The following is a 128,504-nucleotide window of genomic DNA, read 5'->3' on the forward strand; positions in this document are numbered from 1 at the left end:
AAACACTTCTGAACTGACGAGCATCCGTGATGTCCAAAACTCTTCCTAAACAGCACATTATTCTCGATTATGTTTTGTGCTTTACTGTGATAAAACGGAAGGTGACAGGTACAAAACAGACACTCGCGCTCCCATCATGCGACATCAACCCCGCTACACTGCGTCACTTTCGCTCCCAGGGTCTCGCTTCTGCGTCTGGACCTCATCCCCTCCCCGTCCTCCTCCTCACCAGGACAAGTGGCCTGGCAAGACCGGCTTTCTCGGGCCCTTGCGGCCTTATTTTCCAGTTACTTGGAATGCCGCGACCGCTGATTTTCCTCCAGTCCAACGACCCCTTGCCTGCATTTACCGATCTAGGACCCGGCGGGCCCCAGCGAAGGCAGGCGGACGCCGCGCTCCCCCACAGCCCGCCATGTGCGCCCCGCCCCTGCGCTCGTCCTCCTCATTGGCTCTTCTCTGACCTCGCCCCACCCAGATGAGGCCCCTCCCTCAATCCCTTCACCTTTCACCGCCTCACCTTCTGTGGCTGCCGGGAAACCTCGGGCCCCGCCCACCGGGGGAGGAGGAATTGTTCTCCGCCATGACTCTCGATTATTGGTGACCATTGTCTGTCGATCATTGCAAAACTATCACGGATTGGGTAAGTGGACGTAGTGGGGCGGGGAAATCGGCGCAGCGGTTCCACGCATGCCCGAAGCGTACGCGGTGACGGCGGCGACGACAGTAATGATGGCGGCTTGCTGCGTGAGGCTAGTGCGGCGAAATCTCCCGGCTTTGTCGTACCTCAGGTAAGGGGCTCTAGGATTCCCTGGGCTGAGCGGAGAACAGCGTCTCCTCTGCACTGCCCTGGTGCGCTGGCCTTTTCCGGCCTCCGTCCCGGAGCCGGTACCCGGGGTCCGTGGGACGCTGATTCCCGGAGCCTCCAGCCTGGGAGCTGGGCATCCCGGGCCAGATGCGGACCCCATCCGACCTCGGACGCCCCGGGCCATGGCTCCCTTGCTCCGCGCCGTGCTGTGTGTGCACCCGGTTCGGGAACGCACGAACTTGGCCACCTGGACCGGGAAGAGTGGGCGCCGGGGGCCGCGGCGTGTGCTTTTGGAGTGGGAGGTCTGCCGCCCACGTGTGCGTGCGACACCGCTCACGTCCACGAACCTCAGTCGTGCCCGGGCACAGAGCCGCCCTCAGTATATGCACTTGAAGGGAACAACCAGAGAAACCGAGGCTCGCCTAGGGTCACGCACTGAGGCAGAAGCCGGCCGGGTGTGGCCTGGACACGGGACGTGTCTTACTAGTCAGGACCTGCTCGGGGAAATTGTCCATGACCAAGGCACCTGTCGCCCAGTTCACGGGCTTCTTCCACTGCTCCTGGAATTCCCTCTCCCCTCCACCACCTTAGGAGTGTCAGGGCGAAAGGCAGCAGAGCCTGCCCCGCTTCTGGCACAGAGAAGTTTAGACAAATGCACACCTCACCCCAGGGTCACAGATCCAGCACCCTCACTGTTTTCCTTTTACCTTGTGGTTTCTGGTTTTTGAACGACCTACCTCAAAAATTAATCTAGCAAATACTTAGTATCCTTATCTAGTGTGTGGGGGGATCGGCCTAGAAGCAAGTTATTAATGAAAGCAAGAGAAACTACTGCGGCAAACCATGGGCACGGTGAGAGCTTACTCGCCTGGTGCAAGCAGGCGTGTGAGGTGAAAGTCACTTACAGTTAAGATGATAGGCAAAGAGGGGAGCACTAGCTTAATAAATTAAGGGGGGCTGGGGACAAAAGAGCTTCTTAGGAAACTTGAATAAAAAGACTGAGGCTGGGGATTTAGCTCAGTGTTTCCACTACCTGCCTTGCAAGCAGAAAGACCCGAGTTCGATCCCCGGTACCAAAAAAAAAAAAATTGGTGATAAATAAAAAGACTGAGACTCAGTTTCCCTCTGGGGCACGGACCAGCTCTGACTCTCAGAGAGAAGGCCAGCTTTAAAGCCAGGCCTGATGGCACACGCCTGTAATTCCAGTACTTGGGAGGCTGAGGCAGGAAGATCCACACGAGCTCAAGGCCTGCCTGACCTCAGTCTCCCAAAAAACAAGTACTCTCAGTTTTTAGACTCCTAGGTTTTTAAAACCTGGAAGTAAAAATGTAATAAAAAGGTTGTTCTGCCCACTTTGTAACAGATTATAATAGATCTTTCCACTTACTTCTGCAGGCCTCAGAAATGATCACATACATAGCATCCCTAATTTGTCTTTACAAAAACAGGATCGTGGTTTTTTTAGGCATGTGCTGTAAAATGCTCAGTGACAGACCACATGTAGACAGTGGTCCCATCAGATTATATCACCTGTGACGCCTTAGTCTTTATGTAAGGATGTTCCATGATGTCCGTGTGACAAAATCACCTGATAATATCTTGCTCAGGATGCATTCTATCATTAAATGACACCTAACTGTACAAAAAATACAGTGAATATTTAAATTTTAAGATATTACGGTGAAAAACACATTGCCATAAATCCACCTCAATGTGCTCTCTGGCTCTCAACAGATTCATCCCACCCTTGCCATTTTCTCCAGCTGTTGTAGAAGTCCGCTTTTGTCTTTAAGTTGTTCTGTTGTGACTGCCTCAGTGTCTTGAATGGATTCAAAACATTTCCCCTTCAGGGTTTTTTGTTGTTGTTGTTGTTATCTTTGTTTGTTTGTTTGGTACCGGGATCGAACTCGGGTCCTTGTGCTTGCAAGGCAGGTGGCAAAACCACTGAGTTTAAAAACCCAGGCCCCCTTCATGGTCATTTTGACTTTTCTGGCAAGAGCCAGAAGGCACACAGTGCCAGATCCAGTGGATAAGGTGGATGAGGATACAGCTTCATGTTTCCACTTGACAGAAATTACTGTAAACAGCTGCAGGAAGTGGCAAAGAGGGTGGAACAAGTGTGTTCAAAGTGAGGGGGAAGATGTTGAGGGTAATTGATGGTAATGTCTTTTACTACAATCTTAAACATTCGCCGTATTTGATCCTGCCTCATACAGCAGATCGCTGATTGGACTGTGGCATAATTACACAAGAGCTCTCACTGGTCTGGCTGAAGAAGTCTGGGTTTCTTTTTATCACTAATGATCTTTGTGGCCTTGTGCTTATCACTTAACCTTGTTACACGGAATAAAACCTTAGTCACTGTGGGATCTGTTTGGGACCTCTTTGTAAGCCCCACCCCACGTCTCCTGTTGTGTCTCCTGACTTGTCAGAGCAGTTCTCCTTTACCCCCTGTAACTCCCGTTACCCCGCCTGAGATCTGCCTGCTGAATCTCCCAAAGTACCAGCTTCCTCTGCATCACTCTTAAGCCCCAAATGACTGTTCTGTGTATACAGAGATCTCACCTTTTTATGCTGAGCTGTGTGTGTGTGATCTCCCCCATCCATCGTTAGAAGCCATATCAGCCTGGGCCTGCCAATAGCTGCTAGATTTTGAGGCGAGGCCTGGCTGCCCAGATCTTGGAAGCCACCTCAGAATGCAAGAGGGCATTGGGTGCACATGTCAGCTGAATGTTGTAGAGTGTCCTCAGGCAAACCTAGGTGGTATGGCGTGCCACACCCATGGGCTGTGTGCTACGGCCACTGTCACCTGTGCACTGTGTTACTGTGTCTGCTGAGAACCAAAACGTCGAACATCATGTGCAGCATCTGCTTCCATCCGTCATAAGCTCCTTCCTTTGTTAGATAGACCTTAGGTAAATCTTTTCTCCCCAAAGTCTGGAGCAAGTAATTTGAAATTACCCCATATTTCTAAAGATAACGTGTAGGCTTTCTTCAGGCCCTCTCTGCGGCTGCTGTGCACAGCTGCGAAACAGAAGAGCAACAGCTCCAGCCTGGAGGAGGGTGTGCAGCCCAGTGAGCAGAAGTCAGAGCCTCCCGCTCCAGACAAGGTCCTCCTGGAAGAGAAGGGCCGGTTGGAAGAGCAGCTCAAAGAGACCGTGGTAAGTTCCACTGGTGACAGCTGCTGCCCGAGGTGGCACAGGCTAGAGCCAAGTCCAGCGCAGTGTGTGTGGTGGTGCCTGTTAGGGCGTAGGCGGTCTTCACAGCGAGGCGTGCTGGGCTGGCTGTGGAAGCAGCGACCAGGAGGGAAGAAGAGACTTGCGGGTCGAGGAACTGGGGGTGCGAGTGTGGTTGCGCAGTGCCCATCCAGAATTGGATGTTACTCCGTGTGGGAGCACAGACAGCACCAAATTCCTTGAGCATCTAAGGCTGCTGCCCAAGGCCCACGCGCTGGGCCTGTGCTGAGCTCACCGCCTTGCCCTTCACCTTAGTCCAGTGAGTAAGCGTCCCTTAGCCCTGTACCCAGACGTGGAAGCTGAGGCACAGAAAGGAAGGGAAACTAGCGACCAGGTTGCAGAGCCAGTGTCTCAGCCACTGCTGCAGTTGCCTGAAGACTGAGGACAGGTTCTTGGGCTGCCCTGGAGGGGAGGTGCATGAGCTCACAGGTGAGGGAGGACGGAGGCGAATCCCAGAGCTGCAGCATGTTCAGCCGAGCGTGCTCTGGGCACTCCAGACACATTGCAGGGGCATGGAAGGCCTTACTCCATAATGGGCTAAGGAGGTGACGGCAAACCTTTTGGAGATGAGTGCCCAAACTGCAACCCAAGCCCACTTATTTATCTCAAAGTGCCAGCACTGCAATCAAACCTGAGTGCTGAGGTTCTCGTGCAGAAGAAACAACTGTTATCCATTCTCGGCTGCTGGAGCAGCTTGGCTAACTGGCGACAGAGAGGGCTCTGCATCTGGGCTGCAGCACACATGCCGTAGGTTCCCCAGCCCTAGGCTAAGGCCTCAGCTCCCCACCTGAGTCCTCTTCCTCACCCTCCCTGCAAGGCACAGGCCTAGGGACAGGGATGCGTTCTGCTGGGAAACTGCTGTTCTCCCCAGAGGGTGCCGAGTGGAGTAGAACCCCAGCGAGGACCTTCCTGTCCTTCACCCGAGGCACTGGGGAAAGAGTGGAGCCACACTTCACTCCCCACGCGCTGGGAGGATGGACAAGGCTGTAAACCGGTCTTCAGCTGTCTGGTTTTCGTCCACAATCTGAAAAGTAATGACAGATTTTATTTGTATTTTGACGTGTGTTGCATAATCATTTTTAAATCAGGCTGGCTTTCCATGAATTTGTTCTGTAGTTAATAATTCAGGTAAATTTTGTTTTCTTTCTCTAGGAAAAATATAAACGAGCTTTAGCAGATACCGAGAACTTGCGGCAGAGAAGCCAGAAACTAGTAGAGGAGGCAAAGTTATATGGTAAATGTGAGCGTCATGTGATGTTGGTCCTGGGGAGCAGCTAAACATCTGAGCATCAGAGAGAGGCCGGTGCAGGGCGCCCTCTGGGTGGGGTGAGTGGTAGGGAAGCAGAGAGGACGCAAAGTGCGGTCGGCAGTGAGGGGCGCTTTTCCTGTCCCCTGGGGGGCCTGGTCTCACTGCAGCCGCAGGTCAGCGCTAGCCACTGGGACAGAACAAAGGAGTCCCTCAGAACTCCTGAGGAGCTGTCCCTGCCTGCCCATTTTACAGTCGGGCCCAGTGAGCCTTACTGATTTGCCATAGCACACAGCAGTCAGCAGTGGCGGCGGCAGCAACATCACCATTCGCGTGCACATGACATAGACGTACTGACAACACTCTGCCTCTGCGTGGCTGCTGTCGCCTGTGTATAACTGGGAGGTGTCCCTCCCTGTGTGACGGATTAGGGACCCAGGCTCAGGATCTGGGGTGAGTGGTTTGCTTTAGGACAGATAGCAGATGGATCTCACCTCACTGCTGCAGATCACATGCCTACTGCTGTCGCCTGTTTTCCATTGCCCTCCCTCCCTTTCTGCTAATGCCTTCGAGGGCTGCCCTGGCTCTTCGGATGTGGTAGCAGGCCGCTTGTCCTTTGCTGTGCCCCTGGGTGACTTCCGCCCTCCCGTGGGTCTCTGTGGCCATCACATTCAAGTTCTAGCCCCTGTAGCCAAGTCTCAAGGGCATTTGAGACCGACCCCTTCACACCCGTTCTGGTCAGGGGTGCCAACTCTCACCCTTGCAAAGGCTTCTGGGGTTGGAGCTGTTGAGGGCAGCAAATGATTCCCTAGGTGTCACCAGAGGCTCCAAGCCTGCAGCGCGCAGCTCTGGTGACCTGCAGAGCTGGTCCTGAATACAGACGTCTTCCTCCTCGCTAGGCATCCAGGGATTCTGCAAGGACTTGCTGGAGGTGGCAGACATTCTGGAGAAGGCCACCCAGAGCGTCCCGGAAGAAGAGATCAGCAATGAGAACCCGCACCTGAAGAGCCTGTACGAGGGGCTGGTGATGACCGGGGTGCAGATCCAGAAGGTGTTCACAAAGCATGGTCTGCTCAGGCTGGACCCCGTCGGAGCCAAGTTTGACCCCTACGAACACGAGGCTCTGTTCCACACTCCCATGGAGGGGAAGGAGCCAGGCACCGTGGCGCTGGTCAGCAAGGTGGGCTACAAGCTGCACGGGCGTACCCTGAGGCCTGCCCTGGTGGGGGTGGTGAAGGAAGCCTGAGAGGCGGGCTCACCTTCTCCTGCGCACACACTGCCCTGTGCCCCTCTGGGCGGAAACCGGGAGAAAGGCAGCTGAGCAGGCCGAGGCCAGCGCCCGGGCAGGCTCAGGAACTGATTCGGGTCTGCTCATTGCTTCTCTTCGCCACGCGTCACTGGTTCCGTGTACTCCCAGGAGGAGGCCGGGCCCTCTTGGTGTCCTGAGTAGCGCTGTACCTGCAGCTTCTGGTGATTGCAAATAAAAGGTCTCTGGGAATTCTGCTGGCTGCCCGGCTGCGCCCATCTGTGCCGCGCCATCCCCTCTGCAGCACTGAGTCACTGGCCCTCCAGCCGCCACGCGGTGTCCTAGTGAGGAGAGGACACATTTCTCGTGCTGGAAACTGCACTGACTTGAGAATAGACAGTTCGGGTGTAATTAGTGTCTAGCTGCTGCACGCGTCAGCCCTTGGCCCCTCTGTGGAGTCGGGAAGTGAACGTGCCAACTGTGAGGATCTCATCACCTTTATCCTGCCACAGCCGAGTCTGCCCGTCAGCCCCCTGCCCCGATGTTCCTCGCTGAGCTTCTGACCACCTCAGGGTGTGTCTCCAGTAAGGTGGACCTTCTCAGAACACCACCGCTGTCCATGCTTTATTTTATTTATTTTTGGTACCAGGGATCAAACTCGGGACCTTGCACTTGCAAGGCAGGCGGCGGAACCACTCAGCTAAACCCCCAGCCCCATGCTTCATTTTAAATTTTTAAGAGCGTTTAAAGCTTGCTGTTTCTTCTCCTGCTTTCTGGTTGTAATCGAGTCCTTTGATGGAGACCCTGAGCCCATGGCCAGCAGGACAGGTCCCCCATGTCCCAGCCCAGCCCTGAGCTGCATGGTGCAGCCTCTTCCGCTGGGAGCCACAGCCAGAGCGCCCTGTCTGTGGGGGTGGACTGGGCTTTCTGGCCTCAGCCATGGTCCTCATTGACATTAACATCGAGGACCTGGGGCGAGGGTTGGGTGAGCAAGTAGGCATCTCACAGTGAGAAAAGTAAGTTTCCACCGCCAGTGCTAGGATGGAAGGGCAACGCTAATAAATCCACCTACCGCCCGAGGAGGATAGGACAGAGCCTATGGATTTTCCCTAACAATTCGGAACGATGCAAGTAAGTGCCATAATTAAAATCTTCTGTTTACTGTTTCCAAACATTTCCCTCTTCCTTTAAGCTGCCCTGAATTGGTCAAAAACAGCCAGAACTAACGGCAGCATAGCACACAAGAAAAGCCCAGCAGGCCCCATCCGGCTGTGCCTGTCCGTCTGCCAGGGCTCTGTATGTACACCAGGTGTCGTCCAAAAGGGGGCCTGAGTGGGAAACTCGGTGGGTGCACCAGGTTCTGTGGTCCCTTCCGGCTACACCCCATCCATGCATTCAACCAGCTGCAAGTCAGAAAACTCGAGAAGAACCGGGTCTGTACTGAACAGTCAGGCTTCTTGATACTCCCTAACAGTGCGGTCTGTGTACACAGCGCTCACACTGCCAGGTGTCAGGAGTCATGTGAGGCTGGCAGCAGTTTATGGAGGACTGCATAGGCTCTGCACATCCGCAGCATTGTATGTAAGGGACTTGCACATCCGCCGTTCGGCATCCCTGTGAGTCGGGGTCCCAAGACCAATCTAAGGGTGATCAGCTCAAAGGGGGAAAATTGTCTTTATGGCATGCTTTGGTCACCTGTAGTCACCTAACAGGAAGACATCCGACAATCAGAGCTAAGGGTCTCCTGGCAACCCTCAGGGGTCTGACAGCCACCCGGCCCCCAGGAGGACCTGCTGCTCCCCACACAGGGGACACGGGGCTGGAACATGTGTCTGGGTGTGGGTGTGGGCTCACTCAGATGCAGAAGAAGCAAGCAGCCACAGCGTTTTGTTCTCAACCTCTTTAATATGTAAAAGGACAATAGAAATGGTAGTCAGAGTTGCAGCTTTTAATACATTCTTGGAATGCTGGCCTCCCGGGACCATTACCTTTTTTGACTCAGACAGAGTTAAGTTTGGGAGAGACCTCGTTCTTGGGATTATGGTACCTGATTCATCGTGAGAATCAAATAGAAACATTTCAGGCTGTGAGCTAACAGCAGAGGTAAGGACTGATGTGACAAAACAGCTGGGGCAGGGGACGACAGGCATCCATCCCGGAATTACTTTTCCCTTGTAGCATTACTGTCTCAACATAAATTAATTATACATTCATTGTGGTGTTTTAAAACAGTCAAGCCTAAATAAATTCTTCATACCATCAAAAATATACACACACTACAAACCTGCGTAAGCACAAGGTTTTCACTGAACAGCTCTCGGCCTAGGCCACACACAGGATCCTCTGCTTCTCAAGCTAATGTAGGTCTGGCTATCGCTTTATAGAAAAAATAAGACTAAACCCAACCTCACCAGACTAGGATTCTGGTGGTGTAGAAAGTGAACCGGGGCCCAGATGGCGGAAACCAGTGGTGCTCCACCTTGGGCCCCTGCCCAGCCACTTGCAGGGCTTAAGAAAAGCAGCCGGGCTGCACCCCCAGAAGCCTCGGAATTTCTGACTCGAGGACCACATGGGGCCCAACTGCACCTCTGTCCACCCAGGGCCCGGGACCCTAACTTTGGAAAGCGCTGGCTCAGACAGAGGCTAGCACCAGGCTTCTCGGTGCCTTTCGGGCTCGCCCTGCAGGGGGCAGTGTGGGGCTGGTCCTCAGCAAGACCAGCCCAGCGCTCGCTCAGGCATGGAGACAGGTCCTGGGTCTGGCACAGGGGCGCTTCTCCACAATGCACTTTCCAGCTAAAGCCGTCTGCAGTGTCTGAAATGTCTTATTTAATGCCGAAACACCTACCCTAGGGGACAGAGGATGTAAAAAGAAAAGGCACATAATCAAGTCCTTAGAAATGAGGAGGTGTTTTCATTTTTCTTTCACTTCAGTTTAATGGAACTTTAAGCCCAATTGTTCTGGGTGGTAAACAGGCTCTTGTACCTAAGGAGGCAGGGGCAGGCCGAGCTCGGGAGAAGGGCTGGGTGTGTGGTCCCTCCAGGGTCCCTAGAGCCCGGCCTGAGCAGGAAAGCCCTGAGCTGCAGGAAATGAGAGCTGCTGCAGGTTTAGCAGGAAGGTACCAGGCAGGTCCTAAGAAGGCCTGGCCTCAGGCTCTGTGTTTCTGTCTCTAGATGGAGCCAGGAGCAGCACAGCCGCTCTGAGGCTCATCTGAGTCCCCTGCCCTCCCCAGAGTGCTGTGCACAGCGCCCATGCTCTGCCTGGCTACGCCTTAAGTAACCCACTTAGCTGGGCTAGCACGCTCATGCTTCTTCAGTAGAAAGGGTACTTGCCACTATGATGAAAATCCTGAGGACGCTAACACCAGAACCCAGAACGCTGAGCACGTGGCCATGCACTCTGACACGGGGTCTTCCAAGTAGAATGCACTACAGGTACAGCAGCAGCAGCAGCAGCAGCGGGAACCTGGCGGTCCCCAGTCCTGCATCCCTCCCAGGCCCGCCCTCCGACAGGTGGGGACTGGGATGTGCCGAGGGGGCTGCCGGCGCCCTGGGGGAGGATCTGGTGCTGCAGAGTGCAGTATCGTCTGTGTGCAAACAAGGGCTTCCTAGGTGTCTAGGAGGGGTCCTGGCGGCAGCAGCTGCTGCATGCAGAGGCCCTGCCCAGCCGCCTCCCTTAAAGTGCCACGTGCCCGGGCAGCAGTGGGCTCAGCAGAGGGCGCCAGCAGCAGCCCCACCTGAGAAGAGAGAAGCTGACGGCTTGCTGGCCGGCAAGTGCAGCGCTCCTGGCACCCCCAGCAATAGCTTTTGCACCGAAGGGGCGAAGGCTCACGGGACACAAGGACACCATCCAACCTTGTCACATTCTCCAGACGGAGCCACCGCGCGTCCGTCTCCCCGGATCCACTGTAAGACTGCTGCTATTGCTTCTTCAGAGGACCATGAGAAGACTATACCTTAAAAAAGGAATTCAATTTCTTTAAAAAGGGCAACAGCGGGGAACACCCTCCCCAAGTCCTCTGGCTCCCAGCTGCAGCTGGGCGGCCTCAGGACGCGTCCCTGGATATCCACCCGCTCTCGGTGAGGAAGGTGAGGATCCGCTTCTTCAGGACTTTGTCCAGGTAGCCGGGAAGGCGGCTTTTGGAGGGGATGCCCTGGCGCTTCTGCAGGTGGTCCTTGATGATGATGGTCTTGACTGTCACATAGCGCGCCGGGCTCAGGTTCAGCGAGCTGCACAGCACCTTCTCGCGGTCTGACAGGAGCTCGAAGCCGGGCAGGTTCTCGATGGCCGCGAACTCGCCGTCCTTGCCGTCCTCCTTGGCCCTCTTCGAGCCGGCCAGGCTCTTGTTCTCCTTGCGCCGCTCGCGCTTGTGCCGCGCGGCCTCATACTCGGCTGACTCCTCCATCTTGGTGATGCCGTTGCGCCGGTAGCGCTGCAGCTCGCGGATCTTGGCCCGCAGCATCTTCTCCTTGTGCATGTTCTCGAACAGGTCGTCGAACTCCTTGCACGACATGAACTGGTAGAGCGGCCTGAGCTTCAGGCGCAGCTCCTTCTCCTCCTTGGTGATCTTGCGCTTCAGCGCCTTCTCCTTCTCCTTCTTGTCCTTGCCCAGGAAGGCCGGCACCAGGTTGTAGTCGCGAGCAATGTTCTTGCGGCGCTGCCGCTCCTTGAGCTTGCGCACGTACATGTCCACGTGCGCGCGCTTCAGCTCTATCTCCACGTCGTCGTCGTCGTAGTTCACCGAGAGCCCGCTGATGAGCGTCTCGGCGTCCTGGTCGTACTCGATCTCGTAGTCGTCCCGCAGCGGCATGTAGCCCAGCTGCTGCTGCTCGGCCACTGAGATGTCCAGCGGCGGCAGCGGCGTGGTGAGGCTGGGCGAGAGGGGCCCCCCGCTGGGGCACGTGTGGTCCGTGACGCGGTTGGGGATGGTGTCAGGGATGCAGGCCTTGCCCAGGTTCCCGTGGATGTACATGCTCACATAGTGCTCCATCACCTCCTGGGGGGTCCGGGAGGCGCCCACGTGTGCGGCCATGTCCTCCTAGGCGACAAAAGCCAGCCGTCAGCTTGGTTGCACACACACCCATCCACCTCTGCAGAGGTCTGCCAGGCACTGACTTGTCAGCCCGGCGGCGCACTCCCAGAGACACTGCGTCCCGCCGTCAGGCCCTGACTGCACTGGGGGACCGAGCGCTGCACTGTTCCCCTGGTTCCTCACACAGGACCAGCACCCACACCGGCCGTGCTGCCCTCAGGCCCGCGTGCCCAGGACGCCTGGCCTCGTGTGCAGAAATGCACGGCACACGCGCGAGGCTCGGGTCCCAACCCGGGCAGGGCACCCGGGACGCCGGCTTGGGTGCTGTCCCAGCCTGGTGCTCGTCCCTTTCCTAGGTGGTGACTGCAGGTGACAGTGCACACAGCACCTTCCTGCCCACAAAGCGAACCTCCACTCCACCCCAACTGAGTACATGCCCACTCCTGCAAGAAGGGAGCCCAGAAACAGGCCTATTAATGAGAGGAAACTGTCAACCTCCCTCAATCTTTTCCTTCTGCCAAGAGGCCTCTTCCTTAAAGTCAACCGCCAAAGCCACTTCAGAAAGTAACTGCCCAAAATGCGCACTCATTCACCCGGCCGCCACTTCTCGGTGCCTGCCCCAGCCCCAAGGAGTGGGGTGAGGTGGCCGGCAGGCCCAGGCTCTGCACCGAGGCCCCGGCTGGAAGTCAGGCTGGCTGGTGGTGGAGAGCTGGGTGTGGAGGGGAAGCAGTCCTGGCTCCATGGGCAGAGCCCCCGTGCCGGCCTCCTCCTCTGGGATATACACTCGACGCCAGGGCTGGCCCCCCTGGGCTGGGGGGCCGGGTGACTTAACGGACCAGGTGTGCAGAGCAGCCCCAGGACAAGAGTAAAGGACAGCTTCTGGGCTGGCTGTACTTCCATGATTCCTTCTTTCAAAACCTACCAGCATCCAGTATCTTCACTTTATCCTCCCAGAAACATTGAGAGTGAACAGCAGGCGGGGACTGTTCAGGCTAGGAGCACTGCCCATGCTGCGGGACACGAGCTGGTGGGGGCAGCCAGCCCTGTAAAGGGGGCAGCGGCCCTGCGCCCCTCTGCAAGCTCTTGATGGAAGCATGGTGCACATCCCCAAGCACAGGCGGGAGCAGCCGCCGAGGCACTGACTTCCTGTCTTCCTGCCTGCAGCAGCCACTGGGGCAGAGAAAAGTGCTGGCCACATCTCACCAGCCGGATACAGGCCCTGCCTGCTCCATGCCAGGCATCAGCCCTCACCAGGCCTCAGGGCAGCAGTGCCAGCTTCTGCCCGTGGCTGGGAGGACGACCGCCACCTGAGCTGCAACAGAGCCTCGGAGGCTGGCACCATGCCCGCTTCCCAGCCAGGCTGGGTGCTGGTTTCCCAGCAGCTCACCACGGCGATGCAACTGACTTGGGGTCCCTGTTTAATGCTCTGACTTGGCAGATTCTAAAGGCAGCCCCTCTGTGACACCCTGCGGACAATGTCCTCCACTGGGAAGCATCTATGCAACCTGCAGACATCCTCGCCTTGGTCGGCCAGGCTCCTCCTGTGCCTGCCGGGCCACGGGGTCCATCCCTCCTGGAACTTCCTGGGCCAGGCCACTGCGCACCCTGCAGAGATGTCCTTCGTCCACAGCTGAGTGCCTGAGTGTGTCACGTGACCTCTCTGCCCCTGCTCCTCAGCTGACTGGAGGAAACAGCAGGATCCCCTCCACGGGTCCCCATAACCTCGTGGACCCTCAAAGCTCAGGCCCTCTTCCAGGAAGCCTCAGACCCTGCTTCAGGCCTCCTCCTGCTGCCACCTGGCACCGGGCCCTTCACTTTCAGGATTAAAAATACAGACTACAAGAGGCCAGCGCACCAACAGACAGCACCAGTGCCTCGCCAGGCCTCACAGCTTCAGGGGGGCCAGTCTCGCAGACCCAGAGGACAGAGCTTCCAGTGAGTGGCCAGCTAGCAGGGCTCAGGCTGCCAGGAAGGGGGCGCCCCCCGGTACACAGAGGCCTCCCCGCCCAGGTCCACACTGCCCTCCAGCATGCCCAGGGTACCGAGACCCTGCTGTCCCCTCTCACAGCTGGCTGCAGCCCCAGGCAGGGGCTTTCTCTCCCCAGTGGCTGGGGGCTGGGCACGCGATCTTCCTAGATACCCTGTCCAGCTCCATCCCTTCACAGAAGCCTCCAGACAGACAGGTGCTACCCCAGGCCAGGAGCCACCACCTGCCTGAGTGCCTGAAGACTAAGATGAGAGCACAGGGCCCAGGAGAGCCTCGGTCTGGGAGGACAGGAAAGTCATGAGCCCAAGGGTGGGGACAACTGCACAACAATGGGAATGTGTTTAAGGCCAGGAACCAGACACTGAAACATGGCTAAGGAGATAAACTTTATGTTCGTGTATTTTACCAGTAAAAATAATTAAAAGGATTTGTTTTGCAATACTGTGGGCTAAACCTAGGGACTTTCGCATGCTAGGTACATGCTCTACAACTGAGCCCTTTTCATTTTTATTTTGGGACAGGGTCTCACTAACTTGCCCTGACTGGGCTCAAACTTGGGATCCTCCCGTCTCAGCCTCCCAAGTGCTGTACCTAGGGTTATAGACACACACCACCCTCCCTGGCCACTGACACTATTTGAAGTTTTGAAGTGGTGCATCTGTCACTCCACCTCAGAGGCTCTAAAGAGGGTCCCAGCCTCAGGAGAAGGACATGGGTGTGCGGCACTGCGTGTTCAACTCACCCTTCTGGTGCTGTGCGCACAGTGAAGTCTGGGAACTGAGGCTCTGCACAGCCCTATTCATTCCGGCCGGCTGCGCATCCAGGCTCTTCCATCCCCCACCCCCTCCTTACAGCCATCCCTGCATACCCACTGCTGGCGTGCCACGGCTAGTGACACCTGGGTGAGGAGGGGACCTGTCTCTTGTCCCCAGACTCGCTGGTGAATGACGGCCTTGGGGGCCCGGCACCCCAGCCCCTCACCCTTGGAGCCCATGCTCAGCCCTGCTGCCCCGGGCGAGCCAGGTGTCCCAAAGCAGTGCCTCCTCACCTGCACCAGGAGGAAGATGGACACATCCGCAACACTCCAGCTCCAGGCCTGGCTCCAAGACCCAAGCACCTCTGGCTGGCGCTCGGTCCCCTCGGCCACAGGAGCCCATCCTGAGTCCAGTCTCCGCCAGGCCGCACACACCACTGCCTTCCCACCCCGCTCCACCCAGCAGACTCGGCCACCCGCAGCGCCACCAGTTCACGGACCTCTCAGCCCTCCTGGTGTCAGAGCACAGGGGCTGCCTGCAAGCCCAGCCTGGGTGAACCAAGGGCCACACTGCCCCACCCCAGATGCCACCTACTGGCTGGAAAGGCAACACCACTCACGATGTCCGCCCTGGACCAGGCCTGCACTTCAGTGGGCTCCTGTTGAGGAGTTCACCACCTCACAGCTAGCTGGAGCCCGTCACCACAGGCCCCAGCCCTGTGGAGGAGCTAAAACCTACTGGTCTTCCACGCAAGTCTCAACTTGCTGGAGGTGCAATGCCACACACCTATAATCTCAGCTCTCAGAAGGCTGAGGCAGGGGGCTCTCCTGTGTACAAGGTCAATGTGATCACTAAACCCAGTCTCAAAAAAAAAAAAGTCTCAAACTGTACTGCACTTTTGTCATGTATCCCAGCAGATCTGTGTCCTCCAGCTCTGAAGCACTGCAGACGGGCAGTCTGAAGCCGTCAGTGCCCTGCAGATCTGACTCGTGGGTCACTGTGTGCTGGCCAGATATTCCCTCTTGTTGGCATGTTCTCATTCCCTGGCCCTGGCTGTCGTTGTAAAAACACCTGTGCCCACTCCGCCACACTGATCATCCCCAAACCCCAGCCCCCTGGTTTCGCCCTAGCTACATCCTGTTCCCTCCTGGCCCCACACTATAGGCTGACACATGATCACAACGTTGCCAACTTCAGCAACACTCCCTCCCATGAATCCCACAACTAGCAGTACCATCCCAAGGCCATCTGTCACCATTTGCCACCTGAAATTAGAACTGAGCAGGTCTGCATCATTGTCCCCGATGGCCATGTCCAGTCTCTGGTCCACTCCCTTCGATGGCCAAAGCAGGCACACTCTGGCCCAGGCCAGCCACCTCCGGGCCACATCACTTAATGCTCTTACCCCGAGAGGCCGAGGCCCAGAAACTGCAGTCAAGCCTGGCCCTGTCACGTGCAGCACTGTGGACGCCTGGACAAGCAGCTCAGACTCCTGTAAGTTGAGCATCCACCCCACAGCCTGCTGTGTGGACCACAGATGTGTCCAGGAGGAGCCCAGCACAGAACAGGTGCAGACTAAACAGTCGGAAGCAGCTACTTCTGGGCAGGGACAGAGCCCTATGCACACCCACGGAGCAGGAAAGCCTCAGCGGAAGCAAACAAAAGCCAGAGGGGTAAAGCAGCCAGCCCGAAAGGGCACAGCCAGAGAGGGAAGAACAGAGCCACCTTCTCCTGGTGAGCAGGGACAGCACCTCAGGCCGGCCCTGAACTTCAGATCAGCAGGAAGCAGAGCCCTGCCCGGCCCCGCCCTACTCTAAGGGCACTCAGGCTCCAAGGCCCTTTCCCCTGGGGCCCAGGCTCTACTCCAGCTAAGAGACTCCCTGGCTCCAGCCAGAATCTGCATTTCAGCAAGCACTCTGGGTGGTAAGGGTGGGAAAGTGCTGCTTTAACAAAAAGCCCTCCCCACGCCAGCCCAGATTCTCGCCAGACACCCTGCATGCTTTAGGTCCCGGTGTTGGGACCTGTGTACTTGCCACAGTATGGCAGCGAAGCAGTGTAGATAATGTGGTATTGGACAGGCACAGACCCTGCAGCCAAACCAGTCCATCCCAACTTCCTGCCAGGGTTGCTGAGAAGAGATGTGAAGAGACAGAGACACAGAGCTCAGCTCCGTGCCCCGCTCGGCATTGCTCTGCCCCGACAGCTATTTTCAACTGCTGCTGTGGAGATAAGCCTAAAAGAACGGTGGGGAAGGGAAGTCTTTCTGACCACTGATGTTAGGCAGAGAGATCAGTCACGAGGCACAAGCCACGCCTGGGGGAAGAACATTCCAGGCAGAAGGAATGAAAGATGAGACTAAGACCTTGCAGGGGCCAAGATTAATCTAAGTGGACCTGGAGGCCACCAAGGGCCCACAAGAAGCGATTTATGTTTTAAAGGCTCAGTGATTATGGGTTGTAGAAGATGGGTGAAGCGAGAAAAGCAATCACAAGTGGTCAAGCAAGAGGTCACCGCCGGCCTCCACTAAGGTCACAGGCAGTGTTGGACCCTGCATATTCTGAAGAGGGCTGCTGCTGCTGCACTGACACGCAAGAAGGCTTTCAGGATGGCTCCTGATGTGCAGCCTGAGCAGAGTGGAGCAGTGTGGTGTGACACTGGGTCACCATGGACCATGGCCTTCTGAGAAGGCAGCTTGACATGGAGGGCAGGGTGCGTGCAACAGCACTTGAAGCTCTCAGAAGGCAAGGACGAGGGCTTCTCTCCTTCCGGGCCCTTCAGCTTTGTCTATCTGCACAAGGCAGGCGCCTGACATGCATTAACAAGTAGCATTTGAAGACAAAGTGCGGCAAGGCTTTTGCAGGCTGGTGATCACAATGTTGCAGATTAGGTAAAAATTTGTACAGCCATATCCGCCCTAAGGAGTTGGGAGGAGAAGGAAGCTCCCCGGCTGCAGAGTGGTCCCCCAAGGCTGCTTTCTATGGAGAGTACAGCAAAGGAAATTAAAGCAGCACAAGTTGGGGTGGGGGCACTGCAGAAGAAGTGGCAGCAGGTGACAACCCTGAAATCTAACTGTGCCTGGGAAAACTATGGAAGGATTAGGATCCAGTCTCACTTCCCTGCCTGTCAGAAAGTCTGAAGATGGTCACATAGCCTTGATGATTACGGTGACCGTAACAGACGAAGAATGGAAAGAGTTCTTCGGAGAGCCTTGGAGAAGCACCGGCTTTCTCCCCCCCACAGAGGTCCTGACACACTACCTAGCAGGCCTTTTTTCCCAGCCTGCCTTCCCTACAGAAACCTTCTGACAGATGCAGAGAGCCGGCGACCCAGGCCGCCTCGAGCAGGCGTCTTTGTTCACTACATGCTGGCCACTAGTACATCGTGCCCGGGGTGTTATGACTACCTGCAGGGAACCTGCCCCAGGTCACCTCCCAGGGCTCCCGCAGCCAGCCCCGGAAGGCACCCAGGGCCCCGGGTAGAGGAGGCTCCCGCAGCGCCCTGCCGTCTTGCACTGGGCTCCACGAAGGCCAGCCCCCGTCTCCGCCCGGGCTCGGGGAGGCCGGACGCCCGCTAGAACCTGCACCTGGGCGCCCGCCCCGCCGCCCGGCCCCGCGGCCCGGGTTCAAGGCCCAGCCACGCTCACCCAGTTCCCGAAGCCGAACTGCTCGATGGCGTCCAGCAGCAGCTGCTCCTCACGGCTGGTCCAGCCGCCCTCGGCCTCCGGCCCCCAGAGCGTGAAGCGCCCTCCGTCCACCAGCTGGTAGCCGTGGTAGCGTCTGTGGTGACCGATCTCGGCGCCGGCCGAGAAGCACTCGGGGCACAGTTCGATGTCCTGGCACTCGGTGCAGCGGAAGCGCAGCGGGCTCACCTCGGCCAGGCAGTACACGCAGTACTTCTTGCCCAGCTCCGCCATCTTCCCCCGCTCGCCCGCCGCCCGCACCGCCGCCGCCGCGCCCCCGGCCGTCAGCGCCCCGCCGCCCTCCGGGCCCGCCCCGCTGCCCACGACGCCCGCGCCGCCGCCCGCCGCCGACGCCGACGCCGCCACGGCCGCCCCCACCCAGACGCCCCCGGAGCTGGCCAGCCGGGCTGAGTCCCGCCTCAGCACGCAGGCGCCTTCGGGCCCGGCCCGGCCACCGCCGCCACCGCCGTCGCCGCGCCGCATCGCGCAGGCGCCCCGCGCGCGCCCCCGCCCGGGCACCCGGCCTGCCCCTCTGCGCCTGCGCGCCGCTCTCGCCCGCTGGCGCGCCCGCCGGCGCAGCCGCTACGCCCCGCCCCAGGCCTGGCGAGATAGAAGCGCCGACAGGAAGTTGGACGAGCGTGCTACGCCCCTCAAGGCGCGAGCTCGCACCTGTGTCCAATCAACCGCGCCCGCCCATACGAGGGGCCTCCCATTGGCCTGCTCATGCCGGGAGGCGGGGAGAGGAGGCGGGGCGTCGGGCTAGCACCTGGCCAATGGGAGCATCCACCGCGCGGGCCCCTGGTTGCCCGGGAAACCTAACAGCTTGTGGTCGCTGTACATCGCTGGGTCGGACCCGGCGAAAATGGACAGCCCCTCCGAGCACGCTGGGGACACTGCGAGCGCAGGCGAAGACAAGGACAGCCTGACCTCGCGCCCGACCGAGATCACAGACACCCCTGGCCCCCAAACCCCCACCGAATCCGAGGAGCTGCAGCTCGAGCTGGAGGCGTCGGAGGAGGTAGAGGTGGAGGCTTCGGAGCAAGGCGCCGCCGCAAACGAGCAGCCCGCGGCCCCGGAAGAGCTGGCGGCCACCGAGGCTGCGGGCGAGGACGAGCCCGGAAAGCTGGAGAGGCCGGCCGAGCCCGAATCCGAGCCCAAGGAGCCCGCCGGGGCCGGGGCCGAGGAGTCGGCCAAGCCGCGTTCTGAAGGCGCCTCAGAGGAGGCAGAGGACGAAGAGAAGGGCGAGGCGGAGGAGCCCGTGAGGAAGAAGAAAGCCTCGTTCTGGGCATCGCCGCAGCTGACCACGATCTCCGAGGAGGGGGCGGCGTCCTGGCGGGCAGACCGAGAGCAAGCGAGGCGCGAGGAGAAGGGGACGGACGAGGAGCTCGGGGGCCAGGGTGGGGACGGTCCCCAGCGGAAGAGTGAGAAGGAGCGGATACACTGGAGCCTGGGCAGGGAGGAGGACGAGGAGTGGTCGGAGGAGGTGCAGAAGCTGCAGGAGCAGCAGCTGCGTAGCGAGCTCCTGGAGCAGTACCGCGCCCTGGTGGTGGAGCGCTCCCGCTACCAGCGCTACAACATGTACCTGCAGCAGCAGATCTGCGAGGCGCTGCGTAGGAAGAAGGGCCTGGACTCTGCAGCAGGGCCGCCAGACAAGGGCCCGGAGCCCGGGGCCCCCGAGAAAGAGCAGACGTACTGGCGCTATCTGGCCACGCTGGAGGAGCTGAGAAAGCAGGAGCTGGACGACCTGGAGTGGTACCAGAAGGAGGTGGGTCGGCTGAAGCAGCAGTGCCAGGAGCAGCTGGCCGGGGTGCAGAAGGAGTGGCGCCACTTCCAGGCCACCAAGAAGCAGGTGGTGATGCAGGCCATGGGCAGCTGTCGCATGCGGGGCGGGCGCCAGGCAGCTCTGCGAGAGGTGGAGCAGATCCAGGCCCTGGAAGACAAAAAGGAGGAGGAGATGAGCGCTGTGCGGCTGGAGAACGTGCAGCTGAAGCAGAGCCTGGCGCATTTCAAAACCAGGATGCGGGCCCAGGAGGACTTGGCGGAGGGGCTGCTCCTCATCGACTTCGAACAGCTGAAGATTGAGAACCAGTCCTTCAATGAGAAGGCTGAGGAGCGGACTGAGGAGGTTCTGAAGTTTCGCAGCAAGGTGACCAGCAACGTGCAAATCATATCCCACGCGAAGGAAAAGTTGCACTTCCTGGACATGAGGAACGCGCACAAAAAGATGGAGCTTTTGGGGATCGAGGCTCAGGTGGCCTTGAGAAGGGACATCCTGACCAAGACTAAGCAAGCCCGCGACAGTCTGCGGGTGGACAACCACAGGCTGAATCAGAGGTGTGGGCTACTGGGCCAGGAGTCACTCCTCCGAGACTTGGAGGAGAAGGTGGACAAGACTGAACTGCTCAGCCAGCGCCTGGAGTCCCTGAAGCGCCACCACGCGGGGCTCACTTTGTCCTGCAAAGGCGTGAAGCAGAAGATCAGAGAAGCCAAAGCCTTCCTCCCCTCCTGACCACGCCAGCCCAGCCAACTTTGACCTTCATTCGCTTTTAATCTCCGTTGCTGCCATTCCTTGAGACCTGTTGTACTTGGGACACAACTATATCTTTTTCTCATAATTTTTCAACTTCTGAATTAGTGCTGAGCCCAAACTTGGCTTAGCAGTTTTGTATGGGATTAAGCAAGAGAGGCCTAGAGAGACAAAAATGGGTGATTGAATGTAAATGACTTCTCACAAAAAGCTCTCAAAAATCTTTTCCTAGCTGAGCAATTCTGTAATTTCAAGGATTTAATACTAAAAAAATACTGTTCCCTCTTCTTTATGTAAGGAGATTTTAAAAGCTGAATCAGTGGGCAGGGTACAGAAAAATTCCTGTGTATTAACCAAAGTATTAAATTCTCTTCGTACTACTAAACTGTGTAGTCCTAAATCTCCCTCTCAACTAGAAAGTACATCGCTAATTCCCTTAATCTTATTTTGTACATAATCAGTACTGGGATTATTTTTAAAAATCCAGAAGCTGGGCATGGTGGTACACACCTGTGATCTCAGCCCTCAAGAGGCTGAAGCAGGAGGATTGCAGTGAGTTTGAGGCCAGCCTGAATTACATACCAAGATCTTGTCTCAAAACAAACAAAAAAGTTTGTTTAATAAAATGCAGAAACAGAAGAGGTGATCAACAGGAAAAGGAGCTGATGTTCTATCATCTTCCTCTTCACTGGAGAAAGCTCAGTCTAGTTATAGTAATCAGTAGTGTCTGTTTCTGCCTCACTAACAGTCTTGAGTAGGAATTCAACATTTTCCTGGCTCCTCTGAGGAAATGCACTGATTTTCACACACAAAGACATTTTGTTTTCCGGTTTTCATTTTGGAAAACAAAATGGTGACTGTATTGTTCCACCAGGTGCAAAGAACATGGAGCAGTGACCGCTGCCAGCACAGAAGACGGCCTGTGTGTTTAGCTGGGTGTGGAGCCAGGACAGAGCACCTCCTGTTCCCACACTGAAGTGGGTCAGGAGAAAGACAACCCGCTTTCGGTGCCGAACACTTACCGGATGGCAGAAACCCCACTCTGCAGGTGGCTCAGCCGGCTGTCGGTTACTGGTGCTGTGTCTTTTGCTGACATGGTTTTATTTTCTAGTATATTCTCTCTGAAGTCAATGAAAGTTCAGTTCTTTTTGAATGCCATGGCTTGAATACACTTTTTGTGATACCACATGAACATAATGAGGGGAATAAAAAACCTCTGACTTGGCTTCCATTCTCCCTCTTTCTTGCTATAACTGGCCTTCTACCCTGCCATCGCAGCCCAGGTGAAACACCAAACCACTAGCAAATGGAACTATCTCCCTGTGGCTCGGTTCCCCTGCCGGGGACACTTCCCAGTGAAACTGGCCATGGTGCTCAGGGTCGGGACCAAGCAAGTAGCTTTTGCTGGAATGCTGCCCTTTAGCTCCTGGGTTCACTGCAGCGGAATGTGTATTTTCAGCAGATTTTGACCTGGCAGCGGTTGGCCCCCTGGCCAGCCTGTAACCCGGGGACAGGCAGATCCCTTAGAGCTCCGATGAACGAGAAGTTTGCTGAAACTGGTGTTGCTTTTGGCTGCAAAGCAAGTGAATCCTACAGCAACAACTACACAGTCACCCGTTTTCTCATTACAGAACCTCGTGCTGGAGATGGTACAATTAATTAGAAGAAACTCTTGGGCTGATTACCTCCTAATGTGGTTCTCTAATTAGATTACAAGAGAGTAATCATGAGAGAGACACATTCACAAACTGTTTCAGACATACCTTTGGAGGCAGAATCTGCAGACCCAAGTGCTCTCTATCCCTGAGGTCGCCTCGCACAGCTGTCTGCAGCCCACAGAGGCCGTGTCCAGCCCCACCCAGCAATCAGCCACAGCGAACGTCTCCTGGGCTATCTTGCCCTGCTAAGACCAAGTCCCCGAAAGCCAAGGACTTGTCTCACCCTGGCCAGCAGCCAGCATAGAAAAGTTGCTGAGTTCATACATCAGTGCAGTGCCAAACTCTTCTGTCTTCTGCACAGAAGTGCTCTTTGAGGGCCAGGGAATTAGCTCAGTGGTGCTGTGCCTGCCTTACAAGTGCAAGGTCCTGAGTTTGATCCCCCGCCTCCCCAAAAAAGTGTTCTTTGAATGCCTATAGTGGGTCAGGCATTGCTAAGTCCTATGCTGGGCTGGAAGATAATGACAGGCAGGATGAGGATGGCACTGAGGAGGGCAAGTGGTGAGGCCCAGACTCACAGTCTGGGAAGGGAATGTCGGACCCAGCAGGGACTGCACGACCCAACAAGGCCCACTGCTCCAGCAGGGCTACCGGCAAAGTTAGACTTGGCTGCTGTCCTTGCCCAGGAGTACAGGGCCTGAAAACAAGGAAACACTTTTCCTCTGTAAGCAAAAATCAATTTTGGTGACTTACCCCTGCACTTGAGGCTTCTCAGTCATGCAAGTGGAAAAACATACTCTCTTTCTGCGTAAGTCCCCTGAAACCATGATTTAGGGTTTTGGCATTGAGATGGGGTGCCCGTCCATATAGTAATGTCAGGGCCAATGCACCCCAACTGTGCTCTTGTGATGTGACTGTTCAGACTGCAGCAGAGTGATGAGTCCCCGAACGTTGGGAATGAAAAGGCAGCACGAATCTCCCTCCTCCCAAGAGATCCTCTAGTTCTTACCTAAATAACCAGTGACCATTCGATCCCCGGCACCAAAAAAAAAAAAAAAAAAAACTAGTGACCAAATATGTGTTTGTTGTTTTGGTTTTTTTTTTTTTTTGGTACTAGGGATCGAATTCGGGTCCTTGCGCTTGCGAGGCAGGTGGCAGAACCACTGAGCTAAATCCCCGGCCCAGTATGTGCATATTTTAACAGAGCTACACTCCCCCTATCGTTTGATTGAATGCAGTAGGGACTGAGTCCAGAACTACATCCCCAGCCCTTTGAGACAAGATCTCACTACATTGCCCAAATTGGGCATGAACTTGTGATCCTCCTGCTTCAGCCTCCCAGAGTGCTGGGATTACAAGTTTGGTCCACCGAGCATGAAATGTTTTTAATTTTTTCAATTGATGAGCCTTCTAACATCTCACCCAAAGGCTGCCAATGGCCAATACAAGATGGATCTAGAAGACAAGTCATGGTACGGAGACGCTGGAACCGGGATGACCTGAGACAGAACACTTTGCCTGTCTAAAGGTCACCGTATTCATTTGGGAAACTTTTATTTACAGGATAAACACAGAATATGAAAACATCTCTTCCCTGGGTGATAAAGTCAAGAGGAATTGTTTTCTTTGTGCTTTTCTGTGTTTCTAAATTTTACACAATGACATGTATTTAATTAAGGAGAAATCAGTTATTTTTTAAAATCTAAGTTAGGTGGGGCTGGGTTTTTAGCTCAGTGGCGCCACACCTGCCTGGCAAGCACAAGGCCCTGAGTTCCATCCCTGGTACTGAAATAAATAAGTAAATAAATAAAATGTAAGTTCAAGAGTTAAATAAGATGCTCAGAGTTGGGCTGAGGATTTAGCTCAGTGGTTTCGCCACCTGCTGTGCAAGCGCAAGGAACCGAGTCCGATCCCCGGTACCAAAAAAAAAAAAAAAAGATGCTCAGAGTTTACATGGCAAAGGCAATGCTTCTGGGTTGTTTGTTCTGAGGGGATTTGGGGGTATTTTTTGAGACAGGGTCTCACTGTGCAGTTCAGGCTGATCTTGAACTCACTATATAGCCCAGTCTGGCCTCAAACTCCTGGCGATCCTCCTGCCTCTGCCTCTTGAGTGCTGAGATTTACAGGTGTATGCCACCACACCTGGCTTTTTGTTCCTGGGTTCTTGTGTTACACTTCAAGAAGCCCTCTTATTTCTGTTTAGTCTTCACAAACCAGTGCGTGGCCACTGGGGTCCCCTCGGAAGCTTTGGTTAAAGAAAAGGAAATTGAGGCTTAGAGACTCAGGAAAGTCTCCAGGCAGAGCTGCACCCCATGCTCAGCCTCCAGCCAGGCTACACCCTCAGCTCTGGTTTATTTCTGGTTGGTGCAGTTCCCACCAGGAGCTCCAGGGAGGGAGAGAGACTGAGGAACATCACCAAGACAAACCAAGACTCCGGGGTCCAGCTCAAGGCTTCTACGTCCATGGACAACTGGCTTTGCTGTAATGTCTGGGGAGAAGGCTGCTCCCTCACTCCGAAGCCCCGCCACAGACTTGGCACCTTCAGGGCTTTGGCACTTGGTCCTGGCCCAGCAGGGTGGCTCGCTGGGCTCCAGGCAAGCTATCTGGGAGGTGGGCAGCACTCACCAAGGAGCAGCCACAGGGCAGGAGCCAGGTGCTCTAGGCCTCTCATACTGGGCACTTTACAGTGTGGCCACGTTCCCAGGCAGGCAGGCACGGACCTAGTATCATCTGAAAGGTCCCTGGCACGCTCGGCACCATGTAAAGCAGATGGTTTTGGTTTGTAGCTAGATGTCCCCTGAAGTCTCAGGCAATCAAAGGCCAGGCAGGTGGAAGATGACAGGATAATGGAGGAGCCCTGGAGTCCCATGGCCCTAGTCTGGACCCCAGCTCTGCCACTTCGGGCTACAGGAACCTGAACAAATCGCTTCTCTTGGGACCAGGGATGAGGAGTCTTCCATAGAACTGCTGTGGAGATGAAATGTTCACTGGCTCAGAGCCCAGAGTGGCCGGAGCAGGCAGCCAGTCCTCAGCAAACGTGGCTGCGCCAGCTGCCACCTCACCTCACAGAGTCCTGGTCACAGGGAAGCGGTTCACCTGAGGCAGAGGCAGGCTGGCAGCTGAGGGTCCTGCTGGGGCCAAGACTGCAGCAACCAGCACTCGGCAAACTCCCACATGGTCCTCAGCCTGGAAGTGACAGAGCCGTCTCCTCCTCAGGCTCCTGCCTGTGTAAACTGGAAGAAGACACTTGCCTGCCACTCACCCTGCTGGTTCTCAACGGCCCCTGGCCTCACCCTCACAACGACCCTCGTGAGTGGCGTGGCTTAGGCCGCGCATGGGGAGAAGCCCAGGGAGCCCTGCTGGAGCTGAACCTCGCCGCCTGGCTGCAGGCTGCTGAGAAGTTTCCTGAGGGAATGCGAAGCACCCTTGGCCCAATGGCTGGCACGGAGTAAGTACCGGTTGAGGAACATCTCGATGTACAGCAAGGTGAGGGGTGGCCGACACAGTGAGGGCGGGAGCTGCAGGCAGGGCTGGGCGCCCTCCGATGTGTAAGGGCAGGGCTCAGCTCCGGACGCCTGAGACTGAACCACGCGACCACACTGCCTTTGTGTTCAGCAAGCCCAGCAATGGATGTTACGATCCTGGGGCAGCTCAAGGCTCAAAGTCAAATTTTTGCCATGCTTCAAAGTGAGAATTTCAACTTTAAAACCCAACAACAATGAATGTAACAATTTACATGACTTTTATTTAATAAAACCACATATTTACAATTCAAAAAGTCCTTCTTTGATATACTTTACTAAATAAGATTAAAGGTTACTGTACAAGCAATTAAAACATGGTATGTAGGAAGCGTTACCAGGAGTTTTCTACCAGCAAACTATTCAAAAGTCAAAAACTGCACCTTGGAGGTACACAATGTTCCCAAATGAGACCCCAGGGACCGGCAGAGGGCAAGGTGCTGCCCTGACCGGAAGTCCCAGGGTCACCAAGCAGGGGCAGGAAGTGCACTCGGGCTCTTCAGGGCAGCGTCTCTGCGTCTGTTCCCAGTTTGCCTATACAGTGAGGACACAGACCGTATGCCACCGCCACCGGGCCAGCACTGCTCCGCGCACAGGGCACAGGGACCCGATCCCTGAACAGGCTGCAAAGCCTGGTCTGCACTAAAGATGTGGTCAGTGCTGCAGACTGGCACGGAGTCCTGCTTAAAACACAGTACACAGCCACAGATTTGTGTCAGACAGCTGGACAGGAATCACTACAAGCAGGGCTGGGAACACGGGGAATCGCATCTGGAACAGGCGGCCCGAGGCCGGCTGTGCCTCCTCTGTACAGGCTAAGGAACATCTCTACATACAGTAAGAAAATCTATACATCTTGTAAAGGACAGGAAGCCCATGGCATGGAACACAGCTGAGTACATTTGTGAGGAGGGTGGTGCAGGGCTGGGCACCCCATCTCCCGCAGGCCATGGGCCTGGGCTACATTCAACATCTGATGTCAGGAATGACAGGGTCTGAGGGCAGCGCCCCCTCCAGGCCAGCTGGTATCATGGCGCCCTGCAGCCTCCTGGGAAACTGAAGGGAGATGCAGGGGAGAGGAGATTCCAGGAGCAGGGACGTGGGGTGCAGTGGGATGAGGGCATGGGGATGACCACAGCTCGGCCCTGCCCGAGTGCCATGAGGGGGCAGCGGGTAAAGCCTGCAGCCGCCTGTCTTCCACCCGCCAGGTCCCGTGCCGCGGGCCGCACCACCACCAGCAGAGGGGTCCCCTGGAGATATGGCTGGAGATATGGCTGAGAAGGGCTGTGGCGTGCAGACCACACAGGCACTTGCAAATGACGGCCTTGACCCGGCCTCCCACCCCCAGGGACCAACACCGAGAGTGGATGGGGCAAGCTCACTGGAACCCGCTTCTACAGTACGGGTCTGTCCTTGGGACTAGTGTGGAAAACCTCATTTCTGGCAATCTGGATAATCAAACTTCTTACACAAACTTTCAAAATACTCAAGGAAAGGCTAGAACAAAAACATTTGCCAGTAATTTAGAACAGGAAAGGCTGGTGGTCCGAGAGGAGAACTTGCCAGCGGTGTGGACTGCTTGGCGTGCCTTGGCCTCCCTCCTGACCACAGCTTGTGAAGCGCATCATTTCCAGCCACACTGGGAGGGGAAGCATGGCACTTAGGATGGAGCCAGCCGCTCAGGTGACCAGGGCAGAAGGGACATTCCGCTGGAGCAGAGAGGCCTCCGCTTGACAGTGCTTCCAGGGCTGCACCTGCCACCCCGCGGGAGCAGGGCGTGAGTCGCCCTCTTCTGCCCTCCTCCCCCTCTGGGGGCTGCCGCTGGCTCTGCGGCCGTCTTCTGTGGCCTTCTCTGCGCGCAGCTCCCCCGATCCAGCTTCCCATTGGGGCTGCAGCCAGCCTTCCTGCTTGCTGAGTCAAGGCAGCAGGCCAAGGCCGAGGCAAGCTCAGGTGGACTCGCGGTCATGCCGTCTTTGGTATGTAGGTTTTCGAATGTGACCTCCATCTCTGAAGAGATTACCTCAAAAATTATACCAGCAACTCCTCCCTCATCCAGCAACACCTCAGAGGCCTCCCAAGCGACACTGCTCATGTGCCCTGGCTAAGAAAATCGTACTTTCCAGTGGTTGGCATCACAGTGCCACAATTTAATGAACTTCACTGAAATAAAGGAGAGGGTGGGGTCGGCCACTGACCCGTCTTCAGCCGAGTGGAAAGCACAGCACTGGCCACAGCCGATGCCAGGGCACTGGTCTGCTGAGCTGCTTAAGGCTAAGCCTGGCTTTAATTCTTTCAAAGCGCTTTAGTTTTGTTTGTTTAAGGCCAATTCCAGGGTCAGGACCAAATGTGACAAGAGCCCCCGTTCCGCTCTGTAGCCAGGTGTAGGTCTGGACGCACACGCACACAGTGCCACTGGGACCTGCTTCCGGCAAGGGCGTGCACCTGCAGCCTCAGTGCCTGAGCGACGGGCTCCCCTTCTCCTGCTCCCGGCTGTCCCTCTGCAGCGCAGCCAGCACCTGGAAGCACAGAGCAGACACCTGGGGTAGCGGGGAGTGCAGAGACTGCGGCGCCGCCTACTCGCAGCTCCTGCCACTTTACCTCTTCCTGCCTCCCGGGCTGCCCCAGCCCCACTCCACAGGGATCTCGACGTGGGCAGCGCCCACCTCAACCTACCTCCAGGGCTGGACTCCCTCCACAGCCCGGACTCCCACCCAGCAGCCTGCAGGACACTCCAGCCCTGTCCCTTCACCTCCCCCGGGGGCGTCAGCCCATCGGGTGCCTTTCTGAGTGGCTGATGACTGCCCCCTTCTCTGCTCTCAGAGCACTCCACTCACACCTCTGTGTAACACAGCCGGCTGTGCGGTGACTGCCTGGCAGCACTGCTGACAGCAGAGGCCCCACTTGGGAACTCTGCTCATGCCACACAGAGCGCCTGGGGTGGCAGCGCCCGCTGCCAGGAGGAGCATCTGGGTGGCACCATGCCACACCCAGCCCAGGGATAAGGGGGAAAGCAGAAACACTGTAGGTAAGTTTCAATCAGTTGCCTGGAAGGAGTAAGAGACAAAGGCCCCTCCGCCCCCGTGAGCAGAAACACTCACGTGGCTGGGAAAAGCTCCCAGCGCCCTAAGTTCACACCCAGAATCTGAGAGAACCAGTGGGCCCCACTCCCATGAGCCCAGACTGCACAAAACCACTGCTGCCCGCGCCCTGCTGAACGAACTCCTGTCACTCTGCCACTCGCTGCTACCCAGAAAATGCCCCGCTGTTCGCACAACCCCTCGCCTACTCTCACCACTCTTCCGTTCCTAAGATGAAAGAAGCGAAATGGCAACAGCGGGTCTGATCCTCCCCCTGTGGGCCTGGGGCTGGGGCCGGGGCTGGACCTCAGAGCACATGGAAGCCGCTGGTCCACAGGCTCCAAAGCACAGCCTCAGCCCGCACTGGCCCAGGGTTGGAGAGGCCCTGCTTGGCTCGGTCTCTGCTCTGCACCTTCAAATCCTCATTTTCCAGCAGAGGCCCGTTTCCATGGGCACTGAGTCCACCTTCTCAACAGCCCTGCTGAGATAACTCAGACAACTCCCCCGAGAGCCAGCAGCTCTCCAGAGCACTTCCTGGTGTCATCCAGGGCCACACCCCACAGCCACACTGAGCACTATATAAGAGGGCGGGGCCAGCAGGACACGCCTGGGTGGCCAGACATGCCCAAGGCGAGACACTGAATCACACACTTCCGAAGGGTGAGCTTTTGGTCTTTTTGCTAATATCCAGGATAGATGGCTGAACTGCGCAGGAAGTGATCTTGCAACAAGCCAGCCCGACACCTGGTGAAGGCTGGGGTCTGTTTACAGGAGCTCGGAGGCCCAGACAGAGGGACGGAGGCTGTGGGACAAAAGCCTGGGTCCTTCCACAGACAGGGCGAGGCAGGGGCACATGGGAGAAGGTGGAGCACGTATCCACTCCACATGGTTTAAAGGTCTTCGGCTGATCACAAGGCCTGAACCTTCCTGGGATCTTGACTCACACTAGAAACCCACTAACGACATCAAACAAGAAACTCGAAAACGATACTTGACAGTAACTTCTGGAGTGAAAACAGTACACACTTATTTGAACAGCCCACGTGGTTTGGAAAGAGACAACATTTACAGATGTGACACTGCCGGACTCCCCTGAGAACCGAGGTGCACGCGCGCACACAGAGCTGAAATGAGATGGGCCGTGCTTCACAGTCCTGAGGCTGGAGGATGAGAAGGGGCTCGTTACTCTGTTCTGTTCTAGTTCACATATCCTCTAGAGTGAATGGAAACGCTGACTGACACGAGGACAGGCACCGTCTGGCGTGATGGCAAGGCACAAGTCTCCACAGGCACCCGGAACTCGGTGAGGCCCAGCACAGACAGGACAGGGCCAAGGTGGGTGGGGCTTCCCTTGCAGGACGGTACTACCTGGAGCCAGACAGCACCGTCAACCCCACAGGACCGGGTCAGGCCTATGAGGGACATGTGAAGGACTCAAGAGGAAGGCCCGAGCCAGAGGCGCTCAGAGCACAGGCCGGGCGGGGCGGGACTGAGAGGGACTGGCCTCCCTCCGTCAGCAGTGAGGCGGGCCAACCAGCTCCTCCAAGGGAGCACAGGCCCCTCGATGGGCCCCGCCCCAAGCAGGGCACAGCAGTGCCTCCCGCCCGTGGCATCGTTCTAAGGGAAGGAGAAGCTGCTGATGCCTGATGCCTGGCGCCACTACAGCAAGAGGACCGGCCTTCCTGCCCACGCCCATACCCTCCAGCTGACTGAGACCCACAGAGCACGCCCGGGGCAGAGCCGGGCCCACCCTGCACACAGTGGTGCTCCATCCATGCCGGCCAGCAGCTCTGGGGAAGGGAAAGAGGGGCAGGGAACTGCTTACCTGTGCCCACTTCTTGTTCCGACTCTGCATCTGGACGGTGGTGATGGCCACGAACACCTCATCTGCTGGCAGGTCCTCGGGCAGCCGGGTCAGGAACTGGGCAATGTGGATGAAGTCCATCCTGGTCAGGATGTCTTCGAACAGCTTCAGGATGCCCAGGGCCGTGCGGAAGAGGAACTCCTCCCCATCCCGGCAGAACACGTCCCAGATGCGGCAGGCCAGGTCCAGGGGCAGGGACTTGCTGTACAAGGTGAAGATCCTGGGGAGGGCAGGGAGTTCAGATTGAGGGAGGCGCAAAGGAAGCCCTGAACTCTAGCCTGGGGCTGAGGACCACCAGGCAGCACCGGGCGCCCCACAGAATGGACCTGAATGCCACACCCACACCCACTGCAGCCCGCCGCCAGGGCTGGGCACCATGGTTAGGACGTCTGCCTCCAGGGGCTCCGTGAGATAAGAAAGAGGGTCAGAAATGTGCGATTCCAGGTGTACGCACAGCCACCCAGGCATGGGCAGGGCTCGGTTCTTCCCTGGAGGCCTCTCCCTTTCCCTGTGGATGGCAGCTCCACCCTGTGTCCTCTCGTGGCCGTGCCGCTGTCCCCTGTACCCCATTTCCTGATAGTCCTCTGCTCCTGCACCCATCGAGCCTGCAGGCCCAGCAGGCCTCTTGCAGCCACTTGAGCCAGGGTCCCCCAACGACCAGGCCCTGCTGAGAGCCAGAGCTGTGGCCAAGCTACTTCTGACCCCCACCCTTGCCTGCAGTCAACTCAAGAGCACAGACCTCTGTCCCTAGCAGTGCCCACTCCGGCTGCCCCCAGCAGGGACACTCAGAGGTGGTGAAGCCTCTCCTCTGCCCTTGACATGAGAGCCATCCATTACCCGGAGCTTTCAAGCAGTCAGCTGAGCATGAAATCACAACTGGACTCAAAAGTGTGGGAGGCTAAAATGATCTCTCTAAAACACATGGCTGGAGCTGCCCGGGTCAGCCTGCAGCCTGGGAGGGGATGGCAAGCTCCATCCTGAGCCCGCAGAGCTGCTGCCTGCTGTCTGCAAGGCACCTTCCCGCAAGTCCTCAGCCCATGTGTGCTGACACACGACAGTGTGCAGGAGCAGGGCCAGGTTGCACACGCCCAGGGACTCCACACCCCTTCCTGGTGCTCTTCCACCGTAAGAATTCAAGGACATTCGTCTCCCAAGAAATGTGTACTTCCTCCAGCCACTGTGTATAATGCACTTGTAAGTTCAAAGGGAAGGAGTGAGATGTGCTGTGTATGTGTAAATGTATTTATGTAGGGGAGACACACTAATAAAAAAAGGGGGTGTGTTCAGGTACAAGTCCACTAATGCCAAACAGTGCACCCGTGTGGGTAGGAAGGGAAGGTTCTCCCATCAAGCCTTCCTGGCCTCCAGAAACTCTGATCTAGCCACGCCTGCCCTGACTGCTGGTCTGGCTCTGCAGGACAGCAGGGAGCTGCAGGAGGAAGTCAGGGAGTGAACTCTCAGAGTCAGGGGAGGGAGAGGACAGCAGTCCCTAGCTGTGAACAGCAGAGTGCCCAAGCCCACGCTGCACTCAGTGGCCTCACAGTCCTTACTGTGTCCCCCACTGCAGCCCCAAGGGAAGGCACCATCTTGCCTCCATTTTGCCGACCAGGAAACTGCAAGTAAAGGGAGGTTGAGAAAAAAGAGACTTCAGTTCAAAGCTAAAGAGTCAAAAGCACCTAGGGGACTCCCTCAATGAGGAGCCACTACCCAAGACGACTTCCAGCCCCGGCCTGCCACGGCCCCTCTGTGCCCACCTTTCCCAGCCCGCTAGGTCAGGAACGGGCTCTGGCCCCAGGGCAAGAGCAGGAGTCCTCCTGCCCTTCAGCCCTCCCGCCCTGGGCCTTCCTGAGCTCCCAAGCCGGAACAGGTAGGTGTGCTGGACGGAGAACCTCAGTGCAGCTCAGCCGGAGGCTCTGGCAGCAGCCAACACCCAACCAGACCAGGCTTGGGCAAAGCTGAGGCCTAGGCCAAGGCTCAGGCCAAACTTAGAAGCTAAGCTCAGACACCCAACCTGGCCTTCGCCCAAAGTCCCACCTGAGCCCAGGGCATCCTCCCCTGCCCAGCACCTAGCAGGGACGAGAAGCCTGCAGCAAACAGGCTGTGAGCTGTCCTGTGTGTAGTTCACTGCCCCACACTGCCCGGGTGCCGGAGCCCCAGGGGTCCTGGGCAGACCTATCTCCCAGGAGCCGAGCGCCACCAGCAGTTCCTGTGCAGGATGGGACAGAAACCCAAACCTCCATGGGCACCTCCTCAAACCTCTTTAAGTAAAACTCATACAACAATAGCTCTCTAAATATCGGCAAACATCATTTCAAAAAACATCAATCTTGATAAGGAATGCACTGTTGGATGCATTCCTTATCTTTGGATGCATTTAACTAGTTCAGTTATTTAGCATAAAACCCACTCATGCCTCCAAATAATCCTGCCACATGTTGACAAGCAAGGGTCCCTGACAGCCGGAAGCATCCAAACTCCATAGGAGGACGAAGGGCTGAGGGCCCTGGTTCTGAGCCTCAAAGCTGAGTCAGACAGTGGAAGCCACCACCAGCAGGAGGTGTACAGGTGGGCAGGCCAGCAAAGGTGGTTCCAGGCTGGGAGTCGCCGCTGGGCCCGGGGCCAGGCCCTGCAGACCAGAGGTGGCCACGGGGCTCTCTGGCAGGAGAAACAGGAAATGGGTGACATGTGAGAGCACTGGTGCTGGGCGGGAGCAGGCGGGCGGGTGGGCCCCGGCCGAGCAGGTTCTTCCGGTCATGCTCGCAGCAGCCACCCGAGTGAGTACCTGGTGGCCAAGCCCTCGGGGCCTCCCAGGCCACACTGGGGAGAGATCAGGCATCAGGGGCCGGAGCACTGGGACTCTGCCGCTCAATACTTCCTGCACGCAGAGCACAAGGTAGACGCTGCACGGGGCAGGCAGCCTTTATGGTGAGGATGAGGCTTCTGGCGACTTGAAGGCCCGATCTAGAGTCAGACGAGCTGATGGCACGCTCAGGGGCCTCCTCTGTGCTGAGAAACAGGGACATGGCTTCTGGGCACTTCGAGGGAACAGGTGGGCAGCTTCCAGGCTAGCCCCAGCAAGTCTCGCTCCTGCCTCTACTTCCTCCCCAGCCCTGCTTCTGGCCGGAGCTTGCACCTCACTGGCAGCACCCAGCCATCTATAAATGACGAATAAAGGCCGACTCATAGACGCACGTACCCTGGGCCCACTCCAGCTTACACAGCACTCTGGCACCACCTGCTGCTTGCCCGGCCCTGCGCTGGACCTGCACTCACAGCCACACCCTGCTTGGCCTCTAGCAACCAGCCCACGCTCAGCAGGCACAAGCTGGGCCTACAGCAGGCAGCTGTCCGGGGCCCTCAGGCGCCAGTGACACTGCAGCTCGAAGGTCTCAGTCCCTTCCTGTCCGTGTGGAGCCCTAGACTCACAGCCGCCTATAGGCTGGGATGGGGACAGAACTGTTCTCTGGGCCATGCCTGTCACAGCACCAGGTGTGAACCAGCCACCTGTCACCAGAGAACGCCACAGAATGCTCCCCATATCGTCCAGGGTAGGGGTAGGAGCTGCTTCAGGAACTCCTGTCCCTGGCACACACATGTTAAGTCTCTGCATGCGGGGACTGCCTTTTGCAAGTCAGAGGGAGAAGAGTTTGCACGCACCACTGACTTCCTCCTAGAACCGGGACACAACCAACGTGCTCAGGCAGGTGCTCAGACGCAGGGCTGTCTGCATCCCCTCCCTCCCAAACACCCTCTACACGTCCCAGCTCCCAGCCTGGGGACCCACGGGGTCAGAGCTCACGGTCAAATGGACAGAATGGGTGCAAAATGGGGGTGGTGAGGGCCCGGCTCCACAGTCGAACATGCAAGGGGATGGAGAAGCAGCCTGGGTCGAGCACAGCCCGACAGGCCACCCAAGTGCCACTCGAGGCCACAGTCTGCCATCCGACAGGGACAGCTCCCACAGCTTCAGCTGCAAGTTCCCACCTCCACACCCATGTTCATGTGAAGGACAGAAGCCACAAGCACCAACCACCCCAGGCTCCACACAAGGCTGCTCTGGTACCCGTGGGAGCAGTGCTTGGACCCCACCTTCTGGAAGGCTCCTGCCTCCGCAGAGGGTGACACCCAACAGCCGGTTGCTACTCACGGTGGCTCTATGTTCACTCTGGGAGCTGGTGTCAAAGCCCAGGGAGGGCTCTGCCCACTCCTCTGTGGAGCCCTTCTCTACTCCAGGCAACCTGGAGCCCCACAGGCCACTCCTCCCTGCCAGCCTGCTCAAGCGCCCTCCCACCTTCTCTCCATGGACTCTGACCCTTGGACTGGGGCTGGTCCACGCCTCTCCTTCCCTCTCTTCTCCTGACACGGGCCTCTCCACTAGGCAGCAGTGCGGGAGACCCCAATACTGATCATGCCCAAGGCAGGCTGTGAAGAGCTAACCCCACGACTGCTTGTTTTGAGAAGTGAGTCCGGCTGAAGCCTAGTGCCGAGGTCAGAGTAACTCGCACCCAAATTTCGTTCCCACAACTAAACCTTCTGATTAGAAGGACAGTGTTCTCAACACAACCATATATTCTGTCTATTCCGTTCCTAACTCGGGAGTACTTTGTCTTGTCTTTAACGAGCCTTGTTTACATTCATTCCACAGAAAGCACACGACTGCGTATCCACTCACAGAGCTCTGTCCTTGCACACAGCTCGCCTTTACCCCAACTGATTACTGTGAAGAAGAGCGCCTGGGACTGGCCAGCGCCCCTCCCAGCTGCACCGGCATTGTTGTCCTGGCCCCCGCTGTCTCCCTTAATTCTGCCTCAAGCCCACGCTATAGACTGGGCAGGAGACTGGAGCCTACTGCAGGCTTTGCAGCAACGTTTCAGGGACACCAATACAGAAGCTCCTGAGAAGCAGGTCTGGGCGGCAACCCGCTCACCACCCACCTGAGGGCCTGGCAGAGGGCCGGGCACAGACCAACAGCCACACAACCCATCTACTGGGTGGATAAATGGCGCCCTGCAAACATGGTTCCAGGGCACCACCTCGCCTTGGGGGAATCGAGGCCCAGCTGGAGTCGGAAACAGAAAGGAGCCCATGGTGCGAGGTAGCAGATTAGCACTCAGGAGCCTGGAGGACGAGAGCGCTGGGTGGCCACGAAGCAGGATAGGGGCCTTAGACGAATCCCGAAAGCAGCTGCAGGGAGGACAGTGAGAGACAAGGCAGTGGACAAGGAAATGCTCAGAAAACCCAGCCTTACCAATCAATTAGATAGATGTCTGGAGTTAAGTTGTTTTTCTTGAAATGAGCAAATAATTTCGGCAAATTTTCTTCAAAGAATACCTCAAATGCAGCAAAGTAAGTCAGCATCTAGGGAGAGAATATAAGACACACAAATAAACCATTTATCAGCACAAGTTTCCAGTGTGCAGATGACACTTGCTGCACTTAGATCTTGAGAATCTCACACAATTACTCTTACTCAACGGCCTGCTCACTTTGAATGGCAGCCGTAGGTGCAACCCGGACAAGTTTTAAGCGAACACCACCCCTAATCTTCACGGTAGCATCACTAGCCACGTTCATTGCTTCTTCACTTTACAGAAAAGAAAGGGCAGCTAAGTACCTCACCAAGGAGGAGCAGAGTACTAGCAGGCAGCGCTGGGACTTGAATTCAGGCCTGTCCCATCACAGAGGATGAGCCTATGGTTAAAGAGCAAGCAGCTTTTTCCTGACCCAGTCCTCCCAGAGAGGCAAGGGGTCTGACATCAGAGCCAGGACCTGGCCTTAAACCCACACACCCGCGAGCGCATGCAGTGAGAGATGGAGAGGAAGGGCCCCTGCCTGCACCTTACTGGGCCCTGCAAGTGTTTTACGGAAACAAAATGCCCAAGCAGGAGTGCCGTGGCACTGCAAGAGAGCAGCCTGCACTGGGAGGCGGCCGGATCTGCACTCTGCACCCTGCCCCCCTGCGGGCTGCCCGCAGCAGAGCAAAGAAACTGCTCGGCCTCATGGAGGGGCTGCACTATGGACCACAGAGTGCGTTTTGCAGCCCAGGGGACATCTGGGAATATCTGGAGACACTTCTGATTGTCACAAGAGGGGCCGGGGCTCCGGGCATGAGCATCTTGAGGGAAGGCTGCAGCAGACACCGGCTGACGCGCAGGGCAGCCCACACCAGGGTGATCTGGCCTGGACCCGGGGTGCTGCTGGGGAGAACTTGCCAAAGCCCGGGTCCCACTCAGCATTGTGCCTCTAGGATTCTGCCTTAAAGCTGTAAGCTAAAACTACTAAGTATAGTTTTTATTACATGTTTCCAAAGAGAAACTGGGATCTTCAATATTAGCAGAACTTGGGTGGAAATCACTTTATTATATACAATAACATAAGATTAAATTTACAACCAGGAATGAATATTGTAAAGAATGGAAAGCTCGTGTATATGAGTATCAACAGGCTATCCTAAGGGCAAGAATCTCGCCTGAAGATTTTTTCAAATTCTGACCATTATCTTTCTTAGAAAGGTAAGCTCTTGCCTGATAATCAAAGCAACATGTATACAAGTGCTCGTCCGCGGACTGTGAAGTACACAAGCTCCACACACTGTCCACCGAAACACACTAATGCTGTGACGAAACTGCTCTTGCAGCTAACTATGCAGCAATCAGCGTCTGTTCTATTTTACCGACTCTTGGAAAGTCAGCTCACTGTCTTCCACACTCCCTCCAACTCCAGGGCCTCACTACTCAGGCATTAAACAGGCAGCGCCCTCCCCTGCAGCCCACTGTCTGCTGTCCTGCAATCTCACGGTGAACACACGTAGTGACCGTCTCTGCACGGATGCTTTGTTCTCACCTGTGGCCTTCTCCGGATGGACTCCTACAGGCAGGGACACTGCTCTCAGTCACTAATTTAGCAGGAGCTGCTAACTAAGCAGGGGTACTGAGGAGTCCCCAGGACTTGGGGAACAAGTGCCAACTACTGGATGGTTGGGCCTTCAAGTGCTGAGGGCCATCTGTCAGCATAAGAGATGGCACTGGTTTAAAGCTAATGGAGTCACTTTTAGGCCTGTGCCTCTAGGCCTGAGAACACAGGCTTAAGTAACCAGAGTGCATTCGCTCTCCACTCTCCCACCTAACAGATGCTCCTGGACACAGCGCTTCCCTCCCGAGCCTCTTTCCTCACCTGTACCACACAGAGGACTTGGCTGCAGAGAGTGCTGGGGCCTTCACTCGGCCGCACCGCTAGCGCCTCCATGCCTTCAGTGTGGCCAAGACTGTCGGCAGCAGCACACAAAACCAGCTGCTGCCTTCTTGTAAATAATGGAGCTCAGTCTCACACACACCGCCTTTCTCCCACATACAACACCGTGAGGGTGAGCAGCCTCAGGGTCAGCTTCGAGACGTCCTCCCGGAAGACGCATGGCACACACGACAGGATGTGCGCACAGGTGCACAGAAGCTGCCATTCTCCCTCCCCTACTTCGGCCCCCAGGAAAGCATGGGTATGCTCACACCCATTTCCACACTCAAGTTCAACAGGCGCCCAAACAGGGAAACACATCCTCTATCTCCTACAAAGAGAACCGTTGGGCAGGGCGGGTGTGCAGAGCATACTCACAAGGCCATGGTCCACTCGGAAGAACGCCATTTGACAGGGTTTATTCAAAAGATTAGAAAAAGCAATAAAGGCATCAGCAGTATCTAGATTCAAGATCAACACTGCGGCTATGAAGGACATGCCCTGTACCTGCAGGAAGGAGAGAGGCGTTAACTGTGCCGCAAAGGTGAGAGCACGCTTCCACTCACTACAGGAGCCCAGGCACCCTCACACTGGCAGGGCCCCCGGGCCCCACAGGCCCCGCCCAGGCTGAACTGCCAGCCCCCACCTGCCCCATCACCACCCCTCTCCCTCTCCACTCCCCGGCCCCTCCCAATGGGAACCCTCAGCAGAAACCCCTCTTAGGAACCCATTTGGCGTGCTGAAAGTTAGACCAAGCACACACACATCTGCTAAGCAGCGAAAACAGCAGCACACTTTTTAAAATGTTTACTGCGGAAGGCTTTTTCAATTTGATGTTGGGAAAAATCACATGGAAAAAATGAAAACCACATCCAGCTAAACTGTGATTAATGCCACAGAGCAGCTCAATCTCTTTATGAGGAAACTGAGTCAACCCAGTTACCGCAAGACTTTTCAGCTCCTCGACAAAAGGATGAAAGTATTCAACTCGACATCTAGATGTCCCGGACAACACTATGACTTTCTTCACAGACAACATTATAAAATACTGAAAGACTTCACTTACATAACCCACATCCGGCCGGTAACAAGTATAAGCGCCCAAAATACTGTGCAACATGTCATGGTACGGACCGCCCTGGAAGGATGGACACACCAAAACGACACATGCGTCAGTCCTGTTAGTGCACAGAACAGCGTCTGATGCTACTGCTACTGCACTCCCACCGGCTGCCACAAGAGGGGCGAGCAGCCCACCGTGTGCATTATGCAATTTAATGAAGACACAACCAACTCAAGTTAACAAGCAAGTGTGCAACTCAGCCTATGAAGCTGCTCTGGAAACAGCTCCTGGCTCGGGTGTGAATACTACCCAAGTCAAGCACCCCGCCACTGGCTCCCGCTGGGACCATGCCGCCTTCGAAGCCCGACAGGTGAGCCAGGGCTCCTGGGGCAAGCGGCTGCTCCTGTCTCCAGATCTGCCTGTGTCCCCCCACCACGCCCTTCCCGCTTCCTGCCCGACATTCCGTCTGCTGTTCTGCCTCTCTGTACCCAGGTTTGGGGAACAGCTACTCCACTCAGGTCCCAGTAGCTTCCGCTCTATTTCAGACACTCTCCTGATACCCCCATCCCCCCAAGATCTCCATTTGCTCTTTTTTTCCCCATTTGCTCCTTTAATTGCTTCCAAAATATTAACTGCGTGAGGAGGCAGCCTGGAGCTAGCTCAGGGCGCTGTGGGAGCGCTGGAAGATGCTCAAGTATAAGCACCCACTGCGCTCACATCCAACACCCGCCCCGGCCCTGTCTACCCAGTGCCCAGCGCTAACACAGGGATAAAAACCATTCCTGTGTGACCAGTGGACCGCACAGCCTGCGGGCTCTGTGACAGCGAGGCCCAGACCACGCAGCCACACAGACACCCTGCCATCTACACACTGAGCAGGCGCCGCCTGCTGAGCCCCACCTGCGCCTGCCCTGGAGCCCCTTCTTCTAAAACCCTCCCTTGCTTTTACCTCTGCTAGTTAGAAAGGTGACCACGCTGCTTTCTGCCAGGGCTGAGATCCCACACTATGCAGAAGACCAGGGACCCTACTTCCCCAAAGCCTCGGGGCCTCGGTCTACCACACCCCAACCTCCATGGCTGCCTGACACAAAAGGGCTCCTCAACTTCTGGTGGATTCAGCTGACTTTTAGTTTTAATTAGACACAGACATTTTTTTATAATGTAACTAGCAGAGCAGCTGCAAATAAGGAGCAAGGTCCTCAGGTGGCCTGCCTGAGGCCATGAGGCCAGCAGGAGGGAAGCCTAGATTCAAACCCAACCTGCTGAGGTCAGAGGTAAAACCTTTTCTAGGAAGCAGCAGCTTCCAGGGCCTCCAGAGCCAGTGAGGAGCTGCACTCACCCTGGGCATGGGAGGCTTGGGGCCGGGGCAGAGAAAGCCCTCTTGTGGGGAAAGCCAGGAAGCCTGAGAGGAGCGGCTGGGGCTGCACGATGCGACCTGGACCAAGGCTGAGGGAGCGGCCCAGGCTGGGGAGCAGAGGCGCTGAAGTCTGTCTGTGGAGCTGGGGTCTGCAGACTGGCCGCCCATCCTGCCCGCCCTGGTGCAGGGGCACCAGGCACTCCCAGGCTCCAGGCCCAACACCGAGCCTCTGGGGAGCTCCCCTGGTGCAAAGATTCCTGAAGACCCAGATGGGAACGTTTCTGGGTGGACTGGGGAATGGGGACGTGGGGGAGTAAGAGTGACACCAGGTGCCACTGAGGTCCTGGGCTGCCCTATGCCAGACCTGGGCACAGTGGCACAGCCACAGTTCCGGCCAGCAGGCAGGGGGCCACCTGCAGCAGTGAGGGAACAAGGCTGGAAGTGGAGCCCTGGGACACCAGGTCAGCCGCAGGACACGGCTCCCTCAAACAGGACCCACGACAGGAAGCACTCTGGCAGGCAGCAGCTTGTACACTTGGATCCAGAGACCCCCACAGTGCGGGCTGGCTCTGCCCTCAAGCTGGCTTGCCGATGCCCAGCCCCTGTGTGGAGCGATCCTACTCCGGCCCACCCCTGCCTACTACAGCCGACTCCCAGCTCAGACCCACCGAGTCACGGCTCCGCTCCTCGGCGCCACCACCAACCCTGTGCTGGCAGAGTCCCACTCCCCACCTCACCCTCCACACTCATCTAAACTCTGTCCTGTAGCCACTTTGTCTGTGTCCCCAACTACTCCTCCATTCTTTACTGGTAAACTGTTTGCAAGGCTCGGTGCTAGAAACCCGGGTGCGGCAGTGGGACTGGAAGGTCCAAGACGGGGAACGGATAGGAGAGGGGAGGGCAGGCACCCACAGGACAAGGGCATGCACTGAATCAGGCCGGTCAGATGCAGAAGACTATGGAAGGAGGACCAGCAACTCCGCCAGCCTGGGTAAGGGAGGAGCAGAGGGTGCTGTCTGCTGGCTCAAGAATAGAAGGGCTTCCAAGAGCTCTGCTCCAAGGAACCCCAAGCCCTGGTGACACCCCTGGCCTGGGTCCCATTACCCACAGGGGTGGCTCCACCCTGCTCCGACTGCCGTCCACACACAACACTGCTCTCCACCCATCTCCCATAGCCATCAGGGCCCCCTGCACCTGCCTGGCTGCCTACCCGACTGTACAGACTGTACCATGCTGCCTGCATCGTTTCCCCGGGAACTCGCATAGTGGGCTCCCTGAAATCCCACCTCCAGTGCAGGCAAAGAACAGAAGAAGCCGCCCACAGCCTGACGACGGGCCTGCCCTTCTCCAACACCTGCAGAGGCTCCAACATGCGAGCCCAGGAGCAGGACAAGGCCACTGTAAAAGCACTAGCACTGGCACCTGTTGGAAAGGGTCCATTACACTTATTTTAAAAAGTGATACCCAACCTATCCTCCAACCCGCTTTACCTCTCAATCTTTTTTTTTTTTCCTTTGGTACTGGAGATCAAACTCGGGTCCTTGTGCTTGTGGGGCAGGCGGCAGAACCACTGAGCTAAATCCCCGGCCCTCTACCTTTCAATCTTGATTACACTACAGGGAGCCAGGCACGGATGGCTTTTAGGTAAAACACACTAGAAAGAAATGACCACTTACTTGCTGGAAAATGCAGAGATTAGGAAACGTTCTGGAAATGTCCAGTTTAATAAGCTCCAGACTGGCCTCTCTGTCTGCTGCTGAAAACCCAGCATCTGACAAAAGATTCAGAGCACAGGGTGAGTCTCAACAGTGCAACCCTGCCTCAGAGCTGCCTGGGGTGAGGGCAGCTTGGAGTGTCTCACCGCAGGAGAGGAGCACCTCAGGCAGCAGCCACCAGCCACCTAACATCAACCAAAACCACTCTGGGGAAAACAAGGGCAAGCAGGGAACGTGTATAAATGAACTCTAGGCACAGAAAATCCCAACCGAAAAAGCATCACTTGATCCTAAACATCACTGGTGTAAATTTAGCATATGTGGGCCCAAACAAAAGCAGAACTGCATAGGCTTCAGAAATCCCGCACCCAGATGCAGGTCAGGCTGACCAAGTGACCTCTGCACTCCCTGCAGCACTGCTATAAGGGCCAAGGAGTGGGTAAAGAAAAGGTGGCAAAGATACTCGGTGGAATACTTTGCAGTCATAAAAAGAAGGAACAACCATCGTTTTTGACAACATGGATGAGGTGGGGGACGTCGTGCTAAGTGAAATAAGCCAGGCGCAGTAAAACAAATACCACATGGTCTCACTTCTATTGGAACCTAAAAATGTTAAGCGCAGAGAAGTAGAGTAACACGGTGGCTGCCAGGGGCGAGAGGGGAGCTGGGGAGATACTGGTCAGAGAATACCAAATTTCAGTCTGGTGGGAGGAATATATTGTCCAACTCGATGACCATAGGTAACTGTATACAGTATTCCTGAAAATGCTAAGACCGAGATGTAAAGTGTTCTTACTATAAGAATTGTAACCATGAGAGGCAACGCCTATGTTAGTTAGCTAGTCAACAATGCACGATGTGTGTATACTTCAAAACATGCTGCATGTGGCAAGCATAATTCTTCTGTCAATATAAGAAGTAAAAAAAAATGAAAACAGTGTGTGGGATCTATTGCAATGCAACATGTAGTAATTCAAACAAATACTCATGAAGAACTTGTTTTGTATTTGTTTGAATTCCTGTACCACACAGTTTCTTAAAAGACTACTTAAAAATACACCTAAAAAGAGCAGCAATCCCTTGCGTGTGTGGAGGGGACCGATGGTGAGCAGAAGGGCAATGCTCCTGGTCCTCCACTGCTCGCCACGGGAGGACTCAGCCACCTGCACCAGCTCCCAGGGAACCACCGTGCCCATGAGCAGCCCCTGCAGGTCAGACCCAAAGAGCTCGCAGGGACTGTTGGGGCCTATGGCCTACAAATGCTACTTTCCTCTAATTTTGGTTTAAAAAACACTGCTCATGAAGTGATGTGTACATGTACAAGGCCCAATTGCTCTTAGGGGAACTCTGCTTGGAGGCAGAGAAGGTCGGTGACTGCCCAGAGCTGCACAGGCCGTCCCAGTCCAGGGGCTCACCAGGCCCAGGTTCTCTGCTCACGGACCTGGGAGATGGAGTCCCCGCTCTGGGCACCTGCAACCCCAGGCGCTCCAGTCGGCCGGAGCACCACCCTCTCTGGGTCACTGGCACTCGGCAGCGACAGGCTGGCTTCTTTCGCCTTCTCCCACGTGCACACGCCTCCCCCTTCCCTCCCCCTCAAGTCTTCCCTCCTCCTCAGCGATGCCTGGTGTAACCTCTTCAATGAGTTTATGTCATCTCCTAAGTCCCATTCCCAAAGAGTAAGTGCATCATGCTAAAAAGAATAAATGCAAACTCTGTTTTTTGCCCTGCAAAACTCTAAACAGCCTCCAAAACAAAATAATTACAATCTCAGGGACATCTCTTACCAGGGAGGTGACTTTCCTTCCTGCCTCCCAGTCTAAGAAGAACATGTTTGAGCACTCCTAGCTCATTCGAATTTTTGACTCCCCAATGCTCGATGACGCCCTAAAGTACTGGGTGGCACGATTTCATAACAAGGCCTCAGGAAAGTGCAGCCCTGGGGCCTGCACGCAGGAGGAGCGCACAGAGGGCAGAGCGGTGCAGATGCTAAGGGCTCAGGACTGCATGTCAGGGGGCTGCTGTGGCTGAGCTTTACGCCAGGAATTGTTCGGGGCAGCGTCCTGCGGACACAGGTCTGTACCTTCATTCTCCACTTCCGCGCCTGCCGTGCTGAAGGACCGCCACCGCTCCTTGGCCCGGGCAAGGCAGATGTCAAAGAGCTCTGGAAGAGAAGCCTCGGGTGAGTCTCAGGCGCCCACACTTTCCTCAACAACACCCTGAACACATGGGCACCTCCTTCCACCGTTTAAAGGCAGCTGTACGCAAAGAAAGACCGGCACACTGCTGCAGCACCTGGCCTTTTCTCCCACCACAGGCCACCATGGCCTCTCTCGCACTGTGCAGCGGCGGCCTGCTGCTTCTCACAGCTCTCAGCCCCTGGCACCCTGGCACATGCACCAGGAGGGACACAGCTGTTCCGTCCGTGAGCAGAGGCAGCAGGAAGCCCATCTGGTTTCAAACGAGTACGGCCAGAATCTAAAAGACACAGCCCCAAACACTAGAATCCTGAATGCTGAAATCCCCAAAGACCAAAATCCCTAACGTCTAAAATCCTGAAAATAACTTTAAAAATTCTTTAACATGTTCCCACCAGCTTGAACCACTGGCGGTAAGCAGGTGGCCATCTCAGCAGGAGGCTCGTAGTACTGCAGTGCGTGACTGTCCCTCGCCACACTGTACCTCCAGGGCTTCAGAGCCAACGGCGGGAAGACAGGTGAATTACAGCCTCGTCGCGAACGTATTAAGATGTTTATGCACATTTTTCAAGGGAGATTTATTTCAGAAACATATAAAAACACGAGAGAACACTTCACAGGTCACTTCACAATAAAATAAGCAATAACATATTTTTGAGAGTGCAACCATTCAGGTGTATTAAAGACACACCAACGGGCATGAAGTTATGACTGGATGAACTATACTCGTAAGGAAATAGGCTGCAAAGCGGAAGCTGCAAAGGTATATCACTATGGATGTAACTGTGCACACCCAGCTTTGCAACTGTTCATCTGAAACATTGTCAGACAACCCAACACTTTATTTTTTATTTATTTATTTATTGCAGAACTAGGGACCAAATCCAGGGGACTCAACAACTGAGCTACATCCTCAGCCCTTTCTGTTTGACTCAGGAACTTGCTAAGTTGCCTGGGCTGGCATCAAACTTTCTATCATCCTGCCACAGCCTCTCAAGCAGCTGGGATTACAAGCGTGTGTCCCCGCTCCAGCTCCACAGGACACATTTGACAAGATGGACAGGAACCAAGATGAATCACCACTCCATATGCAGACACCCCAAAGAGCCAAGATCTGAAGAAATTTTATCCTTTACAAATGCAGATGTACAGAAAGGACATCTCTTCCTTTACTGAGGAGGTTCCAAAGTTTCTATATACACACAGAATGTTTCACACAGGATGGGCACTGTAATAATGCACTTTCATGGGGTGAAATTTGCAAAAAAATACGTAACATAAATTAGAACTCTCTGAAAGTCTTTATAATTTATGCCTTCAGTGTTGGAAATGTGAAGATAAAATACACAGCACAGTAAATTGTAAAATATTTTTTTTAAATTGTAAAATATTAATGCTGACAATTTTTTTAAAAGGGAAAAAGATTTTTTAAAAAAAAGTAAAATCTAGGGACAGGATTTAGCTCAGTGGTTTTGCCGCCTGCTGTGCAAGTGCAAGGACCAGAGTTCGATCCCTGATAATAAACAAACAAACAAAAAAAAGTAAAAACTAAAAAGAAAATTCCAAGTATGTCAAAGCATGTTTGTTAGAGGCAGACTTCGAGCAACTGCATGCTGAGAGCTGGCCAAATTTCAGGACCATTAGCTAGAGCTGGAGTCTTACAGGATGATGAGCAGCCACTTTCTTCAGGGCATGGCTGTCCTGGGAGAAGATGTTCACGTGCATTTTCCATTCGGCTCTGCCCTTTTGTAAATCAGTCTATGTTTTTTGGGGTTTTTTTGGTACCGGGGATAGAACTCGGGTCCTTGCGCTTGTGCAGCAGGCGGCGAAACCACTGAGCTAAATCCCCGGCCCTCAGTCTATGATTTTATATACACTGACCTGAGCACTTCCTATTACACCCCTGCCCTCCACATCACGCTTCTGTGCTGCTCTGCCTATGTGGACATCCACCACGCCTGCACTTCAGTACAGACCGCAAAGGTGGTGGCAGGGGTACTGTTGTGGAGAGGTGCCCAGGGACAGCCGAGCTCTGTGACAACAGGCAAGCATCGCGACATCTCCAACGCTCCACATTGGCACCTGCTCAACAGCTCCTCTTTGGGTGGCTGGGTCACACTCAGGTAGCAACTCCTGCTCACAAACCTCACACACACACAGCCTGCCCTGCTGTCCCCAGGCCCATGCTTCTCCAGAGGATGCTTCTCAGGCCCCACCCAACCTGCCCAGGTGCTTCCTGTCCTCCGGCTCTGTCTCTTCCCAGCTCCTCTCGAGGTCTGGGATCACAGTCATCGCTGAGGCTTTAACTGAAGCTACCCACAGAGTTTTTACCACTTTAAATTTCCCGTCATTACTTCTGAAAAAGAAAGCAGGGTACCCCTGCCTTCTAGGCAGTGCACACTATTTTATTGAAGTGTAATTTAAATTCTAGCAGCACTGTTCCAGTCCAGCGTCTCAGTTAATGGCCTTGTTGTGGGCTTGTGAGGCTCTAACTCATGATCGATGCCAGTCTGCCATGGCAGCAGGGCACAGCTCTAAGACAATCTCCTACCACCAAGGTTCCAGAAGGGTAAATGCTTACAGGAAAAATGAGGTGTCCTGAGCCACAGCTAGAACTTCTGCCTGCTCGCAGCTTCCAGGAGGTGCTCAATGCTTGTGTCCCTCTGGAGGAGACGGACAGGAGCAACTGTGTGCCCGGTGATCACCAGTGAGCCACTCACAAACAAGGAACCTGGCAGCCTCAGTGAAATGGGTCAAAGTATCAGTTTACAAAATCTCCCTGTGGTCTTCCTGGTGTGCGCTGAGCAGTTATTAAATCCTCTTCCCACGAGACCGCAATGGTAAATATATACGCACTGAATACCAGTGCACCCAACTTTATCAAACAGATACTACGGGACATAAAAGATCAAATAAACATCAACATAATCTTGTGGGGGACCTTAATCTCCACTGTCACAAATAGACAAATGAGCCAGGCATGGTCATCCCAGCACAGTTCAGCCCATGCCTGTAACCCCAGCACTCAGGAGGCTGATGCGGAGGATCACCGTGAGTTCAAGACCAGCCTGGACTACACAGTGAGTTCAAGGATAGCTGGAACAATACAATGAGACCCTGTCTCAAAAGACAAAAACATACCGCCGGGGATTTAGCTCAGTGGTTCCGCTGCCTGCCTCATAAGCACAATGTCCCGAGTTTGATCCCCAGTACCAAAAAAACAAAACCCAAAAAAAAAGATATAATAATCAACAAAGAAATATCAAAACTGAACCCTATCTTCAAACAGACTTGATAGGCATCTACAGTGTTCCACCCAACTCCAACAGGGTGCACTTTCTTCTCAGCAGCACACAGAGCCTTCTCCAGAACAGGCCACCGCCTAGTCCATAAAGCTTGCTTACCAAACCCAAAAGAAGCACAATTACCTCATGCGGACTCTCGGATCACAGAACATGGAAATTAGAAATGAATGGCAAAAGAAGCACAGAAACTTCATAAAAACCTAGACATTAAACCACACATTCCTGACCGCCTGATCATTCACAAAAGAAATTAAACAATTCCTAGACCCAAACTGCAATGCCAGTCCCATGTACCCATGGGACAGTGAAAGCTGTCCTAACAGGGACGTTCAGTGCTGTGACACTCATGTTAGAAAAACAGCAAGCTCGAAGAAATAACCTAATGATGGGCCCCAAGGTCCTATGAGAAACTGTATTCCAGCAAATCAGAGAACCCTGACGAAATGGACAGGCTCCTAGACTTAATAGGAAACAGGAAAACAGATCTTTTGCAAATGGAAAGGGGATCAAGAGATAGGAGGGGAGTGGGAGAGAATAAAAAGAATCAAGATATGTTAAGTACATGGACCTGCTCCCCAGGACGAAGGTAAACATTAAATACTGCAAACATAAACTAATAACAAATAGTAATAAATAAATTAAATGCTCAGGACTTTTAAACGTAAAAGAAAAAAAGAAAACCACCTTCTCAGACCGTGAGCCACAATGTCAAAAGCACAAGCCTGACTTGTCTAAGAGCCAAGTTTTAAAGTACCATTCGACTGGCCTTCTTAAGTTTTCCAATGACACAAACACAGAAAGAGCAAAACCCTGGGGTTTCCCATCTCAGGGCACAGGTTTAGGACCAGCCAGGCCGGGGGTGAGGGAGCCAGCCCCATGCACACTAGACACAGCTGGCACAGCCCCAGCCTTTCCAGGACGGTCAGCTTTCTCAGGCGGAAAGGAGGCCATCCAGACCTGCCCAGCAACCACGCCTGGCTGCAGGCAATCCGAGCCCAAGCTCCCCATCTGGCACTGGCTCAGATGGAGTGAGAGACAGTAAGACGCATCCACTCGCTCAACAAAGGTTTCTGGAGGGCCTGCCAAGTGCAGAGAACTGGGCTGGGCATGGGTAGCAGAGCAGAGAGCAGGCAGCGCGGCCACGGCGTCCTGAGGACAAGTGACACGAAGCAGCAAATCATACAAGACACGGCTCACACAACGCAAGGCAAGATCGAAGTTTAGACAGAAGTTCAAGACGTGGGATTGGTTAATTAGCTGCTTACCCACTCTACTATGATCTAGTCCACAGAAGGTTTTAATTCAAGTAAAATCAACCTAGGCATCAGTGAGAACCAAAAATTGGACACACACGCAGACACACAGGAGCTGCACGTTACACCCAATTCGGACAGACAGGGAGCAACTTCTCCAACTTCATCTTCTGAGGCTGCTTCTCAAAAACTTCTTCCACAAGTGAAATGTTCATGCATTTTCTCACAGAAAGCCATGGATTTGGCCACGTGAGAGCTTTCTGGAGGTTCCCTGACCCGACCCCCCCACTTCAGGAAGCCAGTTGCCAGCCCACAGACCAGCTTCACTTGGGGAGAGCCACTGTCAAGAGAAAAACAATAACCCACCGAGGGGAAGGCACAGACCAGTCTGCCATACACTCACAGGCCTCCCGGAGAACCACTGAACACAACCGCACAGGCCTACGGGGCAGACACACGCTAAGCAGAGGCTACACAGCACGACAAGTAGCACGCGGACAGTGAGGTCAGACCCACTCCCTCGACACTTGGGCCACCAAAAACCCCAAGATCAGGCCTAGCAGTGTGCTGTCCCCTCTAAGGTTGCCTGAAAAACTCCCTGGAATGTAGCCCCAGGACAACAAGCTCCTCCACCTTCACATCTGACCAAGACCTGCCTTCCACAGGACTCAGCGTCTCGCCTGAGCTTTAAAGGCCACGTCCACTGTCCCTTCTGCCTGCAGCACATGCCCTGCCCTCAGAGACCCAAAGCACCTGGCACAGGACCCACCGCCCATGGCCCTCTCCGGGGTACACAGGCACCTGGCCTGTCATAGACATAGCTGCGTGGCAGTCACCGCCATCCTTCCCAAGGGGCCGCAGGGGACAGAGGGGCCCCAGGGTCCAGGCAGGGAGCCACTCACCGTGGGTGATGTTCAGCTCGTTGCCGATGGCTAAGCTCCAGACCCTGCCTCTCACGCTGGGCGGGATTCCCTGCCACCACAGATCACGAACCTTCCGTGAGCACCACCTGGACGGAACGGAAACGAGCTGTGTTCGCCGTGAAGACGGGCTCATCCGAGCAGGGCCACCCACAGCACCAGGGCAGGGTGCAGCCCTGCCCTCAGCCAGCGTGCTCCGGGTCTACACAGATCGTACCACCTCCTGCTGGGCCTGCTGGGACAGGCAGGGAGGGAACACGGGTGCCCAGACAGATGGGACAGCCATAGCCCCACTGCACACAGGTCAGCTGGTGGACCATGAGGGTAGGGACCAGCCCAGAACACTCCGAAGGGGGCAGGTGTCAGGACTGTGGGTTGCAATGAACACGCGCTGCCTAAGGATGGGGCCAGGGAAAGGCGGCAGGCACAGCACGGGGCCCAGGCTGAGGCTGCAGTGCCAAGCGGTGTCCCATTGCACCCTCACCTGGGGGACCCAGAGCCACTACTGCTCCTCCCTGGACCCTAAGCATCCTCTAAAACTGGCCGAGGAAGCCTTCCCCGAGGGCAGCAGTGAACACCAAGTGCAACAGAGTCCAGAGCACCGAGGAGTGGCCGGCGCGGAGTTGGTGTGCACTACAGTGTGTGTTCAGACCGCACCCGGCACTGCAGGGCAGGACCGGGCGGGGCTCAGCGGCCACGGGTGGACAGCCAGGGTCCGAGCCCCTGCCCTGCCACAGGGTTCTGTGTAAGAAAAGTGTCCTCATTTCCTGGCAGCACCCAGCCTCCAACAGACGGACACCGCCAGGGAAGTAGGCTCGGCACAGCCCCTGCCCAGGACAGCCCTCCCAGGCCCAGACCCTGCAGTGAGCATCCACACCAGGCGCGGTCAGGGGGTCCCCAGCACCGTGCCACCATGCTCCCCACCAGCCTCCTCTGACCGCACAGAAGACAGGCAGGTGGACACTGACCCCGGAAGTGACCAAGCCCCAGCTGCCGGGCTCCATGGTGCCTGTTCTCCACGGACACCTGGGTCACTGACACCAGGGCTCAGTGGCACCGGGGTTGGCAGCAGAGACAACCTGGTCTCCACCCTCAGAAAGGCAGGAGGGTACCCCAGGGAGTCTTCCACAGCCACCTGGAGCTGCGGTGGGGCAGGAAAGTCTTCCGTGGGGAACACAGAGCTTTAGTGAACAGGATGGGGGGTTCAGGTCAAGGGCACCCAGACTCAGGAAACAGAACATGCAAAGGCCCTGAGGTTGAAAGCACTAATCCTGTTGATGGTCCACTAGGGACAAGGCTGGGCCCAAGTGAAAGGAGAGTAGGGTGAGGCTACAGAGGTGGGGCAGGCAGGAGGCTTCAGGCCTCAGAGCTCTGAAGTTCAAGGTCTATACTGAGTATCCTAGGAAATGAGTGAAATTTTGGGGAGTGACAAAGATTTGTGCTTTACAAACACAGTCAGGATGCTGAGCACAAGATGAACTGAAGGGCAGGAAAGGGGCTGTCTCAGTCCCCTGGCTGGACCAAGGCAACTCACAGCAACCCCATCACCAGCCTCACCACGAGCCCCCTAGACTGCGGCCTGGTGGGCAGTGCCAGAGCCCAGCCTTACATGGTGTCCCAGTTGGGCAGGATCTCATTATTCCAGGTGAGGACAGCGTTTCCGATGCTTTCTTCCACTCTGCACCTTTCCTCCTGCTGCTTTTTCCTCCGCTGGGCTTCCTTGAGCTCTGGAAATCATCACAATGACAAACGAGAAGGAGCCTGTATCAAGTCACGGTGCAGAAACAGCAGGGAAAGAGCGCTGAAGCGGGCACACACCAGCCCGGTCTCCCTTCCCGCCCATGGATTCAAGCGTGTTCGGCACACTTTGCAGTGAACTTTTCAAGTGCAGCACGTACAGAGGGAACTGTACAGGTGCAAGCACAATACAATCGATCAGCACAGACAAGCCCGTCACACCACCACACCAGACAACACAACCTCACCGGACACAAGAAGCCCTTCACATGCTCCCCGCCACCCCTCCAAAGGTGACCTGAAAGGCCCACTTCTAGCAGCTCAGGTGCTGCTCTTAAGGTAGAGACAGCAACTCTGAGGAAGCCCAGGCTTTTAGTGTACACACACTCCACATCGACCCTGCAGCCATGGATTCCGCATCCACGCATTCAACCAACCGGTGACGGAAAACACTTGGAAAAATCACACCTGCACCAAACACGTACAGATATATTTTCATGTCGTTATTCCTAAACTATACAATGCATCAACTATTTACACAGAATTTACATTTGATTAGTGGTGACTTAAAGTATACACGAGAGGCGGACGTGGCGGACCTGCAATCCCAGCACTCAGGAGGCTGAGGCAGGAGGATCACCTCGAGTTCAAGGGCAGCCTGGGCTACACAGCGAGACCCTGTCTCAAATACCTCTCAGTGTATAGTACAGTACATAGGCAAATGTGTGTAGTCATATACAAATTTACCTGAGACTTGAACATCCACAGGTTTTGGTACCCACAGAGGGTCCTGGAACCCTTCCCCATGGACACTCATGGACTATACTTTTTTACTGTGGCAAAATACACATCATGTCAAATTTTACCATCGGAACCATTTCCCTACACAGCTCAGGAGCACTGAGTCCGTGTGTAGCTGTCACCACATCTGTCCCTACACCTTTCTCATCCCAACTGAAACTCTGTCCCATGCACCACTAGCACCCTGACACCCACCATCCTACTTCGTCTCAATGAGGGTAGTGGGTCTGGGGGCCCCAGATGTGTGCGAATGTAAAGTCTCCGTCCTCTGAGACTGCGAGTTCCACCTAGGGTGACGGCCTGCAGGCTGGGCATGGGCCAAAGCTCCTCCTTCCTGGAGGATACACAGAATTCCACTCTACCCAGGCACCAGTTTACTATTAATACATTCAAATATTCAAGAACCGTAGGTTTTAGGTACTGCAGGGGATTGTATCAAATCCAATTCCACCTTCCAAAAAAAAGAAAACAGCCCAGTGAGGAAAAGAAATTCCAATGTCATGCCTGAGGCTTTCTCTACTACAGAATTCTTTTTTTTTTTTTTTTTTTTTGGTACCGGGGATTGAACTCGGGGCCTTGCGCTTTCAAGGCGGGCGGTGGAACCACTGAGCTAAATCCCCAGCCCTACTACAGAATTCTCTTCCTGGATGGCCTCTTTTCCCATGGAAGTTTAAAGGGCTTCTACCTTGAAATAAGGTTACCAGGATGAACAGAGCCATGTATTTTTGATGGAAAGCTACAAATTTGAAAATACTAAAGCTTCTGAGGAAGTTGAGGTTCTAGGGTTCCAAAGATGAAATGGAAACTGTGAGAGCCCCAGCCCGTGCCTGGTGCCCAGCGTACCTACCTCGCTTCTTGGCCTGCACCACCATCTCTTCATACTGCTGCCTGTGCTTCTGGGCTTCGTCAGCTGGCTTCGCAGGGAGATTGCTTGATGGGAGATAAGTGGGTTTCACCATTACAAATATCAGGTAAGAGTGTGAGAGAAAATACCTGCAGCACTAGTTATAAAATACTGTGAAGGGTTAGGGATTTAGCTCAGTGGTTCTGCCACCTGCCTTGAAAGCGCAAGGACCCGAGTTTGATCCCTGGTACCAAAAAAAAAAAAAAAAAGTAAAGAAAAAAGAAAATACTGTAAAGCTTGGGATCGAAAACTAATTTTTTAAAAATTGCACCATTCTTTTAGAAACTACAATGTTTTTTGACAAAAGCAAAAAGCTCACTGCCAAACAATTGAATTCTACAGGTTAAAACAAACCAATTACCCATAATTACAACAGAGAGAAACCTTTGTGTCACTTCTCTCCACTTTCCGTGGAAACTGACTGGACCACAAGACCCTCCTCATGTTCTGCATCAGCTCCAAGGGCGGCATTTCCCACACAGGCGCAGCAACACCGAATCTTGTGGTACGGGCCTCACAGCAACCACGTTACCCAGGTGCACGTGTACATTCTCTTGCTATGCTTTTAAGTGTGAAGTTTCATGAGCAGCCCTAGTTCTTTTTTATTGTTAAGGCACAAATGTGTGTCACAGTCCTGCACCCATTTAAACCGACAAAATGCACGCTCTCTCACTTCCATGGCTGGACTGCCGGCACCTAACTGAAGAGGACCCTGTTCCTTCCCAATTCAGAACCACTGTTGCTGGTGACAGGAGAATGGGGCGAGTCCATGTATCAAAGCACTAGAAGGGACGCTCCTCACCGTGCAGCGGCCTCTGCCTAACTCTGCAGCCCTCTACTTCAGGGTCTACCACACCCAGCTTCTGAGAGCCAAGAAATAAAAGCAAAAAGACACTCTTTCTTTGCGATTTCGCTTGTTTTCAACTTTCAGGGATTGGACCACGCCTTAAGGGTTAACTAGATGTTTACAACAACCTCTTTTTCTTCTTCTTCTACCCTTTCTTGAGCTTGGGACCTCCTATTCTAGCACTTGTAGACAGATCAGTTGTGTCCTGGCACAAGGGAGCAATTCCTGGTAACCGTGAAGGTCTCCCAGCAGGGCCTCTTCATCACACATAGGGAGTCAGAGGCCAGAAAGGACACCGCAAGGACAACCTACACCCAGCTTGCTGCGATCCCAAGGACTCGGGGCCAGTCCACAGCGCCCTGCAGTATTATGCACCTCTAATACATCATGCCGGAGTATACTTCCCAGGGTCTCTTGCCATTGCAAGCCAGTTAGCATTTACTACTCAGGTATTCTTAAACGCTAAAAGGAAAATCGCCTGAATGGAAAGCCTGGTGACCACGTCTATGCTGAAGGACCATTCTCCCAGTCAGCCACTGACAGCACCACACAATGCATGGGGACACAGGCATGACAGCTGCTTATGGCCACCCCTCCTCCTCCTGCTGACCTCACTCCTCCCTAATGTGAAGGGGATTAGCAAGCTGTCCTCCTCTAAAGCAGACACCAGAGAATGCTCTAAGACTCACGCTGGTCTGTCCTCGAGGATGAGGGCGGTGGTGGAAAGTGGCTCAAAACCAAGATTCTTCCTCACATTCTGCTTTGGTGAAGGTGGCCGGCTAGGTCTTCCAGCCTTGTCTTCATATTCCTAGGACAGAGAAGCCAAGGGTGACTCTGGGTCCAGACATTTCTTGTTTCACAAAGTCCTGGCAAAAGTAAGAAAGTTATTCCGAAATGAGAGTCCTTTAGATCACCTTTGAGAATGACACACTGAAAATCTTTCCCAGGATCCTGAAGGCACGCCACCACTGAAAGGCTTCCTTCCCCAGCTCTGCCGCCAAGGCAGCATGACTCCCCTGCTGGTACATGTCCCCAGGGGCCTCATCATGGAAGCGGCCCCTGATAAGGACCTGAACCCCGACTCAGGCTTCCTATTCTTCTCCCAGTGAGACCTATGTTTCTTCTGGACACTGCAAAGCACTTTCTCTAGTCCTGAGGATCAGATCCTGGGTGCACTACCACTGAGCTACAACCTGAGCCCTTTTTTTTTTTTTTTGGTGCCGGGAATCGAACTCAGGACCTTGCACTTTCGAGGCAGGCGTCGGAACCGCTGAGCTAAATCCCTGGCCCAAGCCCTTGTTATTTTTATTTGGAGACAAGATCTCACTAAGTTGCCCAGCTGGCATCAAACTTCTGACCCTCCAGCTTCAGTCTCCTGAGTAGCTGAAATTACAGGCATGCACCACCATGCCAACTGGACACTATACACTTTGATTAATTACTGTCATGGCCACTGGGAAGCCATTGCCACAAATTGTTATGTAAATAATTTTACAAGGCCCTAGAAATCTAAGAGCAGTCTCCGTACTCGGTGAGCCACCAATCTGTTGGACAGACTACAACCACAAGAGCTCAGTCACAGCTGATGACCCACATGGCAGACGCCCACCCAGAGGGCAGAGGAAGCTGGTGCTTCTGAAGTAACGCCTGTGCGTGTGTGTGCGCCCTTAGCTCCCTGAAAAGTCAAGACAGTATTTCCGTGTTGGTCCATTACAGACAAGGCTCTCGGGACCACCCCTGAAGAGGAGCTCGAGTAGCCGAGGAGTCCCACAAACAAATGTGCAGCTAACCTGGGATTCCAGTGCCCGCGCCGACAGCAAGACAAGTGCTGGCAGGAGGCAGTGGCTAATTGCTAAGCGGATTTCACTGACGTTAGCTGCCAAGGGGTGTCGTCGCTCACAATATCATTTTGCAAGCAATTATTCTCAGCCAGAAAGGCCTACTGAGGCGTCTAGAACTGAACAAGTAGAAAATTATTTCCTCAAAATAGCAAGACTGTGAGAAATGGGTAAAGGGCAGTTTCTGCACATCTGGATGCACCAGGTTAGAGACAGTACTCTGGCCCACTGAACTACTGAGTCACCCAGTTTACCTGAAACTCAGAAAGCAGCCATACCCACTCACGGACCTGAGTACCTGAGGCTGCCCACCAGCGACTGAGCAGGTGCCAGCCGCAGAAAGCTTGAAGTCCAGTACCCGGATGCTAAAATCTGCAGTTTTATAGAAAATCTACCAACAGCTGTGTGCCAAGAAAGATTCTGGGGCCTGCTAAATGCTGACAAGAATTGGTCGCAAATACCCGTGAGGCGCTGCTTATCCACTAAGCCTGGGTAGTGAACTACAGGCCGAAGCAAAGACACTGCAGCCCAAAGCCAGCTGCCCCCGTCTGCACTGTGCCCCACACGTCCCCCTCTGCCTCTGTAACCATCGAGTGGCAGGCGGGACCCGCTGCAGACCGGCCCTCCCGTGTGGACAGCCCCAACCAGGAGCACAGCAGAGGGGAAAGCCCAGTCCTGCTCCGTCAGGCACCAGCTCCTCTGACCTCCGCTCACCTGGAGTCCCTAGCCCCACATCCACCTCTATGAAGCCCCACAGCTGCTGGGACCATGGGAGATGGTTGGGCGGCTGCCAGCGACAGCTCTGGGACACAGCAACCAGACTGCATGTGCCACTGCTCGTCTTCCCCTTATACCTGAAACAACCGAGTCAGGGAAGAAACAGGGGCCCATGGCCAGACCACAAGCAGGGGCTCTGCAGAGCCCACAGTGGGTGGGGGCCACAGGAAGGAGGCGCCTTGGCCCTAGACCAAAAGCACTGCTCACCATTCCCAGTGACAGCACCCAGTGGCAGCTGCCTAGGCTGAGGGGCCATGCGCGTCCCCTGGGCCTCACATGCAGGTAACATAACCCGCACACTAGCCCTGGAGGAGGCAGCCACCATCCCCAACTCTCACATGGGTACGCCGGGCCCGAGACGCCGTGAAGTGCTAGCGGGTGAGGGGGGGCCGGAGGGACTCCAGGCGGTGGCTCTCACCACAGAATCCATGCAAGCCCCTTGAAGACAGGGTTGGCAGCAATTCCATCACGCTCAGCCCAGGGAAAGCACGACAGACCTGAACCCTGAGTTAAGTGCCGAGTTAGTGAAGATGCAGGGTCAAATATGACATTTCCTTACAGTGACGCACGATTAAAATAACAGGGGAGGCCTGGCCTGCCCAAACTTGAAATTGCAAGTGCGGCCCTTCCAAAGCTCTGAGTGGAACTTTCGAGCTCGAATGTGCCAGCAATGGCCCCATCATCATGCTCCGAACCTGGGCTGCCTTCTCCTGTGGCCTCCTAGAGGCATCCACAGTAAGCTCTCGCTCTCCAAGCCAGAAAACCACCCCCAGGAGCATGAAGTCTACTCACTCTCAGGACCCCGGGCAGGGTGAAGAGCTGTGGATTCCACACTCAGTCACGCGTTATCCACATTAGGATCAACACGTGTGTGGCAGGAGCTGAGGGCTCGGAACAAGTACTGAGCTCTAAGACCTGCCTCTGAGCTTAAGCAAGTCATCCGGGGTCTCTCGGCCTCAGCCTCCTCAAGGTGAGTGCAGAAAAGGCGATGACCCCGAGATAAACAGCCAGAATGGGACAGGACAGGTGGGAGGCCACGAGCCCACCTAACGCGCTCTTCCCGAGTGCCAGTAACAGCGGTCTTCACTGAGGCCCATCAAGAGCCTGGCAGGCGCCTCAGGAAAACAACTGTCCATCCCTGCGCCTGCTGCCCAGTCTACCCTGGACAACTACAGAGGAACTGAGAAAGGGCTCTCAAAGTCCTAGTGCAACTCAGTTTAACTGGTCGGTCCCCGTAACCTTTTTAATCAAATACTACAAACCAGAACGCACATCGCAGAGGCAGCTCAGGAGTGTCTAAAGAAAGCCTGTGTGTTGCTGCTGTGTTGGCACTTACATTGGGGTCCCTGCCCTGAGGAGTCCGTGCCAACAGGCCCGCCCACACAGAAGATGCTGCTCCTAACCAGGGGCAAAGTTGCGGGGTGCAGTCTGGTGACCCAGCACAGGTTCAGGGAAAGAAAAGCGGGGTCCCCAGGGCAGGGCTTCAGATGGAGAACATGAGCAAAACTGCTGTAGCAGGCAGAAGAAGGAAGGGGACCAGGCACCAAAGGGGAGTCTTACGCGAGAGGAGGCCGTGTGGGGCCCGCAGGGAGAGACGGTAAGGCCCAGGCAGAGGCCACTGCACAGCAAGACAAGAAACACAGCAAGAGGGGTGACAACAGGCTGCAAGAGACCAGAGGGAACCATGAGCACATCCCATGACCAGTGCCACCTGAGCAGACAGGAAAGGTCAGGAGCAGAGGGCACATGAAGAAGTGTTCTGGATAAGCAGGGCCCAAGTGTACCTGGCAGCAGGCTGACTTGGGGATAAAGAGGGTAGAGAGGGAAAGACGCTAAGCTGAAGCTGTTTGGTCTAGATTTGATGCTCTCAACAAAAACCTTAGAGCTGGAGGGCCAGCCCAGGAGGGAGAGGAGCCAAGTCTGACACAGGGCAGGAAAGCCGAGTGCATGTGTCGGTGGTGGGTAGCCCACAATGAACACAGCAGGGCGAGGGGCTGGGGATTTAGCTCAGTGGTTCCGGCGCCTGCCTTGCAAGCATAAGGTCCTGAGTTCGATCCCTGGTACCCAAAAAAAAAAAAAATTAGGGCCGGGGATTTAGCTCAGTGGTTCTGCCACCTGCCTCAAAAGCGCAAGGTCCCTGAGTTCGATCCCCAGTACCAAAAGAAAAAAAAAAAAAAACTAGCAGGGTGGATCTCACCTGCAGGAGCTGCCCAGGTCAAGGAGTAGATTAGGTTAAAAACTTGCTGGTTAGGAAAGACACAGAAAAGCTGGCCTCAACAGATTCAGCAGGTGAAGAAAACTGCAGGACTGGCAAAAAGCAAAGCAAGTCTCTGGGTGGAAAAACAGGGGTCATCAATGTCACAGAACTGGAAGAGCGCTACACAGATAGCCAATCCCATCAACCCTCGGACCAGAAGAATCCCCCGGCTTCTAGTGAGAGGGAGAAATGGCCATTGGACATACCCTGGCTCTGCTGTCCACTCGAGGGAGGCCTGTGAAGATAACCAGAAGCTTCAGGCATGTCTGGAATAAGACTTTCCCACACACAGGCCACCCACGTGGTCCCTCTAAAGGCGAGCCTGAACTAGGTCAGTGACAGTACAGCGGCCCAGTCTGCTCACGCTGAGGACCAGGCAGCCTGCCTGGGACATTCTGGGGTTGAACGTCCCCCGAGGCCTCGACACCTGGTCTCCGGGAGCAAGGTCTTCCCGTCCAAGCCAGCTTCCCATCTTAAGTGCCAAGATTTCAGGGGGATGAATAAGCATAAGACAAGTGACCACAGCAAGTGTCCAGAGGAGGACTGGCGTTGGGCTGTCGCTCTACTCTGTAAAATACTTTCCAAGTACAGGGGTACTCAGCAGGGTCGTGGTGAACCAGCGCGCAGCTGGGCCACATCTGCCCACCAGCGAGCAAGTGCAGGGCGCGGCTCTAGGACCGGGAATACGCGTCTGAGGCGAAGCCCGGTCTGCGCGGGTCTCCCGGGAGCTGGAGACCCCAGGCAAGGCCGCAGGGCACCGCAGCTCCATCTACCCCGTCCGTCGGCACAGGCTTCTCCCGGGAAGCGCTCGGAGCTGAGCTGCCGGGAGCCCTGGCAGTGGGAAGCAGCTCTCCGAGACCTTCTCCCCGGGTCATACTCCCTCTCGGTACCGGGACCCCGCGCGAGGACGGCCGTCGAGGCGCTCGCCCGGCCCCGCCGGCAGGGAGGGAGGCCCGGCCAGCTCGGGAGGGCTGCAGAGCGGGCGCCCGCACAAAGAGCGCCCCGCGAGTCCCGCGCGCCCGCCGCGCACGTGGGCAGGGATTCACCATGAACGTCGGGCCTCAGGGGCGCGCGGCCGGCGACTCCATGACCGGGCGGCCGGGCCTGCTCCTACACGGACCCTCAGCGGGCGGAGGGGACGACGCCGCAGACGCGGGGGCTGCGGGCGGGGCGGGCGGCAGGATTCCCAATCGAGTGCAGACCGCCGCTCTCTCTGCTCGGCGATCGCTCGGGCCTGGCACGCGCCTGTGGGGCGCAGGGCGGGGCGGGGGCGGGGCGGGGCGGGGGGGGCGGGGACCTCACCAGCCAGCGCACCAGGACTTGGAGCCGGGCCGGGCAGGCCATGGACAGCAGGGAGAGTGTGCAGCGGGAACAGCGAAGATCACAGAAAACAACAGAGAAGCCCGAATCGCCGGAAGGCGCCCCACGGGAAGATCCGCACTGGTAACGCCTGGTAGTGGGGTGAGGGGGAGCAACTTTTGCTTTTTGCACTGTTCTGTGATTCAGACATGTTCTACAGTGAGCTTAAAACGCCAGATGCGCACACACAAAATGCACTAACAGAAATCACACGCACGGCGGCTTCTCGGACTGGGAAACGCCTAAGCGTTTAGGGTGACGATGGTGATCTAGGTTAGCACTAAGCACCCTTCAGGTCAGACCTGCCAATTTCTAAATAATCAATCTTCAAATCTGCATCGGGTCAGCACTCGCTCCACTCCAGTCGGTCTGTAGATCCAGTCCCCAGGATTGAACAGACTCGACTCCCTTCTTCAGGGACCCTCTCAGCGCCCTGGGCTGAGTTCAGGGCCGCTTCCCCCGCTGATTTTCTGCATCTCAGAACCACCACCTCCGCTCAGAAGGACTGTGCCTGTGCCATCCACAGGGATGACATAAAGACACTGCAGAGCACCGGCACCCTCATGGGGAAGCTGGAATCCCGCCCTGGGAAGGATGTGAGATGGTGCCCAGCCTGGGAAAGGAGGCCGAGGGTTTCTTACGTAAACTCATACCTGCATCCGCAGGAAGCTACCCAGAGAAGTACAGCCACAGAGGAGCTGCGTGCAAAGTCCGCAGCACACTCAGGACGACCAAGCCCTGGGACAACCCAGTCCATCCACGAGAGACGGGGAACACCCCAAGGAGTGAAGGTGGCGGACAAGACAAGCCTAGTGAACCTGCTTATGTCAAATGTCTTCAGAAGGCAAATCTCTGGACAGAAAACAAAGCAGCATTTGCCTGGAGGTAGGAATGGGACTGACAGCAAGCTTACATGAAAATGATTCTAAAACACTGAGTGACAAAAATCTTCTAAATGGGTGACAATGATTGTTGAATATAAATTTATTAAGAACTGAAAGTTTATAATGAGTGGATTTTTTTTTTTTTTTGGTACCGGGAATCGAACTTGGGTCCTTGCGCTTGCGCAAGCAGGCAGCGAAACCACTGAGCTAAATCCCCGGCCCATGAGTGGATTTTTATAGTAATTATACTCCAATAGAACCATTTTTAAAAAGTAATAGAATAGCCAGGGATTTAGCTCAGTGGTTCCAGCACCTGCCCCACAAGCGCAAGGACCCTAGTTCGATCCCGGGTACCAAAAAAATAAAAAGTAGTAGAATAGCCAAATTGAATAGCATGCACCTGTATAATGCAAGCCATTCAGGAGGCTGGGACTGAAGGATCTTGAGTTCAAGGCCAGCCTGGGCAACATGGTGAGACTTTGTCTCAAAAACAAAATAAAGGGCCGGGAATTTAGCTCAGTGGTTTCGCTGCCTCCTTGCAAAAGCACAAGGACCCAAGTTCGATCCCCGGTACCAAAAATAAATAAATAAATAAATAAAAATTAAAAAAAATAAACAAGGGGCCAGAGATTTAGTGATTTACCTCAATGGTTCCGCTGCCTGCCTCACAAGCAGAAGGTCCCGAGGTCTATCTGCGGTACCACAAAAAAAAAAAAAACAGCAACAAAAAGGAGAAGCTGACTGAAGAGCAGATTAAGGAAGGCCTTGTTGAGGAAAAGTGCCCAAAATTTGGCAATGAAGCCAGGCATGGTGGTGCACACCAATAATCCTAGCACTCAGGAAGCAGAGGCAGAAGGATTAAGAGTTTGAGACAGGCCTGGGCTCACAGAGAGAGCTCCCCCCGCCAAAAATAAAGCAAAGGCAGCAGTTGGGGTGAGGGACATTTAGTTCCTACCCAGGCATTTAACCTGTGCCAGGTTTAATTTCCTAGGACCTGTCCCTGTGCTGCTGCTCCATTAAAGCCCAGGTGCTGTGAGGTTACAGGTCAATTTGGAGATTTATGTCCTATGAAAGGCTAACACGGAAGATTTTATTTTACTGTCTCCACCACTTCGTTTGTTGAAATCTAACTTAGCAATCTTATCCTAATTCTGTTGTGGTTTTTATGTCTGTGTATGCACCTAGCCCTCAAATGCTCTGGGAATCGGTTTTACCATCTTATTTGTCTCCTCAATGCGTTAAGTAAATCTTTGACCCAGGGTCATTTAAAAAAAAAAATGGTAGGGCCAGGGATTTAGCTCAGGGGTGCTGATGCCTGCCTTGTAAGCACAAGGTCCCGAGTTCGATCTCCGGTACCAAAAAAACAAAAACAAAAACAGGTAAATATATGAAAAAAAAAAGTAGGACTGTTTTATTTTTGGTGGCACCAGGGGTTGAATACTGAACTATTTTCCTTGGCCTTTTTATTTAGAGAGGGTCACACCAAGTCACTGAGCCCAGGCTGGCCTCTAACTTGTGATCCTCCTGCCCCAGCCTCCCAGAGCACCGGGATCACAGGAGTGCGCCACCACGCCAGCTAAGAACTGTTTTATATTGAAAGAATAAAGGGGCATGTAACAATATACCAGCTCCACTGGACTCAGACTCACAAAACAGAGGTTTTTGTTGGTTTTTTTTCCTTTTGAGGTTTGCTGTTACTGTTTTTACTTTTTTCTCTGTATTGTTAAGATCAGATAATTTATTTCTGTTGATCTATCTTAAAATGCCCTTAATGGCCAGGGATTTAGCTCAGTGGTTCCGCCACCTGCCTCGCAAGTGCAAGGTCCCAAGTTCAATCCCCAGTACTTTAAAAAAAAGATGCACTTACTTTTTTCTCTAGCATGTGGCTGCTGCTATTGGGCCTGTCCAGTTAGTTACTTCAGCTTCAGTTATTTTCAGTTATGAAATCTCCACTTGACTTTGGTATTTTCTATCTCTTCACTAATGCTTTCTATCTTGGAAACTCTACTGGTGGGAGCATTTCTACAATGGCTGCTTTAAAGTCTCTGTTGGATAATTTGGTGTAAACTTGGCACCAGAGTCTGTCCACTGTCAACAGAGAGCCTTGGTTATTCCCGAGGCCCAGTCAGTCTGAACTGTGCAGACATTTTGAACAGTGTGTTAGGACACTCTGGGTTTTGCCTCAACCCTGACATTTGTGCTTGGATAAGTGGGTCATCCAGGTGGATTCCAGACCCAAGCCCAGGCCAGCCTTCTCCATGGGGCTGCAAACTCAGCTGTGTTCAGTATTCTTGAACGGATCCCGAGTGCGCCACCCAGTGGCCAGCCTGGGATCTGTGGGTGCTCTCCCAAGTTCAGTTACCTTCTGCTTGTTTCCCTCAGATCCATGGAACCACAACTCTGGAAGGCCGGGAATCTGTACCAACTTTCAAGCTCACTTTCCTGTCCCTGTCCTCTCAGCAGTGCCCCTGCTGCTTTCTGGTTCCCTGAGTCTCCCTGTTCTGGTTCCCGGGCCACATGCTCCCCACAGCTGTGTCCTCAGAGAGACTAAAGCACCAAGGTTCACCCCCTTCCCAGGATAAAGCTGCTCAAGTTGACCCCTTCCTGAGGGTCTTTGGTTCCCTCCAGCCCCTGCTGCTGCCATCAGACTGTCTGAGGTCAGGGTGCAGGAGAACAGAGGGAAAGAATGCAACAGGGTTTCTGCCTCCCTCTGAACTCCAGAACAGCTCCTACAGAGCCAATCCCACAGCTGCAGCGGGACTTTCTCTGACCTGCTTAACAGCCCTTTCTGGGGTCAGGCTCCCCGGCTTTCTGGGTTTGGAAATCCCAGAGAGGAAATCTCAATGATCAGTGTCAATCCAGCAGCACTCCAAATTTCTGGTCACCTGCTACCATCTCCTTCCCAGCACCTCAAGCAGCTGCTCCGTGCATTCTGTTCAGGTCTAGCCATGTGCTGGGGGAAGACAGGCCGAACTGTGCTCAGCCACCATGCCTGGGACTAGTCCCTGCTCTATGTATTTCTGTAAGGTCATTCAAAACCACTTCTAAAGTCATAAGCAAGGATGAGCGTGGAGGCAGTTTGTTGCTATTCTAAATCTGCCTCTAGGCCTGCAGCCAGTTCCTCCCACCAGTCGCCCTGACCTTCCCCTCCCTTCCTAAGATCTGTGATGCCTGAGGCCCTGAATGGCCCAGACTTCTCAGGACCCAGGGATGAGGAGAACGGTGCCACGTTCAGCTCCCCTAGACTTGCCTCCGTGCGGGTTCTCCAGGCCAAACAGCTGACTGGAAATTCCATGAGGCCGTCCCAGACATTCCAGTCACAAAGCAAACACAGCAGGCCACGTCCTCACCTTTACCCACATGACATCGTTTCATCCCAGACACTGACAGCTGTAAGCCTGTCTGTCCCATCACAGCCACAATCAGCAGCCGCCTCGAGTGCATCTAAGACAACTTTCTGATCAACCTGGTTTCCTGGCAACAATGCCAGTTGCTCAAGCCTGGGTCCACAGTGTACGTCTAAAAGATTCACAGACTCTGTAGTAAAACATCTCCACATGGCCAGCCCTGACGTCTGACCTCTGCTCAAATTACACACTTTCACATTTACTCTTTCAAAATGATCTCCTTGCTGGGGATTTAGCTCAGTGACATCTCGCCTGCCTTGAAAGCGCAAGGTCCTGAAACCGCAAGGTCCCAAGTTTGATTCCTGGTACCGGGGGGAAAAAGGATGGTGATGTAGCTCCAAGGTAGAACCCTTGTCTCGTATGGTTCAATCCCCACCACCACTAAAAATGATCTCCTAAAGGTCTTTGGGGCAGCTGGATGCCAAGACTCGGAGTTCGGGTGTGTCCCCTGGAAACAGGGCGCAGCTGTCAGGCTTGGAAGCCTGCTGTCCTGCTGAGACCCCCAGGAGGACCATGGCAGGGGCCTGCCTGAGAGGGGCACCAGGAGCTGGGCACTGCTGCCCAGGAAACCAGAGAGGAGGAAGGGGGTGGCCTGGAGGGCAGAGGAGGGCAGTGAGGCAGTGCTGCTGCCGGGACGAGGAGTAAGCCTGAGAGCTGTCACCTAAAAGACAACTTCAGAAGAATGTGCTCAGTGGTACAAAACCCCTCCAGGATCACTGCACTCTGGACCTACTTACAACATATGAAACAACTGCAATTAGTTATCTGTGGAGTTACCTGTTAAAGTACCCTTTCTGGGCTGGGGCAAGGGTCATACAAGTTTTGCCTGCCCTTCACTGTATTCCCAGGATGGATCTAGTCAGCAGCTCAAAATGTGGAGCAAACAAAAAGGCCAAGAAGGAGCAGGGGATTTAGCTCAGTGGTTCCGCGGCCTGCCTCACAAGCACAAGGTCCTGAGTTCGATCCCCAGTACCAAAAAAAAAAAAAACCAAAAAGGCCAAGAAATCCAAGAAAGCAAGCCGCCTTTTATTCACAACCCAGCACCATGCCCCTGCCAATGCAACCAGAGCCCAGGTCCAGGCAAACCCAGAGGAGGGCAGGCCCAACCTCCCCACCTGCATTCTCTGACTCCTCCAGTTCCCAGAGTGCGCACACCTGCATGCTCTGGCCTTGTGTGTAACCTGCAGTGACGAAGATGACTATGTCCCCAGTGTCCAATTCTCCCTTCCTTCAAAGAGGGTTTGGAAATGGTGGTGTACACTTAATTACCTGTAGCATCTGTTAGAGCCCAGCTGTGGCCGGCCCTAGAGCTCAGCTCTGGGTTGGGGTGGCACCTGAGAGCCCGCATTTCTCACAGACACCGGGGGATGGTGCCGACGACGATGTCACCAGTCTGGTGACCACACTTCGAGAACCATGGTTTCGGTATGATTCTCTCAACCTTGATCATTTTTGTTTCCTCTGCTAAGAAAAACTCTCTGAAATCATAATGTTGTAGGAAAAACAAGACATAATTTTCAAAATGTTTATGAAATTTGAGCAGAGAACTAAGGTATCATTTCAACGTTTCCCCACCCCTAGAGTCAGAAGAGATGAGCCCCGGATGGGCCCCCTGCCCCTTGCCACCAATGTTCGAGGCCCAGGCGCGATCCGCACTTCCTGCACTCCAGTGAGTGGGCAGACAGAGTGAGAATCATGGCCCAGTTGGCAGACGAGGGGACTGAGAGGAGGGCCTGGCCCCAGGTCAGATAGACAGGAGGAGACACGGCTGGAACCCAGTTCATGGCCCCCGGCTCAGCCCAGGCCCTGGAGCCACCCCACTGCCTTGGCGTCCCTGGTGCTCAGCCAAGACCTGGCCAAGAGGGAGCGGTGTTTGCAGAACAAGGACACAGAGAGGCTGCTGAAGGGCCAGCTGCTGCCCTCACACTGCACTCCACTTCCTGCGCTTCGGAGTGGCCTGGTCACAGGAAAGCAGCAAACACGCCTGCAGCACTTCCCGCATCCAACCCTCTTCTGAGCACAAGACAGGCTTTTACTCCTTCAGTCCTTACCATCTAGAGAGGTAGACACCACTTTTCTCCAGTTTCTGGAGATGAGGAAGTGTGGCTCAGGGAGGCTAAGCAACTTGCCCAACTACGGCGAGCTGGGACACAGGCCCGGGCCGTCGGACTCCAAAGTCCATGATGTTTTCAAATGATCACGTGATGCGGCTTCTCTCAAATTAAAAAAAAAATCCAAAGGGAGAAAGAGAAGGAACCAGAGCTTCCTGAAGACTCTTTCCTGTTTTGCTCTAAGCAGGACTGCCGGCCCCGTCTTGGACCCCACAAGCCCCCAGCCCGGCTCCCACAAGGCACGGCAGGGGCTGTGAGCCAGGCCCCTGTGACAGAGCCCCGCACAGTGTGGTCCCAGCCCAGCCGGTCGGCTGACTTGGGGCAGGCCGGAGACGGGAGAAGGCCAGGTCCCGGGGGCTGAATGACCCTCTTCATTACTGCAGCCCAGGCCTCTGCAGGAGCAGCCGCACACTCACTCCAGCACGCCAGAAAATCCCTTAAGGTCAAGAACATTATTCATGTTCACATTAAAATTCAAAAATTAAATAATCACGATACTAAAGATAAAGAAATTCAGGGCCAGGGATTTAGCTCAGTGGTTCCACCGCCTGCCTTACAAGCCCAAGGACCTGAGTTCCATCCCCGGTACCAAAAAAAAACCAAAAGAAACAGAGAAGAAATTCAGATACAAGTGATATGAAGAGCTAGTTGAACAACTGCGTAGTGTACTTGTGCCTTTTTCTTTACTTTTTTGTACCAGGGCCTCAGGGCCTCACTACTGCCATGCAGGTACTGTGCTGCTGAGCTACATTCCTGGCTTCTTACTTTTTCTTAGCGTCCATTTCTTTAAAACCCTTACAACAGAAGAGCTACTTCATCTCCTAAAAAGCCTGTAGCTGAGCTTAGCATAGAAACTCATCGTATTCGGATACTCTTCTGGATACTGGTTAAGTAAGCCGAGTCAATTCCAACACTGATGTACAGTCTCTCCTGGAAGGGACAATCACCCTAGGGAATGGACAGGCATTCACCACACGTGTAAGTGGCCACGCTTGCGAACCGCACTGCGAGTGAGAACCGCGTGCAGCCCAGCGCTGCTGACCCTGCCCTCGCACACCCCACCTGCCAGACCGCGCGCGCCGCCCATGGTGCAGCACAGGGCCGGGCCTGCACGCCAGCTGCGGAAAGCCTGCCGCTCAGAGAGGCTGCTCTGCTCCCAGCTCAGCCGGTCACCTCCATGTCATGCTGCCCGGCTACCTGTGCAGCGGCGCTGGTGCCCACCACCAGTCCCGCTCTGCCACTTCCGAGCTGTGCGGCCCTACATGAGTCACCCAGCCTGCGTCTCAGGGCTTCTTTGAGGGAACAGTGGATCTCTCACAGCCACCGAGGGCTGTAAGTGACTGGGCACACAGGTGAGGGTCACTTACAACTCTGTGCAGCTTTGAGTGCAGGAAGCCCAGCCTCCCTCTAGCCCTGGCTCCAGGCTCTTCACACACTGGCCTGCACCGTTTCTGGGGATGCCCTGTCCCTTCTCCAGCCCTAGTGCCGGTCATGAGCCCTAACCACTTGGCTGCCCCCACCCCCGGAGTGCTCACTGAAGGACCCTCTTCAAGTATGAATCCAAGGCCAGAGGGGGAAGGCTGGGGTGGGGCGACGCTCACAGCACAGCCTGCAGCAGGCTGTCAGGAGGTCCTCAGAGTCAGGGCTTCCCAGGGCCACTCGATTTTCATACAGGCAGAATTATGCAGCCATGGGCACCCCGTGTCCCTGCGCTTGGCCCTCCCTGCAAGCCACTGGGATGACACCCCCTATTCCCAGCAAGGCAGCCTGGCCTGACCCTGAGCCCCTCCAAACTGGACAGCTTCGGAGTGTGGAAGAGGGCCCCTACCAGAGCCTGTTCCAGAGTAGCCCCAGAAGGATTTGAACTCCCTGCGGGAGAAGGCTTTCATATCAGGCACAATAAAAATTTGATGATAAACACATTTGCAACTGTTCCTCAACTGATTAAAATAAGTCAAGTTGTAAATATCTAAGGTCAGTGTTGTCAACTCAGCTTTCTAGTGTGCAGGTGACAAGCTATAAGAAATAAAAGGTTAAATTCATCTACATTCTCAGTACAGACTAAGTTTCAGGAACTCAGCATGCAAACAACACAAGTTCTGCAACTTCAAAGCCATGGTACTGCTCATCTTGCGAGGTTCACAAGGCTACGCTGTGCCACCCGACAGCACATTTCCGTTTGCATCTGGTATACCTTTTGTATTTTCTTGGAATCTTTCTGAGCATTCTCTCGGAGTGGTACTTTTCCAAATAACTTCCATCCCAAGTCATTTTGTCTGTCAAGTCTTGCATTTTGTTTTCTAGCAAGCAAATTCCTATAGGAAGAAAATAAAAGGGTTAGGGAACTTCTGGGCATTTAGGGTAGCACTAGGACAGCTGAATCATTCCAGGAAAACAAGTCAACTTTCCTTGTTTCCTTGTTTTCCTCCAGTGGGAGGAGCCACAGGCTGTAATTTTTCAGACTTGATTTTCATAGAATTATTCACCAAGAGAAAGACCCTAAACCAGAAATAAACTTCTTGTCATTCAACTGTTACATCACAAACCCTGCAATTCAGAGTAAAGAAATGTGTCACATGATAGCCAAGGGTATCGGAAAAACTGAGTTGCACTAAGTGGAAACCCAGGCTCACGCACTCATTAGCTGTGTGACTCCGGACCAGTACGTCAACCTCTCTGAGCCTCAGTTTCCTAGGTTTAACAAACAGACGTCACCCCATGGTCCACAGATTGAAATTTCAGCTATCCAGTATTTAAGAATAAGAGCTTCAGGGCCAGGGATTTAGCTCAGTGGTGCCACCACCTGCCCCGCAAGCGCAAGATCCTGAGTTCGATCCCTGGTATCTCCCCCAAAGAGCTGTTTCAGTGCTTAAGCTCCCTTTAATTTACATTATCTGCAAAATAAATCTGTATTATCTATTTTAAGTCTCCAAGTTGGATATTTAGCTCGGTGGTTTCACGGCCTGCTGCACAAGCACAAGGACCCGAGTTCGATCCCGATCCCCGGTACCAAAAAAAAAAAAGAAAACTCATGAGACTGTCACAAGGTCTTCTCTCCCAAGAACACGTAAACAAGTGATTCACAGGACACAAGTCCTTGCTGCTTGCACAGAATGACAATGTCCTGGGAGGCAATGTATGGTGCTGTTGCTGAGAACAAGTGGTTTTGGGGTGCAGGAGGAAGCACAGGATGAGCCTGTGCCGGGCTGGACCAGAGGGAGGCACTCACAGAAACACAGGCCCTGTCTCGCAGAAGCAGCGCCGGCTTGCCAGGCCTGGGATGGCCAAACTGGGAATAATTTAATCATTGAAATAATAAGAGGAGTGGATTATAACCCACTGCCTAAACTGGAAATCCATGACCCAGAGAGAGAGCAATAAATCAGCATAAACAGGGAGGGGAACCCTCAGAAGGCCGCCTAGGGATGCACCAGTAATATTGTACTGGAGATGGGAAATGGGCAGTGGATGTGAACACCAGTAGGTGTCACTTGGAGGAGGAACAGGATTTTTATACAGTTTGAAAACATTTCCCAAAAACTATCAATTACAAAGGCAAAAACTGTTCACTTGACACTGGAGAAACCCAGGGGACACCACTCAGCCAAGTGCTCAGAGCTGAAGCCACCACCACGAGGACAGCAAGCCTGGCCTGAGGCCAGCATGGCGACCATAGATGCAGTGCCCAGGCAGAGCAGTGTCTACACCCAACAGTGCTGAGGTCCACCTGGGCCCGAGGGGCTGCGCACATCAGAAGGAGACTAGGGAGACCCCAGATTGCATCCTGGCCACGGAAGGAGAAAGGGCTCCGAGGGTTCCTGGGGCAGTTGACAAAGTTCAGGTCTAGACTCTGTTTGAAAACAGGCTGGGATCAAGGTTAAATTCTCTGATTTTGCTATTGATGCTGAGGTTCTGTCGCAGAATGGCCGATGTCCTTGCTTCTTAGGCAATATGCTCGTACAGGGAGGGGTGAGGACACGGTAGCTCCAACTTTTCTAATATGGGGAAAATATGTATACAAGGCAGGGATAAAGAAAAATGTGTAGAAAGAGCATGTGGAAGTTTCGTACAATTTTTTCTTGTAACTTTTCAGTAAATTTGAAATTATATCAAAATGAAGTTATAAGAATTTTCAAGGGGCCGGGGATTTGGCTCAGTGGTTTCGCCACCTGCTGCGCAAGCGCAAGGACCGGAGTTCGATCCCCAGTACCAAAAAAAGAATTTTCAAAAAAGAACAGTTTCACTGTGTTCTTGAATTCCGGCTGTGGTGATAATGGAATCCATTCAGGGGTTTCATAGCCTGAGGCAATTTCTGTTTACACTCACAGGAAATGAACTTTGAGCTCTCTAGCCATGGTGATTCCCAAACCTCAGATGCCCGGAGACACCAGGAGGAAGGCACTGAGAGTCCGAAAAGCTTACACCTGCTGCCCCTCTCCAGAGAAGCTGCTGCTGCTGAGTCAAAATGCACTGGGGAGGGGAAGGTGGGAGCGAGGGACTGCATGGAACCCCGCAGGACGCCCTGGGTGTGGGGTCTGGGCCACTGGTCCCCTATGTGACACTGAGATGACAGGGCCAGCGGGACGATGACCTTGAGCACCAGGGCCAGGTCCTTCGGGGCAGAGGCAGAGCTCATCACCTCAGAGACCGGAGACCAGAGACCAGAGCCATATAGCCGCTCCCTCAAAGGGCCAGGACTGGGCCCTGTATGGGTTATTTTTTGTGGACAACAGGATGGAAACCCCAAAACAAGTCACTCTGAGAGAAAAGGCACTACACGCAGCGGCTGAGCCCCCGGAAGCCCCTCCTTTTAGGCCGGCTGGTGGTTGGGCCAGGAGCAAAGGCCTTGCCTGGCCAGGCTCGGAGAGCACCCGGGACAGGCACAGGCCTGGGCAAGGGGCGGCCCTGCCCAGACCTCTATGCCATCCTCCTGATGCTCTGGAAGCACCCTCAGGCGCCCTCCAGGGAACCCACACACGGGCCCTGCTCCCACCACTTCCCAGGCTATGCCACCCATGGAGTTGTCCCACCTTGGCCTCCAGACACTGGGCCTGCGGCAGCCATGGCTATATTTGATGGGCGCCCGCCAGGGCACAGAACTGCAATCCAGCTTCTTCCTTCAGGGTTTCAGCCCATGCAACCCTGCCCAGCATCAGAGTCCTCACACATGCCCTTGGGTAACCACATCAGTCCGAGCCTGGGCTCTGCCCCTCCCCTCTTCTGGACCCCCGGAGTCCATCTGGCACCAGGAGGTGCTCCGTCCGTCCATGTCAGCTGCAAACAGAGCGGCCGCAAGTTTCCTGGGAAGGGAGGGAGTGGAGAGGCAGGACTCACACACACACGCACACACACTCACACGTACACAGGCTCAAGGTGAGCAGAGAGCAACCCTGACCACAGAGGAGCTCACCACAGATGCCCTCTGGGTGGGTGTCCCTGGGAAAGAAGGAGCAACAGAAGAGGTCAGGAGAGGAGCACCCCACCATGTCCCCGAGGGGGTCATGGAGCCAGGGTGCCCGCAGGAGTTGAGCGCTTACCATGTAGGGGTGGAGAACATTTCCTGCCTTGCCCTCAGAACGCAGCCTCCTTTGCTCCGCACCCCGGCAGGGCCAGGAGAGAGCATCCTCTGTCATGGAGGAAAGCACGCTGCAGGCAGCACAGGGACAGACAGCTGTTGGCCCACATGCAGTCTCGGACCCAAGACACAGAGACCCCAGAGCCCTGGGCTGGAGGATGTCCACCTGCACGGCCTGGCAGCCCCAGTGCTCCGCACACTCCACCTGCCCCAGCTGTCCACGTCAGCGGGGCTCCCAAGAGCCACTTGGGGTCCTAGACCAGGCGACCTGCCCCACCTGCACAGCCCACCTGGCCTGGGTCTGCCTCACCTCCTCCCTGGCGCCCATTCTCATTCCTCCTGCGGCAGCTGGCGGGCGGCGTGTGTCTCCCCACCCCGTGGAGGACGAAGCTCCTGTGCAGGCCGGGTGGAATGGAGGTGCTTGGGCAACCCCGTCCCGGCCTGTGGTTGCTTGCCAGGGGCCGCTACCACATCCAGAGAGGAGCTCTCGGATGTGCAGGGCCTCCAGCCCCGGCCCAGGGGGACACACCTCCCACTGCCCGGCCCACTCCTCCAACTCTGCCCGCTGCTCGTCACCCCATGCTACCCCTCGTCTTTTCTGTGGCTGCCCCTCAGGAGGCTCCATGGCCCACCAGACCCTGAGCCCCTGAGCTCCTGGGTCCCATCATACAGGCTGCTCCCCAAACAGGTGACCTGATGATTAAGCCCTGCCTGCCGGCCCCCGCCATTTCTCCTGCAGAGGCTGAGTGAGCACCAGAGAGCCGGACTGTCCCCACACAGGCCTCCTTCAGCTGAGCCTGTGCTCTGCACTCCCAAAGCACGGAGCTCTGAGGAGACCTGGTTTATAAGACCAGGGCGCTCCTGAGAAGGTGACTCGAGTGGTCCCCCCACTGCCCACCATCTGCCCACAACACCTACCCACACCTTTGCTTTTTCCCTGAAGTACTGGGAACTGAACCCAGGCCCTCTGCATTGAGCTGCATCCCCAGGACTTTTTTACTTTTATTTTTGGGACAGGGCCTCACACTAAGTTGCCCAGACTGGGCTTGAACTTGCACTCTTCCGGCCTCAGCCTCCCACAGTGCTGGGATTGCAGCCGTGTGTCACCATACCAGCCCCCAGCATCATCCTAAAGTCCTGTTTAAGCAGCCATGGGGCAGGAGGGGGTAAAGCCACCCCGTCTGCAAGGGAAAAGGCCGATCCCTGAGGAAGGGAAGCCTGACAGCGGGGAGAGAAGGCCCGGGCTGACTGTGGCGTTTGTCTGGTGGCCTTCATCTCTGTGGGGATGACTCAGAAAGGGAAGGAGACAATGGAGCCTGCCTGTCAGCTCTTCTGTGGAGCTGCTGGGAAGCCGCTCACAGGGACGTACAAGCACAGGGCATCATGGAGCCAGGAGCAAGGTCACTCGCTGACACAGCTGGCTGGGACCCTCGGGACTGCACACGAGCAGCGCGCGGGGGCACCAGCTCTCGGCCTCCTCCTCTCCCTGAGTTCCCAGGTGTTTCTCCGCCTTGGGTCTGACCAGGCACCCTGTCCGGCAGGAAGCCGATAAAGCACCTCAGAGGGGCAGGGCTAGGCTGAGTGGGGGAGTACCCCAAATCTCAGGGACGGCCACGCCCCTCACCTGCAGGCCTGTGCCTACTGGCACCTGAGACGTGGAAGCCTTCATGCCGCAGTACATTAACAACAAGAGCTCGTGACACATTCATATGCCTCCCTGAGTGCTAGGGCTGCAGACGTGCACCAGCATGGCCAGCTAGTTTTTAAAAAAATGTAAAAGTTGCAAAACTAGGTGTTTCTAAAAAAAAAAAAAAAAAAACTAGGTGTTTCTGCTACTAGAAAATGAAATGCTTTCGTACCATTCCCACCCTCATCCCTCAAATCAGCAAGACGCCTCAGCAAGTCAAATGCTAAAGAGAAAAACAGTTTGTTCATCGAAGCTCTACTAGCACCCAAAGATTAAAGCCTATTGGAGAGAGAAGTGAAAATGAGTTTATTGAGCTGCTTAAATACAATCTTGGTGACTCAAGTCACTGTGCTGAGTACAAGCAATGGCTGTGCCTCGAGGGGACCCTGAGAAGGTTACAGGGAAGTGAAGAGGGCTGCTTGCTCACTGGCCCAGCCCCATGGGGTTTACAGAGTTAACAGCTCTGGGTGAAGACAGCGCAGCAGCCGCAGCTGCAATGGGCTGGGAATGAGGCCCAGGCCGGCTCACCGCGGAGGAAGGCTGGCCAGGGCCCACAGGCTGCTGTGCAGTGGGGCAGAACCACACAGGCCCAGGCCCTCTTCAGGGCAGGCAGAGCAGCCCCGAGCCCCAGCCCCAGTAGCCATTCCCTTGAGCCTCGCTTCCACTTTCCCGGGCTGGGTCTGACCCGTAGGCCAGGATGGCACCTGGCACTGACTGCTTGGCCTGGCACATGCTGTGTGCAACCAAGTTCCACACAGGCTGAGGGGGCACCAATGGTGTCCAAGGCCCAGACTGGAGAGCTGGCAAGGACATCACTCACCAAGTTTTTCTTTTTTGGTACCAGGGATCGAACTCGGGTCCTTGCACTTTGGCGACAAAACCACTGAGCTAAATCCCCAGCCCCCCACCAAGATTTTGAATGAATCGACCAACAAACTGGCCCAGTGAGACAAGAGGAGAGGCATCCAGCACTGTGGGGAGGGAAAGAGAAGACCAGAGGTTGAGAACATTCCAACACAGCACTAAAAAGACAGTTCAGCAACGTGTGTGTGTGTGTGTGTGTGTGTGTGTGTGTGTGTCCTACAGCCACTGAGGTCAGCTGCTTAAAGGATACAGTCTACCCAGGGCTTCACCTGATATGGAGCAGATACAGCTATGGAAAGGCACCCAGCAGGACTGGCTCCAGGTTCGGGCTGTGCCCTCCAGTGGCCCTGACCCGCGTCAGGCACTGCGCTCAGGTGCTGGTGAGACACAAAGACAGGAAGCAGTGCCTGGCCTGGGGAGCTCAGAATCCAGCCGGCCCACCTTGCAGGGATCAGTGGGTCTTTGGGTGGCAGTGTGGGCCTAATGTTCTTAAGAGCTGGGATCTCCCAACAAGAAGGCGAGGAAACCAGCTCCTAAAAGCAGCCAGCTCAGGACAAACCTAAGCGACACGTTCTACTCCAGGAAGGCAGCAAGAACACCCCAACACCAGCCCAGCATCCTCTCCCACCAAGGCTGAGGAGACAGCAGGCAAAAGGAGACAAGAGCCCTGAGCCAACCCACAGGAAGAAGAGCTAGAGCTGCAGGCAGGAGCCCAGCCCTGAAGGATCTCTGCATGGCAAGTTTTGCCCTCCTTTGCTCAAACATTTAATGACCTAAATGCATATTATTTGCTCAAATGCATGCTGGCCATATCAGCACTGTTCTGGGCACTGTGCCACTGCCCCAAGGGATTTACTGTAAACATTACAACAGCTGGTGACAGCATTCCCAGGAAAATGCCTAGGAGCCAGGTCCGTTCTCAAGGCCACCCGCCTGGGACACCCCAGGCCCTCCAGCCTCCCCCAGCAGGTGCCAGAGGACAAAGGGAGTCTGCTCCTGGACAAGGCCCATGAGTTCCTCAATTTCCATCCCATGCAAAACACACAGCCAACAGTGCATGCAAATATACTCCTGTTCTACTCCCCCGCTTCTAAGGAAAGGTAGAGCCCCAGCATCAAGGAGGGACACAGGAGAACCGGAAAAGGCAAAGATGACCAAGTGCCCAGGAGCTTCCCTTGGCAACCCTCTCTCCTGCCTCACCTGCTGTGGCAGTCAGGGGTGGGCCAGAGCCAGTCTTCCTGGCGAGAAGGCTCCACCCTGAACCTGGCCACACCCCCAGGGTGCCCACAATTACCGGACACAAGGAGGCAGGCCTTTGCAGATGGGAAGGGGAAAGCGGGAGGGACGAGAGGGAGGAACTGTACCAAGTCCCCAGGATAAACGGGTTCACTGTGTATTATAAACATACACGAATTTTACAAAAGCAAGCCACAAGAGAGGCAGTTGTGTCACCACGTCTGGACAAGAAATGCAGACTGGGAGGTGGGTCACAGCCCTGAGCTCATCAGGAGCCATCTCCTTCCTCATCTGTGAGTGGGGACAACACTAACTTATGCCAAGGGCCACTGAGTGACCTCGTGGGGTCACACACAGGCCACCCAGCTTGCACATGCTCTCGCTGCTCAGCCCCGCTGTGTCCGGTGTGCACAGGGCCCTCAGCACAGTGACACACCAGCAGCCTGTGTGTCCTGCTGACACGGGGTTCAGAAGTGGGGATTATTACTTGTCAAACACTTTTTAAAATCTAGAAATCACAGGAAAAGCTGGGTTCTGGCTTCTCTCGGAAAATCGGAGCCAGCCACCCAGGCTTACGTTCCTGCAGGCCAGCAGCCAGCCAAACAGCAGCCTGGGTCCAGGGTCAGGGGTGCTCTGTTCTGAGGACCCTCCACCCCACGTCCACCTTCAGCATTCCCATTCCCTGTCTGAAGAGGCTGGTCTGGGTTTTGGGGTACTTGAAGGTTATTCAATTTGGGGATCCTCTTTAAGAAAGAAAACTTAATTATGAACTAAAAATTAGGAACACATGAAGGTCTGCACACTGCCCCAAGTCCAGCCGTCCCCAGTGTGTGGAAGCCCGGCACGGCACCAGCTGACACTGCACGCTCACAGCTGACGAAACTCCAGCAAGGCCCTGCAGCCCAAGTCCCGCCTCTGTTCTCAGACAAGACACTGCTGCCCAAGGAATGGATTCCTCTTTTTTAGGTGCTGGCACTTCTGCCCCACTGACTTAACTTTTGGGAAACGAACAAAACCAACAGAATGTGATTTCAGGAGCAAACCGAAGCACTCGCTGGTAACAAAACACTATGCAGCGGGCCGGGGATTTAGCTCAGGGGTTTCCCTGCCTGCTGCGCAAGTGCAAGGACCCAAGTTTGATCCCCCGTACCAAAAACAAAAAAAACAAAAACAATTAAAACAAACCCTGTGCAGGGCCATGTGGGTCCCTGCGGCTGGGGTTCCGCAGCACGTGGCCTGGGAGGCAGCCCTGGGTACGCAGGGCACACCTGTTGTCTGGGCTGTCTCCCCACCAGCGTGCGCAGTTCCTGAGGCCAAAGCGACTCTGCCACTCAATGCCAAGTCTCTGGCGCCCGGGACAGCTCCTGGCACACATGAACACTCAGCTGTGTGGAACGGAAGCATTTCCACGGAATCTTCCAAACAGTTACATGAGAATTCCCGCTGTCCATTTAAAACTGGGGCAGCTAGGACTCTGAGAGACTGAAGAGACCTGCCAGCATCACCCACCACACCCCACGGACCTGAAACTGGGACTGGAGTGTGGGAGGCCCTGCCTGTGGCAGCGGGTGTGGAAGGACGCTCCTCCAGCCTGGTGGAGCAGGTTCCACCGGCCACAGACACTCCTTGGGGTTTCTCACAGTTCCTCAGAGCCAAAGAAATAACCGCCAAGTCTTCCTCCCTCGGGATGCCCGCAGCCTAGCTCAGTGAGTAAGTCCACAGTGACTTGGGGCTCGCTGCTCCTGCTTGTCTCTGAGACAGACACTGTGAGCGAGTTCTCGTCCTGACCCAATCAGAAGCAAGGTGCACTCACCGTGCTCAGCCACCACCAGAGCAGCCTGGTCAGGAGCTAAGTTGTCCACCACCATGTGAGTCACAGCTGCCTTTCCAGGCCACCTGTCCTGAGCTCGGAACTGCACCAGGCACTTGGCATAGATTTTACCTGCTCCTCCCAACAGCCCAAATGAAGCAGTGCATGTAGTCACCACCAAATAAACAGGAAAAGGTTAGGGAATTCCCTCCTAAGGGACACATAAATCCCGGCCTCACCTGCACTACAAGGCAGAGACAGGAATGAGCCTGCGAAGGCCCATTCACTAGGAGTACTTCCACCCTCAACACCGACATGCACCACATACATTTACACTGGCTCTGACCTCTCTTCGAGAATACAAGGAAATAAAGGTCACTCATTCCAACTATCATGGACACGAACCAGACAAAGCCCCATCCACACAGCTGGGCTCCTGTGTGATGAAGATGTATCCAATCCCTGGGACACAGGGAGCAGGAAAGAGCCTGCGGTTTAGTGCTGTGCCATGAGCATCACACACGCGCGTGTCAAGCCCAGCCCAGGAGCTCCCCACACAGCAAGATCTGTCTGCTCTGAACAGGGAGAGCAGGACAGGATGCCTCTGCCTAACCCCGGGATCAAAGCCTGGCATGTGAGAAAGAGCCTGCTCCAAGGACCTCCAGGTACAGACCCCAGAAAGGTGAGGTGGCAGCACCAACCTGTCAAGGAACAGGAGCGCAGGGGAGACGGCCATGGCGCCTATGGTGACCACAGAGCTCCGCAGGGCCAGCCACAGAAGCACTGGCCCTCCCTGTGCCACATTCCTGCCGAGCCACAGCTCCTGGGACACAGGCAGTGCCCTTCCTCAGCACAGTGTGGGAGGAGAAGGCAGCAGGAGGGGCGGAACAGCTGGAAAGGCAGGGCCAGATGGGCGGGCAGGCTCCAAACAGTCACAGGCAGCTGGGGGCAGGCATAGCCTGGGTAGCTGTGCCCGGCTCCCGGGCTGGGTCACAGCATCGGGACTCTGCTGTGAGCAGCGATGGACAGGCTGACCCATCACAAACCCACGGGCACTTCTGACTGGGACGCAGGAGGGCGTCACACAAAGCTCTATCCATGCAAGGCATCGTGGGCCTCTGCTGTGTGCCAGATACTGCCCTGTTGGGTCACCAACACGGCCCTGCCAACCGCTGTCCAAGCCCCTACCCCAGAACTGTCAGTGGGGTAGAGGATTATCCCTTGCTCACAATCGAATTCTGTTTTAAAGAATAAAACAAACCAAACCTGGTCACAGTGACCACAGGTCAGTGCCCCCTGGAGCCGACCTCATTCGGTCATGTGCTGATGATCAGTCCTAGGAAATTAATCTCCTACACAGGCCCCACTAGGGCTCTTTCTCACAGTCAGCTCCCCATCCTGTGAGAAAGATAATCCCAGTCCGTGTCTGTGTACAACTGCACCAACAGCTGCTGCAGATACAGTCAGCCGATGGCACATCTGGGAAGAGGAGGTGAGGGGCAGAGAGAGGGATTATTGTGACCTTGCCCATTTCTGAACTGCTTTAAAATAAACCAAGGCCAGGGGTGGTGGCACACACCTGTGATCCCAGCACTCGGAGGCTGCAGGAGGATCTCTGCGAGTTCAAGCCCAGCCTGAACTACACAGCAAGACCCTGTCTAAAAACAATCAAGCAGATATTACTTGTGCAATAAAAAGTAAGACAGTTGGGAACAGGGTGTGGCCGGTACAGGAGGGGCCCTGCATACCCCATCTGTACCTCTGGGCAGCCATCGTGAGAAAGAAGGCAGAGAAAGGGGCCTCTAGCCCAGGGTTCTCAGAGCGGGGCACTGGGGCTGCACGGGCCCCCTGGGAAGCCAGCCGCTGGGTGGCTCTGACACTCTGGGAAACCCACTGGGACTGGCCACACATCTCAAGTGGCTGCTCCCGCAACTTCCTCGGGCCCCTCCCAGTCCTCACGCCCAAGGAGCCGCAGCAGCCCCTGTGAAGCGCAGGCAGCGCAGCCCTTCCCTAACGGGGCCAAAGGACCAGGATGCTGTGTCAGCCACAGGGCCCCCACAGCCCCTCTCCTGCCCAGGCTCCAGGCTCCTCTCAGGACCCCTATTCCCCTACAATGCACAGCCTGCAGCTTCACGTTCCCACAACTCCCCAGTCCCTTCCTAAGCCCAGACAGCCACATTCTGTACATCATACCTCAACAGCAACAACAAGATTTTAAATCCATAATTTAAAAATTCACAAAGAAAACTGCAGGTCCGGGAGGCCTCACTGGTGAAGCCTTCCAAACACTGAAGGAAGATATGCACAGACTCTTTCAGAGAACAAATCTTTTCCACTCTCTCCATCCACACACCCACCCAGGAGATGTCTCAGATCACTGAACATGCAGATCTGTGGCATCATTTACTAAGAAAAAAATCTCATTAAACCAGAAGTTTCTGAAGCCTCTTGTGTTACTTTCGTCTCGTTGCTGAAACAAAATGCCTGGCACCAAAAGTTAGACAGAAAGGGGTTTACTTGGCTTTCAGTCCATCATCGCCCAACTCCAGGGCAGAGATGATGAACAGGCATGGCAGAGTAGAAACAAAATGGTACGCACAAGGTAGCAAAGGTAACAAGAGGAAATAGTTCACAGCGGTGGAAGACAGCAAAATGTAACAAGAGGCCTTCACCGCATCTCTCTGCCCCTTTTATCTTATTCAGACTACTTAGGGCGGGCAACACTCACCCCTTAATTCTAGTGCCCTTGAGCCTAGCCTTGCACCATGAATCGATCCCAGCTTCACACTCTAGATCCAGCCTATGACCACATGAGGCTTTGGGGGGACATCTACACCCAAACCATAACACCACTTTAAGGATCACTGAACATGGAGTCGGGGAGGGACGGGGACCACATGTTTTTAATTCCCCTGTTTTGAGGACTTTTTATTTCTTTTAATTCAGATACAATAAAGCTAACATTTTTGGTGTACAGTTCTGAGTTTTAACAAATCCGTAGGTTCATTCAGCTGCCAGGGAAAAACCTTATAGGAACGTCAGAAAAAAGAAAGAAGAACCCACTGAGACCTGCATGAGACCTGCATGATTGCCACACCAGAAAAGTCACAGCCCCTACTCTTAGGAATATAGACGGAAAAGTCCTGAACAAAACATTAGCAAACAAATCAGCAGTGAATGCAAAGAATAACATCGTGAACAATTTAGGATTAATCTAAGAATGAAAAGTCAGTTCAACATTAGAAAAATACATTATTCCCAAAGAAACAAAATAAAAGAGAAAGCTGGGTGCATTCTTGTAATCCCAGCACTCAGGAGGCTGAGGCAGGAGGATCACCATGAATTCAAGGCCAGCCTGAACTACAGAGTGAGACCATGTCTCAAAAAAAAAAGGAGAAAATACATAACCATCAACAGACACAGAAAAAAGAATCTGACAGTCATGATTTTTTAAAAAACCTTAAAACTAGGAATAAAAAGGAACGTCCTTGGGGCCAGGGATGTAGCTCAGTGACGCCATGCCTGCCTCGCACGTACAAGGTCCTGAGTTCAATCCCTGGTACCAAAAAAAGGAACATCCTTAATCTGATGAAAGCATCTAGTAAAAAGCAAGGAATCCAGTAAACTCAACCCTACAGCAAGTACCACATGTGGCCACAAGGGACACTGCTCCAGGCCAGGCTCTCTGCCAGCACTGCCTCAGCTCAGCACAGTAGAAACAAAACAAGGCACATAAGGATTCAAAGAAACAAATTCATTCACAGACAGTATGATTTTCTTCTGAGGAAATCCACAAGAACCTACAGATAAACTGCTAGAATAACTGAGTTCAGCAAAACCATGGGATTGAGGGTCTGTACATGAAAACTGACTGCACTGCCAGTAAACACTACCCAAGGAAGTCAAACCTACTCTCCTTGACATTTGCAAAACCATCAAAAAGTCACAGTATCTTCAAATAAATTTAATGAAAGAAACATAAGACCTTTACACAGGAAAAAAAAACTATAATGAAAAAAACCCTAAATAAATGGAGGGACATACCATAGACAGGGATCAGAAGCCTTCAGAGTAAACATTTACCCGTACGTTCAGCGAAATCCCAAACAAACCCTAGACACCTTCTTTGTTGAACTGTGAAGCTAGTGCTGAGATTCGTATGGAAATGAAAAGGACCGAAAATAGCTATGAGGGTCTCATGGAAGGACAGAGTGATATCTACATCTGTTATACAGCCAGAGGGATTAGAAGATTATTAGTGAAATTAGTGGAATTAATACAAGGAGAAACAGAACAACAGAACACAAATGGCACCTGAGAGACCGGAGGTTCAGAGGAAAGCAAGGATCTTGACAATAACCAGCCCTGAGTCCCTACCGACTGTGCACACTTACAAGGGAGCGTGGATTCAGCTGGTAATGGCAAAACAAGGAAGCTTCTAGACAGTAACAGAGCATTTTTCAAACAGGAGACAAAAAAGGAATAACTGCAGAAAGCAAAGATTTATAAAAAAATAAAATAAAATAAAATAATAAAATAAAATAAAAAAATTTATAAACTAGAATTCATTGCCATTTAAGAAATTCCAGAACACAGGCCCTAGGTTCAAAAAGAAAAGTTGTGTCCAAAACAAAACAAACATTAATGGAGTTTAAAAGTAAGCCACGGTCCAGGGAAGGTGTTGGCAGTACACACATCTGAGAATGTATTTTTACCCTGAACAAATAAAGTACACTTACAGACCAATAAGATGGCCCCAGAGGGCGTTCACAAAAGACTTCAAGTGGCCTTAAGTTACAAGGTGACCACATCACTAGTCACGAGAAATGCAAAGAAACCGAGTCCCTTACTCCACCACCAGGACGGCAGAAAAATGCACGGACACAGCTCGGAAAGGACCCTGCTGGGGAAGCGTGAGGCACGGCCCGTGGGGAGCGGACTGCAGCGCAGCGAGCTGGGAGGCCAGGGCGGCGACACGCATAAGCACAGCAGAGCCTGACAGCGGGCACGCCCGGGAGTGGGCGGGACACCGTAGGGCGCGGGACACCGTAGGGCGCAGGACACCCCGAGGACTGGTAATGCAGGCCTCGGTAACGCGTTGGCTCAACGGTGGCAGGCGCTCCATCACAGCGGAAGGCCTAACTGCAGCGCACGACAGCCCCGGTCTCCTCCGCAGCCGGCCAGGCCCTGCTGTCCCCACAAGGCTCACGCGCGCGAGAATGGGCAGCACCCACTGTGATGCAGTCCAGGGGACGGAGTGTTTCCTACCCATCTGTGCATCAGAGAGCAGTGCATAAGCCGGTGATTCATTAACCAACTCCACGGATAAATCCACACCCAGACCCAGTGCTCTCCCTGCCCCCAACCTCCTGGATTCTCCTTCAAACACTCCCACATGGAAATACAGGACGGAAAAAAAAAGGTAGGGATTCTACTCCTCAGTATCAGTCCATCACAGTTTGTAATAGCTAAATCTGGGATACAGCCCAAATGCCCATCAACCTACAAATGGATAATGAAGGTGTGTTTTGGGCCAGGGATTTAGCTCAGTGGTTTCGCAGCCTGTTATGCAAGCGCAAGGACCTGAGTTCGATTCCCAGTACCAAAAGAAAAAAAAAGGTGTTTTTTTATTTTAATACAATGTAGTACTACTCTGCCATAAAGAAGGATGAGCTTCAGACATTCATAGTTAAATGGATATACCTTGAGACCATACTCTTAAGTGAAATAAATCAGACACACGTTTAAATACCTCATTGTTTCTCTGGTGTGACAAACCGAAAGAGGAAATGAGGACTAAAATGTGTAACAGATACTGGGAAATGGAAAGAAAATCTTCAAATGGGAAGGGAAATAAAGAGGGAGGGAAGGAAAAAGGAAGGGAGGGATGGGAAAAAAGAGAAAACGGAAACAAAGCTTTCGTACATAAGGGGGTGGGAAAGAAGCAAGATTTATCAAGTACTGGTATAAATTCCCTATGAAGAACGTTACGATCTCTATATCTAAAATGTACCAAAGAATGTTTTGCTAAAACAAAATGTAGCATTCAAGTCTAAGGAAAGCGAGCTAACTTTTTATCAGGCAATTGCTCCCTGCCAGGTACTACAATATCTATTTTCCTATAACACTCCCTTTAATCTTTACAAAAACCCTACTACTTAGACATTACTATTTGCATTTTACTGAGGAAAAAATGAAGCTGGGAATCAGTTTACTCTCAAAGTAGCGATTACTTATTAGCAACCACCTGAATAGTCAGCTTCTGTCCTCACATTTCATTTTATTGTTTTTACTGTATTTTTATTTCTATTTTTTATCTTTTTGTCTTGACTTTTTGAGAAAAGGTCTCTCTGTGGGGCCCAGGCTGGCCTTGATCCTCCTGCTGGGACTACAGGCGTGTGTCACCACACCAGGTTGACCTCACATTATAAAATGTCACATAACCGTAAGTCAACCTGGACTGCACTGCCCACAGGCCAAGCGCGCTGAGCGCGGGCCAGAGCACACCCACCGCAGCTTCCCGGTGGAGCCCATACTGTGGTTAGGCCGGGCTCGCCTGCCTCACCACTCTGGTGCCTCCGCCAGTGTGGGTGGTGAGTGACGGAAAGGATCTGGCAGCCCTGACCTTTGGTCGACTAAGAGCACCGTGCTTTTCATCCCAGGAGTAGTTACGGTAAACAAGACTGAAAGAGGCCATTATTTCAGACTGAGTTTCCGCACTACCCCAGACTCCAGAATGGAGTCACTCACGCTGGGGGTCACAGAATCACACCCAACTCAGAAACAAGCAGGGCGTGGGGGCGCACACCCGTGATCCCAGCACTCGGGAGGCAGGCGGGCTGCTGTGAGTTAGAAGGCAGCCTGAACTGCATGGTAAGACCCTGTCTCAAAAAAAAAGAAGAAAAGAAACAAGTCAGTTTTTAAAATAAAACAAATATCAAAACCCCCAGGAGACTCACAGGCACCAATCTGAAGGGACTCAGTCAACCTGAGATGGCACAAGAAAGCCCCTTTTCTCCTTCGGCTCCTCTCGCGCTCTTTCTTCGTCGCGCTCTTTCTTCGGCGTCTTGGCTCAGTGGGCTGCCAGTCCCAAGTCGCGCGGAAGGAAGACGCCGAATCAGCCCACTGCAGACATGCAGGTCTGCGCAGGCCCTACCGAGGTCCCCAGTAGCGCGGAACACGCCGAATCAGCCCGTGCCCCGGCAACAATCCAATGGACCGCCCCCGCTCCCCCCCCCAACCCCGGACAGCCACCTGGTTCCACACTACAAAGGCGCAGAGGACACCGGACCACCGGACCACCCACGGTACTGAGTCCCGCTGCTCCCGGCCCAGAGGTAGGGGCTTCTGAGACGCCGTCCCACTGCTCCTGGTCCAGAGGAAGGGGCTTCCCAGTCACCATCCCTCCCACTGCTCCCAGCCCAGAGAAAAGGGCTTTGGGGCCACCTTCTGTCCCACTGCTCCTGGCCCAGAGGAAGAGGCTCCCAGGCCACCATCCCTCCCACCGATCCCGGCCCAGAGGTAGGGGCTTCTGAGGCGCCATTCCACTGCTGCTGGTCCAGAGGAAGGGGCTTCCCGGCCACCATCCCTCCCGCTGCTCCCAGCCCACAGGAAAGGGCTTTTGGGCCACCATCCCTACCGCTGCTCCCGGCCCCTGTCCCACCTCTCCCAGCTCAGAGGAGGTAATCCGTGCAGGTGCTAACAGCCCCCCACCCCAGTCGAAATGAGAAAACACATAAATAAGTCTGAAAACCAGACTTCCAGATCACCTACAGCAACCCCAAAGGGAAATGAGATGGAACACTCTGATACTCAACCACCTGGACGCACTGAACTGGCAACAAAAGGGCATCTGGAAAAAATGAAATCAGAAATAATTTCTCAGATAACAGGAGAAACTGTGCCCCTAGTGAAAGACATGATTAATAAATCTAGAGAGGAGCTCAGGAACATGATGGAATCCCAACATAGGAAACAAATGGAATCCATAAAACAGATGCAAATAGATTTCCAGGACATGAAAAACTCCATTGAAAGTCTACACAGCAGAATGAGCCAATGTGAGGACAGAATTTCAGATATAGAAGATAAGATTGCAATTAGTGACCAGGAAAAGAAAAATTGCTTCAAAATTATAAGGGAACATGAGAAATCAATCCAGCAGCTGCTAGATGATGCAAAGAAGAATAACATAAGACTGACTGGAGTCAATGAAGAAACAGGAGAGAGTGCAGATGACATAAAAAATCTCTTCACAGAAATAATGGCAGAAAACTTCCCAAGCAGGGGAAAAGAACTTGACATACAGGTGAGGCACATAGGACTCCAAATAGCCTTGATCAAAAAAAAATCTACACATAGGCATATAATTGTTAAGATTCCAGAAACTCAACAGAAGAACAAAGTTCTACAAGCAGTTAGAGAAAAGAAACAAACCATATACAAAGGAAAGCCCATCAGAATCACAGCAGACTTCTCAACACAAACCATCAAGGCAAGAAGAGCTTGGAGTAACATATTCCAAGCCCTAAAAGAAAACAGCCTCCAACCCAAATTGATGTACCCTGCAAAACTATCTTTCAAAATGGATGGAGAAATAAGATACTTTCATGACAAAGAGCACCTTAGGAACTTCGTGAATACCAAACCAGCACTCCAAAGAATTTTACACAATATCCTAGGAACAGACATTGAGGATCACAACCCCAGGAAGCAAAGCAGAATGAACCCATCTGGCATGACAAGAAATTAAATGTAAAGGGGGAGAACCCAACAAAAAGAAAAAGTCATGGCAATGACAAGTCAATACGTTTCAGTTATAATCATTAATGTTAAAGGTCTCAATTCACCAATCAAAAGAAATAGACTAGGCCCGGGGATTTAGCTCAGTGGTTCCAGCACCTGCCTCGAAAGCGCAAGGTCCCGAGTTCGATCCCCAACACACACACACACACACACACACAAAAGAAATAGACTGGCAGAATGGGTCAAGAAGCAAAATCCAACAATATGCTGCATACAAGAAACACACCTAATTCAAAAGGAAACTCACAGACTGAAAGTTAAAGGGTGGAAAACAATACTCCATGCAATGGAAACCCAAAAAAAGCAGGAGTAGCTATCCTCTTTGCAGATCAAGTAGATTTCAAACCAACACTGATTAAGAGAGACAAAGAAGGACACTACATACTTGTAAATGGAACAATCCAACAGGAAGAGATGACAATCATTAATATCTATGCACCAAACACTAGTGCACCCAACTATATTAAACAAATACTAACAGACATGAAAAGTCATATATGCACTAATACAATTGTAGTGGGGACCTCAACACCCCACTGTCACAGATAGATCAACTAGGCAAAAAATAAGTAATGAAATACTAGAACTCAATCGAACTCTTGAACAAATGCACTTAACAGATGTTTACAGAGTCTTCCACCCCACAAAATCAGAATACACATTCTTCTCAGCTGCACATGGGTCATTCTCCAAAATAGACCACCTACTCACACATAAAACATGTTTAATTAAGTGCAAAGGAATTGAAGTTATCCCCTGTATATTATCAGACCATAGTGCGATGAAATTGGAGATCCATAGCAAAAGAAACTCAAAAAATTTCATAAACACGTGGAAATTGAACAACACACTTCTGAATAACCAATGGGTCACAGAGGGAATTAAAGAAGAAATCAGACAGTTCCTTCAATTAAATGACAATGACAATACAACATATCGGAATCTATGGGACACAATGAAAGCAGTCTTACGAGGGAAATTCATAGCAGTGAATACCCATATTAGGAAAATAGAACAAGCCCAATTAAACAACATGATGCTGAACCTCAAGCTTCTAGAAAAAGAAGAGCAGGACAACCCCAAAGTTCATACAAGGGAGGAAATTATAAAGATCAGAGGAGAAATCAATGCAATGGAGACTAAGAGAATGATACAAAAAATCAATGAAGCCAAGAGTTGTTTCTTCGAAAGAATCAACAAAATTGACAAACCCTTAGCCAACCTTGTCAGAAAAAGGAAAGAAAAGGCCCAAATCCATGCAATTAGGAATGAAAAAGGGTGAAATTACAACAGACCCAGCAGAAATCCAGAGGATCATCAATACCTACTTCCAGAACCTATACACCAATAAGATGGACAACACAGAAGAAATGGACAGATTCCTAGATATATATGAATTACCAAAGTTGAATGAAGAAGACCTAAAAATTCTGAACAACCCAATATCAACCAATGAAATTGAAAATGTAATTAAAAATTTATCAACTAAGAAAAGCCAGGGCCCTGATGGCTTCACTGCTGAATTCTACAAGACATTTAGAGAGGAACTGCTGCCACTACTGTTTAAACTCTTCAGTGAAATTGAAAGGGAAGCAATACTCCCAAATTCATTCCTGGAAGCAAGCATCACCTTGATCCCCAAAGCAGAGAAAGACCAAACTGAAAAAGAGAACTACAGGCCAATCTCACTAATGAACATAGATGCAAAAATCCTTCATAAGATACTGGCAAATAAAATGCAGAAGATCATCAAGAAGATCATACACCCTGATCAAGTGGGATTCATCCCAGGGATGCAGGGATGGTTCAATATACGCAAATCAATCAATGTAATACACTGTATCAATAGAGCCAAGGACAAAAACCATATGATTATCTCCATAGATGCAGAAAAAGCATTTGACAAAATCCAACATGCATTTATGATAAAAACCCTACAAACAATTGGAATAGATGGTCTCTACCTCAAACTGATAGAAGCCATCTATGAAAAACCAACAGCCAATATCATACTAAATGGTCAAAAACTGAAATCCTTCACACTAAAATCAGGAACAAGACAAGGATGTCCACTATCACCACTCTTGTTCAATATAGTTCTGGAAACATTAGCCACGGCAATTAGACAAGAGAAAGAAATAAATGGAATAAAGATAGGAAATGAAGAAGTCAAATTGTCATTATTTGCAGATGACATGATACTCTATATAGAAGATCCCAAGAACTCCACCAAAAGTCTTCTAGACTTAATAACCAAATTCAGTCAAGTAGCTGGTTACAAGGTCAACTCACAAAAATCAATAGCTTTCCTCTACACAAATGACAGACTCACTGAGAGAGAAATAGGGCAAATAATTCCTTTCACAATAGCATCCAAAAAACTGAAATACCTAGGAATCAACCTAACAAAAGAAATCAAAGACCTCTTCTCTGAAAACTATGGCACTCTGAAAAGAGAGATTGAAGATGATATCAGAAAATGGACAGACATCCTCTGCTCCTGGGTAGGAAGGATTAATATAGTGAAAATGGCCATACTTCCAAAACTGCTATATAGATTTAATGCAATTCCAATTGAGATCCCAGCAGCATACTTCATGGACCTTGAGAAAACAATCCAAAAATTCATTTGGAACAAGAAGAGACCCAGAATAGAAAAAGCAATTGTAGGTAACAGAGACATGGCAGGGGGTATCACAATCCCCAACCTGCAACTCTACTACAAAGCTACTGTGATAAAAACACCATGGTACTGGCAAAGAAACAGACCTGAGGACCAGTGGAACAGATTAGAAGATGCAGAAACAACTCCAGACACACTCAGCCATCTCATCTTCGATAAAGGAGCCAAACACCCTCACTGGAGAAAAGACAGCCTCTTTAATAAATGGTGCTGGAAAAATTGGGCTTCAACTTGCCAAAGATTAAAACTAGACCTATATCTCTCACCATGCACTAAACTAAAATCAAAATGGATTAAAGATCTAAATATTAAAATAGAAACTCTGAACCAGTTGGAGCAGAGGTTAGGTAAAACCCTTGAAGACATTGGTGTAGGAAAAGATTTTATGAACAAAACCTCAGTTGCCCGTGAACTAGCACAAACAATCAACAAGTGAGATCTCTTCTTATTAAAAGGCTTCTGCCCAGCAAGAGAAACCACCAGCAGTGTGAAGAGACAACCCACAATGTGGGAAAAAATCTTCACCTGCTCTTCCTCAGACAAAGGTCTACTATCTCGAATCTATAAAGAACTTAAAAAGATCAGACCTCCCAAATTTAAAGACCCAATCCAAAAATGGGCATCTGAAATGAACAGACATTTCTCAGACAAAGAAGTACATGAAAAAATGTTCAACATCACTGGTCATTCAAGAGATGCAAATGAAAACAACGCTGAGATTCCACTTCACTCCAGAAAGAATGGCTGCTATCATGAAATCAACCAATAACGAATGCTGGCGGGGCTGTGGGGAAAGAGGAACACTGCTCCACTGCTGGTGGGAGTGTAGACTGGTGCAAGCACTGTGGAAATCAGTATGGAGATACCTCAAAGAACTAGGACTGGAAGTCCCATTTGACCCCGCTATTCCTCTGCTGGGCATCTTCCCCAAAGAATTAAAAGAATCATACCACGGTGATATATGTGTGCCCATGTTCACAGCAGCACAGTTTGTGGTAGCTAAAACTCGGAAACAGCCCAAATGCCCATTAACTGGAGACTGGATAAAGAAAATGTGTGTTTTTTTATAAAATGGAGTACTACTCAGCCATAAAAAATGAGAAATTAGAGACATTTATAGCTAAGTGGATGCACATTGAGGCAATACTCTTAAGTGAAATAAATAGGACACACATGTGTAAATACCTAATAGTTTCTCTGGTGTGAGAAACTGAAAGTATAAATAAGGACTAAATGTATAATAGGTAATGTGAAATAGGAAGAAAAGGGTCAAAGGGGAAGGAAGTGGGAGGGCTAGGGGAAAGGATAGAAGGGAATGGGATTAATATGAGAAAATGGAAAAATAGGAACAAAATCTTTGTAAATAGGGAGGACTGGAGGGGTTGAAGGGAGGGCTGGGCAAGGGTGAAAGATGGGAACCAAGAGAGATTATGTAAAGGTGCAAATTTCCAATGATGAATGTCATTATATTGTATACCTAAAATGTACCAATGATTAGAATGAATAATCGATAATGTAAACTAGGACGAAAAGGTCCAAAGGGGTAGGGGTAGTGGGAGGGGCAGGGGAAAGGAAAGAAGGGAAAGGAAAAATGATGAGAAATGGAAAAAATGGAAATAAAGTCTTTGTAAATAGGGAAGGGTGGAGGGGGTGAAGGGAGGGCTAGGAATGGGGAAAAAATAAGAACCAAGATGCATTATGTAAAGGTACAGTTCCCAATGAGAATGTAGTTGTGTTGTATACCTACAATGTACCAATAAAAGAATTAAAAAAAAAAAAAAGAAAGAAAAGAAACTGAGGGAATTGACCATAACACCCAAGTTAGGAATCAAGCAGTTATATCTTTGAGTTATCGTGACTGGGAGGAGATCGTGAAGACCTTTGAGATTTCTGAGCCTTTGATTCCTCCAGCTCAGAGCAGGCAGAGGCTGAGTGCTTGATGCCAGCTGAAGGACTTGGATAGTGAAACCCAAAAAGGAAAGCAGCATGTATTGCATATATTGTACGATCAAACATTTTTAAAGACAGGTTGTTTTTAGTAAAATGTAGCTTTTAATAGTTTAAAAAAAAAAAGAAAGCCCCTTTTGCTTTAATCCTGAAAGGAGAGTAAGTGAAATGATGATCTAAGTGTCTGTTTCCTATTTCTGCTTTCTTCAGCCTTTTCTGCCTGTAGCGCCCACCCTACACTGTCAGCTCAGGAGAAAGCCTTCTTTTGTAGAGAGGATGCTGCCTGATTCATGAATTACTAACAGAAGCCAACTAGATCTTTACACTCAATGTATTTTTCAACAGTGACATAAACCAATCAATTCCTCCTTCTTTTAGATAGCTTGAGCTGATAGTTTTCTATCACTTGAAACTATTCCCTTCTAACAGTCATTCACTCAGTCACTAGGTACTGGATACTTTCAGCACGCTGAGGGCTTTTCTGAGGAGTCCGATACTGGAATCAAAGAATGAGGGGAAGCAAAGATGACTCCAAAGGTGTTGACCTGATCAACTGGAAGTCTGGGATAAAATTAGTCTTTTCTAAATAAAGTTTGAGATGCTATGTTAGCTTCCCACTCCTACAGTAAAATACCTGAGATAATTAACTTATAAAGAGAAAAAGGTTATTTTGGCTCACAAGTCCCCATACACAGTGTATTGGCCCCATTTCTTTTTGGCCTGTGGTGTTGAAGCAGGAGATTATGCTGTGGCCAGCTGCCTGGGCTGGTGGACATGACCTGTCAATCACAGAGGGAGGTCCAGGACACGTGCACCTGAGACCAATCAGAGAGTGGCATCTTCAATTCTTCTGGCAGGAAACCAAGCAGGTTTTTGATAGGACAGCCTAGCTTTGAGGTCAGACTGGGGGATACAAAAGGAGCCACTGTTAACAAGCTTGTGACCACTGTGCTCCCCCGCAGTGGGCTGCTTTGCACACTGCGCAGCGTACTTCCCTTCCTGCCTTTGATAAATGTAACACCTCACTACCTTTTGCGCTTGTCTGGACTGATTTTTTGTTCAGGACAAGAGCCTAGAAAGAATTTCTAGAAGGAGCCCAGCTCCCCGATAATAGTGTGACAGCCCATCGTGGCAGGGGCAGGTGGAAGAGCAAGGCCATTCACCTCCTGGCGAGAAAGCAACAGAGAGCAGAAGAGAGTGGGCTCTCCAGGACTCTTTGAGGGCCGACTCTCAGGAGCTAAGGGCTTCCCATCAATTTCTACCTAATAAGGTTCCATGGCCTCCTAGTAGAGGCTCCCTAGGGGCCACGCCCTGAGGGGACATTTAAGACCCAAATTATAACAAATGCCTATTGGATACCCAAGGTTCCCAGCGGAGGTATTGGACGGAGATGTGCATTGGGATTCATCAGTGTGTGGTGGTATTTAAAGCTGTGAGACTGAATGAAACAGGAGCACAAAGAGCACACAGGTGTCCCGGAATACCCAAATACCCACAGTTAGAGTTCAGGGGGCTGTGAGAAAGGACGGTGGGGGGCAGCTGCTGTTGCACAGAGTGAAAACTCCTTTCAAGGAAGCAGTGACCGGCTACCGCAAGGGTACACGAGGACCGGAGCTGCATTACTGGACTGTGCCAGGTTGACATTTGCTTATTTTCTATCTCCTCCCTTTTAGATGTAAGCTTGCAACATTCTGTGACATTCTGTTTCCTTTACTACTGTATCCCTAGTGGCTAGAACAGTGTTTGGTATTTAAGTGCTCAATAAATATTCTTTAAGTGTTAAAAAAAAAAATCAGCCCAAGTTTTTACAAGGAGAAAGTAAAAGCAGAGCCAAAATGCCTACATAATTAAATTCAAAACATTACTAAGGAGGGCCAGGGATTTAGCTCAGTGGTTCCACTGCCTGCCTCGCAAGTGCAAGGTTCCAAGTTCGATCCCCGGTACCAAAAAAATAAAAAACAAAACAAAAAAAACATTACTAAGGAAAAACTGTTTTGGGGGGTGGATACCACAGATAGAACCCAGGGCCTCAAGGATGCTTTAGCCCTTTCTAAAATTTTTATGTTGAGATAGGGCCTCACTAACTTGCCTAGACTGGCCTCAAACTTGCAATCCTCCTGCCTCAACCTCCTGAGTTTGGGATTACAGGCGTGTGCCACCATGCCTGCTGGCCTAATTTATTCTTAATAACCAAGTGAATATTAAGAAAAAGAGAGAAAGCAGAGTCACTAGGTCAGTCTGTAAGCGTCCTTTTGGGGAAGAAATGAGATTGCTATCCCCCTTTGGTGCTGGAAACCTTAAGCGTAAGGTCTGGTGTGAGAGAGTACCAGGCTCAGACCCCAGCTGCTCAGCCAGCCACCTAGCCCCAGGCAGGAAAGGAACCCACCAGGCCTTCATCTGGAAGGGAGCCGGCTCCTGCCCATCTGTGCACTTATCAATAAATAACACAAAGGGCAGCCGCTCGGCTCACCTTACCTAGTCCTAACCATATGCACACAGGTCGCAGTCAGAACCAACCACACTTTGGCGCCATGCCCACACGAGAACACTGTGTCACCAGCAGCCAGGAGGACAGGTCCCATCCTGGGCGTGACTTCCCTCTACTGCATGATTTCCCCCAAGACAGGAAATTCAGAGCTGCCCTTGCCTGAGGTCACACAGCAAATGGGAAAGCCAGCATGTGAATGCAGGGCCCCACTGGTCAGTCAGGCTCATTTCCGCAAAGCCCTGACGCTCATGTCTCATCTGAGGATGGGACACCAAGACCAATTTTCTTAAATTTCCCAAATAATCCCCATGTATAACTCAGGCCAAGAACTTTGCTCCTCAACTGATTAACGTTTTCCTTCCCAAGCTTCTCATTTCTTTAATTGATGCTTTGATCCATAGGGATTTAAGATAATTCCTTTGAGGCCGTTTCCATGAATAGTAAATTATTTTCTTTCAGGTTTGCTCTAAGCCACTCTAATAACATTCTGTTCACTAAAGCAAGGTCAAAGTGCAAACAGGTCTCACAACATGAGCCAAGCCCAGGTGGCTTCTGAGGCCAGCACATCCAGGCCACTCTGCCCAGGACCCGACAGATCTTGTCTCTCTCGTGTGGAAAAGGCCCAGCCATGCAGTGTCCTCAGGAAAGAAAGAAAGCACACATACTGGTTCAGGGTCACGAGTCCCTGCTGCGAGCAGACAGAACAGGCCACTTGTGAGGGAACTGGGCCAGGGCCGTTTCCACAGCCCACTGGCCAGGCCTGAGAGCATCTTCAGCCATAAAACAGAGGCCAAGTGGTCACCACCCAAAGCACTCTCCGAGAACAGGCGCGGCAGAGACCCTGTAACCTCAGGACAGTCAGGGCTGAGCCAGGACGGTGAACCCAGTCACCAAGCACAGGCAGCCCTGGGGCCTCTGTGCTCAGGATACCATCTGAAACAGGAAAGGCCCACTGCTGTTGGGAGCAATGCTACATAATTCTAGGGAAAAATCATTTGAGTAGGCCTAGTTCTCCTGCCTACAGTCCAGCTAGGACATTCCAGGCATAATTGCATTTTGGCCTCTGGTCACAACTGAGACCTCAGGGATCCCGCGATGCTGCAATCTCCAGGACAAGAGGACACCTGCGGGAGACACCAGGGAGGAGCCAAACCTTCATCTGCACAGTTCCTCATTGTTCTTAGATTTCCACTGGCCCCCAGCCTTTTGTTACACCTTGTTTATCCCAGTGTGAGGTACTGAACTCTGCATTTCACTTGTTACATTTGTTTCTCCATGTACTGAATGAAAGGTGCTGCAAGCTAGGGGTCTTTTGTCTTTGCCGCCCAGAGCAGCACTGATCAGACCCAAAGCTCAGCTTCTTCTCAGTCTCATTTGTCTACCTTTCCTGTAATTCGCCGTGTGCTGCCGTGGCTCACAGGAGACTAGGACTTACTGCAGAGGTTCTGGTAACGTCCCCTTCCCCTGTTCCCTACACACTGTGGTGCGCCAGTGACCTTACAGTGGAAACAACCCATTTCCTTACCACTGGGCAGGCAGATGATTCACACCATAGACTACAGTACCACAAATGTTAGTAGGGGCATGGATATTGAAATTAGGTAGGGAAATGTTTCCGGTAAGAAAACAGGACACCAAACTGAAAAAACAGCCCTTATTATGTTTAAAATTCATAGTTCTAAAAAAAATGAGAAAAAACTTATACAAGGTATAAAAGTGGAAAGAACAAAAACAGAATGATGCCAAAACTTTGCTGTATATTTTTAAACAAAGCTTCTTAAAGAGATTAAGAAAATTTATGTGAGTGAAGAATGAGAGAAAAGAAAAGAAAAAAGAAAGGAAGGAAGGAAGCAAGCAAAGCAAAGCAAACTGAACCTCAATAAAATGCTCCAGCTTCATGGACCCACAGGTGCATTCGGAAGCCTTTGACAGTGTGGGCTGATGTGGGGTCCCAAAGTTGGGGAGATCTCTCAATACCCAGAGCAACACAATTAGAAAGAAATACCTAGACTTTAAAAGTTAAGGGTCCCAGGTTTCCTTCCTATTGTTTTGGTTTGGTTTTTTGAGCCAGGGTCTTGCTATGTAGTTGAGGCTAGCCTTGAACTCATGGCAATCCTCCTGCCTCAGCCTCCTGAGTTCGGGGTTCACAGGTGTGCACCACCACACTCTGCTGTCTTTCTTAGTGTTTTTAGATTTATGTTCTCCCCCGGGCTCACAGGAGATGATACTGAACACCTGCACTGACTGGAAGACAGGGACCCAGACTTGACTGCCATCTCTAGCAGTTCTGGGCCAGGAAGCAGGGGGAGTGGTCAGTGCCATGTCCAAGGATGGCCAGGAACTGGGGAACCCATGGGGGCTTGGGAAGAACTGGGGATGGTTAGAGGCTTCCAGAAGAAGCCACAGCTCGCTGACCCTGTGCTGTAAAGGGCATGTGGGAATCTATTCGCCAGGCAGAAGGAGAGGAGGCAGCCATGGGCTCAGGACCACTGCAGGAGCTCAGGGAGGCGGGACATGCAGCAGAGGCAGACGGCCCGGCGCCACACTAGGCAGCCTGGAGCCCATCCTGCAGGTGAGAGCCGTCATCCAGGCTGGAGAGTGGTCCACACAGTCAGCGAATCAGCTCATGGCGTAATTCTAAGAAGTTACGGGGGAGAAGATACTCTCCGGCCAGGCTTATGGCTCATCACAAACCCCTCTCCCCAGTGTCCTAGGTGCAGGTCCTATTCCCAGCCCCTGAGCTGGGCATGGCCGCACGGCAGAGCTCCAGGGGTGAACTCTGGGGAGAACCCAGCAAAGCTCAGGCTGGAGCCCACAGCCTCCATGCACACCTTGGAGCACTGTGTAGTCAACACCCACCGTATAAAGACCCACGTCTGTACCTCACGCCTGCTGCCCTGAGAAGGGCCTCAGTCCGCAGCAGGCACTCTGCGGCTCCAGGGCAGACTGCAAGGGGACCAGCACCAGGGCCAGGGGGGAGGCCCAGAAACATCTGCCTGCCCGCCTTTCTCAGCCCTGGCCCCCCCACTCACTCAAGAAACAGAATAGGCCCCTCAGCCCCTTGGAGAAAATGTGTTTAGTTGGGCATGGTGGCACATGCCTATAATCCCAGCACTCAGGAGGCTGAGACAGGAGGATTGCTAAGAGTTCAAGGCCAGCCTGTGCTGTACAATGAGTTAAACGCCAGCCTGGAATACACAGCTGGACCCTGTCTCAAAAAAAGGAAAAAAAAGTGGAGGAGGAAGAGAAGGAGAAGGATGAGGAGGAAGAAGAGGAGTGAGAGGAGGAAAAGGAGGAGGTGTGAAACCTAAAGAGCATTAGAAGACTCAGGTCCAGCCCCTGACACCCAAACACCTGCAATGTGCAGCATACACAGGCTAGATTTTGAAACCTCTTGCTGGAAGCAAAGAGGAAACACCAAGAAACCTGGGCTGCTGCAGGGCCGAAATGGCCATTATGCAATCCGATGCCGCGAGATTCTTCCATACCCAGACCCTCACAGGAACCCTGAGATAAACCACAGCAATTCATGACAAAGAATCACAAAGCTGGAACTGAAACCGCTCTGGTTACAAACCCGGCTCCCTCGACATAAACAGGAACTGATTTATGTGGCAATCCAGTAAAATGCAGGTCCACGCAAAAATGCAGCATGCACAGAACACTTCAGGGTTAGCTACGCTGTACCAAATAGTTCCTGTTTTTAAACAAGCATCTAAACAGAGGAAGTAAGCACTGTTCAGGTAGAGGAGAGGGGAGGCAGCTGTAACTGCTCTGCTCCCTCCTCCTCCCCAGGGGCCTCGGCATGGGCTGCCCTGGCTCACACCCTGGTCCTCTTCTGGGTCCCTGCTCGCCTCTGTGGTGACCCCACACCCTCGAAGACCTCCTCCCGGCCCACCACCCAGTCACCTGTGCCGGCCCCTCCTGGTAAACATCCAAGCCTTCTCAGACTCAGACCTGACAACTGACTTCCACGGGCCAATGCCAAAGCTCTTTGGAGTCATTTTTCACCCCACATCAGCTTCTCAAATGACTACATCTCACCTGCCACCACCCAGCCAGGGTCCCCACCACGTCCTGCCTCGACTCCCCTGCAACAGCCACTGAAGGGCTCCCTGCTTTGTCCACTCCTGCCCCAAAACCACTCCCCATAAAGCAGCTAAAATCATCCCAAGCCTCTCGTGGTGGCCCACACCTGTGATCCCAGCACTTGGGAGGGTGAAAAGCGAGGATCAAAGTGAGTTTGAGGCCAGCCTGACCCTGTCTTAGAAAACAAAAGAAGCCAGGCATGGTGATGCATGTCTGTAATCCCAGCACTCAGGAGGACAGCCCTGAGTTCGAGGTCAGCCTGGACTACACAGCCAGACCCTGGCTCAAAAACCCAAGAAAAGGGCCAGGGATTTAGCTCAGTGGTTCCACTGCCTGCCTCACAAGTGGAAGGACCCGAGTTCGATCCCCAATACCCAAAAAAAAAACAAAAAGAAAGAAAGAAAAGAAAAGAAAACGAACCATCCTGCTTAAATCTCAAGGAAGAGGCAGAAGTCTAGATGCCCCCGCGATTCCCTTCCCCAAGACCGCGCCTAACACCCCTCTGGGCAGGGCACACTGTGAGGGATGAGACAGCTGCTCCTGGACCCAGTGCTGACACACTGCACAGAGGGTTTTAGGAGGGAGGATATTCTCCCAGGGCCTCACCCAATCAGGGCCCTTACCAACCAGAACTCTTCCTGGCGACAAACCCAGTGGGAAAGGAATCCACACAAGGGGGAGTCTGCTGTGGCTTTGAAGGAGGAGGGGGCCACAGGGAGCGGAGGGTGGCCCTGGCCCACAGCCAGCGAGGAGACAGGAGTGCATCCCTAAGACCACAAGGCACTGTGTTCTGCCAGCAACTGCAGGACCCCAGAAGCAGACAGTTCCCCGGCCAAGCCTCCAAGGGGGTGGCAACCACCGACACCTGGCTTTCCTGCTGCTGAGCCTAGCCAAGACAGGACAGCGCGCCCAGGCAACTGGTTATAAAGCAGTGGAAAACTAGCACACCCCTCCTCGAAGCTCTGCAGTGGCTCCCTGTCCACTGTGACCCCAAGCCAACCCTGCAACCACCGTGTGCCCTCCAGGACCAGGGCCATCTGCCTTCTCCCAGGTTCCCCACGGGGCCTCCATGCCACATCCTGGCCTGCCCATGCCCTTCCATGCCCTTCCCCTCCCCGGCCACCATCACCTGCCTCGCCAGTCCTCCCGGCACCTCCTGCCACCTTCTCTTTGCTGCATCGCCTGTATCACTAGCAACACAAACACTTTATTTAATGAGTGTGTTTACCATTTGCTCCCCGCTAGAACATGAGCTCTTGGAGGACAGGGGTCTGTTTCATTCCCAGATGGATCCCAAGCACCTAGGCCAGTGATGGCAAGCCTTAGAGCTTTCAATGATACAAACAGCCCACCACGGCACACATGTCGTAGGTTTACCACCACAGACCTAGACTCATGCCTTGGCATACAGCAAATGCTTAGTAAAATTTTTTGGTTTGGGTACCAGGAATCAAACTCAGGGCCTCGCACTTGCCAGGCAGGTGCTGTTCTGCTGAGCTACATCTCTGGTCCAAAAATACATGATGACTTTTTTTTTCTTTCTTTCTTTTTTTGGTATTTTGAGTCAAGGTCTCACTTTGCAGCTCACCCTGGCCTTGAACTCACTGTGTAGCCCAGGCTGGCCTCAAACTCTTGGCGATCCTCCTGCCTCAGCCTCCCGAGTGCTGGGATTACAGGTGTGTGCTATCCTGCCCAGCTCAGTAAATTTTTTAGGTATGATGAGAAACATATTTATGGGCCTCACATGATGCTCGGTACACTCCGTAAACGAATTATTATGTCTGTGACTTACAGCCAAAAGACAACAGAGAATGGCAGAGCCCAAGGGCACAGCAGACCCTGAGCAAGCCCGCTGTCCCTCCTCCACTGCTATCCCGCAGGCTCTCCACGGCCTACAGGGCAGACAGCCCGCCCTGGGCCCCCCGACAGCTGGCCTCCTGTGGCCCCTTCAGCCATCCTCTCCGAACATAAAGAACAACCTCCAGAGGGAGCTCTCCCTCCCAGGTGTGGAACCAGGGCAGGGGAGGCCTGACAGTGTACGCGGGCAGTTGGACACAGGGCAATGCTCTGTGATCACCAGGGGTGAGCTGTTGAAAATCCATCCAGAGTAAGAATTCACAACTGGGGAAATTAAATTCTTGGGGTGGGGATCGAAACTGGGGCAGAGGCCCCAGGGGAAGTGTGTGCCCGGGAAACACGTAGGAAAACAAAGGACATCCCCTGAGTGATGGAGTCGCTCTAGCAGGGAACCCTGGATCTCCCCTTGGTCCTGCGCTCGCCACTGGAGGCCCGTGCTGACCACCCACTCTGACCCCTCCTGCGCAGCAGCACAGAGGCCAGCACTGAGGCCGGCAGGCTCTGACACGCACCCTCAGAGGCAACTCAGGAGGAAGCCGTTCCCCCCACTCACCCACAGGGGCTTCAGGGGAGCCCTCCAGCCCTCTTCCCATGGAGCCACATGCCGCAGGGCTCCCTCCACCCCCGCTTCTTCCTCCAGCCTTCCACAGAGCACCACCGACTCCCCAACACCGGCCTGCAGCCCGAGGCCCACCTCATGACCACGGTGACCAGAAGCAGGCTGGTGTCTTCTGCAGAGAGAGCACGGACATGGGGACTAATGAGCGGAGAGGGGATCCCAGCTCGACAGTCCAGCATTAGCCTCTCTGCCCTGTCTCCAGTGGGTGGGAAATGCTGGGGAGACAGAACTGGGCAGCGCTGCCTCCCCAAGGGAGCGACTTAGCTCAGCCCCTCAGCTACCACATCTGGCCCTCTCTCACAAAGACCTGAACCCCACTGTTCTGAGTATTGAGTGGCCCGGGGCCCTCAGCTCTGCCCCTCTGCTTCCGAGCCCGCTCTCCAGCCTGAGTCTGTCTGGCTGCTAGGCTCACCTCCCTTCCCTCATCTCACTGCAGAGGGACGGACACAGGGCCTGGACCTCCTGCGCCGGGTTCCACTGCTCCTTCGTCCTCTCCCCTGCAGGCGGGTACCTCGGCTCCTTTCCCAGACAAGGACTTCCGGCCTTGCACCCAGCAGGATGGGGGAAGGTCACCCACCCAGCACTCCCTCCCAGCCGTCAGCCACACATGGGTCAGGGCCCCGGCAGCAACTCAGGCACACAGCAGATGTCTTCTATGCAGCCCCAAAGCCAGGTCCAGGTCACCAGGGACTTGAGTAGATTTTGTAGAAAAGCCATTCGTGCCACACCTCAGTTCACTGGTGCGGAGTGCGCAGGCAGTAGGAAGGGAGAGCCGGGCAGCCTAAGGACAGAAGGAGACCTTACTGCTCTGCACATTGAGGCACATCCTCCCCTTGAATCCCAACAACCTCTCCGCTTTGAACTCAGTCCTGCCTGGCAGACCAGGAGCCAGAAGGCCACAGACCCAAGCCCCAGCTCACTTCTGTACCCCCTGGAGCTACCTCCCACTCCTTGCCTCAGTTTCCTCAGCTGTTAGCAAGACTTGGCACAAACTGACCAGCTTCTAGGGAATGACAGAGAAACCACTCAAGGTATCTTAAACGGAAAGGGAGTAAACTCAAGGAATGAGGCGATTTCAAAGTCATAGGAAGGAGTCAGCTCTGCCCTGGGCCTTGGGAATGGCTCCCTGAACAACACAGAAGTGACGAGGACAGGAGCTGCCACCGAGGGGCCTGCTCCATTCAAGGACACAGCAGGATCAGAAGCCACCAGGACACAGGATGCAGCCCCTCCTCCTCTGCACCTGCTTGGAGCATCAGGAACCCAGACGCTGCGGTGCTGCAGGAGCCTGGCAAAGCTGGGCAGCAGGCGGCGGGGGTTGGGGGTGGTCTCCACCTCACTTCCAGCTCTACTCTCCCACAAAGGCGAGCAGGTAATGGTACTGAGAGACTCAGGAATGGACAGTCACCGTCCATGCTGCCGTCCGCAGCGCAATGGGAGGACAGTGGCCAGAGGGTGAGCCAACAGTCGTGTACAGGGGACAAGGGCACCTGGCTGGTGGCCAATATGGCCCTAAGTAGACAGCAGTGAGCTCAGCTCCTTCCCAGCACTGCGTCAGTCTCCAAGGACCAAGTCCCAAAAGCCTAGGTCCACAAGAGACAGAAACAGGCTGGGCGCTTTAACGCAGAGTTACAGCGCCCACCTGAAGTCTGCCTTCTCAGTACTGGGGAAGGACTCAGGACCTCTGCATGGAGCTACAACCCCAGCCCCAGTTTTGTTTTTTATTTTGAGACAGGGTCGCACTATTTTACTCAGGCTGAGCTCAAATGTGTGATCTTCCTGCCTCACCCTCCCAAAGAGCCGAAGATTTTTTTAAGCCAATGGTTACAAACATGTTCATAGAGTGGAATTAAAAAGCAAAATGAAATCTCACGTGAACTCCAACAAAAACACAGCAGGCCAGAGACGCGGCCCTGCCATCCCGCTGTCCCTCTGCAGCAGCGCTGTCCAGCAGGCTCCCCTCGCCCGGCAGATGCAGTTCAGCCATCTCAGTAGCAGGGTCCTCAGCACGGCCCACAGGGCCCGGGGTGAGGCTTGGCCGACAACTGCCTGCCAGGCCAGCACAGGTCCAGGTCGGCAGATTAGACCCTGGCTCCCCCGAAGCTGCCTCTGGCTCCAGAGGGGAGCAAGTGCCAAGCAAGCGCAGTACTCCACTCTCAACCTCGCTGCCGGGTTCCCAGAAATGCAGGATCCCCACACGGGCCTCCTCTTCTACACAGGACAAGGCGCCTGCTGAGGGACACAGCAACTTTCCCCCAGGAACCACTGAGCACCGACAGGTGCACCTGCTGGCTCAGGGTCCTCAGAGGCTCCCACCCTGCCTGGGGACAGCTGGCAGTGTCACAGCCAGGGAGCACCAGGGGCATCCAGCAGTAGAGGACAGGGATGCCGTGGAGGGCAGCCGCCCACACAGGAAGCCCGCACCCCCAAGCCCAGCGGGGCCCGAGGAGAGCCCTGCTCCAGCCCACTCAGAAATGGTTGGCGGAAGTGAGGCGGTATGAGAGAAGGACAGAGATACCTTTAGAAAACAAAAATAGGTCCAAGTCATCGAAAGCTCCTACCTGCAAAGCTCCAGGAAGTTAGACTCGGTAGCTACTCCATCCCTGTCCCCACCTACATCTCAGAGAGGCCACTCTACCCGCCCTGGGTCACACACTCAGCTGCGCCCCGGCTGACCCTTGACCGTGCTCCTGACCGCTGGGCCACCCCCAGACGCTTATCTGTGTCCTCACAGGATGGGGAGGAGATGGAGTGAGGACACCCAGCAGCTGGGCCTCTGCCCCGCTCCTGCCTCCCCCGTGCTGCCTCCGCAAGCATTGGGCTCACCAACAGGCCAGCTGCCTGGGTCACAGCTCCCTGGCCATCTCCACCCCTCCCTCCGAGCCCAGAGACCCCCTCGAGGAAGAGGACAGTGAAGGTTGGAGACTAGGGCTGGGGTCAGGGGGCCAGCACCAGCCCAGCCCAGTCCTGCCCTGCCCTGCTCTGCCCTCCACCAAAACTGCCGTAGGCCATGCCTGGGCTGAGCTCCAGAGCCAGGGACAGGAGCCAGGGACAGGAGCCAGGGACACGTCCGGCGGAGCCACACCTTCCAGGCACAGAGCCCCCTCAGAGTACCCCAGACTGAGGCTTCTCTAACCCTCTGCGCTCCAGGACACAAGACCCGCCCCACCGCACACCCCCTAGGCGCACAGTGCCCCCGTCCTGACTCATGGACCAGCATACTCCCGTTGCCACAGGGACACAATCGGGGTTCTCAGTAACAGCGCCATCAAAACAAGATCGGCACCGTGGAACAAAATAGAGGAGGTGGGGCAGGTGTCCAAGAACCAGCTGCTGTAGAGAGGCTCGAGAAACTGCAAAACTGGGGAAGAGGGTCTACAGACGGCTCAACAGGGCCTAGTCACAGGGGACAAAGCAGAAAAAGGGGCAGGGCACAGCCAGGATCCTCCCACTCAACTCAACCTCCCTTGTCAGGCCACCAATTGCTGCATCCCCAGGTGAAGAAAGGAGAGCGGGCTGCGCCCAGGTAGAGACACTGAGGTGCAAAGCAAGGTCAGGGTGGGGACTGGGTGAAGGGGACACAAGCAACAGCACAAGGAGCACTCCACTAGACTCTTGTTAATGCTTAGCGAGGAGCAGCTGACTCAGAGAGGTGAAGTCACTTGTTGAAGGTCACACAGCTAGGGTGTGGGTGCAGGGCTGCTGAAATCCCAAGCCAAATGCCACTCTGCACCTTCCCAGGCACTCCCAGCTCAAACCGGAGTTTGCCAGGTGCTAAGAATCCCGGGTGATGCAAAATGCCCCTCCCAGTCTCTTCCCGGGATTCCAAAGTTCAGGGTGACCCCCACCTAACAGGCCTGGTGGTGCTCATCAACAGCCCATGCCGATGGCCGGAGCACTCTGGAGGCTGAGACAGGAACATCCCAAGTTTGAGCCTGGCCTGGGCGACTGAGCAATGTAGTAGGATCCTGTCTCAAAAAGAATGGGGCAGGGGGTGTGTGCGTGTGTGTTCAATCCCTACGAATGCAAAACTAGTTAAACAGATAAATAAAACCAGGGGAAGCTGAAAACACTCATTCAAGTAAAAGGAATTCAGCCACCACAGTCAGGGCCCAGCACTACGCTGGACTGCAGCAGCCCCAGAAGGGACCCTGACACACAGTGTCCCCCAGTTCCCGCTCTACTCTCAGCACCTCAGGACAGTCTTGGACATGTGGGAGGGGACCCCTTGGTGACCTGGCCAGCACATCACGCCACATCCTGCCAAGGGTCCTGCACAGGCTTTGCAAAGGGGCACATGAGACACCAGGCCCAGTGGCAAAAATGTCACCCCTGCCAAGCCTGGGGCCCAGTGGCCCCCAGGGTGCCATGGACCAGACCACAATTCAGCACGCTGTCTCCAAAGCCCCAGGCCCTGCACGTAGCACTCCATGGCGTGGGTGGCCACGTTGGGCCTACCCTCTCCACCCTAGGCGGAAGGTCCCCCACCATCCCTGAAGGTCATTCCTGTCACCATATGACCCCATTTGACCTTCTAGAGCAGGGACCTGGACACACACACTCACTGGACAGAAGACGAGAGCACACATAAGAAGCAGAGGCTGACCCTGGCAGGCAACAGAGCAGGGGGGCGGGACCTTGTGTGATGCGGGCAGTGACAGCTCACAGTAACAGCACAGGGAGTACGACTGGGGCACTGGACATGCCAGCCCACGGTGACAGAAAAGTGAGTTGCTCCCCCGACACCACCCTCATCAATGCCCTGTTTGGCCCAGAACTCTTAAGTCCCCGGGGTAAGGGCCCTCCCTGTAGGGCCCGGGCTGACTGAGCCACACAGGCTGGAGCTGGGAAAGTGGCAGGCACTGTGGGAATGAGCCGAGGACACAGGAGCCAAGGCAGGCGTGGAGGAGCACAGCACTGAACCCTGCAGCCCTGCACCACACACAACTCCATAGGACGCTGGGCTCTGGGGAGGCACGGCAACCGCACAACACAGCCTGACCCTAACAAGGAGGACAGCACAGCAAGAAAGGCCACCGCTGGGGGACAAGGCTGGCATTACCTCGTAAAAAAGTTGCTCAGTGGTCCCAACAGCTTCGGCTTTGTCCCCTCCTCGGAGTCCTCAGCACAGCCGAGTGGGTGCGCATCACTGGTTTCCTCGATGGAGCTCAGCGTGACGTCAGTAAACTGCGGGTTGTCGTCATTCTCCAGGGTCACGATGGCACTGGAGCTGCTCGTGACCATGAGGTCCAAGATGTCCTCGTTGCTGACAGACAGGGTGGTAGACAGCTCCGTGCCAAGACTCGACACGCTGCAGACGGAGACATCATCACTGCGGTTCAGGGCCTTGGAGGTGGGGCTGTAGAGCTTCACGGAGTCATAGCCCGTCCTGGGGAAGGTGGAAGACTTTCGCACAACCTGCTCCCGCTCGGCACCGGTGGGGGCCGGGGGTTCGAAGGAAGGCAGTGGGCACGCGCTCTGGAAGGCCCGCTCGGGGACGATCTCAGACTCTGACTGCTTCCTCTTCACATGGACCACGCTGCAGGGCACAGGCTCCGGGTTGCCGATCTCCAGGGTAGGGATGCCTGAGTCCACCGACTGAAGGCTGTCCCGGTCTTCCAAGGCACCGAGCTTCAGCTTGGGCTTGTGCTCAGGCACCAAGAGGGACCTGGGTGCCTTGATGCTCGAGTGCTGCAGGCTCTGAAGCGAGTTTCCTGGCTGACTGTCCAGAATGCCCATCAGGGCTACACCATTTGTTGAGCTGGAAAGGTTTCCATCAGTCATCTTGGTCCCAGGAGAAACTAGAGAGACAGACAGGAGATGAAGAAAGTGGATGGAAAACCCAAGGATGCCACCACTCACACCCGGCTCGGGTGCTCTGACCCTTCCCAGGACCCCTGAGAGTCCGGCACACCCCCACTGACGGAGGAGAGCGAGTTTTAACATGCACTGCCACGACGTGGAATAGCAGGGAGGTAACCCAACAGAGGGCACACGGCCTGCCCTGCCAGCACCATGACTGTCACCGCCAGTCACAGCTCTGACGGCCGGAAGCACATGGACTTCGCTGGACAGAGGGGCTGGCTTGGAGGAGCTTGGCTCTTTGGAGGGAGAAGGAAGGCCGATCTGGGTCTGGACTGCCCCGAAGGCCACGCCTCACAGGATCAGTCCCCAGCCCTCAATCTTCAGAACTCACTCCCCCTTCCTGCCGCCCTGCTTCCCCAGCGCCATGGGGCGGCAGCCGCCTCTGCCCGAGCTCCCACCCTGAGGTCCGCCACCACCACAGCCCCGGAGCAGCAGGGCCAAGTGGCGCCCAAAGCCTCTGAACCCGGGCATCCCAGTGAACCCTTAGTCTTCCTCAAAAATGTCAACCCTAAAGAAATCAGACAGTTCCCTGAACTCTCTAACCCACAGGTAGCACAGAGTAAAGGACGGGCTTTGGACTTGAGACATCCCTGGGTTCTAACTGCCTGAGGCCCCCAGGAAGGCACCACCGGGTACCTGGCCCCCGAAGGCACTGCTGTCCTCAAGTGACCGTGACCGGGAGCTGCAGGCTCTGAGTGTGCTGTCATCTCAGCCTCTCCCAGGTCTGCCCAGCCCAAGGAGACAGGCTAAAAGCACCAGAAAGGGGGAAGGGAGCCTTCCCCTCCCAGATGTGGAAAAGGCCAGGCAGACTGCGAGGCATGGGGCAAAAACCTAAATGAGCCAGAATGAATCAAAAGGCAGAATTCAGAAACAGACTGAATCTGCGCAAACACTTGAAATGCAACCCAGTGAGTAAGGAAGGACTATCTAATCCCCCGTTGTAATAATTGACTGTCAAATTTTCTTGAAAGTTAGGAGCACACTGTACCTTGCCCAAACAGACAAAATTAAGAGTTTGACACAAAAACAAAATTACAGAAGTGTTGCCAAAAATAAATTGCGTGTGCCAGGACACGCCTGTAATCCCAGGACTCGAGCAGGCTGAGGCAGGAGGGTCACAAGTTTGAGCCTAGCTTGGGCAATGCAACAAGACTCTATCTCAAAAAAAATTTTTAAATAACAAAAAATAAACTGTCTCTTAAGTTCAGTTGATCCTCTCAAAGGAACTAGGTATCACCTCAGTGGGCATGAACACGTCCAAAGGGTTCATGGTTCACTCCGCCCTGAACCCCAAGTCCTGCAGCCATGCACACCCAAGGCAAGCCCACTGCTTACCAGCTCCGTTTCCCTGCCCTGGGAAAACCTCAAGCTGTCATGCTATGAACCATATGATTCACAAAAGGCTCACAGACTCAAACAAGCAAATTTGGAAGTTGTATTTTACTGATTAAAAGGAAAGTAGGTACAGAAAATAACACTTTATCACGTACTGAAGAGCTCATCTTTGACGTCAAGGGTGATGAGAATTATCAGAATGCCATCAGTGCTCCCCCAGATCAAACCAGCAAGCCATCCAGGGAAGAGGAAAGCCTGCCCTACAGCACTGAGCGCCTCTGACCACTCAGCTGAACCCTGACTCTGCACTCAGCAGCTTCGGCCAACGCAGATGCAGGGCTGCGCTTCGCCCAGCAGACACCTCCCTCCTGCCAGCAAGGAGACGGGGCAGTGCCACTTTGCCCACAGGCTGGTCTGAGACGAAAGGAGAGGTCTGGTGAAAGTGCCAGCACACCTGGCACCCAACACACAGTGGGTGCCCAATAAACGTGCATTTCACTCTACTTCCTGGCCACAGAAACAGTCGTGGGTCTGCCATGAGAAACCCTGACACAGGAGTAGTCAGAACACTTATCAAGTCTACTTTGCCCAGAAAGCTCGGCACCCGGGCAAACAGAAGGCGCCCAGCGACGCTTAGGGAAGTGGAAGGCATTTCAGTGAAACGGCAGGACTCCACCCGGCACTCCGAGGACCCCTTCTCTGAACCCAGCCAAGTGAAGTGTGGTTGGAAGGAAGGAGGCCAGGGCTGAGAGCCTAATGCCTCTGGTGTGGCCTCTGTCCTAATCTCCACAGCACCCCCAGGGCCTCTCCTAGGGAGAAGCCAGGTGGCCTTTGAGGCCTCTGCTGATCCCATGTCCAGCTTAAGTTCCTTAAACCTCAGGAACAGGGTGTCAGCCTTCAAGGACATAAAAGGGAAAGAGTACTTCCGCCTGCAACACACTAAGACCAAACTCCTCGAACACCAAGGCCACCTGGCCTCAAGCCCTTCCGCCTGGTGCCACCAGCACCACAGAACCAGAAGCCGTGCTCCAGGCCAGCCCCTTCTGCTGGTGTCCCAAGGGGGAGTTTGCACAAACAAAGCACGCGCCTCTGAGACCAGGCTGTGGGGTGGACTCTGGACAGCGGCCAAAGGCAGGTGGCCTGCCTCCAAGTCACACGCTTCCAACAGACCAAGCCTGCATGTCAGCTGAGCAGGCACGGGGCTCTCTCCCCATCGGCTGACAGGCGCATGCTGCACGTCGTGCGCCATCAGCCTCGGCTTCTCAACATCCACCTGCTCTCTGCTCTCCACAGCAAGGCCTTCAGGACCCAGTCCAGCAGTGCTTTCAGGAGAAGAGCCCCCAACTCTCGCAGGAAGCTGAGGGGCTCCTTCCTTCAGGTGCCTGTTGGCCACACCCCGCCCCAAACAACCAGATTTTACAGCTGTCCCCAGGTCTCTGTCCCCCGCTGGACTTCTGCCCTGACCCTAAGCCTAGCACACATTAAGGCTGGATTAATTGTCACTAACAACTAAGCTCTCCAGTGGGTTGGTCTCATGGACAAGCCCATCTGAACGCATCTGCTCAGGGCTGACTCACGTTCTATCAGCATTCTTGAATTAGGAACAGAATAGACAAAACATAGGTTGTAATTAGAACCTTGTCCTGGTTAAAAAGGTTTTGGTGTGGGAATGGAATTTGGGTGCGATTACTCCGTCCTCGGCTGCTATGTTATCTCATACTGAGCCCCACAGCCGCACAGGCCGTCCCTCTGTCTCTGCTGCGGCGGTAGCAGGAGGGTCATACTCACCTGCACCCTGCTGAGGTGCCCATGAGGTGCTTTCAAGTCACGTAAGCTTCAGTCAGACTCGCTTTTTTTTTGGTGGTGGTACCGAGGATTGAACCCCGGGTCCTTGCGCTTTCGAGGCAGGCAGTGGAACCACTGAGCTAAATCCCCGGCCCCCAGACTCACTTCTTAAAATGAGCCAATTTGGGGGCTAACTCTTTACAGCCTGCACTGCTTACGGCTGCTTTGGGCATATCAATAGGGAGGTCCCCCACAATGTTCCAAGAACCAAGTGACACTACAGGCAACAATACAAAATGAAAACCCTTACCACGGGCTTCCTGGCAACAAGTGTGGCCAGCAGAGGCAGGCAACTCACCGAGGGCCACCTGGTTAGGTACCAGGGCTGACCATACTGGACAGACAGCACCGGGAAACAAGATTCCTCCCTCCACACTTGTTTTCCCAAGTCCACATCACAAACATCCCGGTGACACAATCCCCCCCAGGCGGTGACTATGGCCTGTGCAGCTTCAAGTGCTCGGAGGCCCCAGAGGATGAGCAGCCCCCATGGCGAGACACTGAGCCCAGGGCCAGGCATGCTTAGTCATCACCTCCCGGACAAGAGAGCGGCAGACAAGACGTGAGGCCTGGATACGGGCGGGACTGTCTCTCTTCCACAGGGCGAGAGCGTCCGAGTTCTATGGGCCTGTCCCAACCCAGCTCTGCAGGACGAAGAGGGGAAACCGCCCCCGGGGCTGGAGCAGCATCTCCACATTTTTAGGGTCAGACAAGGCAGAAAGGGGCAGTGGCGTGGCTGTGACCGGGATATGGGGTGCAGTTCCATACGGCAGCCACCCTGGATGTTCTCCTCCTTAAGGAACAGTGAGCTGGTGTCTGCATCAAAGTCCTCAGAAATGACAGAAACCATTCACGAAGCCCAAACCCAGTGACTGTCGCAGCCGTCCTGATAGAGGACAACACACTCTCCCTTGCTGGTGGCTTCAGGGCCCACTGCTGCCGTGGGTGGCTCCCTCTTCCTGGGTCTGTTCTGTCCAGGACCCTTGCCCCAAGCAGCCCTTCCCAGCTGCTCTGAAGAGGACCGGGAGCTCACCTGGCTGCCAGGCCTCCCCTCAGCCCAGCTCTGCGCCTGCCGTCCCCTCCCTTATTCCTAAGGGTTCACCACGCACACAAGCCACAGAGCCCAGGCTCTGGAGGGCAGGACCCACTACCCACTGCACAGAAGAGGGAACTGAGGCAGGAGGCCAGCCCAGCATCCCCACTGTACACAGCAGGGCTCGGCTGGTCCCCAGGTCTGTCTCCAGGGCCCTAGAAGCACTGCTGCTTACAAAGGTCGGACACAGACACCGGGCCCCTCCTAGTCCTCACCGTGTGGGAAGCAGCAGGCCGTACCCTACCATGTCACACGTGAGCCCAAAGCAGTGACCGCCCGGGACTCATATCAGGGCCCCACCTGAGTCTTCCGTCTCCAACACCCAGGCCGCCTCCTGGGGACAGAGATGACGTGGGATGACAGGGTCCTCCTGGGCACAAGCGCCCTCCCAGGCCACACGTCAGGAGACGCGGCCAGCCCAGCAGAGCCCCAGAAGTGAGCTCCTAACACCAACAAGGACCCTCAGGCCTGTGGGGCGCCCCATGCGTGCGTGTGCATGGGCCTGCTTGGCAGAGGACTCCCCAGGCCCCGGTGGGGTGCGTCTCTCTTCCATGCGAGTCCTAGCGAAGCAGACGGTGCCATGGTCTCGGCTGCCTCCGCATTAACAATTAACCAAGCCGCTAGCTCTGCCTTCCCAGCTCAGATGACATGTCACATAGGGACGCACGTCTACCGCCCGCGCCAGGTAACCGCCCTGCCACCCCCAAGCTTAGGAGTGCCGGAGGAGGCTGGAGGCTGGGGTCCCGTCCAAGAGGGTGGCTGCACACACAGCTAAACCGACAAGCTAGTTCGCACGTGTAGAATGGGAAGGCCAATCACAAAAGTAGTTTGTTCTGGGGGTTGGGTAGCTCAGTGGCGTCGTGCCTGCCTCACAAGCACAAGGTCATGAGTTCTATCCCCGGTACGGGGGTAGGGGTGGGGGGCAGTTTGTTTTTTAAGTGAATGATTCTTCAAGATAAAAATAGCCCTAAATTTTTTTCCTAGAAGCTCACACATTCCTCTGGAAGGTGAATGAGGCAACCTGAACTTAGCAAGGTGCTTAGACAAGGTTTCATACATGAATATCCAGCTTGCCAGGCCAAAGCTGGGGTTAAACTGGTGAGGGTCCGCAAAGGCTCCTTCGTAGCCCTAAGGAGCAGACATTTAACTCACACTGGGCACTGGCAGTTACACTCAAAAGGCATGAATGGCCTGGGCATGTGGCGCTCGCCTATAAGCCAGCACAACCCTGGAGGCCAAGGCAGAACGGCAAGTTGAGGCCAGCCCAGCAACTTAGTGAGACGCAGGCCCAACATAATGTGCGCAGCTCAAGGGTGGGGTGCCGCAGGTTCAATCCCCAGTACTACCAAGAAGGAGAAAAAAGACATAAGGCCTAAGTGGGACACTTTAAAATTAAGGACACTGAACATATGGAGTATTCTCTCCAAAAGGCCCGGCCACACTTAGTGAATTACCAAATCTAGCCGCCTTAGGTACCTGGGGAGTGAATGGGAGGCCAATTTAGAATCTTAATTCTCAATAAAGTAAGTCATCCACCAGGCATCTACTGTACACCATCACGAACTCTAATCATCACGAGCCTGCCACGTTTACAGAAGAAACAGTCAGAAAGGCTAAGAGACTCGCCCCACGCCACACAGCGAGGGCAACTGGAACAGACCAGATCTGACATCAAAGCCATGCATGGCTCGCTGGAAGTAATTAAGAATAAAGACCCTAAACTTTGTGATCATCGGTATGCTGAACACTGAACAACTTTTTATGCTTTTCTTATAGACTTCAATTGCTTTTAAAATGAAATAAACAGGAAAAATAATGCAGGTTCCACAGCAGATAGCCTGGGTTCAAATGCCAGCTCCTCCTTTCACCAGTCGTGCGACCTTGGATTTGTTTCTTGGCTTTCCTGTGGCTCAGTTTCCTTGTAGGAAAATGGGGACAACACTAGGCCCAGCCTTATTTGGCAGGTGATGAGATGAGGGGCAGAAATCCAGAGAGCCCCCAGGATCACGCTGAGCTCGAGCTAAGACTTACACACAGCTGGCGTTGTTCTCCACCAGGCACCACCAGGCCAGCAAACCCAGCCCCGCTATTTTACCAATGCATTTGCATAAGCAGGCCCAGAAAACAGCCACCCGCACACGAGGCCTCACAGGACAGCTTCCTCCTGTCACAGACATCTCTCCTCACACCTGCTCCATGGCACAGACCCCTGGGGGCCTTCCAGCACCACAATCTCCAATTCTGAACAACTTAGGCCAGAGAATTGTACTGATAATGAACCCTAAAACAAATTCGGACAGAACACACTAGGCATTTTCCCAAATCCTCTCACACACGGTGTGTTCCTCGGTATCGACACATTCTCTCCAAGTCTCATGGAGGCATCCACAGCACGCTAGGCAAGCAGGCCGGCCACGTGAGTGTGCTCAGAAGCTCCAAGACATGTCACCTGGCAAGTGGAGTGAGTCCTCACCCTCAGAGTAGACTTCCATAGAGGACAGGGAGGAGGGCCCGGAATTCATGCCCTGGGCAGCAAGGGTGGGGCCTACCAATGAGAAAACGCAGGGGCTAAGAGGACAACGGGGAGTGACGATGGGAGGAGGCAGACAGGGCAGACAGGAAGATCTCAAGTTCGAGGCCATCCTGGCCTCCACAGCAAGTCTGAGGCCAGCATGGACTATATAGTGAGACCCGACCTCAAAAATAAAACCCAACCACCCAAACAGGAATCAAGCCCAGCTTGGTGAAAGCATGCAGAACAATGAAGAAATCAGTAAGAGAGCAGGGGTGGTGGCACACGCCTGTGATCCCTGCACTTGAGAGGCTGAGGCAGGAGGATCACTGTGAGTTTGAGGCCAGCCTGGGCTACATAGTGAGGCCCTGCTCCAAAAAAGAAAGAAAGAGGGAGAGAGGGAAAGGGAGGGGAGAGGAAGAGGGAGGGGGAAAGAGGGAGGGAGGGAGGGAGCCAGGCAGGCAGGCAAGAACTAGGGGAAGGGGAGGCCATACCCAGTCTGGGACTTGGGCTGTTACTGGCCTGATAAACTGGGTGACAGGAAGTGTTCCAAGACTGCTGTTGAAGACTAGCCAGCTCAGTGGAAATCACCTGCCAGTGCCCAGCAGGCAACCCATTCTCCATAAAACCCACCAAGATGGAAACCAGGTGCTAACATCCTGATGGAAACCAGGTGCTAACATCCTGCAGACGGGGATGGGGGCAAGCAGGGGACCTCTTCCTCAACTGGCCTCAGGGCATGAAATAATCAAGGGGTGCCCAGGCGCTTCCTGCAGTGGCAAAGCGTACTTCCTTCAAAAGCAGGGCTGAGCACCGGCTTGGGACCCAGGTTCCAACCTCAGCAGCCAGTGGGGAGGAAGTACCCTGTGCCACTTTAACAGTTTCACACTTGTGGCCCACTGCTGGCTCACCGGGGCTGCTCTGGAGTCTACAGGCCACTCCTCCAGCCCCCAGCCAGCCCCCTCTCGGTGGGCTCCACCCGCAGGCCTGACACTCCCGCGGGGAGGGCAGGCGAAGGTCTGAGTCCCTTCCGAGCCGCGGACCCTCCAGACCCGGCCCAGAGTCTCAGGGCGGTGGCAGGCGCCCAGCGTGGCTCTCCAGACTCAGGCCCGCCCTGGGCAGAGGGGAGATGGGAAATGGGGTGCTGCGGAACAAGGGCTCCGAGATGCTAGGGGCTGAGAACTCAGGGAGTCTATTAGGGGAGGAGACGTGATTCAAGGAACAGGGTGCTGGGCGGGGGTGCGAGGATCTGAGGGCGCCCCGGGGCCATGCAGACATCCGAGTAGCAGAGGCTCGGAGAACAGGGCTCCCGCGCACCCACCAACTCCTGTCGGGCCAGAGTCCCCTCGGAGGGGAAAACTTTTCCCCAAGTTCCGGAAGAGGAGCGCGTCGCCACCCAACCCCACCACGGGCTTGGGGCGCCACCCCACCGGTGCCCGCCCGCCCAGGACGCCCAGCTCCCCCAGCCCGGCGCCCCGCGGGACCAGGACAACCGCGGCCGCGCGCCCCAGGCCTCCGCCCGCTGGCGCGGCAGCAGGTGGCAGCGCTCGCGCCCTCCCCCTCGGCCTGGCCCCCGACCGGGGCCCAGTACCAGAGTCAGCACGGCTCCGATGCCATCCCCTGGCCCCCGGCCTGCAGCCCGGCCGCGCCGACCCGCAATTTGCCGGGCTGGAGACGTCGGCGCGCCACAGGCAGCGAGTCGGCGACAGGTGCGCGCGAGCCGCGCGCGCCAAGCCCCGCCCCGTGCGCCAGGCCCCGCCTCCTTCCCCCGCCCCGTCCTGGCCACGCCCCCGCCAGCGCCTGCTCTTCCGCCTGGGCCATCGCCCCCGCGCAATTCCCCGGGACTCGGAGCCCGACGCTCGCCTGGCTGCCCCTCTTCTCACCCGCCCGCCCGTCTGCTCGGGCCTCCGGAGCGGCGCCCCTGACCCTCTGCTGTCTCAAAGGCCAAGCAGAGTTTCGAGGAGAAGCCCTGAGGGAGTCTTTGTTGCCCGGGAGCCGCCGCCGACGCCTGACAGGGCCCCTTACCTGTTCCGCTCCACCCGCGGCCATCTTGGAAGTGGGAAGCGCCCGGGCGGGGGAAGGGGCACGAACGGGCAGGCACCAGGCGTTGGGAGCCGAGCGGCGGAGCGCATCGATGGGGCGCCCCTGCCCGGCACGTGCGGGACGGCCCAAGGGAGGCGATCAGAGTGGGAGACCACAGCTCAGCAGCGGAAGGGGCTTTGGCGCCCTCCAGGCCTGGCCTTAGTCTCTTACTCTGTAAATCAGACTTTTCTGATCGCTGTCTCATTGCACTTTTACCCAGCGCTTAACTCTAGTTGCCAACTCTTCTGCACTTTAGTACCACCGGAGGGCTTTTTAAATGCCAGAGCTGCAGGGCCAGTAAACCCCAGCCTAGGAGGTGAGTTGCAGGTTTCCTCAGTGGGTTGTGAAAGCTGAGTCATGTGCGGACTAGCTTAGGAACCGCTGGCCTAGCATTTACATTAATTAGATTTTGCTTCAACATTGCAGAAGCTCCAGAGACTATAATCAAAGCCGTTTTGCAGAGCCGGAAACGCGCTCAGACTGGAAGTCTGCCCAGGCCCCCGAGGTAGTAGGTCAGTAGCTAGGAGGGCTGAAGCGGATCCGGCTTCAGGGAGAAAACTCGAGCCCCTGAGGTCGCCTATAAGAATCTCTCCTAGCTGGTTAGTTGATCCCCACCCTCCTTCTAAAATGTGCTCATCCATCTGCTGGGTCACTGCTGTCTTCCCTGTGCCCGGCAAATCCTGTCGTTGTTTGCTGGAGACATCACAGGAAGAGGAAAAACTGCAGTGGCCAGAGGCCTGGGATTACACCGGGAGCGCACGGGTTGTCAGAGACAGGAAGCTCCGAGAGGAACCCCAGAAGGACTGACTGCAGCTGAACCTAGAGCAGGTCTTGAAAGACCAGGGCTCAGGCCGGAAGGGTCGTAACCCCCCTCGCAGGAGGTCTCTGGAATCTCGCAGTGGAAAAGCCCTTCTGGGCTGCGGTTCTTAGGAATGAGCCGAAGAACCCGTACCTGGGGTCCTTTCCCGGCTCAGCACTGTTAGTTATAGCGGCAGGAGGGTGGGGATTAAAAGGCAATCTCTTGACAGGATACAGGCGAGGCCTCGGTGGCTCATACATTCCTGGTGGTTTTAAGTACAAAACAATCTCAGGTCTCCCCCAGCCCTCTTCTCGCCCTTGTGACTGGTTTTAAGCGGTAACTGGGAAGCAGAGACCTCCCCATTCCGGACTTACTGCAGCCTGACACGTGTGATTGGATTAGTAGGTCTGCTTCTGTAGGGTTCACTGCAGCTCCCGGAGTCCCTTCCTGATTCTGAGTCTCAGGATTTTAAAACCCCGAGATGATGGGACCTCTGCAGACCCGGAAACTGGTGGGCCACAGTTTTGTGTTTGGTGCCCTCTGGCGCCTTTCCCACCCTGTCCTGTCTCGGCATCCCGTTCTCCCTGCGGCCTGGGCATCAGACTTGTCTTACCTTTCGTCCTCAACACCCAGAAATGTTCTGGACAAAGCCTCATCACAGGCTGAATCTGACAAAATGAAGAACAGAGAATAGGATTTAGCTGTGTGGCCGAATGTGGTCACCAACTCTCAGCCTCTGCACCTGCCTGCTCCCTACACGGAGAAAACTGTCCAGGCCTCAGGCCCAGGCCAGCCACGGCAGAATCAGAGCCGCCCTGTATAGGGGCTGCCCGAGGTTCCCAGAAAGCCTCCTCCCCGAAGATGGCTCCGTGTGGTGGCTGTGAAACTTGTCACTCCATGGGCCCAGAGGGATGTGCACCAGAGCCCCTGGGCCAGCTAACTGTTCAGGTGTCCAGGAAGCCTCCCCACCCCTCTGCCTCCAGCTCTGCGAGGCACCGAGTTCCTCCACCTCCCAGGTTACGAGGATGAAACAGAGCAAGGTAAATGGGCTGGATGAGTATAAAACTCAGTCTTGATTTGCTGTTCCCAGCATGCTCGGAGAGCTGCTAGTGCCCCTCCCAACCCGGCAGTGTCACGTCGAGGAAGCACAGTGGCCAAGGTGAGGACAGACCTTGCCTGGGCCTCCTCCAGCCTGACCTCCACCTCCCTTGGGAGGAATGGGAATGCCTGGGGCGGGGGGATGGACAGTATCCATGGAAACTATCCCTGAGGACCTGTTGGGTATCGGACACTCGGGTGACCAACAGCCCACAACTCCTGCTCCCGTGGGACTCCTGAGACAGGTGGATGTGGCACTTTGCAGACACAGCCCTGTCTTCTTGCAAGGAAAATGCAAGGTTCGCTGGCAAGACGCAGGCTGTGGGTGGGTCCTCACCAGGCTATCGGTTGCCAGGACCCTCAGGGATCATTGAACACACCTCTGAGGGTCAGAGGGGAAACTGAGGCCCAAAGAGGGTCAGGGAAAGTTCCACAGTCTCGGGGTGGGAGGAGGACTTGAAGAGGGCAGAAACCCTGGGGCCTCAGAGACTTGGATGTGGGCTGCAGACCGGATGAATGAGTCCCCCAGGACCTGTCAATCCCCAGAGCCCTCCCATGTCACCTGCCCTCGATCCCTGCCACCCACCAACCCCACGTGCAACTCACATCTTAGGTGAGGACACAGGTGCTGCGTGGTGAGGCCCCTCGGACCCAGGTCTCACCTCTGCCCCCACCGTCCCGAGGCTCCTGCCCGGCTGCCATCCTCCCTTGAAGCCCCTGGTCCCTGCTCACAGCACCAGGGGCCCTGTCACCCTCCGTGCCAGGCCTCCTCAGGGCTCCAAACCATGCCTACGGGGTGGTCCATGGCCCCCACAGCACTGATTTCTCTACAGGGTGCCCCTGTGGTCCCAGGCACTCAGAGCCCTGAGGGAACAGATCCTTCCTGTCCATCCCCATGCCATGGAATGTTAGCTCCTTCACCATGGAGACTGGAGTGTTCATTTTTAGGATACAATGCTTGGAATTTGGGTTTCTCTAGTTGGTTCTGGAAATTGAGCAGAATGAGAAGAAACCAGAGGCAGGAATTGCCCAAGAGCCAAGGTCCGCCTTGAAGCACCCTGAGGCCCCCAGAAGATGGCAGAGGGGCCGCCTCCCTCCTGGCCCCTTGTGCCTGGGCCAACGAGCAGCATCTTACTGTAGCTCTGACACCGTGATGCCTTTCCCAGGTGCAGACTGGGAGCAGCAGACTTGGGGGCTCCTGGAAGCTGTGTATTCGGGCAGGAGAGGAGAGGTGTGGCTCCCAGAGAGGAGGACACAAAAGGGACCTCAGAGCACACAGGATCCCTTTGGCCCACATCCTTACAAAATCACCCTCAATTCAGGGAGACTGAGGGCTGGGGATGTAGCTCAGTGGCACCATGCCTGCCTGGCAAGCCCAAAGTCCTGAGTTCAATTCCTGCTACCAGAAAAAAAAATTTAGGGGAACTGTTATAACCAGGTGTTCAGCACAGTGTTTTCCCAACAGTAAAATGATATAAAGTAGGTGTCCAACAATGAGAGAAGGGTAGAGCTGGGTGTGATGGTGCACACCTGTAATCTCAGCATTCAGGAGGCTGAGGCAGGAGGATGGCTGTACGTACCAGACCAGCCTTAACTATGCAGTGAGATCCTGTTAAAAAAATACCTCCCCTCGCCAAAAAAAAGAGAGAGAGAAAGGTAACTGAATGGAGTGTCCTATGGCACAGTCGGGTCACTGTGTTTGACAATTGTTATTATTTCAAAATAGTAGGATTTTGAATGTCCCCAGTAAAAGGAATGATGACTATTGTATACATGCCTTGAAATATCACACTACACCCAAGTTCCGCAGGCTGAGCTCAAACTTGTGGTCCTCCTGTCTCAGCCTCCCGGAGTGGTACATAACAGATGTGCACCACCATGGCCAATGAAATTTTTTAAATTTTTGAAGAATTCACTATAGCTCAGAAGACATGCTTAAGAGACCAAGGCCGAGGACAATCAGAGGATGTATTTAGTCCCGCAGGACTAAGAGGCGGGAGGAAACACTGAATCAAGCCAAGCACGTGTGCACACCTGGTCCGCCCAGGTCCGCTGTGATACGGGGGTGCGCTGCTCTGCTGTCTCTGACGGTCCTGGGGCCCCGTGTGCCTGAAGTAGCGGGAAGCTTGACCCAGGTGGGGATTGTAGCCTAGAAGGAACACGACAAATTAAAGCCTGGGACTGGGCGGGGGGGAGGCCTAGGTGCCCTGTGTGCCAGGTGTCCAGGGCTCACTGACCCCTGGAGGCTGGGTGCTGGCTGCCTCCGGGCCCCAGGTGCTAAGGAGGTACAGAAGCGCCCCGAGGTGGGCTCCCTGGCACTGCACACTGAGGTGGAATTTTCCAAACTGCCTTGTTTTCAGAGGCAGAACCCGGCTGCCAGCTTCTGCCAGCGCCCAGGGCCAAGCCCGATTTAGCAGCCTGTGGGGATCAGGTCTCACGTGGGGCCTGCAGGCAGGGAGAAGACGGGCCACTGCCCCAGGTGAGGTCGCCCGGCTCACAGCCCCACCTGGGGCTCTCACAACACCGGAAGCTCCTGCACGGTAGTCCCCTGGGCCCCACGGTCCCCGCTCCCCTCACTGTTGGGCCACCACGCTGCCTCAGGGGCACCCGGCTCCTCCCCACTTCCTGCCCTTCCGGGCACCGCCCTGCTCTGCTTCCCAGGCCCTGGCATACGGCCTGATGCCCACTTGGGAGGAGCCCACAGCCTGCACGAAGTGTGCATTGGCCCTCCATCCTCACACCCCACCGAGTCACAGAGGTGACACTGAGGGGACACTGAGGCTCAGGTGGGAGCCTCCCTGCCCAGGGTCCCACAGCCACTAGGTATGGACAGGATTCAAACCCAGAGCCCTGCGGAGGGCCACTGACCAACTGGACAACCGGTTGCTTCAGGTCCTAGAGGTGACCCTGGAGAATCCCTCCCCACCCCATCCGGAGCCCACCTTCTCCAGTCCCTGAGAAGAAGGCAGTGAGGGGAGGTCAGAATCCCAGTGTGAGGGTCTCCTGTGTGATGGGGGGAGCCTGGATTCCTCTTCCAGAAGACAGGGTGTCCGGGAGCAGCCTCAACCTCTCGGACTGGGAGGAACCGTCTCCCTCCAGCCCAAAGCCCCTGCTTCCTCCTCAGCACCCACCCACCACCCAAGACAGGCCACCCTCCGGCCGGCCCCTCTTGCTCCCGCCTCTTTGGGGAGGGACAGATGCTGCCCACCGCTCCAGGCCTCTGCCCTGTGGGCCTCCCTCCCGCCGAGTCTCTGAACGTCCTCTGCAGCTGGGCCTCTAGGTAGGGACCTGGCTGGGCAGAGTAACTATCCCTCCAAACCTCCCAGGGAACCTGGGGGCCCAGTGGGGGAGTAGGCTTTTGTGCTTGTTTTAAGGTGAATGCTTTGCTGAGAACAGGCTTGAAGGCTGGGGCCATTTGGTCTGAAGGCCTCAGGTGTCCCTTTCTCACGGTGAGGGTGACAGCTGAGCCAGAGGACAACGCCACCTCCCAAATGCTGCTGCTTCACTCCTGATAACCCCCAGGCCAAGAGCGGAGATCTTCCCCATGGCTCCTCCCACACGTGGCTCCAGCTTCCTCTTTCAAAAGCAATTATTTGTTTTGTTTCAGACTGAGTTTTGCTAAATGCTGTGTAACCCAGGCTGCCCTGGAACTTGCAGCAATCCTCCTGCCTCACCTTCAGAGTGCTGGGATCACAGGTAGGCGCCACTACGCCCAGCTCCACCCTCAGCCTGTGAGCCTGGCAGGTTCCCCAGACCCCTGTCCCAGGTGTAATGGTCCAGTCCCTCCACCTGGGCCTCCTTTTGCCTCCCCCTGGCCTGTGCCACGTCCTTCCCCTGCCCTGATTGCTCACACCTGGCAGAACCAGGCGGTCCCTCCTTGGGGCTTCCAGCCCCACCTACACATCAGACAGCCCAGTCCCAACCTCCCAACCCTCTTGGTCCTCAACCAGCACACAGGAAACCCCTGCCTCTAGGGTACCCCAAAAAAGCCAAGGAACTGAGACCAGCAAGCCTGGGGTCCCACAAAGGAGAAAAACAGCAGCTCACCTGGACTGCTTCAAGTCCCCAGGCCCTGCAACTGTTCCCCGAAGTCCTGGGCAGGATAGGCTGCTCCCACCAGGAACAGAACCAGCCTCGGGCCCCAGAGCACAGGTGTCCACAAGCCACCAGCTGAGCCCATAGCAGGATGAGTTACACACAGCTGGAAGGAGCAGAGACCTAGAAAGGAGCCCCTGAGCTGCTCCTCCACTGCCTCCCCGCCCTGAACGGCGTGTATACAGAGCTTCCTCTCGCACTCAAGGCTGTTCTGAATCCAGCAGCCACAGTGGGGCCAGGACACCTAACCGAACAATAGCCCAAACCTAACCCTTAACCCTAACCCTAACCCTGTCCTAACCAAACACTAACCCTAATCCTAACCCTAACCCTGCCTTAGCCCTGACTTTAGCCCTGACCTTAATCCTAACCCTAACCTGAACCCTGCCCTAGCCCTAACCCATCACTAACCCTGCCCCTGCCCCTGCCCCATAGGCTCCTCTTGCCCTGTCCCTTGCCTGGCAGTCCCTGCTGTCCCCATCTGCACAAATGGCCGCTGTGGTTTTGGGGTCACCACTGTACACAAGGTCACAGAGCCAGACAGTGGCAGGGTGAGCCGAACAATGGCAGCTCCATGCCTAGTCCAGGCCACTGTGTCCCCCAGCTGGACACTTCATAGGTGGGTTGTAGGGGTCCTCCTGCCCATACAGGTCAGCTGGATTTCCAGCCTCCACAGGAGCCAGGTGGTCTGAGCTCCTGCTCACCAACCGCTCTGGTGCCATAAGTGTTACTGTGTTAGTTACTTTTCTCTCATTGCTGAGACAAAAATATCCAACACCCGAAGTTAAAGGGGGAAAGGTTAATTTGGCTCACAGTTTGTAGAGGGTCCAGTCCATAATCAGCTGGCTCCAAGGCAGGGTGGCAGAGGAGCAACAGTTCATGGCAGTAGAAGACAGCAAAAGCCACAAGGGATCTTAACAGCATCTTTTTGCCCGTTTATTCAGAGTACTTGGAAGGGTAGCACTTACTCCCTTAATCCTAGGGCCCTTGGCCTAGCCCCACCATGAATCGACTGATGGAGATTCAGCCACCTCCAAAATAGCCCCACTTCATTCGAATAAGGCTTTGGGGAACATCTAAACACAAGCCATAACAGGTACTTTTTTTTTTTTTTTTTTGAGACAGGGCTTCCCTAGATAGTTCAGGCTGGCCTTGACTTCAGGGTGATCTTCCTGCTTCAGCCTCCCAAATGCTGAGATCACAGTCGTGAGCCCATTACAATACCTGGTAAGAGCCAGGTGTAGTGGCGCCCACCTGTAATCCCAGCACACAGGAGGCTGGAGCAAGAGGGTTGCAGTGAGTTCAAAGCCAAGATGAATTTGTCTTGCAAAAATTTTTTTCTTTTTATTTTTTTGGTACTGGGGATCGAACTCAGGACCTTGTACTTACAAGGCAGGCGGCAGAACCACTGAGTTAAATCCCCGGCCCTCACAAAAAATTTTTAAAAATTGCTCCTTTGCCAAGCAAGGTGGCACACAGCTGTAGTCCCAGCACTTGTTGAAGCTGAGGCAGGAGAATTACCACAAGTTCAAGGCCAGCCTGGGGTAACAGAGAGTCCAAGGCCTGCCTGAAGTACATCACAAGACCCTGTCTCAAAGAACAAAACAAAAAAAATTCCCTTTTATCATTACTCAGCTGTTCTGCAAAGCATGTTGTGTGGTGAATGCTAAGGGTTCGGAAATGACTCAGAAGCCAGCCCTTCTCAGTTTATAGGGAGAGAGATTGTGCCCTTCTTCCTATTTTGCTGCTTTTAATAGACCCTCATACATTTACTTTTTTCTACTGAGCTTAGAGGGAGCAAACGTGTAAAAAGATGTTACTATTGCTGTGTAGGAGGACCCAGGGCCTGGCACCTGGAGACAAGCTCCTGACCCCTTATTTTATTTTATTTTATTTTATTTTATTTATTTATTTTTTTGGTACCGGGGATCGAACTCGGGTCCTTGCGCTTGCAAGGCCGGCAGCGGAACCACTGAGCTAAATCCCCGTACCCTCCTTATTTTATTTTTGAAAGAGAACTCTTCTTTTTGCTTCCCTGTGATGGTCGTTCCTCTGGGGGTAGCAAACGAGGAAAGCTCAGATGTGACCAAGGAGAGTGTGCGCAGCCCATGACCCCGCTGTCCAGAGGTGGGCATGGAAACGAGGCTCCTGCGCTTTCGCCCTCTTCCCCGCCCGCACTGCACCTCCAGTTGCCTGGAATTCCCTTAGAGGCCCCAGCAGGTGCCCGAGCAATGGTCACAGTTGACTGCGGGAACAGGAAACATCTGGAAAGGAGACAGGGAGCGGCCGAGCCCCTGGCGGTCCATCCTCAAGGCGCAGCGCTGGGCCAGAGGTTTCAGAAATCCGACAGGCGGAGGCCCTGTTTGACTCCGTGAACTGGCACAAAAGGGCTGGTTGAGGGCCGGGGATTTAGCTCAGTGGTTCCGCCGCCTGCCTCAAAAGCGCAAGGCCCTGAGTTCGATCCCCGGTACCAAATTTTTAAAAAAGGGCTGGTTGTGAGGATCAAATATGAGGAACCATCGCAGCCCTGAAAACGTCCTCAGGAAATAGCGCGGTGGTGCATGGCTATAATCCCAGCACTCAGGAAGGCTGAGGCAGGAGGATCGCTGAGAGTTTGAGGCCTGTCTGGACTTCATAAGGAGACTGTCTCAAAAACAAACAAACAAACAAAGATGACCAGCATGGCTGACTGACTGCAGCCGGAGCTCAGAGGGACGGACGCGTTTGTTTCCTATTCCCACAATCAGGGAGGGAGCAAGCCCGCTGTGAAGAAAGGCAGCTGCGCCCCAGTGGATGCAGACAGGCAGGAGGGTGGGAGGCTCTGCAGGCCAGAGGCGCAGCGGGTGAGGGACAGGGGCGAGAGGTGGGAGGGGCTCCTCCACCTCCACCAGGGCCCCCAGGCTGGGCAATCGCGGAGGCTCGGACCCTGGTTTTACACTACCCCGGGCAGCAGGTCTTTGATTTGCGAGTGCCCCAGAGGCCACCCGACCATATGCAGGGGCGGCTGAGCTGTGGCCTTCCTTCCCTCCTACAAGGTAGTTTGTCCTGCAGTCTGGGCACCAGCAGGCTCTAGACCCCACCTGGACCTTCAGAGTCACGCTCCCATGTGGCTGAAAACCCTTGCTTACTTCCCTCGCTGTCGGGACTCAATACCCCACACGGCAGCCTAAAGGAGCAGAGGCTGATTTGGGCTCACGTCCAAGTCGTGGCTCCGAGGCAGGACGGCTCGGCACAGAGCCTGGCGGAGGAGAGCTGCCCACCTCACTGGGCACCGGAAACAGAGAGAAGGGAGGGGCCGGGAGGGGAGGAGCGTTCCAGGCCACACCCAGTGGCCACGCCTTCCACCAGGGCCCGCCCCTACAGTTGCTATGAGCCCATGGTCCATCCCCTCCTAAAGGCCCGCCCGTGAGCGCAGGAGGCCCTTGGGGACATCTAGATAGCAACCATAACACCTTACAATATCTATTTCTAACAGTTTAAAATAAATCCTCAGTACAACCTTTACTATGGAAAATGTGAAACAGATGTGGAGTAGCAGGACAGTGTAATGAACCTCCAGTAACCATCTTCACAGCGATTGGTATTCTTGTTTTGTTATTGGCTCTTCTTTACTTTTTTTTGAGACAGTGTCTTGCTATGTAGTTCAGGCTGTCCTCAGACTCACAGTGTCCTTCTTACCTCAGCCTCCCAAGTGCTGGGGCTGCAGGCGTGCACCACCACGCCTGGCTTTCATTGTTCAGTTGTTTTACTTTCGAGATAGGGGCTCCCTGCACGGTTCAGGCTGGACTTGAACTCGCAGCAATTTTACAGCCAAGAGCCACACACTCAGCTGATCAGTATTCTGATCTGGTTCCTGCCTCCTCATGGTCTTACATTTTTAATTTTCCTGGACTCTTGGGGCACATCTCGGATTCAGCAGTTCACCTTAAAATACTTCACCATAAGCCAGGTGTGGTGACCCATGTCTGTGATCTCAGCACTTGGGAGGCTGAGGCAGGAGAATCACCTCAAGTTTTAGGCCAGCCTGGGCTACACAGTGAGTTCAAAGACAGCCTGAACTGCATTGCAAGACCCTGTCCTCAACAAAGAAAAAACAAGTCTGTGTGTTCTACATCTTCCCATTAGTAAGACATCTTAAAAGTACAACCACAGTGCGTCAGCATACTTAATGCAGCATAATCGCTTCCTATCTCTAAGATATCGTAAAGGCACCCCAGTGTCTTTTACAGGTGTTCAGATCTGGTGCACTGCCCTTGGTTTATAGGAGGGCTGTGAAGTGGCCGGAGCTACTCTTCCAGTAGAAGCAATTCTGACATTAAGAATCCTCACAGAAAAAAAAAAAAAGAATCCTCACAGAGCTACAAAGGGTTTCCCACCCACGACCAGCTCACTGTGGGAGGGTGGCTCGTCTCTCCGTCTTCTCCAGAGAGGGGACTGAGGTTGGGGATGGGGAAGCAGCCCCCTGAGGAGCTGTGGGGAAGGGAGAAAGTGCCTTGGCCATCTTTGAACCCAAGACCTCTGCCGAATTGCCTAGGCTGGGCTAGAACTTGGGATCCTCCTGCATCAGCCTCCAGAGTGCTGGGATTAGGCATAAACCACTACTGATTTTCTTTAAAATGTTACAAAGATCTAGCAGGTTTGTTACCGAATCTGCAGGTCATTTTCCTACTCAGCACCATCTGCAAGTAACTGAGCGGTTGTGGGAGCAGCAGGCACTCCGGGTGCCTTCTCCGGGCAGGGCTGGGCACTGGGAGGGGAGGGCAGCGCCCGAGCTGCTGCAGGGCTTCTCACAGGAAGGACATGATGCCGGGCTCAGGTGCCCAGTCTTCAACACCCTACTGTGGACCGTGCTGGGCGAACTGCGCAGAGCTGCGTTTCAGCATTAGAGAGAAGCATAAGGAGCTGAGGTCACAGGGTGCCGGCTTGGCACAGGGGCAGGGCCCTCCTGGAGCTGGGCAGCCGGGAGCCTGACACTGCACCTTCACTCTGCGACTGCATGCCGGCTGGCGGGGCAACAGCCTATCAGTGACCCCAGCTTCCGTCTGCTGACAGACGGCGCAGGCAGTGCCAGCCGATGCCAAAGTCCCTCCCAGCCCGGGGGGCCGTGCTCACCCCCACCCAAGACCTGCGTGTGACCCTCACCCCTGCCGGCCTCAGGATGAAGTCTGGACTCAGGCATGGGGCGCCCATCAGTCCTCTACTCACATCTCTCCCTCCCAGCCAGAACCCGCTGGGCCACAGGCAGGATGCTGGGCTGAATGCTGAGAATGGGAAATGGCCTGCCCAGGTGGCCCCAGGGAACTAAGGAGGGCCGTAGCTCCTGGGCGCTGCCCACTGCCCTCCATTTCTGTTTTTGTTTTTTTCTTCTTCTGTTTTTGTTTTTTGGACAGGGTCTCACTATGTAGCCCAGGCTGGCCTCAAACTTGTGGCAATCGTCCTGCCTCAGCCTCCTAAGTGCTGGGATTACCGGTGTGCACCATCACACTCGGCTTCCATTACTCCATTACTCCATTTATTTATTTATTTATTTATTTATTTATTTATTTATTTATTTTCTGGTACTGGGGATTGAACTCAGGACCTTGTGCTTGCCAGGCAGGCACGGCGCCACTAAGCTACATTCCTGGTCCTCCATTACTCCTTTTAATTCTGGGAAGTAAAATTCCAATTTTACAGATGAGGCCACTCAGCAACCAACTTTCTGGAGGTCACAGCAGGGAGTGCTGGGCTCTTCTGCTGTCCCAGGGGCCTGTCTGGCTCCTCCAGGGCTGGGGGGCCCACTTCTGTGTCATCTAAGGCTCCTCCCTCTGGCTCCCTGCAAGGAGGCTGTGCTCCCGTGCTGTCCATCCCAGGAAACCCCGCAGCTCCGCCTCCACCACCAGCCTGGACTTCACCAGGTCCTGAGGGGCTGCCGGTGGGAACTTGGGTGCAGAAAAGGACGCACCTTCTTAAGAAGGGGGTGTCAGGGAGGGGGCGTCACCCATTTCCTCAGACCCCCTAGCAGTGCAGAGGGACGAGGGGAGGCTGGAGACTCGGGAGTTTATCATGGTTGTGATTACCGGAGAACTAGTGGGAGAGAAGTTAATTGGTGTATTTTGTTTTGTTTTTATTTTTATTAGTCCGTGTTCATAGTAACAAGGATCACGTTCCTCCTGGGGAGTTGGTTCACGTAACGTAACAGCTTTATTCTTACCCCTCCGCTCTGTCCCAGTTCCTGCCATCCCTCGGTCCCCTTCCTGAACATTTGCAAAAGGTCTACCTCCCTATTTGCTGTGTCTTTTATTTCCCTCTTTATTTATCCTTTGGGATAAAGAGAAACCATGTCATATTTAGGCTTGTGTCTGAATTCATGTAAGATTATGGTCTCGAGGTGAATTCATTTTCCTACAGATGACTCGAGTTTATCATTGTTCATGGCAGAGCAGTACTCCCAAATGCTACATTTTCTTTTTAACCTTTTGAGGGGGTACCAGGGCTCAAACTCAGGACCTTGCAATTGCGAGGCAGGTGCAGGGCCACTGAGCTAAATCCTCAGAGATACCACACTATCTTTATCCATTCATCTATTGATGGACACATAGCCTGCTTCCAAGATTTAGTTGTGAATTGTGCTGCTATGAACATGGGTATGAAGTCTCTCCAGCGTTTATTATTACTTGATTTTTTTGATGACAGCCATTCCTTCTGGAGCAACATGTTTAATTGGTGTAGAAGATTAAACCATTACTAGCACAGGGTTGACGGCCAGCACATAGTGGGCTCCTGATGTTTGTTGCAGGACTGAGTTTGCAGACCTTGCTTGGAGCCTCCTAGAGCCTAGCTCTGGAGAGTTGTCCCAGTGGATGCGATTTGTTCATCCTTCAGCTGTTTCTAAGCCCAGCTCGGACCCAGTGCACACCGGCCACATCAGGGGCCAATGCGAGCTTTAGCTGGGATGTCCTCACCTGGCAGCCACCTGCTCCCACCCTGCTCTCCAGCCGAGTGACCTCACCTTCCTGCCTCACCACTGCTGACCATCTTCCTTCTAGCGTCTTCTCATGTGGGCACAAAACTCCTGGCTGCAGTGTCAGCACTCCAGGGAGCCAACATCAGTGGGACCTTGGCCAACACGTGGGGTCTGGGGGCTTCTCCTGGGGTCTGAATGAGGCCTTACTGTATCAGGAGTTGGGTGCCCTTGGGCATGGCATCTTTGACTCTGCAAACACTGGGTGCCAGCCTCCTGCCGCACCTCGACTGGAGCTGAGGCTTTCCCTGGACAGGAAGGGGCCCACCCCAGATCTCACAGCTGGGGAGACCAATTGTGACTCCTTTTCCCTCCTGCTCACAGCTAAATGCCAATGTGAAGACAGGCAGGACTGTGGGCAAGTTTGGAGTGCAAGGAGGCACTGCACCCAGCTCAGCTGTGGGCACCAGCACGTGGGAGGCCTGAGGCCAGCTGCAAGGTCTCAGGGCAGCATGGCTGCCAGGACTCAGGCTCTGCCCTGAGTAGCTCATGTCATCCAGGCAGGGTCCCCAACCTGAGCAACATCCGC

The 128,504-nt window shown here is 54.1% G+C and overlaps 4 protein-coding genes across 12 annotated transcripts; 2 read left to right on the forward strand and 2 right to left on the reverse strand.

Annotated features, from left to right (window-relative positions):
• The first annotated feature begins 624 nt into the window (after positions 1-624).
• Positions 625-6,785, forward strand: Grpel1 (GrpE like 1, mitochondrial). Its single transcript, XM_004847333.3, has 4 exons — positions 625-788; positions 3,804-3,966; positions 5,194-5,275; positions 6,187-6,785. The coding sequence occupies exons 1-4, from the start codon at positions 688-690 to the stop codon at positions 6,531-6,533; spliced, it is 693 nt and encodes a 230-aa protein (XP_004847390.2). The 5' UTR covers positions 625-687; the 3' UTR covers positions 6,534-6,785.
• A 1,633-nt stretch (positions 6,786-8,418) lies between these two features.
• Tada2b (transcriptional adaptor 2B) lies at positions 8,419-18,303 on the reverse strand. 2 transcript variants are annotated; one of them, XM_021260319.2, is made up of 3 exons: positions 17,949-18,303; positions 10,602-11,569; positions 8,419-10,486 (listed from the first exon to the last, which is right to left on the reverse strand). In XM_021260319.2, exons 1-3 carry the CDS (start codon positions 18,216-18,218, stop codon positions 10,462-10,464), a joined length of 1,263 nt encoding a protein of 420 aa, XP_021115978.1. In that variant the 5' UTR covers positions 18,219-18,303; the 3' UTR covers positions 8,419-10,461. The 2 variants fall into 2 exon arrangements, with proteins under 2 accessions (XP_021115978.1, XP_004847388.1); XM_004847331.3 differs by having other exon boundaries at positions 8,419-11,569; positions 17,949-18,302.
• Positions 18,304-18,546: 243 nt separating this feature from the next.
• Positions 18,547-25,816, forward strand: Cfap184 (cilia and flagella associated protein 184). Its single transcript, XM_004847332.3, has one exon. The coding sequence runs from the start codon at positions 18,847-18,849 to the stop codon at positions 20,491-20,493; it is 1,647 nt and encodes a 548-aa protein (XP_004847389.2). The 5' UTR covers positions 18,547-18,846; the 3' UTR covers positions 20,494-25,816.
• Positions 25,817-25,891: 75 nt separating this feature from the next.
• On the reverse strand, positions 25,892-115,311 carry Tbc1d14 (TBC1 domain family member 14). 8 transcript variants are annotated; one of them, XM_004847326.4, is made up of 14 exons: positions 114,924-115,311; positions 105,311-106,049; positions 68,783-68,903; positions 54,645-54,763; positions 53,052-53,134; positions 51,276-51,393; positions 49,649-49,755; positions 44,074-44,154; positions 41,955-42,049; positions 38,925-38,996; positions 38,237-38,365; positions 35,877-35,986; positions 30,590-30,848; positions 25,892-28,203 (listed from the first exon to the last, which is right to left on the reverse strand). In XM_004847326.4, exons 1-14 carry the CDS (start codon positions 115,183-115,185, stop codon positions 28,138-28,140), a joined length of 2,361 nt encoding a protein of 786 aa, XP_004847383.2. In that variant the 5' UTR covers positions 115,186-115,311; the 3' UTR covers positions 25,892-28,137. The 8 variants fall into 8 exon arrangements, with proteins under 8 accessions (XP_004847383.2, XP_004847385.1, XP_004847384.1 ...); XM_004847328.4 differs by lacking the exon at positions 114,924-115,311 and adding an exon at positions 114,490-114,631; XM_004847327.4 differs by lacking the exon at positions 114,924-115,311 and adding an exon at positions 109,237-110,610.
• Positions 115,312-128,504: the final 13,193 nt, after the last annotated feature.

This window comes from Heterocephalus glaber, unplaced genomic scaffold (genome assembly GCF_053883595.1).
Source record: "Heterocephalus glaber isolate CG9 unplaced genomic scaffold, H.glaber_assembly_v1.0 deba00001509, whole genome shotgun sequence".
Lineage (NCBI taxonomy): Eukaryota > Metazoa > Chordata > Mammalia > Rodentia > Bathyergidae > Heterocephalus > Heterocephalus glaber.

What these genes read in the sequence shown, in the direction of transcription:
- Grpel1 (XM_004847333.3), top strand. Translation starts at nt 688, where the DNA reads ATGCCCGAAGCGTACGCGGTGACGGCGGCGACGACAGTAATGATGGCG. An exon ending in AGCAGCTCAAAGAGACCGTG is followed by an intron (nt 3,967 to 5,193) that starts GTAAGTTCCACT and finishes TTCTTTCTCTAG; the next exon opens with GAAAAATATAAACGAGCTTT. An exon ending in AGAGGAGGCAAAGTTATATG is followed by an intron (nt 5,276 to 6,186) that starts GTAAATGTGAGC and finishes CCTCCTCGCTAG; the next exon opens with GCATCCAGGGATTCTGCAAG.
- Tada2b (XM_021260319.2), bottom strand. Translation starts at nt 18,218, where the DNA reads ATGGCGGAGCTGGGCAAGAAGTACTGCGTGTACTGCCTGGCCGAGGTG. An exon ending in AGTTCGGCTTCGGGAACTGG is followed by an intron (nt 11,570 to 17,948) that starts GTGAGCGTGGCT and finishes TTTGTCGCCTAG; the next exon opens with GAGGACATGGCCGCACACGT. An exon ending in ACCTTCCTCACCGAGAGCGG is followed by an intron (nt 10,487 to 10,601) that starts GTGGATATCCAG and finishes TCCTTTTTTAAG; the next exon opens with GTATAGTCTTCTCATGGTCC.
- Cfap184 (XM_004847332.3), top strand. Translation starts at nt 18,847, where the DNA reads ATGGACAGCCCCTCCGAGCACGCTGGGGACACTGCGAGCGCAGGCGAA.
- Tbc1d14 (XM_004847326.4), bottom strand. Translation starts at nt 115,185, where the DNA reads ATGAGACAGCGATCAGAAAAGTCTGATTTACAGAGTAAGAGACTAAGG. An exon ending in CTGAGCAACTTTTTTACGAG is followed by an intron (nt 68,904 to 105,310) that starts GTAATGCCAGCC and finishes TTCTTCCTATAG; the next exon opens with GAATTTGCTTGCTAGAAAAC. An exon ending in TCCGAGTGGACCATGGCCTT is followed by an intron (nt 35,987 to 38,236) that starts GTGAGTATGCTC and finishes TTCTCTCCCTAG; the next exon opens with ATGCTGACTTACTTTGCTGC.